Source organism: Photinus pyralis, unplaced genomic scaffold, assembly GCF_008802855.1.
Source record: "Photinus pyralis isolate 1611_PpyrPB1 unplaced genomic scaffold, Ppyr1.3 Ppyr1.4_LG5, whole genome shotgun sequence".
NCBI classification, from domain to species: domain Eukaryota; kingdom Metazoa; phylum Arthropoda; class Insecta; order Coleoptera; family Lampyridae; genus Photinus; species Photinus pyralis.
The window spans coordinates 36,532,157-36,665,198 of NW_022170596.1; the positions used below are offsets into that span (position 1 = coordinate 36,532,157).

At 35.0% G+C, this 133,042-nt stretch overlaps 11 protein-coding genes and 1 non-coding gene across 70 annotated transcripts; 8 read left to right on the forward strand and 4 right to left on the reverse strand.

Annotated features, from left to right (window-relative positions):
* The first annotated feature begins 5,456 nt into the window (after window positions 1-5,456).
* On the forward strand, window positions 5,457-10,879 carry LOC116170530. 50 transcript variants are annotated; one of them, XR_004145278.1, is made up of 16 exons: window positions 5,487-5,739; window positions 5,950-6,013; window positions 6,224-6,287; window positions 6,494-6,557; window positions 6,768-6,831; window positions 7,042-7,105; window positions 7,316-7,379; window positions 7,590-7,653; window positions 7,867-7,930; window positions 8,141-8,204; window positions 8,415-8,478; window positions 8,616-8,679; window positions 9,162-9,225; window positions 9,712-9,775; window positions 9,988-10,121; window positions 10,175-10,879. It is a non-coding gene; the product is annotated as an uncharacterized LOC116170530 (transcript). The 50 variants fall into 50 exon arrangements; XR_004145290.1 differs by lacking the exon at window positions 7,867-7,930 and having other exon boundaries at window positions 5,481-5,739; XR_004145276.1 differs by lacking the exon at window positions 8,141-8,204 and having other exon boundaries at window positions 5,488-5,739; window positions 7,316-7,421.
* Window positions 10,880-13,059: 2,180 nt separating this feature from the next.
* Window positions 13,060-14,705, reverse strand: LOC116171510 (60S acidic ribosomal protein P0). The gene is made up of 4 exons (XM_031488381.1): window positions 14,607-14,705; window positions 14,275-14,365; window positions 13,309-14,064; window positions 13,060-13,256 (listed from the first exon to the last, which is right to left on the reverse strand). Exons 2-4 carry the CDS (start codon window positions 14,326-14,328, stop codon window positions 13,107-13,109), a joined length of 960 nt encoding a protein of 319 aa, XP_031344241.1. The 5' UTR covers window positions 14,329-14,365; window positions 14,607-14,705; the 3' UTR covers window positions 13,060-13,106.
* A 3,332-nt stretch (window positions 14,706-18,037) lies between these two features.
* LOC116171223 (pantothenate kinase 4) lies at window positions 18,038-20,209 on the reverse strand. Its single transcript, XM_031487946.1, has 5 exons — window positions 20,112-20,209; window positions 19,414-20,053; window positions 19,018-19,366; window positions 18,681-18,969; window positions 18,038-18,630 (listed from the first exon to the last, which is right to left on the reverse strand). Exons 2-5 carry the CDS (start codon window positions 19,659-19,661, stop codon window positions 18,425-18,427), a joined length of 1,092 nt encoding a protein of 363 aa, XP_031343806.1. The 5' UTR covers window positions 19,662-20,053; window positions 20,112-20,209; the 3' UTR covers window positions 18,038-18,424.
* Window positions 20,210-20,288: 79 nt separating this feature from the next.
* Window positions 20,289-24,653, forward strand: LOC116171222 (myotubularin-related protein 9). Its single transcript, XM_031487945.1, has 5 exons — window positions 20,289-20,466; window positions 20,515-21,238; window positions 21,285-21,512; window positions 21,556-21,780; window positions 23,620-24,653. Exons 1-5 carry the CDS (start codon window positions 20,320-20,322, stop codon window positions 23,994-23,996), a joined length of 1,701 nt encoding a protein of 566 aa, XP_031343805.1. The 5' UTR covers window positions 20,289-20,319; the 3' UTR covers window positions 23,997-24,653.
* Window positions 24,654-35,325: 10,672 nt separating this feature from the next.
* On the forward strand, window positions 35,326-39,232 carry LOC116171630. The gene is made up of 5 exons (XM_031488579.1): window positions 35,326-35,416; window positions 35,691-35,803; window positions 35,855-36,431; window positions 38,248-38,386; window positions 38,434-39,232. The coding sequence occupies exons 2-5, from the start codon at window positions 35,767-35,769 to the stop codon at window positions 38,743-38,745; spliced, it is 1,065 nt and encodes a 354-aa protein (XP_031344439.1). The 5' UTR covers window positions 35,326-35,416; window positions 35,691-35,766; the 3' UTR covers window positions 38,746-39,232.
* A 618-nt stretch (window positions 39,233-39,850) lies between these two features.
* LOC116171028 (sodium-dependent phosphate transporter 1-A) lies at window positions 39,851-45,850 on the forward strand. 2 transcript variants are annotated; one of them, XM_031487666.1, is made up of 7 exons: window positions 39,851-39,995; window positions 40,743-41,021; window positions 43,994-44,236; window positions 44,282-45,092; window positions 45,144-45,329; window positions 45,380-45,532; window positions 45,579-45,850. In XM_031487666.1, the coding sequence occupies exons 2-7, from the start codon at window positions 40,829-40,831 to the stop codon at window positions 45,667-45,669; spliced, it is 1,677 nt and encodes a 558-aa protein (XP_031343526.1). In that variant the 5' UTR covers window positions 39,851-39,995; window positions 40,743-40,828; the 3' UTR covers window positions 45,670-45,850. The 2 variants fall into 2 exon arrangements, with proteins under 2 accessions (XP_031343526.1, XP_031343527.1); XM_031487667.1 differs by lacking the exon at window positions 39,851-39,995 and adding an exon at window positions 40,081-40,680.
* A 2,740-nt stretch (window positions 45,851-48,590) lies between these two features.
* On the reverse strand, window positions 48,591-49,538 carry LOC116171168 (dynactin subunit 3-like). Its single transcript, XM_031487858.1, has 2 exons — window positions 49,385-49,538; window positions 48,591-49,333 (listed from the first exon to the last, which is right to left on the reverse strand). Exon 2 carries the CDS (start codon window positions 49,331-49,333, stop codon window positions 48,773-48,775), a length of 561 nt encoding a protein of 186 aa, XP_031343718.1. The 5' UTR covers window positions 49,385-49,538; the 3' UTR covers window positions 48,591-48,772.
* Window positions 49,539-51,186: 1,648 nt separating this feature from the next.
* LOC116172789 (tektin-4-like) lies at window positions 51,187-53,316 on the forward strand. Its single transcript, XM_031490055.1, has 6 exons — window positions 51,187-51,926; window positions 51,973-52,199; window positions 52,243-52,537; window positions 52,582-52,804; window positions 52,879-53,033; window positions 53,082-53,316. Exons 1-6 carry the CDS (start codon window positions 51,595-51,597, stop codon window positions 53,305-53,307), a joined length of 1,458 nt encoding a protein of 485 aa, XP_031345915.1. The 5' UTR covers window positions 51,187-51,594; the 3' UTR covers window positions 53,308-53,316.
* A 198-nt stretch (window positions 53,317-53,514) lies between these two features.
* LOC116172788 (tektin-4-like) lies at window positions 53,515-55,712 on the forward strand. The gene is made up of 7 exons (XM_031490054.1): window positions 53,515-53,646; window positions 53,748-54,331; window positions 54,381-54,607; window positions 54,651-54,945; window positions 54,993-55,215; window positions 55,266-55,420; window positions 55,465-55,712. Exons 1-7 carry the CDS (start codon window positions 53,587-53,589, stop codon window positions 55,676-55,678), a joined length of 1,758 nt encoding a protein of 585 aa, XP_031345914.1. The 5' UTR covers window positions 53,515-53,586; the 3' UTR covers window positions 55,679-55,712.
* Window positions 55,713-59,398: 3,686 nt separating this feature from the next.
* Window positions 59,399-97,562, reverse strand: LOC116170937 (transmembrane protein 198). 7 transcript variants are annotated; one of them, XM_031487509.1, is made up of 8 exons: window positions 97,255-97,562; window positions 87,526-87,664; window positions 65,607-65,802; window positions 61,818-61,928; window positions 61,535-61,762; window positions 61,252-61,488; window positions 61,064-61,191; window positions 59,399-61,001 (listed from the first exon to the last, which is right to left on the reverse strand). In XM_031487509.1, exons 3-8 carry the CDS (start codon window positions 65,797-65,799, stop codon window positions 60,849-60,851), a joined length of 1,050 nt encoding a protein of 349 aa, XP_031343369.1. In that variant the 5' UTR covers window positions 65,800-65,802; window positions 87,526-87,664; window positions 97,255-97,562; the 3' UTR covers window positions 59,399-60,848. The 7 variants fall into 7 exon arrangements, with proteins under 7 accessions (XP_031343369.1, XP_031343368.1, XP_031343367.1 ...); XM_031487508.1 differs by having other exon boundaries at window positions 61,064-61,200; XM_031487507.1 differs by having other exon boundaries at window positions 59,399-61,013; window positions 97,255-97,561.
* Window positions 97,563-102,947: 5,385 nt separating this feature from the next.
* Window positions 102,948-103,829, forward strand: LOC116171256 (ubiquitin-conjugating enzyme E2 N-like). 2 transcript variants are annotated; one of them, XM_031487985.1, is made up of 2 exons: window positions 102,948-103,157; window positions 103,202-103,829. In XM_031487985.1, exon 2 carries the CDS (start codon window positions 103,205-103,207, stop codon window positions 103,667-103,669), a length of 465 nt encoding a protein of 154 aa, XP_031343845.1. In that variant the 5' UTR covers window positions 102,948-103,157; window positions 103,202-103,204; the 3' UTR covers window positions 103,670-103,829. The 2 variants fall into 2 exon arrangements, with proteins under 2 accessions (XP_031343845.1, XP_031343844.1); XM_031487984.1 differs by having other exon boundaries at window positions 102,948-103,152; window positions 103,203-103,829.
* An 815-nt stretch (window positions 103,830-104,644) lies between these two features.
* On the forward strand, window positions 104,645-106,409 carry LOC116172122 (CCR4-NOT transcription complex subunit 9). Of its 2 annotated transcripts, XM_031489264.1 has the most exons (6): window positions 104,645-104,792; window positions 104,841-105,028; window positions 105,076-105,213; window positions 105,259-105,631; window positions 105,680-105,771; window positions 105,825-106,409. In XM_031489264.1, exons 2-6 carry the CDS (start codon window positions 104,916-104,918, stop codon window positions 106,000-106,002), a joined length of 894 nt encoding a protein of 297 aa, XP_031345124.1. In that variant the 5' UTR covers window positions 104,645-104,792; window positions 104,841-104,915; the 3' UTR covers window positions 106,003-106,409. The 2 variants fall into 2 exon arrangements, with proteins under 2 accessions (XP_031345124.1, XP_031345123.1); XM_031489263.1 differs by having other exon boundaries at window positions 104,651-105,028.
* The last annotated feature ends 26,633 nt before the right edge of the window (window positions 106,410-133,042 follow it).

Here is a 133,042-nt window from a genome sequence, read left to right on the forward strand (position 1 = left end):
AGCCACTCAATTCAGGAGTTAAGCACATCGGAATTTAGGAACACTTAACTTCGCCTGTTCTCAAAAATGGGTCATAAATGGCTTGACTGGTGCTACAATTCGGACCGACCTTTGTCAGAAAGTTTAGTTAAACCACCATAACGCTCCTGAAATACGCTGAAATCATCCCTGACAAATATAAGTGTGTTAAAAACAAAACCCAATGGTATAACGTCGATGTTTTGTTTAATTGAGTTGTTTCAAAATGCGCAACATTCGTTTAACGTTACAAAACGTTTTTTAACATTGCTTGTCAATTAGGTCACCCTCACCGTCCCCAGTTGGCGCGGTGCTAGAACCACTAGCTCAGACTGGATATGGAGGTTTACCATCTGCTTTTTATTTTGCACACTGGCTCACCCATTGGCCCTTCGCAGAACAATATTTGCGCGTAGCATTGTTAAGTCCTACATAGCAGATCTATATACATTGCATATACCATGTACATGCCACGTGGGATATTGTATATCCATAGCATGTGGAAAAGTATGTCGCAAATGTCCGATGTATGTGCATGGGATATAAGTTTGGCAGACTTCACATAATACAACGTATATACGTTTTGGATGTCTTATGTATATGCATGTATATGCATCAGACATGCTATGTATATTGGTATACTGACAACTGGATATATCATGAATATTCCTGTAATATGCAAAAGATGTTCAATAGGATATTCTATGTATGTTGTATACATTCAGAATGGATGTTCTATAGAGATTCCTCTAACATTCGGGAAGTTTACTAGCGTCCATACCAGAGCTGGGCAGTATTCGATTTTGTAAATACTTTTTAGTATTCAAATCCTTTAAAGTATTCAAATACTTTGTAATTCACAAATATTTAGTCAATTTCGAAAGAAAATTCAAAGGGCTGTAACTTTTGAACTAGTAGCCCAATCTTGGAACTGTTTGAAATTAGTGATACAGGCCAGATTCTATAAGAAAATTTTTTTTCCGAGTCGTTCTGAGACAATTTTTTTTTCGGGCCTCAAAAAAGGCAGTGTACAACCTTCCTTTTTTACCAAAAATCGACCACACCAAAATTTCTCGGGAAAACACTTTGTCTTATTAATTTTAATGCGTAGAATCCAAATCAATTCGTACTTTTTCGATCAGACTTTTCAATCAAAAGTTATAGACTAGAAACCAATTTCAAAAGAAAATTCAAAGGGCTGTAACTTTTGAACTAGTAGCCCAATCTTGGAACTGTTTGAAATTATTACTTTTACTCCCCTTAAATTTGTATATAACAATAGAAATATAAAAAACTAACCCCATACAAAGTATAACTTGATTTTTTAAGTACTATTAAGACTTTTATCTAGTATAGGTACTATTTTACATTTTTAATGTATTTGAGTCACAAGTATTTGAATACTTTTTACTGTATTCGAATACTTTTCAAAGTATTCGAATACTTTTTATAGTATTCGAATACCTTTGATAGTATTAGAATACTTTTGAAAGTATTCGAATACATTCTAAAGTATTTGAATACTTATTTTTTTAAAGTATTTGAATACTTTTCAATGTATCTGTATCTAGTATTCGCTTGTGCTGGACGTAAAAGTATTTAGTATTCAAATACCTTTGATTTGTGTAAAGTATTTACTATTTAGTATTCAAATACTTTTTCCAAGTATTCTGCCCAGCTCTGGTCTATACCTTCATAAATAAATTCTTTTCACGGAGTGGAACTTTTTGTTTATTAAGTCTCTTAGTGTACAATGGAAAATGTGCTTAAGAAATTATTATTGTTTTATTTAACACTGTAGTCTTGAGTCATTTTGATCGTGTTCTTGTTCAACACTATAATAGCGCGAGTTCATGACAAATAGCTTGCTAACATACCTGCCATTCTTATCCTTATATTAATTCCCATCCAGTCTTTACATCTCACTAACACATATTTGCAACTTTAGATCATGCACACACGAAATAATAGTATATTATATACCGCGGGACTGAAGTAGTACTTTTAATCCCGAAGGTAAAGTTTATGGCCCGACCGAAGGGAGGGCCATAATTTACCTGAGGGATTAAGACCACTACTTCAGTCGCAAGGTATATACGATATTTTTCGTACTTCCGAAACTGAAACACTTAATATGTATGGAGTTAGAGAACGCGTTCTTTCAAAAAAATCGCTGCTTAACAAGTTACCATAGGAACGTTGCGTCAGTACACCAAACCCTATGCTATGGTAACAAAAATAATTTGGAAACTGTCATTGCTAGTGTCATAAATTTGGTGGTGAGTATTTGATATTGATAAAAAGCAGCCTAAGATAGGTAAAGAATTGATATACCACCGAAATCCAAAAAACTATATGAGTAGCAGTACGATGCGTTTAAGAAGTAGTGCCGCATACAAAATGTGGAACAACCTACTGAAATGGCCTTGATAGTAATTTCATCCTTCCGGGATTTTCGTCCAAATTTAATCCCGGCGGGACAAAAAGTGACACTTCACTACTTGTCATAGTGGAGTGAAGTTGTCACTTTAGTCTCGGAAGTACGAAAAAATCATTACTTTCACTGTCAAAATTAGACAAACAAACTCATTAATAACTCGCAGAATAACACTCCTGATTTTAGAAAAATGAGCTGTATTTGCAATAGCACCTTACTATCTTCATCGCCGTAATTCACAGAAAATGAGACGCTAACGTTTGTAACGTCGGTAATACAGAACACGCATGTATCAAATCCAAAACGCATATACATAACATATAATCCCATAGAATATCCATACTGAACATAAAATACATATGCCTATCCTATAATGAATATACATAGTATATACCTACATAAGATGGACAGGATATTCCCTGTACATTATGGATTTAAAATGTGTATACATAAGATATCGAATGCTATGTGGGGTTTCTCTTCTTTTGCTTACCTGCAACAGTCGCAACACTAAGAACATTGTTAGATTTTGAGGCATATAGGTATGTTATTAATTTATCATAACAATTTCTTATCGGTTGTCTTATTATTGCTTTTAGTGCCATTAATGCTTACAAGTTACAAAACAAAAAAATATTGGTACAGTCTGTGGCGACATTGTGTATACAATATTTCCAAAATCATGTTAATTAATCTTTTCAAAGGGATTGCATTTTCAGTTCTTTCTGCTCATCTTTGGATTTACTTAACTAAAGGTATACATTTTCAAGGGAAAATTACGTTCAAATGTACCTAAAAGCGAATGTAATTTAGATACCTAAATTAATACCAATGTTGCATCACATTCGTAGAATATTTAATTTCAAGGAAGATCATTAGTTCTCTTTCACTTTAAATAGGTACAACGCTTTAATTATTGCAACTCCCTGACGAAAGGACGTAATCAAAAATGATTCAAGGAATTAATATAATTTCGACTTGTTTATGTTGGTACCTTCCTACTTTGTATCTTATTACAGCTTTTCTTATATATGCGTAATGCGAAATATGATTAAATCTAACATTTCAAATATGAATTTACGCCATTTTTTAAGGGATAATCTTATGTTGGGTGTCAGATTAGGTCCTGGATTAGGTATTACCTATATGTCCTACTCTACTTTCGAACATTTCGATCCACAAACGGGATGCATTCTGCGACAAATTTCGCATTGAAAGTCATTCGCGATTTGCTGTCACTCAAAAATTAAGATTGTCCAGCCTATATTGTTCATAGACCGGACCTCGGACCGGACTAAACGCTGTGGAAACGCATAGTAAAAATTGTGAAAAAAAGTACCACTTTCCATCGCGATTTTTTGACAGAAAAAATCCGCTAATTTGATGACTTGCCAAAAATTCAGATTACGGTTTGACACGGTTTCGATATAAGCAGCATATGTCAAAAACAATGGTCATTGCGTGCTAATAATCGATAATATTTTTACCCCAAAATCGTCCTGAAACCTTCATTTTCATGCCTAACCTTCTCTCAGTGAACTTTAGTTTCCTTTTCCATGACAGAGGCAGAGCAGACTACGTTTCCTGCCGCTTGTCACTTTACTGGCCGCACCGTCACTTTACCGGCCGCATTTGTGACATTTCCAAATGTCTATAATGACTCCTGTCATCACTGACAGATTGACATTAATCAAAAGTTATATAGGTATATAAAAATTGAAATTTTATATTAAAACATGATTTCGGGTAAAATTAATACAAAACTCGCCATTAAAATGACATTGCCTGACTCGGAAATTAAAGTACTCGCACTTCAATATTTCCTCACCACTAATGTATGATCTTCCTGACGTTTATGTAAATAACTATGGGGATAGTCAACAGGAACAAAATATCATGCTGTTTTCTACCAAGGTTTCTGACTTTCGAAAATCCGTTTTCTTGAAATGGGCGATCAAAAATGAATTACTGTCGAGTCGCCTTTGGAAGTTCAAGTTAAAGTATGTTTTCCCATGTAAAAAAAATTCTAAAGGTGACTCGACAGCAACTCATTTTTGATCGCATAGTACCTAGGTATATCAACTATATGCATAGGTATCTATATTTTATGTTGTGCTATATAGAACATTTAAACAAATTAGAAAAAAAAATAGAACACTGTTATTCAAATATCCTAGAAAACATAGGCATTTCATTTGAAAAGTTTCAATATGCGATTATAAAAGGGATACTATTGAGGTGACCCTCTTAAACGCACTGTATGGCTATGTATTATGTAAATGAATATTCAATATAGATTTAAACTACTTTTTTTTTCTTTAAAGGTATGCATCAACCTCGTGGGTTATTAGCCTTGGAACTTTGAAGATAGGTACAATATGAAACAGTAAATGGAACTGAATTGTGGTATGTATCATGATAATGTCATTGAAGTATTATAACACTTTCTTTCCATTGCCTGGAGTGTTGCCCAGAACTTTAGCAAGCGATGATTTCAGCTCGTTGTTCTGGAGGAGAATATGATGTACCTAACTGTTACTATAGTGTCTGACAAGTGGCAGAATGGGAATCTGGACCTAGAATGTGATGGAGATGGCAGCTCGAGTGTAACATGTGACCCAGGAGGAGGAGATTCAAAGTGACTCTGATTGGAATAGTCCAAGTAGTGCCCATGCGGCGGACATCTAGGATTTTATATGGCGGAGCTTTGCAGTGGTAGCGGTCCATGAAAGTTACAGCCGATGATACAATTGCTGCCTGAACATGATGGCTATATGCACCCACATATTTTAAGCGAGGCTGAGCTTAAGCATAGCTTATAATTCATGGCAATAATTACTTATTGCGACAATGGTTGCCTTGGATTTTAAACAACGCTTAAACAAAGCTCCTCTTAAAATTCTTAAATTGGTCGATTAATACGGCCATTAGTGAATTAGTTATAACGATGGTAGGTATAAATTATAAACCCACCATTAAGTTTATTTATTTGGAAACTACAGACACAAGTTTAAGTTTCAGAGGTTGGTAGCACAAAAAGTACTCAATGTAAACACCTCTAACTTCATGATTCCAACCATTCAATACACACATATATATAAGAGAAGAAGTATATATATGAATACACACAGGGTTTTGTCATATTACCTTTTGACATTTTAAAACACGTGTAGGTACATGTTTTGTTTATGTAAGTTAAATGTTGATCAACTTGAATACCTAGCAACTTCACACAGAAACTAGGATAATCTGCACAGATTTGTCACATAGACTAATGGATAAAGGTTTGTACATCTTCACATCATTCCATCTCTGTTCCGTTAGGTGTAATGATGTTTTATTCTATCTTGGAAACCTTTTCAAACTAGAGCCAGCAATGGCAGAACCCACTAGAGCTTGATTTGGTTACTGTCGACAACTTTCACTGATTTTAAGTCATTAACGTAGCAGAAAATGGGTTCCCACTGGACATTAATACTTACTTTTGCTTTTAGGATGAAATCGTTCTCAACATTTGGAGAATCAGCACAGATTTGTCCCTTAGACCAATGGATAAAGGTGTGTACAACTTCACATCATGCCATCTCTGTTCTGTTAGGTGTAATGATGTTTTATTCTATCTTGGAAACCTTTTCAAACTAGAGCCAGCAATGGCAGAACCCACTAGAGCTTGATTTGGTTACTGTCGACAACTTTCACTGATTTTAAGTCATTAACGTAGCAGAAAATGGGTTCCCACTGGACATTAATACTTACTTTTCCTTTTAGGATGAAATCGTTCTCAACATTTGCAGAATCAGCACAGATTTGTCCCTTAGACCAATGGATAAAGGTGTGTACAACTTCACATCATGCCATCTCTGTTCTGTTAGGTGTAATGATGTTTTATTCTATCTTGGAAACCTTTTCAAACTAGAGCCAGCAATGGCAGAACCCACTAGAGCTTGATTTGGTTACTGTCGACAACTTTCACTGATTTTAAGTCATTAACGTAGCAGAAAATGGGTTCCCACTGGACATTAATACTTTTGCTTTTAGGACGAAATCGTATTCAACATTCGGAGAATCGGCACAGATTTGTCTCATGGACTAACGGATAAAGGTTTGTACAACTTCACATCATTCTATCTCTGTTCCGTTAGGTGTAATGATGTTTTATTCTATCTTGGAAACCTTTTCAAACTAGAGCCAGCAATGGCAGAACCCACTAGAGCTTGATTTGGTTACTGTCGACAACTTTCACTGATTTTAAGTCATTAACGTAGCAGAAAATGGGTTCCCACTGGACATTAATACTTACTTTTGCTTTTAGGACGAAATCGTATTCAACATTCGGAGAATCGGCACAGATTTGTCTCATGGACTAACGGATAAAGGTTTGTACAACTTCACATCATTCTATCTCTGTTCCGTTAGGTGTAATGATGTTTTATTCTATCTTGGAAACCTTTTCAAACTAGAGCCAGCAATGGCAGAACCCACTAGAGCTTGATTTGGTTACTGTCGACAACTTTCACTGATTTTAAGTCATTAACGTAGCAGAAAATGGGTTCCCACTGGACATTAATACTTACTTTTGCTTTTAGGACGAAATCGTATTCAACATTCGGAGAATCGGCACAGATTTGTCTCATGGACTAACGGATAAAGGTTTGTACAACTTCACATCATTCTATCTCTGTTCCGTTAGGTGTAATGATGTTTTATTCTATCTTGGAAACCTTTTCAAACTAGAGCCAGCAATGGCAGAATCCACTAGAGCTTGATTTGGTTACTGTCGACAACTTTCACTGATTTTAAGTCATTAACGTAGCAGAAAATGGGTTCCCACTGGACATTAATACTTACTTTTCCTTTTAGGATGAAATCGTTCTCAACATTTGCAGAATCAGCACAGATTTGTCCCTTAGACCAATGGATAAAGGTGTGTACAACTTCACATCATGCCATCTCTGTTCTGTTAGGTGTAATGATGTTTTATTCTATCTTGGAAACCTTTTCAAACTAGAGCCAGCAATGGCAGAACCCACTAGAGCTTGATTTGGTTACTGTCGACAACTTTCACTGATTTTAAGTCATTAACGTAGCAGAAAATGGGTTCCCACTGGACATTAATACTTACTTTTGCTTTTAGGACGAAATCGTATTCAACATTCGGAGAATCGGCACAGATTTGTCTCATGGACTAACGGATAAAGGTTTGTACAACTTCACATCATTCTATCTCTGTTCCGTTAGGTGTAGATGATGGTTTGTATTCTATCTTGGAAACCTTTTCAAACTAGAGCCAGCAATGGCAGAACCCACTAGAGCTTGATTTGGTTACTGTCGACAACTTTCACTGATTTTAAGTCATTAACGTAGCAGAAAATGGGTTCACACTGGACATTAATACTTACTTTTCCTTTTAGGATGAAATCGTTCTCAACATTTGGAGAATCAGCACAGATTTGTCCCTTAGACCAATGGATAAAGGTGTGTACAACTTCACATCATGCCATCTCTGTTCTGTTAGGTGTAATGATGTTTTATTCTATCTTGGAAACCTTTTCAAACTAGAGCCAGCAATGGCAGAACCCACTAGAGCTTGATTTGGTTACTGTCGACAACTTTCACTGATTTTAAGTCATTAACGTAGCAGAAAATGGGTTCCCACTGGACATTAATACTTACTTTTGCTTTTAGGACGAAATCGTATTCAACATTCGGAGAATCGGCACAGATTTGTCTCATGGACTAACGGATAAAGGTTTGTACAACTTCATATCATTCTATCTCTGTTCCGTTAGGTGTAATGATGTTTTATTCTATCTTGGAAACCTTTTCAAACTAGAGCCAGCAATGGCAGAACCCACTAGAGCTTGATTTGGTTACTGTCGACAACTTTCACTGATTTTAAGTCATTAACGTAGCAGAAAATGGGTTCCCACTGGACATTAATACTTACTTTTGCTTTTAGGATGAAATCGTTCCCAACATTTGGAGAATCAGCACAGATTTGTCCCTTAGACCAATGGATAAAGGTGTGTACAACTTCACATCATGCCATCTCTGTTCTGTTAGGTGTAATGATGTTTTATTCTATCTTGGAAACCTTTTCAAACTAGAGCCAGCAATGGCAGAACCCACTAGAGACATTAATACTTACTTTTCCTTTTAGGATGAAATCGTTCTCAACATTTGCAGAATCAGCACAGATTTGTCCCTTAGACCAATGGATAAAGGTGTGTGTACAACTTCACATCATGCCATCTCTGTTCTGTTAGGTGTAATGATGTTTTATTCTATCTTGGAAACCTTTTCAAACTAGAGCCAGCAATGTCAGAACCCACTAGAGCTTGATTTGGTTACTGTCGACAACTTTCACTGATTTTAAGTCATTAACGTAGCAGAAAATGGGTTCCCACTGGACATTAATACTTTTGCTTTTAGGACGAAATCGTATTCAACATTCGGAGAATCGGCACAGATTTGTCTCATGGACTAACGGATAAAGGTTTGTACAACTTCACATCATTCTATCTCTGTTCCGTTAGGTGTAATGATGTTTTATTCTATCTTGGAAACCTTTTCAAACTAGAGCCAGCAATGGCAGAACCCACTAGAGCTTGATTTGGTTACTGTCGACAACTTTCACTGATTTTAAGTCATTAACGTAGCAGAAAATGGGTTCCCACTGGACATTAATACTTACTTTTCCTTTTAGGATGAAATCGTTCTCAACATTTGCAGAATCAGCACAGATTTGTCCCTTAGACCAATGGATAAAGGTGTGTGTACAACTTCACATCATGCCATCTCTGTTCTGTTAGGTGTAATGATGTTTTATTCTATCTTGGAAACCTTTTCAAACTAGAGCCAGCAATGTCAGAACCCACTAGAGCTTGATTTGGTTACTGTCGACAACTTTCACTGATTTTAAGTCATTAACGTAGCAGAAAATGGGTTCCCACTGGACATTAATACTTACTTTTGCTTTTAGGACGAAATCGTATTCAACATTCGGAGAATCGGCACAGATTTGTCTCATGGACTAACGGATAAAGGTTTGTACAACTTCACATCATTCTATCTCTGTTCCGTTAGGTGTAATGATGTTTTATTCTATCTTGGAAACCTTTTCAAACTAGAGCCAGCAATGGCAGAACCCACTAGAGCTTGATTTGGTTACTGTCGACAACTTTCACTGATTTTAAGTCATTAACGTAGCAGAAAATGGGTTCCCACTGGACATTAATACTTACTTTTCCTTTTAGGATGAAATCGTTCTCAACATTTGGAGAATCAGCACAGATTTGTCCCTTAGACCAATGGATAAAGGTGTGTACAACTTCACATCATGCCATCTCTGTTCTGTTAGGTGTAATGATGTTTTATTCTATCTTGGAAACCATTTCAAACTAGAGCCAGCAATGGCAGAACCCATTAGAGCTTGATTTGGTTACTGTCGACAACTTTCACAGATTTTAAGTCATTAACGTATAGCAGAAAATGGGTTCCCACTGGACATTAATACTTTCTTTTGCTTTAAGGATGAAATCGTATTCAACATTCGGAGAATCGGCACAGACTTGTCACGTAGACCACTGGATGGAGGTTTGTGTCAATTATGAATGGACACACACTTCTATATCGTCATGTAGGGACATAAATATTGTCACTACAGGTTTGAAAGCCCCTTGACTGTATGCTGTCAATGATGCCTTTTTTTCTGTGCAGGAAGTGAAGATGGTTTTATTAACGGGTCGAACTAACTTTCATGGCAAAGAAGAATACATCAGAATATCACAACGAATTGGACGGAACTTTTTTCATAACTTGGTTTAAAACTAAACTTTTTCCTAATACTTATTCCCGAGAAAACTGTTGTGGTAATGGATAATGCGTCGTATCAGTCCAGGAAGTGTGGAAAGTGATACAAACAATTTTGTAAAGGAGGAAATATTAAATGGGCTGCGTTCAAAGGATATCTATTTCAAAGAAGGCTACTGAAAATCCGAGCTGTTTTGGATCTAGTATCCTAATGTGTGTTGGAGTGAAGTCATAGGATATGTGGCAAAACATTACCCAAATTTAAAAAAAAAGACGTAGAAAACCTAATACATGAAGTTTTTTCTCAAGTTATTCCACAAAAATCAAATAATTACCTACCATGCAAACATATAATTAAGAGTAGAGAAAAGTCATTGTGGAATATTGATTATTTAACCGATTTAACGGACAATATTATTAACCCAGTTATACTTAATTAACGTTAATGATGGCAGTGATAGGGATAGTAAAGCCAACAGTATGGAATAAACTGAAGTACGTTTACGTGTGTAGTTGAAATGTTTTATAATTATACCTATACTTATTTACTACGATCATTTTCTTATTTTTAAATGTATGCCTATATAAATCTATACATTTGTTTTCATTTTATTATATGTTATAATTCCATACATCTCGTTCATTATTAAAAAGTATTGTTAATGCCTGTGAACTTTGTGCCGCCAGCCGGTGAATTGTGTGTGCCCATTTTTTCCCGTTCCTGTGGGAATTTCGGGAAGTGCTTTCGGAGTGCCATTTTGCACCTTCAACGAAACCTACATGCTAAATGTCAATTCCCTTTTCCATAGATTCGACTGTAAAACGTAAAATCCCGTTTTTTTCCAGTTCCTGGGAATTTTGAAAAGGGTCTTCGTATACCAGAATCCATCACGGGCATAGGTCTAATCATTCCCAAAGTTTCATCATAAACGGTTAAGGGAGGCATAATAGACAAACATTCATATTTATTTATATAGGCGGTCCGAAAGTTTTTTTATTGCACCTCAGTTGCAAAAATCAAACATCTTATTAAATTTGCACTAATATATATTTAGGTATCAAGGAACAAAACGTGCCAGTTATGACGTGTCGTCTGTTGTTGAAGGGCCTATTAGGATATCGGTATAAAGCTGCCAAGGTGGCAGTGTTGTTTGACAATTGGAATAGACTCCACCATCCATACTAACTAATACACATGTTGATTGACAGTGTCAACCTTTGATTATGTACTACATAATCAAGTGTCGAATTTGTGAGGGATGTACAATCACGTCATAAGTGACAGACGACACGGTAAATAATCGTCATTGTTTCTGATTGATATATGGTTTTCGAGCAAAAAACTAATTAAACTTGACAAACCTCCTTTGCGTCCACAAATTAATGAAGAAATATTTTGGCAACTTAAACCACGAGTAGGTATACTCAGTGGTATTTATTAAGAGGTATGCAATTGTATTGTTTTCCCTATGTCTATTATTAAATGAATATTGTTGCTTTGATTTTGTACCGTGTATTCAACTGCAGAAAGGGTTGATTTTATTTATCTTTATTTTTATTATTAGCATTCGACGAATTTTATCGCGTGTAATGTTGGTTCCCGACAGCCACCATATATTTACACTGTTTTAAAGTATACTTATATAGTCAATAGGTATATAGGAAAACATAAGGTGACCAACTTTCCATGTTAAAAAATCGGGACACCACTGCGAACCCCCCCCCCCCCCCCACTTGCTTACTCATTTTCCAATTAAAAACTTACGCAAAGTTAAAAAATATTTATATTATTAAAAAAACAAACGTACAAGAGACATGCATACATAGTATTATGTAGTGCTATAGGTCTTAAAAAACAGAACGTTAATTTAATTATCTTTAATTTTAAATGAATACTTTTTTTCAGAATTGATGGCATTCAAGGCATTATCATTAGTGAGTAATAATGAATGAATTTCTTATTTCATTACAAGTAATCGCTTTGCTCGTTGGCGTTGTCTCGTTTACATGAATTTGGGTAACACTACTACAAAAGCGAAAAGCGGGACTCGCGGGACACATTAGTTTAATTCCGGGACATATTTGTTAATTTTTTGAATGCGGGATTGCCTTTGCCATCACGGGACTGTCCCGCTGAATACGGGACGGTTGGCCGCCTTAGCCGAAAACATTTACTGTATATAGTGGAAGTGATTGCTAATTTTTGGTAGCAGATGACAATGTGGTAATCTTTCTGGGACTGAATTTTCCTTATAGCAATCAAAATAGTCCCGGGCCATTTGGTTTCGTATGGAACTTACCTATATGCAAATTTTCCGTGAAGCAACAAATCTGACGTATTCTGACGGGGAAAACCTCAGGGGCGAATCTGGCAACAAGTTTTATGGGGGACAAATATTCTTTGGAATGAAGACCATTGGCGTCAAATTTTTTAGAAATAATATTGAACAGTTAAGGAGCCTACAGGGTAGTAGGAAAATGTTTTAGAAGTCCCATAGTGTGTGTAATCCGGTTTTGAAGTGGGCGTACATTACCTTAGAGCTAAACTTTAGGGTAATGTACCTCTTGACAAAAAATGTCTCTCGTTCTTGTGAACACTGAACAAATTCAGCCACAGGGCATAGATTTCCCATAAGTGATTCATTCCTTGTGCAACTTTTAATTTGAAATATACATCTCAATTTCAAAGATTTTTTGTTTAGCAATGATAGTTTTGCCCTAAATTGATACTGTAGGTAACAGTTCTAGCATGCAAGTAAACCAAACATGGAAATAAACCAAAAGCAACAAAACATGTTTCATCCAATTTATTGACGGCCAGCTCTATACAACAAAAAGTTTAGTCAAACAGACCGAAACCCATATCTTCATCTTCACTCTCAGATTCTTCTTTCTTCTCTTCTTTAGCAGGAGCAGCAGATTTGCTTACTGCCGCCGACGCAGCAGCAGGTGCAGCAACAGCAGCAGCCGCTGCAAACTTACTTGGATCCTAAAAATTAAAATTTGAGCACTTAATTGTTACAAACCTTTAACAATAATACCTTAATAAATTCCTTGACGGTTGTAGCTTCCTTGAACTCGATGTCTGTAACTGCAGCAATAGCCAACAAGTTTTTGAAACCATTAGCAATGCTGTGGGGTGCAGAGGCGACAGTTGGATAACCAATCGACAAACATACCGCAGCCAAATTGGCAACACCGGCTAAGAATTTTTCGCGTAAATCTTCGGGCTTGATATCCAAAATATCTGGATGGAAAATGGTGCCGGAATCGTACACTTGCTGAATGTTGAGCCCGTACGAGAATGGGGAAATGTTTAACATATTCAAGAGGGTAGCCTCGGAAGCACCGACTTTATCTCCAGGTTTTAAGATGAAGACATCGTTGATGATTTCAATGGTACCTTTCGAAATCTTGGTCGGAATTGCGAGAGCTTGAAAGAAAGAGGTTTTCTCCGGTCCCAAACCGGTGTTTTGTGCGGGAATGATAACGTTTAAGGGCGCGATGGCACCTGGCCTAGCGGGAGCGCGTACTTTATTCTCCAAGATTTTGTCACGAACTTCAACCAGGTCGCTACGTGTGAACACGAAGCCGACATTGCCGCGAATGTGAGGAAGCAGCTTTTCTAAAGCTGGGTTTCTCTCCAAATGACCCTTGATGACCTTACGCATCATGGTGTTCTTTCCCATAAGTACGACTGCATTGCCACGTACGGACATACGAATTTGTTGCATCTGCTTAGAGCCGACATTGTCAGCGCCTACGATGAAACACTTTGGGTAATCTTCAAGTAATTGCTATAACAAAACACAAGCTTAGAGAAGGTCAAGTGCTTCCTTGATTCTTTAATTCGCATACGCAATGTCAGATTAAGTTATCCACAAGAGGCCGCATTGTGCTAGTGGGTTCAGCCATTTCTGGCTCTAGCAAATGCGGTTTCAGAGACGAAAAATATGTCATCATGATCTACATTTTGGAATGGCAACGTGTTGTTTAGATATACTTACAATAAGTTTGGTGAAATAGTTGCTTTTCCAGGTAGCTTTATCCTCTCTACCCATCGTGTTGTGTGTAGAGACTCGTTGACGAATTTAAGGACTGAAAAATGAACATGCATTACTATTGAATTATGGTATCGTGCAACTTTTGCAGTTTTGAAACGTGAGAAATTTAACCTCAAAAAAATCTTAATTTATACTTCATGACAAAAATATATGCTTAAAACAAATGGGGGACAAGTTTAAATGGGGCATTTCGATTTTGCACTTTCATTGAGATGAAGATGAGGAAATATATTGAGGATTTAAATTATTTCGCTGCTCCATACAAACGTACTTACCAAAGCAAAAACAAACGGCGCAATGAACGCGCAGGAAACGAGAGGATTTTTAGGTACAAGTCGTTATGGTGGTAGCACTGTGTCACTATGTCAGATATATACAGGGGGTTCCATCTTATAGCGACAAAAAAATTATGCACCCAATCGAGAGCGGCCGTTAGTTTGCACTCTAATCTAATTCATTTTGCACTAGATTTAAAGACTTCCATTCCATCGGTTATCCCGTGTAGGGGCGGGAAAGAATAACCCTACTGCAGAGCCACACCTGCAAGTCGTAAGAGGCGACTAATCAAAGGTGGTCCCATCAAAAAGGTGATTGGGAAGTTGGGATTGGGAGTTTACATTTGTAGGCTGTTTTGGTTGTTGGTTAAGGATATGTATAGGAGCGAAATTTGATAATTTAATCCAATAAATTAATTTATACAGCATTTGTGGCGTGTGCCATGGCAACTCTTAGCACATTATTGTTTTTCTAAAGGTCTCGGCAATTTATTTGCATCTCTACTACCATTGAATAAGTAATCAACTTATTCAATGCTACTACCAATATTAATTAAGGTGTTTCGATAAAAGTCTGTTTTTCCAAATCAGTTCCGTTGAGATTTTCGTGGTTATTGATTTGTCCAGAAAGTGCTTTAAGCAACATATCTAACGTATCTCTTCCAAGTTTTAATGTGGAAGGTGAATATTACTATTTAAATAAAATAACCCGACACAGTCAAATCAGAGCTGGGCAGAATACTTTCAAAAAGTATTTGAATACTAAATAGTAAATACTTTACACAAATCAAAGGTATTTGAATACTAAATACTTTTACGTCCAGTACAAGCGAATACTAGATACAGATACATTGAAAAGTATTCAAATACTTAAAAAAATAAGTATTCAAATACTTTAGAATGTATTCGAATACTATAAAAAGTATTTCATTATCTACTTTGAAAAATATTCGAATGCAGTAAAAAGTATTCAAATACTTGTCACTCAAATACATTAAAAATTTAAAATAGTATACTAGATAAAAGGCTTAATACTACTTAAAAAATCAAGTTATACTTTGTATGGGGTTAGCTGTTTTTATATTTCTATTGTTATATACAAATTTAAGGGGAGTAAAAGCGTATTATTATTATGGTCTGTGTTTCTTGTGAGAACTCAGGTCTAGCCTGGTTAACTAATCGCACGGATTAAAATCAAGTAACGATTAGTGTCTGTGTCTGATGAAGTTATGTAGGGTCCTTAAAAAAAAAAAAAAATCACACACGTACATTGGACATCTAGGGATAGTATGTAATTCGTACTTACCAACATACCTATTGATGGGCACAATAGCCAACGCTATCAGGAAAGAGGAAAACAAAACAAAACAAAAAAATCATTATAATAATTCCTGTAATTTTATTAAATGGAGTTTATTGTGTAAGTGTTTCTTTGGCTTTGCGTTTGGGTTGAATACGAGTGGGTTGTGATAACCTGGTGTGTTGCTGTGAAGAAGGAGTTTTGTGTTTTTTATTTGTATTTATGGTGTTTCTTTGTTCCTGAGGTCGTATTTGTGAGGTTGCTTGGGTTTTTGGTGGAGATATTGCAGTATTTTGTGAGCCTGTGATGCTGTTAAGGTTTTTGAGCTTCGGTTGTATACGAGTGGGTTGTTTCAGAGAAGAAGGAGTATTGTGTTTTTTAAGTGTGCTAGGGCGTGTAACTTTATTGGATGGACCTGTCTTTGTAGTACATGTTGCGTTACTTGTATTTATGGTGTTTCTTTGTTCTTGAGGTTGTATTTGTGAGGTTGCTTGGGTTTTTGGTGGAGATATTACAGTATTTTGTGAGCTAGTAGTGCTGTATAGGTTTTTGCGTTTGGGTTGAATACGAGTGGGTTCTAAACAAGTTATCATGCACACGGACAAACGGATGGTCAAAAATGGATCTGTTCCAAAATCGCTAGGATTAATTTCAGAAAGGCGTACGTATCATGTGCACGACGTACGTACGATAGTGGTGTGCTTCGGTGAAGAAGGAGTTATGTGTTTTTTAACTGTGCTAGCGCGTGTAACTTTATTGGGTGGACCTGTCTTTGTAGTGCATGTTGCGTTACTTGTATTTATGGTTTATTATTATTATTATAGGTATTATTATATAGGAGGTACCTACCAGGACCTTTCTTATACCAGTTATATCCTTAAGAATACGTGTACCAGTTTTCAAAGCGATCGTACGTCGTGCACATGATACGTACGCCTTTCTGAAATTAATCGTAGCAATTTTGGAACAGATCCATTTTTGACCATCCGTTTGTCCGTGTGCATGATAACTTGTTTAGAAACGTGCGATCGCTTTGAAAATTGGTACACATGGTCTTAAAGATATAAGAAAGGTCCCTATTGTTTTTAAGTTACGTAGATTATTGAGTTCGGTATTCAAATGTATCGGATTTTTATATTTGATTTTGTGACAATGGAAACTTTCCCTAAACATTTCTAAATTGTTCTCAAATATATGAATATCTTAAAAGTACTGCCTTTTTTTGAGGCCGGAAAAAAAATTGTCTGAGATCGAGATCGATCGAGAGTCCATAATTTCAAACAGTTCCAACATTGGGCTACTATTTCAAAAGTTACATCCCTTTGAATTTTCTTTCGAAATTGGTTTCTAGTCTATAACTTTTGATTGAAAAATCTAATCGAAAAACTACGAATTGTTTTGGATTCTACGCACCAAAATTAATAAGAAAAAGTGTTTTCCCGAGAAATTTTGGTGTAGTCGATTTTTTGTAAAAAAGGAAGGTTATACACTGCCTTTTTTTGAGGCCCGAAAAAAAAATTGTCTCAGATCGACAGGAAAAAACATTTTCTTATAGAATGTGGCCTGTAGAATCCATAATTTCAAACAGTTCCAAGATTGGGCTACTAGTTCAAAAGTTACAGCCCTTTGTATTTTTTTTCGAAATTGGTTTCTAGTCTATAACTTTTGATTGAGAAGTCTGATCGAAAAAGTACGAATTGTTTTGGATTCTACGCACCAAAATTAATAAGAAAAAGTGTTTCCCCGAGAAATTTTGGTGCAGTCGATTTTTGGTAAAAAAGGAAGGTTATACACTGCCTTTTTTTGAGGCCCGCAAAAAAAATTGTCTCAGATCGACCCGGAAAAAAATTTTTCTTATAGAATGTGGCCTGTAGAATCCATAATTTCAAACAGTTCCAAGATTGGGCTACTAGTTCAAAAGTTACAGCCCCTCGAATTTTCTTTCGAAATTGGTTTCTAGTCTATAACTTTTGATTGAGAAGTATGATGTGTTGCCAACTAGAGCGGCGCCTTAACTTGCAAGAGCAGAGCACTGTAGACAAGAGTTGTAAATTACAGACGCCCATGCTAGAAACCACTATCACTATTAGAACTTGATAAATCTTTGTATTAGGGAAAATGTAAATATACATTCATGTGAAAATACTTTATTGATCGGTACTTTATGTACTTACATTTAATTAGGCATAAAATTAAAAATCACATCTTTTTTTCTTAAATGTATATACATATTATTGCATTTTGCAGATGATTTCAAAGAAACTCTTGCACCCGGTAAAATAGGAAACTATAGTAACAACCACAAAATGCTTTAAAACAATCATTTCTGGATGAATAAACTTACAGGTCAAAATGTTACATAAAATTGATGGATCATTTACAATTCAATTCTGTACTGAATTCATAAAATTTCAAAACGAAAAACAATAAATTTTTAAAGGAGAAGATAAGCGTTACATGTAAAAAATTATGAACATCCCCTACTTGTTAAGATACTTTTTAAAACTAATAATTTAGTTCATTGCACTTTTGGGAGAGGTGCGGGATCATATTGAAATATAACGGAAAATTGCTGAGCACCTAAATTTTTTGCCAGCCACTCATTTTTAAGCACCGCTAGTTTAAGACAGTCAACTTTAAACTTGGCCTTCAAATTTGTATGAACTGCTCGTCCCATTCCTTCCAAAATTAAAAGATCGGCGGTCTGCATTTCCGCGCACAATTCTGTAAAGCAATAGCATAAATGCTACCTCACACAGGATTTGTACAATTACCATTGTGTAAGGTGCGTAGATCGAGACAAGGCCCTTTCTGTCCATTTTCAATGGCCATCAGTCTATTGTTTGCAATTGCATCTCTTAGTACATCACATTTTTGTTCGGCACTTTTTAAATAGACTTCTAAGTCACTGTAAGTAACATCATTCAATGCTGGTCCCGAGTTCGCTGTTAAAACAACACTTGTGCCTTGTTTTAATAATTCGCGTGTTAAAGGAAGAACACCTAATACGAAATCCACTCCAGCATTATCTATGAATACAACAGCCTTAACATATGGCGTTCTCTTAAAAGAGAGTCATTAGTACTTATACAACTAAACACCGTCGAATACCTTCAATTTACTAATCCATTTATCTAAATCGTCGTGAAACCACGGTCTTTGCTGTATTTTTTGCATCGCGTGTGTTAATCCGAACCCATTGCACTCCTCCAAAATGTCAGCTATAGCCTTCGCGCCCCAATCGAACAAGTTGCCCGCAACCAGACCTTTCGACAGCTCCTCCCATTTTAAATAAAAATCTTCGATGGAGTCAACGAAATTCACTCTATCTTGATATTGTGTGAATGCGGCAACGGTCTCCTTTTGTTTTTGCAGCAACCACGGATCGTCAAAGTTGCTCTTTCGCAAGTTCTCCTCGTTAAACTCCAGTAAAGTACGTATACTCAACGGTTTAAACTGCCTAGAAAACATTTTAGAACGGCTTAAAGAAACTCTCAGGTCACCTACTGTGGGTTGTATTTAATTTGCTCGATAAAATCGTGAAATTTCTGCCAGGTGTACTTCGCTCGCTCCGTCGCGGTTTTGTCGTGAGGACACAAGTATGAAACTTTATTAACAAAATTCCGTGCCATTTCCTCAAGGCACGGTAACCAGTAGCTAATAGCTTCTTTGTCATTTAACAAATCGATTGTATCTGGCAAATATGTTTCCTTATCTAACAGTAGGGGACAAACAATTTTTTTGTCTTTCATCATATTTCTGCATAAAATAATGTAGACTCTGAAGACAAGATTTTTAAGTTACGGTGGGTCAGTACATGAGAATTTATCGTGGGAATCTTTTATTTATACCATGCTGTCACAAGGTCACCAACACCTTATTGTCAACATTTAATAAAAACATGTTTAAGTAATGGGGGAAAACTAATAATGTATCTTTGAGTAAACAGATACAATTTAAATGGACTACTTAAACAAATAAAACTGCTTCTTAGCATAATGAAATAAACTAAATTATTGCATTATTTAATTTTGGATTATTGATTTATAATTAGATTAAAATAAGGGAAATTTATTTAAATTATTTTTTAATTTTGTTAGGTTATATTTATGGTAAAGTTCAGTAGTTCTCAAACTTGTGACACTACCTAAAAATCATTTTATTCATTATTACAGCGTAAATACTGTTTAAAGTATGAATTTTACCTACTAGTTCATTTTTGCATTTTTTTTTAGATCAGGCTCTTTCAATTACCGGTCCCTGAGTGTTATACCATTGATAAACACACTGTATAATCAATGGTTATACAAAAGTAGTTCTTAGTTCACTCGTAGTAGTTCCAATGTACAGAGGCGTTTTGATTTTCCAACCTCACTTATTCAACCATCGAAATCCAACAATTATATTTTTGTAATGGAATTTTCAGAATTGATACGAATACCAAAATTAGATGACGTCGTTCTTCACAATGCGTTTCACGACCCTCTTGATGCTATGCTGTGCATAACTAGTCACCACCTCATACTATCTTCTAGAAAGGAGCACGAACAAGAAATTTGGGTAGAACTTAACATCAACCGGCACTCTTAGGCATCATTCTCATTTTAGTTACTTCATCAGAGCATTGACTTTGTCGAGAAGAGAATAAACAACAATAATTCCAATTTAAACGGCGGTTCCCTTATACTGAAGTGCAAAGATTTACAAGTAATTCAGTTAGATATAAATAACACGGATGATCTACATAATGTTTATTATTCTCTCGAGCGCCTTTCCAATTTAGATAATCCGACATTAATGTACCCATTTTTTTATAGACCAATGTATACAATTCTCGAAGACGGACATAATTTGTTTAAACCGGAATTGGAATTTTCTAAATTAATCGCAAGTGATGAGTGGAGACTAAGTACAGTGAATAAGGATTATTCGGTTTGTCCTACTTACGGTCCTAGTCTGGTTGTTCCCAAGTGCATTGACGACGACACACTGACAGCGGCTGCAAATTTCAGAGAGGGTGGAAGGTTTCCAATGCTTAGTTATCGGCATGACAACGGAGCAGTCTTGTTGAGAAGCTCGCAGCCACTTGTTGGTGCTAATAACAAGAGGTCAAGATCCGATGAGAAGATCGTAAATGCAGTTTTGGGAACAACAAATAAAGGTTACATAATTGATACGAGATCGGCGAGTACTGCAAGTCAGTGCAAAACTAAAGGCGGTGGTACTGAACCGGATGGGAATTATCCACAATGGAGGAGGATTCATAAGAATTTAGATAAAATTTCCAATTGCAATGGTGTCATTTTGGAGAGTTTTGCGAAATTGATGGAAGGTGAGTTGTTATACTGATGTTAGCTGTTTAGTTGCGTGTCTTTTAGCTGTAAATGATGTAAACTGCTCTTCGGATAAATGGATGTCTCGATTAGAAAATAGCAACTGGCTGACCTTTGTACAAAGCTCTTTAAATGCAGCTTGTTTAGTTGCCCAATGTTTGGATCAAGAAGGCGTTTCTGTTCTTGTTCATGGAACGTACGGTTTCGATACAACTCTTCTAGTCACATCCATTGTGCAAGTAATTCTTAATCCCGATTGCAGGACAGTTAGAGGTATATGGTCTTTGGAAGAGTTCAGTTAATATGTTTATTATAGGATTGCAAGCCTTAATTGAAAGGGAATGGTTACAAGCGGGACATCCATTTCAAAGTCGTCACGTGAAGGGTTGCTACAGCAATATCAAAAACAAGCAAATTCAACCAACTTTTGTATTGTTTTTGGATTGCGTACAGCAACTTCATCACCAATTTCCTTGCAGTTTTGAATTCACTACTCATATGTTGGTGCTCCTTTTTGAGCATTCGTATTTTAGTCAATTTGGTAAGTATCTGTGATTACTGTTACAAATGGTAAAATATGTCATATTACAGTTTTTTCTCGTATTTTTGTTAATATCTTTTTTTTATTTATCATCCCATTAATATATATAACAATCTGTTTACATTAATATTAAAGTAATATTTTTACAATTATTATAATAACATAGAAGGAGCTATGGCCAGTGGCGGACTGATCCGGGGGGGCGGGTGGCGATTGCCACCTGGCCTGTAGATCATAATGGCCCGTTGGAAATTTATAAGTATGTGCTGTATTTAGTTTCTTGCACTATTAAAAATTATTAACACGTTTCTCTAATTGGGGTTGATGTTAGGTTGTTAAAAAATTCTGTTTTAATTGAAGTGTTTTACAATGAATTTATCATTTTTTGTCGGGTCGATCTGAGACAATTTTTTCTCCGGGGCTCAAAAAAAGGCAGTGTAGGTATTACCTTCCTTTTTTACCAAAAATCGACTACACCAAAATTTCTCGGGAAAACACTTTTTCTTATTATTTTGGGTACGTAGAATCCAAATCAATTCGTACTTTTTCGATCAGACTTCTCAATCAAAAGTTATAGACTAGAAACCAATTTCGAAAGAAAATTCAAAGGGCTGTAACTTTTAAACTAGTAGCCCAATCTTGGAACTGTTTGAAATTATGGATTCTACAGGCCACATTCTATAAGAAAATTTTTTTTCCGGGTCGATCTGAGACAATTTTTTTTCGGGGCTGAAAATTATTAACACGTTTCTCTAATTGGGGTTGATGTTAGGTTGTTAAAAAATTCTTTTTTAATTGAAGTGTTTTACAATGAATTAATCATTTTTTGTCGTAGCATGAAAGTGCTGAAATACAATGATAGGCGACGCACTTTGTGTGGATTGTATATTTTGTTACTTTTAATTATCAGCTGCAATTAAAAAAAAAACTATGGTAATTGATGTTCGAGAAAGGAGTACTGTTTTTGCGGTGCACCTCAGAGCTAAACCCCCCCCCCCCTTCCCGCCACCTTCATTAACACAAATACTTTAATGGCCTGTAACCTATGCAATTTCACCTGGCCCTTAAGTACCCAGTCCGTCCCTGGCTATGGCGGGTCCATGACTTAATTAATAATAAGTAATATTCGATGTATGTAGGCAGAGACATCTGATACAGAGCTTCTAGTTTACTGTGTGTCCTATTTTGGTTGGACTACGGTGTTCTTTTAGATATTTTTATGTAGAATCTACTGGCTTCGTCAAAAAAATTTTTTGGACCAACGTTTCTGAGATTTGACCCACTGTTGGTATTTTTGAAATGCAACACCCTGTATATTTTACCGTGAATTATTTGCATTCGTTTTCCTGATTATATTGATGTATCACAACCTGTATTTTTGTATATAATTATATATTATATCATATTTTTCAAAATTTTGAAATTACATGTTTCTAACATCACCCATTTTTATCGATTGGTATCAGCTGGCAAAAATACAATAAAAAAAACAAAATCTATAAATCCATGGCCTACTACCTATTTAAAAACCGTAAAAAATAAAATGTTTCAAAATTGTTAACAAGTATAAACGTTGGTCCAATTTTTTACAGACTGAGCCAATATGAGTATCAGGGAAGAAGTAACTATCTAAAAACGTTCCCAGGAATTTTGCACAACCCGAAAAAAAATTTAGCTTATAGAATACAGAAAATATCTTCGATTTCACTAATTACAACTTCTAATGATTCATGTATGCAACAATTTCAATTGTTTTAGTTGAATCGTATCTCCTACCTACATGCTATAGTCTATAATAATCGAAGCTACAATTTTATTCATATTTTTAACATTTTGTAGGCACCTTCCTTGGCAACTGTGAAGCCGACCGTGAGAAACTGAACACATTAAGAACAACAAGTTTGTGGTCGTACTTAAATCGTCCCGACATTATGACGTCTCTATTAAATCCCATGTATGATCCAAACAGGGCAACAATATGGCCGAGTGTCGCGCCTGTAAGTTTAATTTTATGGAACGATCTGTACCTACGGTGGGTTATCAGCCAAACCCAAAGTAAGAACACGCTCCAAAAAATACAGGGTTTAATACAAAACGATAAAAACCTGAGGTCTCAGGTGACGAAATTACGCAAGCAACTAGTGGACTTGCAAAAAGAGTGGGATTCGATTAACGTCGATGATGGTACTATACAAAATGATATTGATACCGCTTAGAATGTAGATGAAGTAAATGATATCTTTTATTGGGGTATGTTCCGTCTCTTCTAGTCACTTTGACAGTTTTCACGTACCGTTCAGTATTTTACTTTTAAGTTCCAGCATTCCAGTACTGTCTACATTCTTTTTGCGTAGGTATTTGAAAATATTCACAAACTTACTTGGTTGATTTTTCTAGTGTAATTCGTATTATTTTCTAACAATAAATTCACCTTGATGTTAAACTAAATGAGCACACAGCTTGTAGAGCTTTTAACTGTTTGCTTCTTTATCCGAGAACCAGTGGAACATTCCACATTTTCATCCCAATAGCTACTTTGCGGAGTTTTATCAGAATTATTAATGTGTGTGATCAAATGAAGTTTTTGTAATTAATGCACCACAGGAAAGAACATGATTTTTATTGTTACTATTTTACTATAAAATCGATGTGAATATATTGGGAAATTTAGAGCTTGTGTAAACGAATGATTACATAATGAAACAAAGTGCAATATTTGAAGAGAATTGATTTCTTTTCACCTCCACACTTTCGTGCTATTCTTATTCTGAAATGTGTGTATATACAATGTGATTAGAAAATGTCAAATTACTTAATGTATAGTGTAATATATATGTTATATTATATTGAGAATATATGTACTTTGAAAAATAGTATTTTATTTTCTGTTTGTAAGTTTTATTATTGTATTTTTCTTTCTCGAACATTCAAAAACGTGAGACCATTCTGTACTTTAGGTTTATTGGAATTTTGTGTTCCTATCATCCAAACATGTCTAGCGTTAGTTTATCACAGTACCTATAGCAAAGAATGTCTCCAGTTAGTGTTGTTAGGCGCGTATATTTACAAAGCAAATTTTGCAATATTTTTGGAAATATTCGCACTGAAAAAGCGAATATTTTCAATCAATTCTTGAAAACATTATACCGAAATTTCCAGTTGATACTTGCATGTTTTTAAATGGCCACCTCGATTTCACGAAGTTACTTGAACGGTTACAAGTATACGTGCAGTCTTCATTACTTGAGTATTCGCTATGATTAATAAATTACGGGAATTTTACAACACTATGTCCAGTCAGTTTCAACTAGTTCTTTACTTACCTTGTCCTTTATATTTACTTATTCTTTAGAACTGTACAAAAATTATGCTGTGCTTTTGATTAGTTTGACCTGTTATAGACAAATCTGATATATTCAGATTTTCTAATTGACTTTAAAGGCCGATTCTCACTTGGCGACGCGCAGCGGCAAAATGTTTTCTGTAACACTAACCGTACAAGTGCTACAATTATTAAAATATATTTTACACTTGTAGCTCTTTCATATATTAGAAATTAATAAATTAAAATTTAATTTGTTTTAATTTTTATATTAAAAATAAAAATTTAATTTGAAATTTTTGTTATAATGATTAGATTAGTAATATATAATTTATTTTGTTAATACTCATTTGCATATACCGAATTCAGTAGGACTCGTTATAGTTACAGGCAGGTAACTTGTTACAAGTGTATAGTTTGTGTTACAGGCCCCTGATATATTGAGATTGTGTACGCCTGTACAGTATACTTCGCGTTGTAGTACATAGCACACATACTCGACGTTGCATTCGCTTAATAAAATAAAAAGCAGTGTAGTCATTTCTTGATTTTGGTTCATCCACACATTGAATGGGTATACTATAGCGCGTCCGCACCTCTAGATGCAGTATGGGGTCTTATGGACTAAATGACCCTAACTGATTTGCGTACATTCTTCGCTAACACTATCCTTATTCCTGCCCGCAATGATGCCAAACTGACATATGATTCAATTGAAGTATTAAAACACAACATAATCTCTTTGTGCTGCCATTGTCACGTTTGTTAATAAAAGTTTGCCAAGAATGTACTGTAGGTATGTCCATAAAGCACCATACTGCATCTGGAGATGCGAATACGCTATCGAGTATTAAAATTGTACTAATATTGTTCCTATCAGAATTTTGTAATTAGGTCCAGTGGGATTTTTTCTATTTCGCTTCCACTCGAGTTTCAAAAACGTCTAAATATATAGAATCATTACCAAGTATTTAACCTTTTTTGATACAATTGTTTTTACAATCTGATCATCTCGCTAAGGGTTCTTGTAAAAAATTGTGGTGTAGCTGTAGGTGGGAAGGGTGCCTACTAAACATTTTGGGGAAGAATGTAAAACCATGCGGTCTGAGGAGTATGGAATACCTCCTAGCATTGTATATGTATTACTATACAATGCTCCTAGGAATGAAAGGGCGTTATGGAATACCTCCCAGACCCACTAGTAATGCTTTCATTCTCAAAACGTTCACTCCTAAGGGCTAAGGCATCTCTACAATGATATGTTTTCCAACTGAACCAAAGTCGAAACTTGTTGAATACTAATGAAAGGTTGCGCTCTAGAATGTCTATAGATAACGCCACTTTGAGCTTTTTAGCGCCATCACTAATTCTTTACGATAATTTAACCCGGTTAATAACCAAACAATGTGTTGGATTTTGTGGTTAGAGGAAGTGGTGAGGGTGCGGCTAACTGGATGTTATTCCCTTGCAAAATTTACAAACACCAGTTGAATTTTCATAATGCTCCCATAAGTTTTATGTAAAAGCAATAAGTCGTCTCTAATTACAATTACTACACTCAGCGCTTTGCTATCAAGGTGCGAAAATTCTCAGTTTGGCGATTGGCGCTAAAGATATAGAAATTCTATAGCGAGATCTCATCTGTGTTGTGTAATGTTGTGTAATTGGGAGAATTAATTTGAGATTTTGTAAATACAATGGAATTAATTTGAGAGATATTGTGGCCATGGCGCCATGTATAGATACCTATCCATTAATTAAATTGCAATAAATATATCTTCTGAACGGTGGAACTGGAACAAAACAATTTGGGCACATTGTTTCCTTGTTCTTTACAATTGGTATACACGTATAGTATTTGCTTATAATTAATCTCAACGCCTTGCTACAAGTACCTAGGGACGAAAAAAAGAGAACAACCGCAAGCAAGTACCTACTACCAATATTTTGTTGGTCATCGTTTTCTGTAGGTTAGAAAGCAATTCGACCGTATCGTATCCGATGTGTTCATCCCCCTCCAGTATTACATTCTTCTGCAGATGCGGTCGCGTATACTAGAATTACACAAAGACCTTCAGCAAGAAAAGGGGGGCAAGCCGTCCGCGTCTCAATACATCACCTACATTAGGGTACGCGGTTTCTTTTAATAAAATAATTGTAGAATCTGAATGTACCTACTTACGGTCTCATAATGCTAGAGGTATATTTTTAAAATCGCATTAGCAATGAACTTCGAGCGTTGAAATCTTGGTAGGAAAAGACTAGTTCAACTATTTTACATTCATTTAACCGCTTTAATTGCAAGGATAATTATTTCCTTTAGAACCTGAATAATTAATAACAAATTTAAACATGTACACTTGATTTACAACAAACAATTTCTAAAGTACCTAATATAGGTAATTCAAACCGTACAGGTTGTTAATGTGATACCCTAACATCCCCCCCAATACTGAAAATATTAATTAACAAACTTGAAAAGCATCTACGTAAATGTAAAAATCTTGAAATCTCTACTAAAGACAATTGGAACATTGAAAAATACTTTGCATAAATCACATGAGAATCAATTAATTTGATTAGACAAAGTATGGATGTTGAATATGCCCATATCATTAACATTTACGAGTTAAATTCGCTAACAAAACGTTTGTACCCCGATCCGGAAATGATTCAGAACACGAGCACATTTTATTATGAAAGCAAACATGAGAATGGATGGATAGATACGGAAAAAAAGTCAGTAAATTGCATGGGGGACACGCGACTATTAATAAATGAGAATATAGTCGTGACATCAATTGTAACAATTAATATCACTTCAAAAACTGTTACCCTTCTGTTCCAATACCCGCATTTGATAAAAGCGGATGATTAAAGTTCAATAAGGATTCTGCTAATAGCTTTTGACTTATTCCTTCCGAATACCTACCTATGATTAAAATACGTACGTTCAACTTCGCACTTGAAGGACAACCATTCATAGTTTTTTTACAATTAAGTGCCTACCATACTCTTTTTTCTGTACCTGCTACTATACCACAGCCATTTACGGCAAACATTCTGAAAAAGATTCACCCATCTCCACTGAAATGAATGACAAACTTCCTTCTGCTTGTGTTACCTATATTAAACAAATATAAAAAACAATTTAAAATGTCACGCGGGGAATCTGCCATATAAAATGTTTTAGTAACTTGCAGAAAAACAAAGCATTTTTTACTTCGAACTATTCGCCAAGAGTTGGGTATTCGTTACTGAAGCACTAACTTTTACCTCATATTGGAACTTCAATTCCCTCACAGCTTGGTATAGGTACCTTAATCCAATGATTAACAGAAATTAATTATTAAACAAACCGTTTTTCACGGCACAAAAGGAATACGCAAAACCACGTAAGCAAGAAGAGACCCCTCTCCGATAGCATTGTTTATAAAGTATTTAAACAATGCCGATAGGTAGGTACCTATACCTACTTTTTTTGATCATATTAAAAAAAAGTTGGAGACTCCTCCACTCAGCCGGTGTAGGTAATAGCACTCCCTGCGAAACAACCCTGGTCGCGTGCTCTAGTGTTATACGTAATTCCGGATGATTTAAAAGGGTGATTGTTGGTTAAAAATTATAGAGTTTAATTTTATACAGTTCATTCGGTGTATCCCAAAAATGGGCACACAAATGAACGATAAAACAAATAATTGCTGGAGAGACTGAATTATTTTAAATCAATTTGAAACTGGATGATGATTCCTGTATCATTTCTTCAGACTAAGTTATTAAACGTATTTCAAATATCTTCCTAAAATTAAAACCTCGAAAGTTTTATTTAAGACAACAATTTTAATTAATCTTTGGCATGCGCTTGCTGGGGTGGAACTTTCTGATCGATCTGAGGAAGAATTACCTTTACCAACGCAAAATGTATTGCAAACCAAAAAGGATTAAAAGAAACTTTAACAATTGCCTTAAGTTACATAGAGTAGGTAAATAACGTTCTTGTTACTATAATACAATGAAACGCTAAGTTCTCAGCAGGGCTTGGAACCCATTTATGAATTATAAATAATTTTTGAAGTGCTTCGGTTTGTGACATAAATAATTTTTGGTTCTGGTTCTAGTTTTTTTCGGTTTTAAAGGGTTTCAAAATAAATAAATAAAAAATACACAATATATTGTAAATAAAACACATAATTACCTAATGAAGGATTGTGACTTGTGGATGTTTATAAGGCTGATGAGTGGTGGTGCAAGTGACATCTTTAGAAATAACTTTTTAATGAAGAAAGTTAGTTAAAAATGCATTTGCAGCAATAAACATGCACGTATGTTGCACGAACTGAAGGATTATCAGTTGTGAATTTTTATACAGGCTTAGGGGTGGGCATGATTCGTTTTAGGCAACTCTTTAATGAAGAAACTTTGGTTAAAAGCGTATTTGAAGTAAAGAACATGCATTTATGCTGCACGATCTGAAGGATCATTCTCACTTGTATAGATTTTTGTGCAAGCTTAGGAGTGGGTATGGCTCCCTTTTAGATAACTGCTTATGAAGAAGGTTGCTTAAAAATGTATTGGAAGTAATAAACATCGACTTATGGTGTATGAACTGAAGGTTTTGTGCAGGTTTAGGGGTTGGTGTGACTCCTTCTAGAAAACTTTGTAATGAAGAAAATTGGTTAAAAATGAATTTGAACTAATAAACATCCACTTATGATGCACGAACTGAAGGATTATCACTTGTGAATTTTTGTGTAGGCTTAGGGGAGTGTGTGACTCCTTTTTAATATCTTTTTAATGCAGAAAGTTGGTTAAAAATGCATTTCAAGCATAAACATCCACTTATGACTAGGTGAAGGATTATAACTTGTGAATTTTTGTGCAGGCTTAGGGGTGGGCGTGACTCCTTGTGGGCAACTCTTTAATTAAGAAAGTTGGTTAAAAATGTATTTGAAGCAATGAACATGCATTTATGCTGCACGATCTGAAGGGTCATTTTCACTTGTAGATTTTTGTGCAAGCTTAGGGGTGAGTGTAACTCCTATTAGATAACTCTTTTTGTATTTATTGCCCCTGTCTTGTTCTGGGCTCTAAACAGGCTTGCGCTCAATCAGAATTACAGAGTGACCCGCATAATGCTTTTTAAAGGCTCGTTTAAAGGTGATGCAGAAGGCCTTAAGTTGTATGAATTTTAATGAAGAAAATTGGTTAAACATGTGTTTGAAAGAATAAACATGCATTATGGTTCACGAACTGAAGGATTATTACTTGTGAATTTTTGTGCAGGGGCGACTCTTTTTAGAGAACTTAGCTAAACATGCATTTAAAGCATTAAACATGCACTTTTAGTGTGAATCTTTTTAGATAAACTTTTAATGGAAATTTTTTATTTAGACTTTTGGATTGTTTACATCCAGAGCTAGGTATTAGGTAATTAATTAAAAAGAAGAGCTGATCGGTTAATTTCATTCACTATCCTGAATTGAATCCATTTGCGTTATTTTATAAAAGTAATTAATTTTAAAGGTACAAATTGTAGGTATATACTTATATGCAGATGTGCGTACAAACTAAAAAGGGTTTAAAGAACCTTAAGTAAGTACTTAATACTTTTTATAGGTAAAAGCTCCACCAAAATATAGTGTGTATATAGATGTTTCTCAAAGGTGCCAAGCTATCTAATTCGGTTTTTTTTAAGTATATATTCCGCGTATATCAAGTTTCATGTAGCTCGGCATTAAAATCATTATTAATTTATTTCTAAGGTGCATGCCAATTGTGATCTTCTTTGCAAAACAACGCAGGTGCGCCTACATTTTATAATATACAAAACAGAAACAACGTAGGTACTTAAGCTATCATGCTACTTATATGAATTATAAAGCTTGTAGGAGCTTGTGTCTCACAATTGCTTTTTCATTGGCGAAGTAATTGCATATTCATTTCGTAGGTAAATTAAATAGCAATTTGTATGGCATCGGACCAAAGAAATTGCTAGGTCTTTTCAATAAAACAAGTTAAGCTAAATGTTGAAGGGTAGTCCAGCTAGCGTGTGTCTCTAGGTCGATATGCCTGTAACTTAAGAGTAAATGGGAAAATTCGCTTCGAATAATTGGAGATACATATAATGTAAATTGATATAAGATAATTAGTTATTAGGTACACATGACTTAAAGGGCGTTAGCGTTCCTTCTGGGTACCTGAGCTGAGATAGAACAGCATCTCGAGGTGGGGATGATCTGGGTTGCATTATTTTCTACTAAATTAGAACTAAAGTATAAGTATTTTATTTATTCAATTGTTGCAAAATTAGACTGAACCTATACGTTAATAAATTAGCACAGTCAGTTTGGACCCAACAAAAATATCCAGCCGGAATATTAGACGGTGCCGATGTTATATTAATTTTAGAGGTTGTTCATCCTGTTAATATTATAACCAGGGAAAGATCCAACGTGCCATTGGGGTTATGACAGGGACATTGAAATAATTTTGCCAGTCACGCAACAGCAAGCGTGCAGATTTCCCTTTAATTACATAAAATTATTTGATTTATAATATCACCTGCCAAATTCGTTGTCGAGAAAGGAATAGGTATTCTACGACACAGTCTACCTGTGGTTGATTTACCCTTACCGTAACGGAAATATTTTAAGCACGCTCGCTGGCGGAGTCTGGCGCCAAAGACCCTTCCAGATCTATATTCGTTTGAGGTAGGTAGGTAAAATTTTATATTTTTAAGACTACAAGCGTACCCACAACTACACGTTTACAATTACTCCGATATTTTTGTTAGAAACTGTGGGTAGATAAAGTCAAACTTTTACCGATAGCGTGACGTTGAAAATACCTGGTGTGTTGAAGTAAGACTAAGAACAGGTCGAGGAATACAAAAGAGTTCGTTCTTTGGTTTCAGGTAGATATTCTACCACCTGCTTTTTCGTTGATTATCGTACAGCGCACATTCAAGGATTCTTGACTGCTCGAAAACATCATTACCTCCGTTTTTTTTAATAGACGCTCACGACTACGACCTATAATAATCTTTATACTTATTTTGAAGCTTTCGTGAGTAAGTTAATTCAAAGAATAAAAACTAGCATCAACTCGTATACCTGTAATTTTATTTTTCAATTCGTCCCACTATTGTAATAGTTACATTCGAGGAATTTCATTATACCACCGGAATGCCAATGGCTTGAAAACCTAATCGAGTTTGAAAATCATTGTACCGATTAGATCCAAAACCGGATAACATTCAAATCTGAAAATAACTGGAAGGGTTGCGGTCGTAAAACACCTATAAATGAAAACAAGGCAGCCTGTCAATAAACCATCCGCGAAATTGTCGCAAGTTCTTAAATGCGTCGCTTGCGGGCTAACTTTAAAAGAAATAGAAAAACCCCTCAAGTATACGGAACAAAGAAGGCGACGTCGTTCAATAAATTTATGCGGTTCAAGGGCAGTAAACTCCCATGACTTACAATCACTTTAAGATCATTAACTTAAAATCGAAGTAAAAATCAAACAAGGTACCTACCTATACTTATAAACAATTGCATTTCTAAACCTAATTATCGCCATTCACGATCATACTTTTCACTACCTAATTAAAAGCTGGACGCCCCGGGGTGGTCAACTGTTACAGGGCGACTATTCACATGAATTCGTGCAGAAACACGATTTTTAAGCAAAAATAATCCCACGGTTCCTGTAAATTGCAAAATTCGTTATTTTGGCGGGACGAGTGTACAAACATCAGTAAAATCGCACAATTTAAAAATGCAAAAACTTTACTGACATCTCTCAAGCACCGCGCTCAATTTGCAAAAAACAAAAATAAAAAAGTCGTTGGTAATTATCAATAATTTTTGGATGAGTGTGGATCTAGTCATGATAAAAAAGAACATGCACTAAACCCCCACCCACCCAAAATTAAAGACAAAGAACGGGAAATTCTTTAAACTTACAATGGTTTTAAATAATCCACAAAGGCACATAGAACACAATTTCAAATAAATACAAACTTTCTAACGACTTCACTAGAAAGGCGGTTTGTAAATAAAAGAATTATTATTTTCAAAATTGCCCCAACGGTGTACCGTGTAGGTGGGAGTTCTACCAATGGAAAGTAAGAATTTATTAAGAGGGGGCCCAGAGTTTGCAAAAATGATCCTTATTTTCACTGTCGCAGACTCACATATTTTTACCTTTATGAATGTATATCGTATCGTAATATCGTTTACGGCGATAGTTGCTTCAGTGCAAATGCAGGAGCAAATTTTTATTTTGTGCTGGCGCTTGGTACATATGCAACACACATAACATGTTGTAATTTTAAAGAATGATCAAAGATTTTCATTTTTATAAATTTGATGATAGTAAACTGCTCGAAATAGAAGCAGTACGAACTAGAAAAGGGCAAATGCAACTTTTCGATATTAGCAAAAGCTCAGATAATCGACTTTTAATTACGACATGTAAAATTTTGTATTTCACAAATTAACAAATTCTCCAAAATATTTTTGTTCCTTTTATAGGTACTTTCCTCCAACACTTTCGAGATATTCACAAGTTTTCACATCGCCAGTAGATCTGTGTTGTTTAACTTTAGACGATTCTTTCCACTCTTTGATAGGGTACCCTCCATTGATACTCCGGATCAAGGATAAAGTAGTAGGTACAAATGTACAATATGCTTTTAGTTTTCTCTTTTACACAGGGATACTGTATGCGAGATACTGTATCCGACATATAGTTTGTCGTCAAAATTCTTATCAAATACACTTCGCAAACTTAATATTCTAAACTGCTCTTTCGCAGTGAGGTACTTTTTCGGCGAAGAGTGCAACTGCGCTTGAAAAATAACTATTTAAGATTATTGTTTAGTGATCCAATTGATCCACCACACTGTTTATAAATAAATTACATTTGGTATGTTACCAACAAATGTTTAGTTTTGCTGGAAATTCAAACTGTCCGCAGTAATTTTGGATCCTCCGGTATACAAGCAATTCCCGTATACTAATAAAAAAATGTGTTTACCACAAACGAGGGAGATCCGCTAGCACATCGGGTTTTATTTTTCCAATTTTCCGTCTTTATTATGCAAAAAATTGAAAACTAATACGGTTGATTGACGTAAAAATTTTTTTTCTACAAAAAACCTTAATACATTAATTGCTCTAAAATAATTTGGGGAGCCAATAATAGCATGTTCTGAATTTTTCATTGAAATCCCTATGATGCGTTACGCAAGTTACCACCCTGTATGTAAATACAGTGATATTCATGTAGAAGTAGACATGGGGATTTCCTATAGGAATTTCCTATGTCTACTTTTAAATGATAAAAAGTCTTCTGAAGGACGCCTAACTTTATGCAAGCAAAATGACTATACATACAACAAATGAAGATCGGCCTGTTATATTAATTAATGTGAAAATTATCGCTTTGACTTCCGTATTCTAATTTTCGTTCGCGTGCGATGTATTCAACTAAAGAAAAAGTTGATATTTCCAATTGGTATAGTGCCGGTAACAGGAGCTTAAGAGATTTATTTTCTATGAAGTCAAAGCAACAATATTCAAATTAGTAATTAATATGACAGCCAGATCTTTATTTGTTTCTAGAAGTTATTTTGGTTGCATAGAATTAGGCGTCCTACAGAAGAAATCATTATGTCTACTTCTACATGAATATCATTGTATGATTCGAAACCATTGTAAAAAAAACGCATCGTTCTAACTCTCGGCGTTTCCGAGCAAACGCTAAAATATGAAAAAGATTCTAGAATGACTTACAATATTACATTTAATAATAACCGCGTAATTAAAAAAACTGATGGACCAGAAATGATATAAAAATATCCGTTTTGGTTTCTACAGATGATATTTTAGCCTATGAACAATTACCTACCCATATTCAGCGGTCTTTCGCAAACAACCATGACCCAGTATAAGTATAAGTTGTTTAGATTTTCTATATGGTACTCCATAAGAGCCCTAAAGCTGTCCGCTGTAGAGTATAGGTAATTGCATTGATTATATGTAGCAAAGAGCAAATGTACTCTTTGATTATAGTGTGTATAATCGTTGAGTAAATGATCCTTCAATCAACGGTATAGTCATATTGTAATGGACACCGCGTAACTTAAACTTAATCCCCCCCTGTTCATCATAGGTCACTGAATTGAAATGCCAACAGATGACGCCACCGATGCCTGAATAATGAAATCTGATGATCCTAGTTCACTACGTGAGCAAATGGAATTTTTTTGTTTGCCATAATTTCCACTGAAAAGATTTCCAAAAAAAAGGTACGTTGATTAACGAAAAGCTTAAGAATTTGATTTCCTTCCTGTCAAATGCCAGAGGTCAATCTGTCATACCTTGCTGTCATTCAGTTCTGGTAATATTCGCAGCATTTTGGCAGTAGCCAATATTTTGACGTATTTACATTTTATACTGATTGGCTCAAGAAATTTCCCCAAATTTTTTAATGTTCTCCAGTTTAAACATTCAAATTTGAAAATTTCCAAACTTGTGCATGCTACTATCACTTATCGTGATGTATTATTTTTGTCATTCCCAGGGAAGCTGATGGATTTTGGCATAAACTTGCCAGAGTGATTTATTTGTGACTCATTTTTCGTAAACAAAACGACCATGGCCAGCACCGAAGAGTTCTTACTGCAGGACACTGGTAACGTTGGTCTTGCACACATCTCGCTCTTGCTCAAAGGCTGTGTTTTAGTTATAGATCAAAATTATCAATCTGCCAGTAGTGCCGACGATAATGATTCTGCCTCAGAAGAAATTGTACAGTTTGTAGATGGGCCGTATTTAAATATGAAAGCTAACACTGTACGACGAGGAAGAGGTCACCTACCCAAAGATTCTGTTAAGATTTTAAAAAATTGGCTTTACGAACATCGATTTAACGCCTATCCTAGCGAAATTGAGAAACTAACTCTCTCTCAAGTAACCAATCTAACTATCCTACAAGTAAGCAATTGGTTTATAAACGCGAGACGCCGCTATTTACCTGAAATGATGAGGAGAGAGGGATACGACTCGAATCTTTTCACAAATCCGCGGCGCGGAAAGAAGCAGAAGACACAGCTACAGGAACATCAACAATACATACGAGATAGCAAATATATTAGATTAGATCATTCGTATAATGAAGCAGAGTTGTGCCAGTCCGATGATGAACAGGAAATCGATCTTCAATCTGAGAGCTCAAGTCCAAAACAAGAGAAGTTCAATCCATGGCGGACGGATATACATTACGGCCTTATTATAGATACACCTACCTCAAAAAATAAACGGTTTGTATTTGTTTTTCGGGGGCTTTCCTACTTCTAGAGACGTAACGAAATTTCCTTCTGTTTTATGCTCTTCCCGTATTTTATATAGTAGTATCATTGATTTATATGTTTGAGTAGTGGTAAAGCGCTTTTAATACTATGAATTTACACACAATTAGCAGTACAGATGCCTACACTATGTAGCAAGAGAGAGAGACATATTCACATCCGAGTTGGTTCTCTACTACAATTACAAAAAATATGTATGAATCTTACTAGCAATTACATGACAATATCGTAATGATCAAATACCTTTTAGTATTTGATTTGTTTAACAAGATTATTTCTAAATTTTTAAGTACACAGAGCACGCTCTCATCACTACTGAGGGGGAGCACTGAAAGCCGATTAAATTGTCATGTTTTTTGTAAGTCCATTCCTGCAAGTCAAAAATTGTGCCACTTTTATAAAGGTAGTTGGTGTGACTTTGCCGCATAAACAATTGAAATTGTCACAATTTTCCGGTTCATTTTTATTTTTTTTCTCACAAGAAGGTTATTATGTTCACAACACAAGTCTTATAAGTTCTAGGTTATGTTTACAGTAATGTTGCCTATTGCCTATTGCTCCAGTCACATGATTGGTGTGTGCTCCACAACCCATGTACTCTTGTATGATCAAGGGGTGCATCTTTTTTAAGGGCAACTATTAAATACTGGAAGTTGGAGCCTGTACGTTTCTTTAAAAATATATAATAAAATTTAAAAATATAATAAAAAATAGTGGTTGTCATTAAAAAATGACTCCCCCCCGGCGCGTGTAGATTGGTTGCAAACTTTTTATAATGTTGGATACCAGAAATGTTGTTTTGAAGATATATTCAGTGTTCCAGACACGCTGGGTATTTGCCCCCTCAACCTTTCCATCTGATATCTGTCTGATATTGCGGTTGTCGAAAAGCACGGGGGCAATAGCACTTTTTTATTATTGGAAATGTGCTACAGATTTTGATTGTCGATCGAGTTGTCGATATTTTAAGTATCCGCATTACTATTTCCATCACAAGAATATTTGAGAACATTTTAGGTAGAGTTAGGAGAGTTGGGTTTTGGATCTGGGCCCGTTCACATAGCTCATCTACTGTGCCTCAATTGTGCATTTGTGCTCACGGTATGCCCTTCTAAAATTAGGCCTTTTCATACTGATACTGTTACATATTAATTGGATTGTACAGGGCGGAGGTTGTTTTTATGGGTAAAACAAAAACTGCATAATTTGTGTACACAATGCAAGGGTTGTAAAAAAGTAATATAAGTAAATTTCTTCATGATTTCTGCCTAAGCTGACTTTTTATGAAGTGCGCGTTGTAGAGGCAGTTATATTTATTTTTATTTAATATGTCTATCTAGTGTAGTATTATTTCTCTACAAAATTACATTAGTAAAATGTGCCATATCGAAGCAATTATATATTTTTTTACTTTAAGTTACTCAATCTGATAGTACCTACATGGTATATCTTTCGCGTGGATGCATAAATACGTCTTTTGTGCTGATGTCATCATTAAATTGTAAACCCCATGGTTTGGAACCAATATAACAATTATTTAAAGCGACACTACCCAATACTCCCCCGGTTGGGGGAATAACTATTAATTAATACATAAAGATACTACTAAATAGCTTTTAAGTCATTGAATAAACACTTTATTTATTCAATGTTTTAAGTATTACATTTTTTTTCATATGAGGTAGTAAAGCCCCTTAAAGAATCATAAAGTAAGCCTAGCATGTAAATTGTGACGTTTAGTATTAACAAAACACCACCCTTATTATAGTAAGTCGGACAAACCACAGACGGAAGTAGGTGAGCTATCCAAATTGATTAAATCAGAAAATACGTCCAACATAATTTATCTCCAAAACGGTATGGCGAAAAATGTAGTTTTAAAAGTAATGCCTACAACCATAGCCGAGGTAAATAATACAAATCGCGCTATCGAAAAGTAAACAAATGTGTTTAGGACAAATTTGGCAACGAACTGTATGACGCTTCGGATGACGAAGATGAATACTATGAAGAGGCGATCAACCCGGATGATTTGCGCCTTCAAAGGGAAATTAAAGTAGAGCAGTTGGGAGATTCAGATTCGGAGATACAGGATGATACTTTTCTGTCGGAAAGTATATTCGCGCCGCCTTTGGATCAAGATGATCGGGATGAGCACGACGTATTTGTGAACGAAATTACTATAGAAGACTGCAATAATGTGGAATTGACTTGTGATGATACCGATAAAGTAGTAGATGCAGAATCGGATTTAAAAACTTTGTAGATTGTAACTATAGGTATATATTTATATATTTATTATGCCCTGGTTAATTTTAGGTTCTTCTTTATTTACTATTGTTGGTTTTCAGGCAGTAACTGTTTATCATGTATATAATTTACCTAAAGAATGTTTCATTTATTTTGAGGTGTACCTTGTAATTAATACCCACTTTACATTTTAATGTAGGTTTCATAATCTTTTGGCTTTGTAAAGCAAAAATCTGCCGCTTTTCTTAGCACGGCATGACCTATTCCAGCAAACGAAATATATCTCATGTGATAATTTTCTAAGTATAACTTATTTTATTTAAGAAAAAATAACAAAAATATAAAAATTTCTAAATAGTTAGATTTTACAAGTTCTCGCTGTTTTCCTCATGTTAATGTTATGTGGAAGAATGAACTTAATTTGTTTTTTTTGTTGTGTACCGTTAAGTAAACAAATTCCGAAAAGAAAGTTTGTAATATAAAATTAAATTTTTTGATTCTTTGATTTTGGTCATTATTAGCCCTTGAATTTCAAAAAACAATTGACTAAAGTATTTTTTTAAAGCACCTCTCCTTTGGTTTTACATTTTTTATACCTTATCCTGAAATAACACATCAATTTCCAGTTTTATCCCGATTTTGCGTTGTTTCATCATGGGAGTTTGTTTAAATTAAAATATTTTATTCACAGCCAAGCCAATTATACATAATATAACAACAACTACATATTTTAATAAATAAAAAAATTTGATACAACTGAATACAGAACAATCTACGAATTCTTCACTCATCCATAATTTTTACACTAGATCTTAGGGGGTTGATTCTGTCCCACCTGATTAATATAGCTTCTAAATCAAATTTTTTAATCAGTATGATGGAATTGTGCCAAAAAAAGCAAGTAAGAATGTATGGCGTGATTTTAATATAAAAAAACGAAATATGGCGACGCGCCTGCGGTAAGTTGCTGACCTTAAATCGCAACAGGCGCGCGAAGATCGAAATCTTTCTACTGAATACGGTCCTGATCAAAGCCGAAATTCCAAACATTAAAAAACATCTAAAATCGTGTTATTTTATTTTCATTAGAACAAATTTAAATTAACATTTACAAAAATTGTGAACATTGATTGACAAAATGTGTAAATATAAAAATGGAATTTATTTAACGGGGAAATGTGCCACACATGCGCACTTTTAGTCGGTCGTTAACATGGCGGTGCTTAATATTTGACCAATTTCTGACGACAGTGCAAATTTTGCCAAGTAAATACTTAAATAATTAGTAATTTATAAAATTAGCATGTTAGTTCAATTATAAATAGATTAAGCGATGCTCCTCAATTTTGGTTTTTGCATGATATTGTGTAATATCATTAATTTCTCCCTTATTTGTACCACGTGTTTGGGAAAATCGATTTTTGTTTTTTGCAATTTTAAATGCATTACTGGCAGTTGCGAAAAATACGTGAAGTCACTTACGATTGTGACGTAATTAATGGTCGCGAAAAGAGTGTGGGAATTCCTCTAATGTTTTGATTCATAAATTAACCGATTTCCCGCCAAAAAAAAAAGGTAGTCGAAATTTATTCTGCATTTAGAATAAAGGTCAGCGGTTTTGGCGTAGGCATTTTTGCGGAAAATACTGTAACATTTTCTTTAAAATTGAAGTAGGGGGTGCCTTACGCGCAGGTTCATAGAAAAAAAAACGTAACTAAAAAAGCGGTCGACAGAAAGTCGAAATATCTAAAACAGCACAGTCTTGTTTCAATTCGGTTTTAATTACATTATTTAGTTCCGTTGGTGCTAAAAGGTTTTTGCAAATAAATTTTCAACAATCGCGATGCTTGTCCAAAATTTGATATGCATGTACTGTGCACTTTTTTTAAATGAGGCACATTTTTCCAAAATGTGTAGTAGGTGATAAATTAGTGATCAAAGATACATTTAGGTGGGTAGTATCGAAAGCCTATGTTTTTCGAAAATATTATCACACTGTCCTTTTCTTTTCAGAACCCTCATCATGATGAAACTCCAGACAGAATAACATTTTACCTCTCGTGACTGTGTAATCGTCATTACTCATTTAATTCGTCACTATGGAACCATACTCGGACCACATCTTATGGCTTATCGTCCTGGGTTTTATAATTGCTTTTGTGTTGGCCTTCGGAATTGGTGCGAATGATGTCGCCAATTCGTTCGGTACCAGCGTCGGATCGAAAGTCCTTACAATATATCAAGCTTGCGTTTTGGCCACTATTTTTGAAATTGCCGGTGCGGTGCTAATAGGTAAGATCTTATATAATTAGACTTAAGTGCCAGTTTTCGTCGTAAGTAGGTGGGTATAATTAAAATAGAACCATTGTCAGTACAACACCCTAAATATATGAGCGAGTTCAAGAATGTCTATATTTAATGTAGAAAAAATTCAAGTTCATTGCATTGGATTGGTAATTGTAGGTCATCTGTATGCAACGTGACAGAGTTCTAATGTAAAAGTAGCAACTAGTCCATGGTTAGGAACAATTGAACTGAAATAAATTTTTTTCCAGAGAGAAAAAATTGCAATATAATTAGTTCTGTTCGAATGAGATCATTACCCCAAATATTTTTTATGACTACAAATTTGTGGGTTTGTTCGTTACCGAGATACAATCAGGATTTTATTGTCTTACTCTGCAAACAATACGTTGCATGTCTATAATTTCATGGTATAGTTTTAATACAACTCCTAAGTATTGTGCAGTATAATATTTTTATTAGCCCTGAACTTGACCTTACTGCAACTATGAATATGTTAATTATCTTCTGGTATTAGGTACTGTCACACTTAGAAACAGTGTAAGTGAAATGTTTGTGTATCCTTTAGGGTGCCTCGTTTTAACAGTTTGCAATGAGCATACCTCCTGTATGGTCAGATTAATTAGAATTTGGCGAAATAATTAGAAACACATTTGTTAATGAGGTTGAAAGGTGATCATTCTTCTTTGTTAGAGAATTGTAAAGCACTTTGTGCTATTGATGTACCCATAGTTACACTCGGTCAGTCAGCTGTTGCGAATCATGCCATCACATCACATTTCATTCATTCCCCTTTTTAAAGCATAATAATTAATGACGTGATCTTCGTTAATTCATTGTTTTGTGGAAAAATTAACATAAATATCCTGTGATGTGTCATTTTTCATTGGTCAACCATTACAATTTGAAACCAAGACATTCAAAGGAACTTTTAATGTGAGGAAGGTATTGGAAAATGGAATGGGAGACATTTTGAGGTACTTTGTGGAAAATGAGGTACTCTAGTAATGTTTTAAATCCATTCTAAATTTGTACTCAGTTGTTTATAAATCGCCTTGCGCCACCAACACCAATTTTTCACTTATTTGAGTTTTTGCGCAATTTTTGGCAAATGTTCTTAACATAATAAATTGCTTTTTGTAATAAAGGAAAAGCCCATATTATTATCACGATCTGTGTAAACGTGAAGCAGTGTTCAATTAAATTATGCACATATTAAATTATTCATTTGGAATTACATTCGGCCTGGTCGTACCTGAACTTTGGGATATCAATTGAAAAATTCCGCCTTTTTAAGGAGCACATACAGATTTTCCTAACAGCAAGCTTTCATGTCTGTTCCTTGAGTGAATCCAAAAGTCAAGAATTTTTTCGGGGGGGAATATTATTTCGGGGACGAAATTCTCTTGTGGCCAAATTTGATGAGCTAATATCCCTAGAGTATATTCGGAATCGGAGATATTCAGCAGGAGCAACTATGGGCTAAGGCGCTAGCGGAAAATGAGAAACTTTAAATAATTCATTCATTCAATTTATACGTAGGTGACAAATTTAGCGTAGATTTGAAAAAAAATCAAGATTCTTGTCTTGGATAATGTGCAATCATATTTGTAATTTTCCAAATATGAAACATTATCTATTAGGATTTTGTCTGCCGTCTCGTATTGAAATTGAACCCCGGGCACCCCCATAAAGATCGTTTGACTTTGAATAAGATGGTCTGATTGGTGGTATTGGTAGTACCTTCGTTCCAAAAAACTGTCTTGCGGGTAATTAACGCTAATGAGTATCTATCTTTGCTTAAACATGTAGAGTGGGCGTTTATTATTTTATTTTTTCATTCAAACTGATAATTATCATATGTCAGCTAGTTACTTAACTTTGTACATGGGCTAATCCCGCTAATGCCAGTAACATTTGATGTCGCCAAAATCTTAAATTCTACTTTCTGAATATAAGTTCCATTTTTAAGAAAGAAAAACGTTAAACGAGCGTTCGGTCTGCATCAGGACAGTTTCTTAAGGGAGGTTCTTCAAAGAACTTATTTTTAGAATCACTATCATTGGCAAAGTACAACGTTAAAGACGGTTTCTTTCAATTAGGTACACGACTTTGAAGAGTGTTGGCAAAGTTACATTTCTTTATAACAACTTTGCCAAAACTGCGTAAGAAAGAACAAACTTAGTCATAAAGCTATCAATAACTGTTGATGGATTCAAAGGATGATACCTACACGGATTTAATCGAGGCCTACGATACTTACAGGCCGGAGCGCTCGAAAAAGTCACGTGACGTTAGGAGTCATATGAAATACATTACGGCTTATGGAAAATTCGTGCGCGGCTCCACTATTTTTTTTACTCCGGATCCGTTCAACATAGAGCCACGAAATTTCAATGAGAGCTTGTCAATAGTACACACAATCAAATTATGGTGTTCGTTAATTTTTAATAACACTAAAAATAATTAATTTTTAGGTTTAAAGTATTGAAGATAAAACGATGTTAGTAAATCCGCGTTTTTCTATCTTTACATCATCATATTTCTTTTTCTAGGAACTATATCATTATAATCTAGAATGATATTCGCCTCCAATTATGCGTATATGATGCCTAATCTGATATTAGTATAGTTTTAACAGGCCCTACAAAATCGCGCATTTATTATCCGCGCAGAGAAAAATTCAACATGCGAGAAACTTTTTTGTTATTGCTATAATTGTATCACATATATCGAATGAATTGTGACCAAAGGACACAAAAATGTTCTTCAGAAGGAATTTTTAAGAAATGGTCTCTTGTTTTCTTTTTTTCAGCAGCTGAAGTAAATAGCGCGATTTCAGAATAAGTGAACGCGCAAAGGAATTATTATGTTTCAAATAATTTGTTGCTACTGAAAAATTAATTGCTATAATTTCCTGTTGGTGGAGCACAATAATTAACACGCAACATATTTTGCAGGATACAAGGTGTCGGATACTATGCGAAAAGGTATCTTGGACATTTCAGTATACGAGGATGCCGAAGTGGAACTAATGCTGGGATGTCTGAGTACTCTCGCCGGTAGTGCTGTGTGGTTAATCGCTGCGACTTTCTTGAAAATGCCCATATCTGGTACCCATAGTATCGTCGGTGCCTCCATAGGTTTTAGTTTGGTAGCTCGTGGCACACAAGGTCTTCACTGGACTATTTTAGGAGCAATAGGTAAATGACATGTTGCCCAGCAAAGACTTACAGTTATCTTTACAGTCGGCTCATGGTTCATATCTCCAGTTTTAAGTGGAATTACATCCCTTATTATTTTACTAATCATAAAACGCTTCATTTTAAATACTTCGGACCCGTTGAAGTCAGCCTTTTATAGTTTACCGCTGTTTTATGGATTTACAATTTTAGTCAATATTTTTTCAATTGTACACGACGGTCCAAAATTACTCTACATGGATAACATTCCGTTATGGATGGCAGCTGCTATAAGTGTGTCAGTCGGTTTGTTAGCAGCAATTTTAATTCAATTAGTCGTCGTACCGTGGCAGCGTAAACGTATCAGTGAAGAAATGAAAGTGGAGCAGCCACCGGTTAATTTTAACATAGGCGAATCTTCCGAAACGTCGCCCGAAGGTAGTCCGAAGCCCTCTCAACGAAATTCTCAAAATTTAGATCGGCAATTAACAATAATAATGGAGAATACGGAAATGTTACCAGTGGGAGGTAAAATGTCAATGAAGTATATGTTTCCATCACCACATCATGATAAGAAAAATGGCTATACGGCCGGAAACCATCTAGAGGAACATCCCAAACATCTTCCAATAAACGAAAGCACCGTCACACTAAGTAGCGATATCAATCCTGCACTGTCGCCAAGTTCAAGCGGAGTTCCTTTAATTATGAATAAAAGTTTTGCTAAAATTGAGAACGACAAGGGTATTTGTGCCATAGAATTACAAGAGAATTCAGATCTATATGGTGAGAATAGGAGTGTATCGAAATTATTTAGTTTTCTACAAGTTTTAACTGCCACTTTTGGCAGCTTTGCACATGGTGGTAACGATGTGAGGTTTGTTCGAACTTTTAACTCTGAAACTCAAATGACGCATTTATTTTCTAGTAACGCCATCGGGCCTTTAATCGCGCTGTGGTTAATATATTGTGAAGGATCTGTTCAGCAGCAATCTGAAACACCTTTATATATCTTATTGTATGGAGGAGTCGGAATCTCGGTTGGTTTATGGCTGTGGGGACGGCGAGTGATACAAACAATTGGAGAGGATTTGACAAAAATCACTCCTGCAACGTACGCTTTTATTTCATTGTAGGACGTTAACGCTAATTTTTGCATTTCAGCGGATTCACTATAGAAATAGGTGCAGCTTTTACAGTATTACTAGCAAGCAAAATCGGTATACCCATCTCTACAACTCATTGTAAAGTCGGGTCAATCGTTTTCGTAGGTTATTTTAGCTCTTCACGCAAAGGGGTTGATTGGAAATTATTCAGGTAACGCTAGCGATTGTTTTACACTGTTTTATCTGTGGTTTTACAGGAACATCGTGTATGCGTGGGTTGTTACAGTACCGGTAACGGCCTTACTTTCGGCTGGTTGCATGTATGCACTTACATCAGCAGTGCTGTAATCTAGGTCCAATTTTCCCTTCAAAGGCTATAATGTTAGTTACTTAACTAAACAGAAGCAATGTAGTCAGTGTTTAAACTTTCAAGATGCATGCAGTACTTCCCTTGCAAGTATTTGTTAGTAGAACGCTGCACTTAACTTGCTCCAACTTTAATTTTGTAATCGGCGATTACTTAATATATGATCAAAACCTGTGATGGCATACTTAATTGCTGCCGTATATATTTAAATTTTTTATATGTTACATTTGCATTGGGAAGTGTAAATCTGTATCAATTTCTCGAAGAAGTTATACTATTTTAGATTGTATTTTCTATTGTTGTTAAATGCAAAAATGTATGGCACATGTCAATTTATTTGAAAAAATTAGAAAGATAAATTTTTTCATAAAATGATTACTCGCATTTTTACGTACATTTCCACCGGGTGACCCTAATCAAAAACTAAAAGATAAAACTTGACATAATGACATGATATTGGTAAATGTACAGTGGGTTGGGTGCGTTAAACCCTGTCCACTTAAAAATTAAGGCTTATATAAATAATATGTTGACGCAAAATGTTCAAACCCATTGTTGGGGACTCTCCCTGGCCCCCAACAGACGTGTTTCACTTATAGTTCATTACCGATGTAAGTGATTACTCATTGGGATGCATTTATATTGATAATTCTTTCGACAGCAAAAGATGGGATGTCCTACTTTAACTCCATATACAAAATTCTTCAAAAATGAGAATATGTTTCACTAGCGTTTGTGCAATGATATACAGTAGGCGCTCGGCAGTTCGGCATTTAGTGGTAATCCAGCTCATTTCATATGCACTTCCAGGTGGAATGCCCTTTTCATACTAGGATACTCTTATTCATAAAAAATAAACTTAAAAAGCACATTCAAGGCAAAATAATCTTGCAAATTTGGTAACCAACCTGTCCCAATAGCCGATTGTGTAAAAAATCTGGGCATTTCTATTGATAGTAAATTAAGGTTTACTAAACACATTGACAACCTTATTGCTTCGGCTTATTATCAGTTAAGATGCTTGGATTCTAGTCGTCACATTCTTGGCATCAAGCAGAAGGCTGTTCTTTGTGATGCACTGGTTCTATCACGGTTCAATTATTGTGACGTGGTATATGTACCGTTCTTATTACTCAAAGACTGTGATAGAATCCAGCGTGTCCAAAATTCATGCTTTCGCTTCATATTTGGAATTAGGAAGTTCGAGCGGATACCTTACCAATGATAGGCTGGCTCAATATGATGGAAAGGCTTGTTCACTCTTCTTTATTTTTTCATAAAATATTAAACAGTAAAATTCCTCCGTATCTCTACCGCAAAATTACCTTTCGTACAGACGTGCACCACTTAAATTTGAGGCACAGGGGACTTCTATCTGTTCCTATGTTTAAATTATCATTATTCAAAGGATCTTCTTATTCAACATCTGTAAATTTTGCAACAACCCCAAAAATACAAAATTACTGTATCTGCCTGCTGCAGTCTTCAAAAGAAACATCAAACATCGAATCATTAGAGTGAATGTTAATGCGAACGTAAAATAATACGAATCGTTTTGGATTCTACGCACCCAAATTAATAAGAAAAAGTTTTTTCCCGAGAAATTTTGGTGCAGTCGATTTTTGGTAAAAAAGGAAGGTTGTACACTGCCTTGTCTAATCGAAAAAGTACGAATCGTTTTGGATTCTACGCACCCAAATTAATAAGAAAAAGTTTATTCCCGAGAAATTTTGATGCAGTTGATTTTTGGAAAAAAAGGAAGGTTGTACACTGCCTTTTTTTTGCCCCGAAAAAAAATTGTCTCAGATCGACCGGAAAAAAATATTTTCTTATAGAATGTGGCCTGTAGAATCTATAATTTCAAACAGTTCCAAGATCGGGCTACTAGATCAAAAGTTACAGCCCTTTGAATTTTTTGTCGAAATTGGTTTTTTGCCCATAACTTTTGATTGAGACGTCTAATCGAAAAAGTACGAATCGTTTTGGATTCTACGCACCAAAATTAATAAGAAAAATGTTTTTCCCGAGAAATGTTGGTGCATTTGATTTTTGGTAAAAAAGGATGGTTATACACTGCCTTTTTTTTTGGCTCGAACAAAAAATTGTCTCAGATCGACCGGAAAAAAATATTTTCTTATAGAATGTGGCCTGTAGAATCCATAATTTCAAACAGTTCCAAGATCGGACTACTAGATCAAAAGTTACAGCCCTTTGAATTTTTTGTCAAAATTGGTTTTTTACCCATAACTTTTAATTGAGACGTCTAATCGAAAAAGTACGAATCGTTTTGGATTCTACGCACCCAAATTAATAAGAAAAAGTTTTTTCCCGAGAAATTTTGGTGCAGTCGATTTTTGGTAAAAAAGGAAGGAGGGCGAAATATACGAAGTCTCTTCTTTGGTGCCCATACTATATAAGCTGTTTTTTGCGAGAAAGTACTATCGTATTAAGTATATAGTAGCTGATCATCTCCTACCCTTTGCTCCTCTTTCCATGCAATGTCTCAATGCAGTTTCCCAGAGAACGACTCCAGGTTTTTACATTCAGCACTCTATAGTGGCTATAATTTATTAATTTTGAGCACAATATCGTCATTTAGATTTGTATTTTTTCATATCCGTGTAAGGGCGGGAAAGAATAACTCTACTGTGGAGACAGAGACTGCATATAGTAATAGGTAACTAAAAAACGAAGGTGCAACTAGTAACAAAATTAATTTATTGGTAGCCAATCTGCTTTCATGCCCAATTTGGCTAATGAGTATGTCACTTCATTTGTACTGCAAATACCAAGTTGCCTGTATATGGTCAACTTGTAAAAAACCAGGAATAACATATTTAGCATAGGTCTCATTAAAGTTAATTATTGACTGATAGACAGTAACCCAAATTAAACGAGAAGAGATTGGAGAACATTTTATTTAGTTAAATCATCGTAGATCATACCTGATAAGAGTAGGTTTGGTCTTCCAAATCAAAAGCTATAAGTACATCAACAATACAAAATTAAATAAATTAGACTATAAGGACACAAACGAAACATGTAAAGGGTATATATGTAATATGAAACGCATTAATAACGAATCTATTCATCAATTTTAGCTTTTGGTAAAAGCGATATTTCAATATTAGTAATTGACTCTTCAAGCTGTGCAAATAAGATTTTAATAGACTTTGTTATATCATTATATTGTTGTAAAGCTTGTAAAATTTTGTTAGTGACCTCCTTACATTCCTGGTACGTATTAACATTGGAAATTGTTAGTCTCTCCAGTTTATCAACTAATGAGGGAATGTTATTGATAGAGGGCGAATCGAGGAAGGTGCGTAATCTTTCAAAGTCGACCACCAGCTGCATGGTTTTCTTCATTTCCGGGTACAATTCCAGTATGTACTGCTTCTTGTCTTGAATGTCTAACTGGGTGTCGCAGTATGCCGGATTTAAGTAATCATTAATCACTTCCATCCGTCGTAATATCGACGTTATGACCTCTCTGCAACTCAAGGCCGTGGTGGTCATCGAATGTGTTTGGATGAGTAAATCGGTTATTAGTTGAGATTTATCCGGACCAACTTCTTTTGCGAATGGAAGGACCTCGAGTTCCAAGGCGGCAATTCGCTTTTCGAGCAGATCAATAGGGTCCATCTTAAATGTTTTTGATCAGAAATTGTGCAGTTCATAAATTAATATTGATACTTTCGTTGATGAGGCTTATTTTATTGGCAGTGATTTAACAATTTATTATTTAAGGTAGTACTAACTACATAAGTAACGACACATCTAAGATTCTTTTATAATTAAATAGAACATACACTCCCATATGATTCGACAAACAAACCACACATTTACAAACAGGATGGACACAAACTTCGACCATACATATACATGGTCGAAGCAAAGACATTAGCCATAGAATATTACTGCAAAAAAACTATACTCTTCTATAGTTTTATGTAGTTACGATTTGAGACGCAAGTGAACGCGCCATCATAGGAAAAGACATTGTTTCAATTCTTTGGCGAAGGTTTGACATCGAGAGGTCACTTTTCGTTCTCGAGTTAGACGAGGAACAGACGAACAGACAGACGGACAAAACAATCACATATATGAGGAATTTTTTTTCTTTCGAAAAATTACCCTAAAAAGAAGAGAACCTTTTAAACACGTAATGATTGCAAGTTAAAGTAATTTCTTCTCTTCCCTATTAAAAACTGTTTTGATGCAGTGTCAGGTTGTGCCAAACTGAAGAGTCGGGAGAAAGTAAAAAAGTGCTATTTGTACATAAGATTTTTGGGAGACAAGAAGAGCTGACCTCCTCGTGGTGTCTCCTGGGTAACGCTAACAGCTCTGTTGAACATGTTTTTTTTAAATCATTTTTTATCGTATTTATTTATCTATATTTATTTAAACAATAAACAACAACATTTATGATTTCTTTAGCTTTACAAGGTACAAAGAATCGCATACGATTTTCAGTAGGGAATTTTTTGTCACTCAGCTCACATTCTGAATAGCGACTTTTAATCCGGATCATATTCAATAGCACTGATCCTTGAACTCGTAAGAAATCTATTAGCGAAGGTGTGACGTATCACTGTCTCTTTTCGTTCACGAGTTTGACGCACTGACCTCTTTAGATCAGTGGTTAGACAAGGAGCAGACGCACAAAACCATCATATAAGATCATTTTTTTCTTTCAACAAATTCCCCTAAAAATGAGTGGAATTTTTAGCGCATTTTCCCTTGTGGGAATGATTGTTACATCCGTTCATCCTTTCCTCAAACTAGGTACTCTACTTGGGTGTGAGACTGTGAGCTGAAATATACTAAATGGGAAGTGCCATTGATGTACCTACGTGAAAGGTTTTTGAAATCTAATATATGGGCCTTTTATGGCAAATGGTGCCAGTTTAAGATTTCAACTCCTCTCCTCTCCTAAAAACTACGTATTTAATTAATCAAATGGGGCGAAACGTCCGAATAAAGCTACCGTAAAGAAACACACCTACCCTTTCCAGTCGTCGCGAAACTACTTCTATAATAAAATAAAAACAACTTCTTCTCGCATTTAGAAATAAAGCGCCAATCATAATTACATTGGCTAACGCCGTGTGTTGGTGCGTTGGTTAATCTCGCCTGATAACAAAAACCGACCAGATCTGCCTACATTTTAACACGAGATTTCATTTAAACAGATATTTAAATAAACTACGCAATTATAAACAATTCTAAAAGGAAAAACAGCACTACAGAAATACAAACTCAAATGAAATAAGCAATTCTCAATTTTCTTTTTCTTATTTTCCAAGTTTTTGCTCGTTTCCTTTTATCTAAAATGGAATTCAAGTTGCATATAAAAAGGATCGATAATTCATCCAATGTGATTTGAAGATATAAGTTTTTCGAACCCATCAGTTCTTGAAAAACACCTTACCCCTGAAACTGTACTTAAATTGACTTCAGTAAGGTTGAATTTATTCTATCATTTCTCTTCCAGAGGATTTAATTGCACGACTGAAGCTACACATGTCTTTGTAATTAAAAAGTAGCAAAGTTTTCAAAAAGTTCAAAATTGTACATTTCTTGAGTAATCTAAACACATTTGTGCCCATATTTTCTAATGCTTCAATAATATATTTTCCGTTTGCAAATACTTATTTTATTTGCTCTTTGCACTGTGCTAATATGGTTATGAGAAGATCGCATACCGCCAAAAAATCTATAGGCAACAAAAACTGAGGGAATATTTCGCTTTTAAAGTTAACGCTCCTTCATTTTATTGAGCAAACAATTTAGTTGCATGTAACATACCCCAGAAAGAGGAGTTGTTTTTACATTATCGATGAAACATTTTAAGAACAGAATCGCGGCTTTGTACTAAGGTGTTGTACACACAAAGTTCAACAATGGCTGAAACCGCTGGGCGAATACCCCCCGGTGCAGAAAATCCGAACGAGCAACCACCAGTGCGTAATGAAATGAGACCGGTGCCAAAAGGCAACCCCCCGCGCTACTTGACCCAACCGGGTGATCCCATGATGGAAGAGAAGCACGATGACATGGGACCCCTAGGACCTTGGGCTAGTGGTAGACTTGATTGGCGTCCAACTACTGGCACAACGGGAATCCGCCCGGTTGTCGACAAATATTCGATTACAAAGTACAGTGAAGTCGAATGGAGAAAGCGTAATAGCGAATTAATCGACATGGCTCTGGAGGGCGACAAGGATGCAAATTTGTACGTAACTTTCTACGATACCTCACGATTAAGGTGAAGATTTCAGATGCGATTGGAATAGTCGAAAGTGCATAGAGCAAACGCGAGCCGACGTAGATAAAAACCAGGAGGATAACACGAAGAGGCTAAACCAGAGAGAACAGGACATTCATCGATGGAAATGCGAATTGGAAATGGCAGTGGCTGCACTATATGAAGAAATATGTTTGCTCGAAGAGCAAAGGAAGCGTTTAAAGGCTGCGGGCGCAATTTTGAATATTCCAGAATCTATAGGTAAAAATACACTTTGTTTCAGGACAGTGTTAATTGTTTTTAGTGGGCGAGTGCTTAGAAAGAAGAACGGGGAGATTGGACTCCGATTTAATACGAGATGAAGTTGAGGAGGAGTTAATTAAGGAATCTGCACTAGTAGCTGAGATACGGCAAATATTTTCAGCTACTCTGAAAGATATCGAAACTCAACTATCTGAAAATAAAACTGCAAAGCAGAGACTAGAGTATGATTGGAGCGATAAAGTAGTTGCGCATAAAATTGAGGGTATCAACTGCGGTTTGAACAACAAGTCCAAGATTATCATGTTCAAGCACGCTTCGGTTGCATTTCCTTACGAGTAAGTAATAAAATCGGCCATTTTTTGTACCGATTAGGTTGTAGGCAGTCTACAGAAGAACACTGGGAAAATTTTACTCGAGAAACATTACGGGAAGCCGAGGCAACTCGACAACGATCTGTAACTTTAAGAGCAACTTTGGACACAATTTTGACAAACGCTTCGAGGGATTTGCGTTGTCAGGCCGATAAAGTCGAGACGAGCTTATCTCAAAGACTGGAATGCAACGACCAAATTAAGATCAAACTTGAAAACGAACTTAAAAAAGTGAGTTTCATCTCAATTTTTTATTCAATGGTTTCATGCAATTTCTTGATCTCCGAACCTATTCCCTTTTGTAGATACTACAAAGATTGGCAAATGTAGAAGACGTAATACGCGATTTACAAGCCGCAATACAGAGAATGGATATTCCAATGAAGAAAGCCCAAACTCGTTTGGATAACAGATTAGTGCGACCTAGAGTAGAAAACTGCCGGGACACTGTCCATTTCGGGTAATTTCCAGCAGTGTACATATTTTCGAGTCATTTAGTGTTATACAGATTAATAGAAGAGGTGAAAATCATTGGAGAAAACGTTAGTGCCTTGAAGGCGCAATTAAATACCACCGTGAAGAATCAAGATGAACTGATCGAAATAAGAAATAAACTGGAGAAAGAGATATTTATAAAAAAGAACTCTTTAGAAATTGATCGGGCCAGAATTCAACTGCTAAGGTCACACTATCCATCGGCGTCCGAACTTTCTGGGTATTCAACTTTACTGTAGAATATCAGTGTCGGTATCATAACAAAGAAAAGATGAAAATAATCACATTTTAAATGTTTGCTCTCTACTATGTTTTGTTACCTACTAATGCTCAAAGTGTCAAAGTAGCTTGCACCTATGTAGCACAAAGAACTTTTTCGGTTTAATCACTCTTATGCCAATAGTCATTAAGTTAGCGCTTTGGGAGGCTGTGTAATCTAGATTTCACTAATGTCATTTTGGTCACTTGTCTGGTGTCATTCCTTTTGCTAGCATTTTCTTGGTACCAGAATTTGTGTTATGTCTGAAAATCAGCCTAGAACGTGTGGTGCTTGCCCAAATCGAGGGACGTATTACAAGGTACGCCTGGTAAAAGTCGAAATAACAAATAATAATAAAACGCACCGTAACTGTGTAATTTTATTTTAACGATTAAAATTTGAGAAATCTCTCTTCTATAGGCAAACGAAAATACAGATCATTTAGAGAAAAGTACGGTTCCCAAGCCAGAATTGGTATACCAAAACCGCACAACTCTAGAGGAACATCATCACGGAGTCCCAAAGACAAACTTTCCACCGGATCTGACTGTTTCCCCTGAAAAATCTGCAGGAGATGGCTGTTGTTCAGGATGCAACAACAAGAAAGTAGATCAAGAAGAGCCTTGCCCCGATAATCCTTATGCTATGGAAAAATGTCGAGAAAAACAGCCTGTGCAAATTAACCGAAGTCCGCATGTATCCGTTCCAAATGATTACAAACAGAACGAGCAAATGCATCTTTCAAGTAACCCAAAAGCGGAAACAACGGGCCCTTGTTATTTGCCGCACCCGGAAGACGATATGCCGAAGGCTACTGAAGCTTCTATGGGACCGATAGGTCCTTGGGCAACGGGTCGAGTCGACTGGAGCCCGATTTCGGGAATGACTGGTACCCGACCCATCGTCGATAAGTACTCCATTACTAGATACAGCGAGGGGGAATGGAGACGGAAAAATAAAGAAGTCCTCGATTCTGCAAAAGATGCACAACACCGAGCCAATTTGCACGTTCACTGCAAAACTGACTAGATATTTAACTACTAACGCTTATAGGGTGGATTGGAATGGACGCCGGTGTTTAGAGCAAACCAGAGCAGATGTGGACAAAAACCAAGAGGATAGTACCAAAAGGCTGACCCAACGTTCTCAGGACCTTCACAGGTGGAAGTGCGAACTAGAGATGGCAATCGCGGCGGCCGCCGAGGAAATTGGTTTCTTGGAAGCGGACCGGAGGCGTTTAAAAACCGCAGCCGCCGTTCTAACAATGCCCGAATCCATAGGTAAGACGTGGCGTAATGCGATCAATTTGTAAATTGTACAAAGCTGGCGAGTGTCTGGAACGGCGAACTGGGCGAGTGGACACGGAACTGGTCCGGGATGAGGTGGAAGAGGAACTTATAAAAGAATTAGCACTGATTGCCGAGATTAGGGAAACGTTCGCTCGTACATTGAAAGATGTGGAAATGCAATTGTTAGAGGATAAGACAGCGAAACAGAGACTCGAGTACGATTGGAGCGATAAAACTGTTACACATCAAATCGAAGCCGTTAATTGCGCTTTAAATAATAGATCAAATATTATGTTATTCAAACCTGGTTCGACAATATTTCCCGACGAGTAAGGCTCATTCCAAAACGAATTAATTGCGAGTTTAGATTGTGTAGTCAGTCTTCGAAGGAACATTGGGAACATTTTACCAGAGAAACATTACAAGAGGGCGAAGCTACGCGCCAAAGATCGATTACTTTGCGCGGAACTTTGGATGCCATCTTAATCAATGCGTCCAAAGATTTACGTGCCCAAGCAGATCGTGTTGACTTAGCGTTGTCAAGACGTAACGCTTGTAACGAGCAAATACGAATCGCGCTTGAAAACGAGTTAAAGAATGTGTGGGAAAGTAGATGTCTAATTTGGCCGTAACCGTCTTCCATTTTCAGATATTACAGCGACTGGCTGATGTCGAAGACATGATTAAAAGTCTTCGCGATCAGATCAGAAGAATGGACATTCCAATGAAGAAAGCACAAACGCGTTTGGATAACAGGTTGCAGCGCCCACGCGTGGAAAATTGCAGAGACGACGCTCATTATGGGTACGTCCCTATTTGATTTCCATGCTACTAGTAAAGGTCCTCAGATTGATTGAAGAAGTGAAGACAATTGGAGAAAACGTTAGCGCGCTATCTGCCCAATTAAAAATAGCCGAAGCAAATCAAGCCGAACTTATTAAAACGAGAGGCGTTTTGGAGAAGGAAATAATAGCTAAGAGGAAAACTTTGGAAATTGACAAAATGAGAGCGCAATTGATACGTTCGCATTATCCGTCAGCTACTGCCCTTACTGGGCATTAATTATTTGCATTTAGGTACTAATAAAGAAATTAGCCGTGACTGTATTTATTGAATATTCTTTTTTTGATGTTTGTCTTTGAAATTCGAAAAGAGTGTATTAAACGGCATCCTAAAATTATAGTTTTTGTGTTTTTCTTCATTTCATCTAAAAATTTACGTCCCAGCTTTGAATATAAAGTTATTCAAAGGTCCCAGGTAGGTGTCGAGTTCAATAATGTACGAACATATTTCTCTGAGTTAATATATCGAGTCATAACTGAAAGTTGAATTATAACGTTAGGTTTTGAAACGTCAAACTTAACGTGCAAGATATTTTATTAAGATCACTACTGCAGTAGTGGTCTTATTATTTCAAAACGTTAAAGTTCAAGCATTTAATAAAACAAGTTGGAAAGTACTCGCGATGGCGAGGGATCGGGGTTTTATTAGCAAACTCATTTTATTCTACAGTTTCATTATGAAGGAAAAATTGTGACACAAATCTAATGCTTCACACCCGAGTATTCTACGATGATTCCTTCGAGAGTTAGGCGCGTTTAGACGGCGCCCATAAGAAAGTAGTAGCCTGTCGCTTCTACATCTTGCATGCTATAGAAATCTGCGAAGAGTTTCAGATTTTCTGAAAAAAACTGCCCCTAGAAACTGACAACGGAAACCGTCCACTTCCTACCGCTTAAACTTGGGAAAATGAAAAAGAAATTTGGAATTTTAAGTTTTTTTGGGTGATATCTGAATTCTTTTCAAAGATTTTTCAAAAATGTCAAAAACGTTTCTTTAGTCACAAAAATGAGCAACTTTGCCCGCATTAATAGTCCAGGCAACGAAGGAAAAATAGCGGACAAAAATCGTGTAGAAGGCAATTTTGGCACAGATGTAGGGGAAGGTATCTTGAACAACATACTAAAAGTACTGGGGGGTGGGGTGTGAGCTAAGGGTGGGGGGAGGGGTTAAAGGTCCCTTTTTTTAGTTTTTCGTGAATAATTTGAAAACGGTTGCTCCTAATTAAAAATTTTGCTCTAGAGAATTAAACTCCATAAAATTACCTACAAAATGATATAGCACAGTATATAAGTCATGATGATACTTAATGAAATACAGGGGAAAGAAAAATCAAAAATTTAAAAATAGTCGTATATATGTCGTAGTCTTTTAGTGAAATCCGTCATTTCACGAAAAGCCTAGTCCGAGGCTTAATAATTTAGTGAAATGCCGATAATTTGACGCATGGGGTAGTTTGCCTTCCCCTTCTAGATCGATAAGGAATGCCATTTAGCGATTTCGAAGAGGAAGGGAATCCAACCGCTTGGCCCTAGAAAGTACCAACACTATGCAGCAGTTTCATATAAATGACTAGGCGTTTCGTGAAATGACGGATTTCACTAAAAGACTACGACATATACACGGCAAGACTGATTGCTATGTTACGTAGACGAGATTGTGTTGGCAGGAGTCAAAATCGTCATCGTCGTCGTTGTCATCGTCGTCATCGATGGCATCGTTCGGGGCTCCATTCGTGCACATGCCAAGGCAATTGCCGCAAGCGACGGAGCAAGCAATGCCTGCTTTGCGGCAGCCACACCACCCTCTGTACCCAGTTGTACATCGGCAAAATGTTGTGTTAAGGATCGCCTAGGGTGCCACTGGATCATTTGTGGTTACTGGGAATTGTTAGAAATGAATATCAAAAGTTCAGGATTAGTATGTATGGGATGTAGCGACATCTGTGGTATTCTTTTTGTAATGTAGTTAGTAGAAAAAATGACATGTTAAGATCTAAAGTGTTTCTTTACTCGACACGATTAATTACCCTTCAATAATCTGCACATCATCCACTGTAAGTAAATTCGCACTATAGGTTATGGGCCCAGATATTGCTCATGCGGTGAGTATGCTAAGTCAATATAATAATTGTTATACCAAGTTGCATTGGCAATGTGCAAAACATTTACTCAGGTACTTAAAAGGAACCAAACACTTTTCCATGAAGTTTTGCAAAGAAAATTCTGAATTAACAGGGTTCGCTGATGCTGACTGGGGCTCAGACAAGCGAGATAGAAAATCTTTCACGGGTTATGTTTTTCAATTTGCTGGGGGATCAGTTTCATGGAGGAGTTGTAAACAGCGTACAGTTGCTTTATCCACAACTGAAGCTGAATACATGGCACTAAGCGAGGCAGCAAAAGAAGCCGTATACTTAAGGAACCTTTTAAATGAGATAACAGGCAAATTAAATTGTATCAGTATTTTTAATGATAACCAAAGTTCTCACAAGCTAGCAAACAACCCCGTTTACCATGATAGATCAAAACATATTGATATAAGGTACCATTTTTTAAGAGATGCTTTAACTGAACATAAAATTCAAATAAAATATTTATCAACTGATGAAATGGTAGCCGACATCTTAACCAAACCTTTACAGCGGGTTAAGAACTCAAAATTTGTGAAACTTTTAGGTTTAAGTTGTGTTTAAGTTTTTTGTTTTTATATTTGTGAACTTTTGTTAAGTGGGAGTGTTAGAAATGAATATCAAAAGTTCAGGATTAGTATGTATGGGATGTAGCGACATCTGTGGTATTCTTTTTGTAATGTAGTTAGTAGAAAAAATGACTCCGTCATGTTAAGATCTAAAGTGTTTCTTTACTCGACACGATTAATTACCCTTCAATAATCTGCACATCATCCACTGTAATTCTCACTACAGGAATAGTATCCCGGGTTCTCCTTTGGCCCAACCCCATTGAGTGGGCGGTAAAGGGTTATTGAGCCACTGTTGTTTCTGTAAAAAAACACAGGCCGCTCTCTTTCCTCCGAAAACTGTCTACTTGCTCATCTTTTCTCAGAATACTAGATCTTACTAATCCATTTATTCCTTTTTTCCCCACTTGACATAAATCACTGTCAACATCATCCTCGCAAATTAATCACTTATCAGCCATAGTTAATCATTTGGCATCAAGTAAAGTAAAACACAAGTCAATTAAACACACTAGCTAAAAGATGCGCAACTTAGGTATCTTAAAGACTCACTAAAGACAATGGAACTGAATGAGTTCGTTCGCGTCGTTGTCATGGAACAACACGTTGCATTTGAATAGATGAAACGATTGAACAACAGGATCCTCATAGCGTGAACTAATGACGTCCTTACTGTCCACCAGAATGCACTCACCTCCCCGTGGACCTCCACCCTCCCGCCTACGTAACATCGCATTCGGGATCCCCGTGTGTGTACCGGTTAAAATTTTAAAAATTTTGATTTTTCTTCCCTCTGGATCTCATTAAATATTATTATTATTATATACTGTGCTATATCATTTTGTAGATAATTTTATGCTGTTTAATTCTCTAGAGCAAAATTTTTAACTAGGAGCAACAGTTTTCAAATTATTCACGAAAAACTAAAAAAAGGGACCTTAAACCCCTCCCCCCTCCTTTAGCTCACACCCCACCCCTCAGTACTTTTAGTATGTTGTTCAGGATACCTTTCCCTACATTTGTGCCAAAATTGGCTTCTACATGATTTTTTTTCCTCTATTCAGCCTTTTTTGGGCTTCGTTGCCTGGACTATAACTACACCTACACTGTATCTCTCACCGTTACGGAGATCTCAATGGGGAGCCACGAATTTGAACCACACTGTACATACACCATCCTCAGTCATTTAAAAAAAATTAAACAACTATTTAAATATGTTTATTTACACATCTATACGCTACATACAAATGAATAAATTTATTATCAACCTCATTTTTTTTTCAAATTACAAAGACATTACAAAGAATTTTTACACATTCACTGACAAAACCCGCCCTCCATGAAATTTACATAACGGTTGATAATATCGACTAAGATTTGTATTTACATTCAGCTTATATTCTATATGTATATCACATTCTTCTCATGTGGCTGGGATTAAAGAACAATCAACTTTTAATTTATGTAAAACAACAATGCATGGAAGAAAAGATTTGCAAATCCCATTTAGAAACGGTTTAACAGAAAAAAGGAGATTCAGATTCAAACAATTTTTTTAGCTGCACAAGGCACTTTGTCCTATAACCCTCTAAAATATAAAATAAATGATTAAATTAAGTGTTTTAGTATAATGGCAGTGATGAAAAGTATATATAAGTAGGGATATCACTAAATTCTAATTTCATAATAGGATTAAAGATATTTAAAATATGGACTATTCGAAATTACGGCAGTTTTTTAAAAGGGATCTGGAAGTTTCCTTTCGCCACTTGTCTTTAGCAGCATAATTAGTTATAATAAATAAATACTTATCTTACAATTAAAAAAAAAATAAATTTTGTTAAGAATAACAAACCCTATAAAAATAATCTTTGATGATATGAAGAGGAACCTAACAAAGAGGAATGTATTGATAGTAAGACTTTGATATTAGCACATTTATGTTTCACATAAATATTTTTATCACACTTTCATCTCTGTAATTATGAGTAGAGATTTAATTACCTACATCACATAAATTTAACCGAGTCATCTACTTTCACACTAAGGATGATGCCCTTACCAAGTTCAAGCTCGGCTAAACATATGGGCTGTCTAAATTACAATATCACATTATTGTGTAACATCAATAATATAATATTGTAATCCTCTCACTTAAAGTAAGTCACGTTTAAGCTCTATACAAAATTTATATATTTGTACATGTTTATTTTGTCAAAAGCTGATACTGAATTGCACAGCTTCACAACGCTTTCAATAGTTAAATCTGCAAAAACTAACATTAGGAAACATTGTGAAACTGGACATAAGTGTCCTAAATGTAGTTTTGATATCAATTAAGTCATTTGAAATGATTCAGGCATGCTTCGTTTCATTCCCACAAGTGGTTAGTTTTTGAGTTACATTTTCTAAGTCGAATTTTTGGTTTCATCCATGTCAATATTCACAGCCATCAATATGTTACTTTGAAAAAACATGGAAGTCATACATGTTTCAAAAACTAATCACTTCACACATTCTTGGGATCTATGCATATGAGAGAACATCGTAAACGTAAAGCAACATCTATTAAGCTACTTCGTAGCGCACGTTATTTCTTAAAGAAAAAATCACAAGCACCCCAACTTTTCCTGTTGTCACACAGTTAATTTTAACGCCATTTCCTGGTCTGTTGATAAAAGTCACTCACGATTTATCGTTGGGTTGGGATTTCTGTTTGGCTATCATCCTCGCTTTCGGTAAGCGCCGCTAATTGTGCATCTGGCAGTATTGTAAGGTGAGTTGCGTCTGACTGAAGTGTGCTGCATTCGCCTGGAGCTCCACCCGGATCCTTTTTTTGCAAGGCCTGTACAAAATTCTGGAACAGTTCTTTGACTGGCGATATTATACAATTAGGCAAAGTGTTACCTGGCTAATTACATCACCGTGAGCTGTACGAACTTGGTAAAGATACCTGTACTTTTTCTGTCGCAATTCTGCCTTGTCGACTCTAGTCTGTCCTCTGTGCGCGCTCGAACTTCTCGGCTTTTTACGGCCTGCAAATACTGTTAGTAATTATCAGTAATTATATTAGCGCAAATGTTGCCAAGTCTTACAATCAGCGTGGTATGTGCCACGTCCAGTGAGGCTAAATTGTATAATTAAACCGGCACAGACCAGTGCCGGCCATATACCCAGTACAATCCATGAAAACCAACAAGGCGCTGGAGCTACGGGACGAAGAGATACTCTCTGCCACACCCAGAACACCATAGCGACCCTTTCCAGAAAGTAGTCGGCAGCCACAGATATGATTGCGCCCCCATAAACACTGGTACCTAATATCGTAAGACCTGTCAACGAAATATTAGCGCCATTACAATGAAGATCCGCACGTACCTTTTCTAAAATATAAATTAAGGACGGCAAAAATTAGTGCAGATACTAGTAGAACACCTACACAGAGCCAAACGGATCCCTTAGGAGACGTTTCGAGTATATGATCCGCAGCTAAGAGCGCTGCTAAGCCCAACAGTAATCCCGTGTGTAAGCCACTCATAAACAACCCAACGTATTGCACCAACATTGTAATCAATCCAAATAAAAAACCAGCCAGTAGAGCTACGCCTAAACGTGCAACAAATAAAGATTAATGCTGAAATGAAAAATGGAAATTTCTTACCGGCGTTTCCATAGGGCGGCATTAATTCGCCTTGAAGACATATTAAGTAGACTAGACTTGATGCAAATATGAATCCCGTGAGAAACATAACGGTCTTGAAGCAGCGATAACCTGAAAGCAAATTTTCAATGTAGTCGCGGATTCAATTATTAAACAATTATCAAATATGTCCGTCGTATCGAATGTTACTAACATTTTTAAAACAAACAGAACGATGGACAGGTTTTGTCTCTGACTGTTTATAGTAAAATTGACTTAACCAAAAGAACGAGTGGATGCTTAATTTTTCTGAATGTACTAAAAGGACGCTTTATTAAGTGCTTTCAAAGCGATACTCAAAAATGCTTTAGATTTTCTAGTAAAGCTTTTTAATTTGTTAATGTATGTATACCTACTTCCATTTAAAGAATTGAGGTAATGTTTCTACCAATTAGATATACGCGATATGTGCTGTGGAGTGGCAAATGTGTAAGTACCCTTACTGAATTTGTTGAAAAAAGGCATTTTCAAGCGCTATCCAATTACTACCATTACGAATTAATTACTGCTGGTTGCAGACTAAAGGCCAAATGAAGCAAGTTAAAAACTTGAAAGGTATATGAAGTTACCGGAGCGTGCATGTGCAAAAAATTGCGTTCTAGCGGTCAAAGAAAAAAACAGATCCCTTACAAAATAGGGCGAATCCTTCCACGTCCTTAATAGATATACCTACGTCGCATTTTCCGGTTCTACTAAATTTCACAGGAGCGGCGGATGAAAAAGATTAATTGAGCACGGCAGTAAGGGAAAGATGGCAAGTGACATTTTCTCCCAGTGCGTCTCTAAGTACATGATGAAGGAAGAGGAGGCAAATATTTAATTGACATACATTTTGAAAATAAACAAAAGGGAGTCTATGGACAATGAAAATCAAGATGACCCACTTTTCGCACGAGAAACAATCAATGAACCAAGTACAAACGTTGCCATATGAAAGGTAGATAATAAAAAGTGCGTCATATCATATGTTGAATGGCGGCTGCCGTCGCGATGCGTGGCGCACGGCTGCTGTAATCGATCAGGCTTCTGCAACCCGTGATTCTGCAAGGCCACGCCCGGGATTTATCATTCTAATTTCAACCCCAACATTTGTCAAGTTGCGCCTGAAAGGGTTTCAATTAGAAAAAACGGCATAACAATCGATAACCACTCAAAACGCAGAGACATTGGCCGAAGCTGAACAATTAAAAAAACGTTGCGGTAGGTCTAGATGTTCATTGAAATCGGGAAAAAAGAACTGAAGCCTAGGTATATCAACACTAATTAAGAACTTAGGCCAGTTTCTACATAAGTGGCACTATTTAGTTTGCTAATGCTATATAGTGGGCGCATGATAAGTACTCTCAATGTTGAATGTTAGTTACGGCCCGCTTTGCAAACTGATCAAAAGTTCCATAACTAATTGAAGTTTCATTTAATTAATGTCAATGCGAAAGTCTCAGCAAAGCTTGAAAGAGTTTAAACTTTGTTGTTAGACGTATGACTTTTAGAAGTGTATATTTTGGATATTCCGTCTTTAACTTCCTTTGTTGTCCGTGTCCGTTTTCTCGAAAATCAATTACCATACAGTTTTTTTTAATTGCAGCTGATAATTAAAAGTAACAAAATATACAATCCACACGACGTGCGTCGCCTATCATTGTATTTCAGCACTTTCATGTTACGACAAAAAATGATAAATTCATTGTAAAACACTTCAATTAAAACAGAATTTTTTAACAACCTAACATCAACCCCAATTAGAGAAACGTGTTAATAATATTAATAGTGCAAGAAACTAAATACAGCACATATTTATAAATTTCCAACGGGCCATTATGATCTACGGGCCAGTCCGCCCCTGTTCGCTACTTTCACCTTCCCCTCCGAAGAAAATCTTCCCACTGGAACTTGCTCCGATGAAATTTAAGAAAGTTCGAATGTCACTGAAATAATTGCTATATGCATTCAGTTCCAGGCATCGCTACTGTCTCACCCAAAATTACTCTCCGTAACATTCCCTGTAGAGGAAACTCGTCCTGTAGTATTAATCCCCCAAAGAAAATTCTTGACTTCAACAAATTGTCCGTATGAAAACTCTCTTTAAAGAATTAAAGTTTCTTACGGGTTTTCTAAACTCCTTAAATTTGCTAGAGATTTTTAAGTCTTCACTCATCATTGCTTGAAATCAGGTTCTTAAGAGTTATTTTTGAGAATATTTCTTGAAAGAGCAGTGTAATATTAATTTGTTTAAATGCAATAGTTCTTGATTCCTCTCATTTCCACAACGCTGTCTGGGGAGTTAAAAATGTTGTAGTGGCTGCACAAACGCTCTTCATTCCACTTTGTTGCAGACCCTTTAGGAATCTAAAAATAGTTTAATCGGCACCGGTTTGTTAGTTTTGGTATATTTATCTTAACGTTTTCCCGTGTAGGGGCGGGAAAGAATACCCCTACTGCAGCGACACTGCATGTCGTAAAAGGCGACTGATCAACGGAGGAGATTTAGGGCGCCATACAATTTAGATTTGGGGCGATGCGTAGGAGGAATGATTAGGACTTTTTAATCTCGATTATGACTTTTATTACTAACTTTGGCTAACTATAGTTATTTCTTTTTGTCGACATATTCGGGGCCATATTATTGGCCAATGGCCAGGTGAAACACTCTCCTGGTATGGAACGGGGTTGGGGGGAGAGGGTCACTTGGATGAGCGAGTTAAAAAATCATCTTTTTTGTTTGCAATAGTCTTAAACAGTGTTTCAATTTTACGCTTTGGATCTTGAACTCCCTCGGTGAACCGTTTAATTGGCGTCGTTTTTCGGGAGTCCGCGTGAGATTGTTTCTAGTCCGCAGTTTCAAATTAGTTACTTTACTTGCCTATTGAATTTTTGGAACCTTTAGAATCTTTCGAACTTCCAGAACTTTGAGAACCATTAGATCTTAGAGTTTTAATCTTCTTCAATATTAAAACACAAGTAACAATTTCGATATTACCGTTAGTAAAGTGTCCACATTTTCTGTAGAATTGGTTGATTGGTCCCTTTTTTTTTTGAAAACACGTCTATGACACAAGTGAAATTCACTCATCGTCTGTTGATAAACTTATTAATATTAAATTTAAACTTTTACATTATTACATTTTTATAATGGATTGATGAACACGCCTAGAAGCTCCCGGTTCAATTTTTTCAATTATTTACAAAAATGTGTTAATAGAATTTAAACGAAATCACTTTTTAGCTCTCAATTTCAGTTACAGTTAATTCTAATTTAAAAATTATTTCCAGAGTTTTACGTGATGTACTCTGAATTACAGTAATTCGCCATTCCATTCCATCGAAATCATTAAATCGGTTAAATGTAATCAAATTTTAAAGTGGAACCTGTCAATATATCGCCCGTATATTACAGTTTAATGAATTAATCGCGGGTAACCTTAATTACATTTGCTCTACACTGCATTAAACGTAACGTAGTTAGCGACACCCCAAGCAGGTCCGCACCCAACATTTTAAAATTTTAGATGAGGAGTCACCGTTCGAGTTTGAAATTGGATTACGGCCGTTATCTATAAAATGTTCCGGAGGTTCGACACGGATGCCGTTAAAAAGTTGGAAGAAATCGCGGTAGCGGTACATAAATTCTGCGAAACTTTGTTAGTTTTAAGCCTTCTGGTTCTGTTGACCTATATACAATTTGTTGATCAACGTGCTTAAAAAGATTCGGGCCGCTTCCACTAAACGTAAACTTTTGGGCGCTTAACTTACCGAAAAATGTGTACAGAATTCCGAAGACCACGTAAACCGAACATATTGCCGCCGTTGTTAGATTGTAATCCGTGTCGATCCGATTGCAGTGTTCCACTTTGGGTCCATCGGGAATTCTTAATCCTGGTAGAACCCCTAACGTCGAATTATTACGTGGAGGAACTAGAGAGCCGGGGCGAGCTCCACCTTCCATTTTCTGAAATTCAATAAATGATTACTTAGTTTTTGAATTCCAGCACAAGTTTCTATATTAGTGCTATTTTTCAAGTTTGTCATTATTCCAGTACATAGGCATCGTGCCAAAATTTACTTATTACTTTATTATGGCATGGCATGGCATTACCTGCAAACAAATGTAGAGGTATACGCTGTTAACTTATGGATGCGGGCAGGTACCTATTTCTTTGTATGTACCAAGTTCTATTCTTAATTTTAAATGAAAATCAATGCATGCTGAATAGTCAAAATTGGTATAGTCATTCTTTTTATTAGCAGAGATTTTCTCAAACACCTCCCATACGCAATCGCTTTAGAACTCAATTTCGTCTTTAGTATGTAGGTACTTGCCGTCTAAACTTGTGCACTATAGATTACCATACAATGATTACTAGTAAAGTATTTATTTGTCAAGACAGGACACTGGAAACTACTTTGATTTCGATTTCGCAAGCATTCATGTGTAACCTTTCCACTCAGAAAATGGAAATTAAGTAGCGGGGTCAATTTTCAATTCATTTCGATTATAGGTAGTTCAATTTTCATACAAGTTTTTTTTTCATTTTCCACATATAAGGGCTTGTCTGTGTACAAATTGAAAATCAATACGCTATTCATTTGGCACTCTTCAAATCGATACTAGTTTGCTCGTAATTAGATCCTTTCAAAATTTAGTCAAAAACCAACATTAAATTATGTAAAGGTGGCGACATAATGAGTTATACGGAAGAATATAATTAAAAGTGAAGCGTTGGAAATGCTTGCATATATAATAAGCAAACCATTACCCTTTTATGAAGCTTACAAAAGAGGAAACTTCAAGCCATGCAGTCATTAACGCACCTCAGCCAGGTGATCAATTGTAATATAAGTGCACAAAATGACGAAATTACTACGCTTCTAGCCATTTAGATGTTTTTTACATAACAAGTACATTAGAAAAGCATCAAAAATATGTGACTCGTCTGTATTGTACTTTTATAATATCAAAACCGTTAGTTGCTATGAGAAAGCAGTCAACTTTTTGTGGAATTGAACATGCCTTTTTTACAGAATGTTTTATTGTGTCTCCTTTATTATCGGCGTGGGGTAAATAAACGAGTTGGAGCTTTGTATTCAGAATTAATATTCTATCTACAATACGGTCTAAATCAAAATGACAATTCAACCTTCGTCATTAACTGTGATTGACGATATGTTTCCTGGTTACAATTATTTAATTTGTACGATCCATTATTATGACTTCCCGATGGAAAAGCTTTTAGGAAATTAACTTTTATTATTGCACAACAGCAACGCAAACGTTCAGGTTACAAAAGCTTACATATGCTACATTAATATATGGAAACAGATTTAGTTGATTTTTATTAATTAACATAAATTGAAATTGCGAGTGATTGTACAGACAACACAGCAACCAAATTAAATTAAATTGCTGGTTATAGTAAGTGTTAGATTAACTCTTGATTAGAATAGGGTACTTATTAACGATCGATCCTCGAGATCGTTTATAATTTTGTATTGCTGTCTGTTTTTTAAAGGAGTACCATTCTTTACTACTAACTTATGTAATCATATGTTTTGGGTAAAGTCCACCGTGACATGTATAATTTGAGGAAACTGAATGTATAAATAATACATTAATTAATTGATACTCATAAGGACTTTCATGCATACAACACCAGGAACAGTGAGGACTTGTGTAGTGCTTTTTTGAGGCGTTTCAAAATATGCACCTAATTGTTGGGCTGCAAGGTTTTAGAATATGATACCAAAGAGACCAAAGAATCTGAAGACAATTTATTTAAACAAGGTAAAAAGTAATCGTAAACGATTTACATAAAGCGCATTTCCACTTGCATTCATTTCCCATTTGTAAGATGCAACTTCTGTTAAAATCGTAAAAATCCGGCCACAAATAAGATAGATAGCGTTGCATATGTGCAATACATTTTTGACGTGCTACTTCAATTTCAGTTTATGAGAAGAATTTCATTTCAATGCTTTTCTAAATAAGAAAGTTGGAACTGCGCATGCGCAAACCTAAATTTTGAAACTAATGTTAGATTTTTCTTTGTTCCAAGCGCCTAAGTATCAAATTTCACTTAAATGCTTCCATAGATAAAAAAGTTGGCACTGCGCATGCGCAAAATAAAATTTTGAAACTGGCGCTAGATTTTCCTTTATTCCAAGTACCTATGTATCACATTTCATTTAAATTCTTCCATAAATAAAAAAGTTGGCACTGCGCATGCGCAAAACCAAATTTTGAAATTGGCGTTTGATTTTCCTTTATCCCCAGTGCCTATGTATCAAATTTCGTTTAAATTCTTCCATAAATAAAAAAGTTGGCACTGCGCATGCGCAAAACCAAATTTTGAAATTGGCGTTTGATTTTCCTTTATTCCATGTGCCTATGTATCAAATTTCATTTAAATTCTTCCATAAATAAAAAAGTTTGCACTGCGCATGCGCAAAACCAAATTTTGAAATTGGCGTTTGATTTTCCTTTATTCCAAGTGCCTATGTATCAAATTTCATTCAAATACTTTTATAAGTAAAAAAGTTTGCAATTCGGTTTATAAAATGGTCGAGATGCGAAAAGGGCACTGTGAATTTTGAATCGATTCGATCCAACTTTTGGCATTGCGTATTATATGGCTAAATCTATGCCCATATTGAATTTCATGCAATTCAGTTCATAACTAACGGAAATGTAAAAGCGATCGAACATTTCTAAACAAAGTTATCGTTCACACGGACAGATAGATGGACAGACAGACAAAGGAACAGACGGACAGACCAACAGGCAGACGACAGATAGCAATGCAACATTATAAACGATCTCTAGGATCGTTAATAAACGGCAAAAGTGTAAAATTATGGAACATGTAAAAAACGGTTTTTTGTTTTTTTTACAATAACTTTTTTTGTAAGCGGTACAGAAAAAATTCCTTCCTTGGTACAAGACTCGACACCATAACGAACCAAATAGCGAAAAAAGTAGAACAATAGCTCTTAAGATAAAGAAGTAGCGTCGCAAAACGAGCGGACGGACGGACAAAGTGACCACAATAGCGCATTTTTTTTATTTTTGGGGAAATGCGCTAAAAACGTATAAAAGAAACTCTGATAAGTAATCCTCTGTATTACATTGGCAAAGATTTTGAAATTAAATGTTTATAATTGTTTATTAAGTCTCTGTTGTTATTTAACTTGTGTAAATATCTTGCGATAAACTACACTAAAAACGAAAAAAATCTGTTCTACAATTTCATTTGCCAAAAGGGAGATATATCTATACCAAGAAAATATTGACCTTTCCACACACTGCATGCCAAAATTCACCTAGGTATAGGTACTCCATGCGAATTCAGAAGAGAGAGAATATACAAATAAACCAACACAAACTCGTGACTTTGTGACTTTTCACATTGATAGTGGGCCGTTATCGAATACTCGCGTTTCTCCAAATTTGAATGAGTCACTTTGCAATGTAATTTTTATGAGAATTGATAAGAAAATTGCCCGCTAACCAAAACGATGTGATTAGTATACCTCATACCAAATGTAGACCACAACAGTCACTATAAAGTTCACTTTTTTTTTTAGGTTGATTGCATCACCTTTTCACTTAAGACACACTAACGATCCACTTAATTAACACAGATGGATAACAAGGAAAAATTAAAGGCGTAAAACGACGTAGGTATCCACGCGAGAATTAGTAGTCGATTAATTAACACCCAAACTTCAAAGCGTGAACTAAACAATCTAATCGTTAATTGTATTTCTCTACACTTCCCTCGCAACCACTTTGATAAAAAAAATTGTTATTGTTTATTCCCCTACTTCAAACTAAAAAAAAAATTAAAATTGACACACATATCCGGTTTGTTCGTTTCCTTAAGGACATGCTACTTCCATGTTTCGTGCATTTGTTAAATTCGACGGAACACGCAAAACATCTGCTACCTATAAATTAATTTGTTACTATGGACACGTGAGATAGGTATAGATAATGAAGCGTGCATATAAAATTGGACGATAGTAATGATGCAACTGTATGTGGTAGTTTTCTTATTATCCCAGCAACAGTCCATCGGTTAATTCTGATCTCAAACAAGGCGCTTTTTGCAGTAGAATACCACTTCCTATGTTGTTCGATCTGATTATCAGCAACACTAATGCCCAGTTGCACCAACAAAATTAAACCTTGCTTAAAGTTAAGTGGAACTTAAAATCTATGGCAATGACAATCGTTGCTATGGTATTTAAGTTATGCTTAATCTTAAGGGATACTTAATTTTGACGGTGCAATTGACCATAAGTCTCCCAGCAAAAGCAATTTTGTCATGGTTTTGTTTTTCCCTTCTTCCTATACGGGAAAACATAGACCAAGTTCAACTTTCAAAAACCCCAACTCACTATTGCATTAGGGAAGATGACGAGAAGATTGGCATGAATAAAAGTGGATAACCTACGGTGGTCATGTAGGTATTGCTTACAGTATTGTGCAAAAAGGTACTGAATTACAATGCCAATCTAGGTACATTCAGAAGGAAAATGGATAAAAATTAATTTGAATAGAAATCAATTAACTATAAGAACGAAGAACAGAGGAAAAGTTAGCCTTTTATAGTGCAATGCAACGCAAAGTCAAAGGAAAGATACATCAAATTTAATGCAACCTTCCCCACGAAAAATTAGTGAACTTGGAATCATTACCTAAATGTTAGACACGGAAATTCTTATTGAAACAAGGTGAAGAGCGATAACCAGTTTGGATTGATAACAGTACATACAATTTTGATTCAATGTCTTTTAAACAGTTACTTCATAACTAAGATTGTGTTTAAATTGTTTGTGCGTGTAGAAGCGGCGAATGGTGTACCTACTTACCCTGCACCATGGAAGAAAAAAGGTATGGATTGTTAATTTTTATAAGTTTCAACTGAGGAAACCTTTGAAAATACACATACGGATTATGGCTTTTCATCATAGTATTTTACTTTACTTAAATGCATCAAAGCCCTAATTTTTTACGCATTTCTCCAAATTACATACTGCGACCTTTTCCTTTCCTTTGTTCGTGTATAGTAGGCTATGACCGAGGTGCGGTATATCGAAACTTCAACGATATTATTATTGTCCAACCAAAGATCAATTTCAAAATGTTATAATTTTTGACATCCTGCAGAAAGTGGTTCTTCTTTATTACATTATTATCGGTCAATAAGAAAGTGGCCCTAGTTGTGTGTACAAAAAAGACTGTCGCCTTGATATTACTAAATTATAGGTTCAAGGGAAGATGACGTCCAGTTCGGATACCTGTACGTCACGATCGATTCAGGTCTTATCAAATGTACACCAGCGATCATAAACATTTATTTCTCCTGTGTTGCAAAGTGCTAACAAAAACACTTTTACTCACTATCGGTTAGTATTATCTGAATTCCTAACCTTCATAGCGGTTGCGAAGCGACTCATTACTCACCTTAGCCGGGAAAGTAACTTTCCCGGCTAGCATCTGTCACTTTCCTTACCTGCAAATGCTATTCATATTATCCTTATATGAAACTTATACTAATAATGACACCGCCAATGTAACCATTAATGTTTACAACAATAGCAAATTACGAAGAAGAACGAAACTATTTGCTATTGTTGTAAACATTAATGGTTACATTGGCGGTGTCACTATTATTGACAGTTAAAGTTAAAGTTAAAAACACCTTGTTGAATTATATACTTTACCTTAAATGATCGATTGTGAGTAAAATAGTATACAAACCTCGCTGGTCAGTGGTTCATAACCAACGCCTCGCGCTTATACCTCACCTCCGCGCTTCGCGCGTCGGTGAGGTACCTTAAGCCCTCGGGGTAGGTAATGAACCACCTCCCAGCTCGGTATGTAATCTACTATTCCTATGCACGATTTATCTTTAAACGATAATATTTAGAATTTTTTTTACTTCCTTAGCAAAGCAATAGATACTTGTTCCATTCTGGTAGGTAAATATTCCAACCCAGGGTGATTTGACGAGGACCGGCGCGTAGCTGTACCTGGGAACCACCCTTTAAATTTTACATGCTTACGCCTACGTATTACCGAACTGCGAAATCTCTAGTAAGATCTAAAAGACGGGCGGACGCAACGTAATCAATACAACTAATCACCTATCGTCCTATGAGATATTTATTGTATCCTCATTACAGAAAGTGCATTATTATGTGAACCTGTATAGTCCAAAGACCAATTTTTTAAGCGAAACTAATGGTTTAGAAATTTAATTTGCTATGGCAGATACATGCTGTTCCTAACCCTAAAGTCATTTTCGCACCTTCATATGTTTTTATGTCTTTCAAAAAATTAGTTCATTTTTATTTCAAAATGTTGTGTTGTAATCAAAGCTACACTTCTTCGTCAACTTTAAAACTATTAAATGTTGCATCGTACTTTGCTTCTAGTACAAAAGAACAATCTTGTTCTTTTGATCGCCCCATACGAAATATGATGGTGTCAAATCAGAGATTCGACCTGGTCAAGGCATTTATTGATCAATCTACGCCCAAACAATTCTCACAGTCCATGGGAGATTATTCTAATTTTTGAGAAAGCTTTGGGTCTTATTAGTAGAATAATTTTCCAGGAACTATCTTTTTTTTGCAATGGCCGAGGTTATACTTTCGCAGCAAAGTTCATTTTTAAAAGAAAATAGATAGAACGGTTATAAATTATTATTATTTTGATAATTTCTTTCTATATGATATAGGAAAGTGGCAATAAGACTTTATTTCTTTGACCTTAATAGTAAGAATTAGGCTGTTTTTGAATTTCTAAAAAATCTTACTACAGGGGTGTTTTAGCTGTGGCGTTACTTTTCCATCACATTTTTGAAGCAACCATCAGGATTCAGTGCATGTATACAGGATGATCGTGATATTTGATTTGCGGTAATTTTCATTCTGTTTTCTTTGGTCATAGCTGAGGCCAATTGAATTTTAATATTTTTTTACGCTAAATTCGTAAAACATGCATAGGTATGTCGTAGTCTTTTAGTAAAATCCGTCACGAAACGCCTAGTTATTTAGTGAGTGAAACTGTGGCACAGTGTACTTTCTAGTTTCTAGTGGTAAGCGATTGGGTTCCCTTCCCCTTCCAGATTCCATGGTATCCCTTATCGATTGAAGTGGAAGGAAAACTAACCTACACATCAAACTGTCAGATTTTCACTAAATGACTGGGCTTTCCCTGAAATGACGGATTTCACTAAAAGACTACGACACATAAATATAAATTCTAATACCAATTTAATTTATAAAGTACTAACTAACGATACAATAAAAAGATCAAGGTTTCATTTAAAAAATTGACTTTCAATTGTTTCTGCAACTATTTAAAATTCACTGCACTCTCTGGTAATTATCTTAAACAACAAGCACAGGCGTGCCCTCTTGATCAATTCTTTTCTGATTTATTGGGAATTACAATGCGAATAAAGAGTGCTCGATGTCCGATAAATTCGAAAATGTACAGACAATCTGAGCAGAGAGAAACAATTACATACCATTAAATTTGTATATTGTCTGCATCGGGTATAGTTGGGTATGACTCATCGATGTATAGCGTAATAATAAGCTTACTGGTTTACTGTGTCTCTTAGAGTCTGACACACACTACAACTTGTTAGAAAAGGATGGCAATTCTCAACTTGAGTATGCTATTTATTTCATAGTACCGGTCCAAAACCAAATAGAGGCACTCGTATGTACTTAAAATTAATCAATGAACAAAATAGGATTTACTCTCCTTATCGTCCAGATACGTTGAAATGGAAGAACACTTTTATACATATTTATTTAGATGGGTTAAGTTATATTCTTATTTTTACTATAGATGCCAAAGATTAAGACAAGACCAAATACGACACCACAAAATTATCACGTTCGCAGATTATGTGAATTTCCCACAATTGACGAAATGCTATTTCCTTTTAAACACGTCCAACTAGATTACTTTAATTTCTTTCGGATCGAACTATTTCCGTCGAGATTAAGAGAGAAACCGAAGTGCATGTCATCACTTTAGTGAAAGTGCCTAGATAAATTCCAAATTAACTAAGTAGGAAACACAGATTTTTACTTCAAGAAGTTATCAATCATACGTTTTAGCTGAATTTTCATGTTAGTCATAGTCATAAAATCAATGGGCGAATGATTCATAAATGTCGGAAATACAACGGTAAATTATTAGCTAGAACCGAGGCTAGAACCCTTCCTTGAAATTGGGTAACATACGATTTTATATTGAATATTTTATAGTATTACAGTATAAATACAAGCTATTTTAAACAATAGAGGAAGTTTTGTTAATATAAAATACACGATGTAATAAAATGTCAATGTATAAATATTGATTATTTCCGAAATGAAATCTTATTTTCCAAATGGTTTACTCGTATATTAGGGTGTGTTTCCAAAATTTGATGGAAAAGCTTCATAATCAAGTGCCGTAATTTTTGCTTTCAGTTTTGGCAAAAAATTCCTACTTTATTTTATATTGCATTTGGGCAGGCAACTAGGTAATTATTTGTTCTAATAGGAAAAGACGCAAACATTTTTTGTCAAATTAATTATGGGCATTTTAAATGTCAATGGAGGAAATGAAAACAGGCATTATCAACGGATGTACTAAATTCGCCTTTCCCAGTATTCAATACAGATACATCTGATTTCATTTCCTGATGTCATCGAGAAAAAAACGTGATTTTTTGCATTTTTTCGCATCGTTTCCAATCGTTTCAAATCACAAGTCTGCCTCGACTACTGAATATTTTCCTCACATCCTTCAAACTAGATCTCAATTAATTCTCGCGTCAACGTCAATAATTTACACTCACCTGTATCCATGCAATTATAATTGAGCTATTAAAAGAAAATTGCTCCCGATTTATGAAAGTTTAATCACTAATTCGTGTGAAACCGCAATGGAATCAATTTAGGTTACCGTAATCTAAATAAGTGAAGGTCATCTGTCTCATTGTTACACTAACAAAGACTCAGCTTATTTATCTTATCATTCTATATTGTGACCATCAAACACGTTCGGAAGCCGATGTTTAGACCTTCGATACCAATAAGTACTGTATATGGAGATCATATCGAACCGAATCCGTATAATATATAGATATACTTTTATTCTACAGGGTGTAAATCGAAAAAATTAAGTATAAAGATTCTGTTTGCACGAGTTTTTAGTCTAAGTAGCCATGGACTATGATAAAAGAATAACATAGTCCATGGCTACTTAAGACTAAAAACTCGTGAAAACAGAATCTTTATAATTAATTTTTTTGCGTACAAGAAGAGGTAGAATAATCGTTTCACATGATTTAGATGCAGAATTTATATCTCTATAACTTTTATTTGAAGTATTTTTGCGTAAAATAATTAGGAAACGTTTGCCCAAAGAAAAAGTAATTTCCCATGTTAAACGCCTATGTTCCACTTTTCGATTTACACCTGTACATGTACTCTCCTTGCCTATCGAGCCCTTACTTTGGCCCATCAGCCATACACGCACCTACACTCAGCAAACCTTTAAAATCTGTCACCTGAATGGATGAATTTTTTAAACCATAAATCTTTGATTCATTGTTCTGTAATCATATAATTAGGTAAGTCAAAAACTGGCATCACTTGACATTAGTGAATGCCTAAGTCGTTTCAGCTAAATAAGTGTACTACATCAAATCTAGTCTGATGGCTTGCGAGTGCCCTAAGATCATTGTACTAATGTGAGCAAATGTACTAAAAAATTAAAACGAAATAAAGCCTAATTTCTAAAAAAAAGTGTCTTTTTATTTTAAAAAAGCTCAACAGCATAAACCGTAAATTATCGTATAAAACTTCTTTGACATAATCCCCTGCGGCAAGGCTTTTTTCGACTTTAATTAAAAATACATTGTAAATAAATTTTGCACCCATTTCATCTTTCCCTGCACGCTCATTAGGCTAATGCAGGATAAAAACTGTTCCTCACCTTCTAATTTACTAATGTGTGTACCGTAATTTATTTACCTAATATTGCTTTTGCGTTCCCATTGTACGTTTTTATTTCTCCAACAGGTATAATTAAACAATTATAATAAACCTTGAGGTATATTAGTTAACTAAATATGTAAAGAAAAACCGTCTTTTAACGTTTACACGACCTCCAGCTGTATACGCGAGAGTCATGTTAGAAATTTGCCCCAGTCGAGTATATTGGGCGATCGGGTTGTTTGCCGTTATATTAATTAATCAATTACGAAGTTCGTTTCGAGCGGAGAAATACTCAAATTAATTGAACGTTTATTTTGTTACACCTTAGTGAAAGTGCCTATCAATTATTATCAGGTTTTGCCTGTCATTGGCTGGATGTCGTTTTTTGTTTGCGTTTCCTACATTCCGGAATTGTTTCATTATGAGAATGTTTTTTAGTACTTGTACGCTCCACCAATTGTGTTATACATATATGATATATTCTACAATTGCAACAATTTGTGGTCATAAAAATATAGGTAATGACCAAAAGAAGAAATTTCAATTTATTGTACATATAACCAGCGTAGGAAATACTAAGCAGTGCACTTATATAAAATACATCGATAAAGTGAAATTGTTATAAAAAAATACTGCACAAAGATAAATGGATCAAAATCAATGCACACACTTCTGAATTTCCTTTAAGAACAAAGAAGATGGACGTTTTATTAACTTGCCCAAGAACAGAAAAGTCCTTAACACAAAGATAGGTACACAATTTTTAATACGACATTACGTAATGATCATGTACAGTGGCGTATTTACGGGGGGGGGGGGGATGAAGGGGATATATCCCCCCTTTCCCCCAGAAGAATTGAGTTATCGAGTTATCATCATAGCTATTAGGTATTTAGTTAATACTCCGCTCCGCCCACTTTAAAATAAAGGCAATAATATATAGGTATACTCGTATATAAAGAGCAATTTTGGTTTTGGTTAAAGTCTAAAGTCACTAAAATCTAAATATTCTGTAGTATTCAGTATTCACTATTCAGTGAGTGATCAGTGTTGGCAGTCAACGATTTGGCTATTCGGCATCGATCGGCAATTCGCTACATTGATGCCCAAAATAACAAATAGGTATCAGGTACTTAGTACTGCTACTGAGGTGAGGTACCTGCGTCCTGCTTTTCACGAAATGACCAAAATAAGAATTTTAAATTTTAAAAACAGGAATTTTTTTTGCCCATAACTTTTGATTGAGACGTCTAATCGAAAAAGTACGAATCGTTTTGGATTCTACGCACCCAAATTAATCAGAAAAAGTTTTTTCCCGAGAAATTTTGGTGCAGTCGATTTTTGGTAAAAAAGGAAGGTAATAACTGCCTTTTTTTGCCCAGAAAAAAAAATTGTCTCGATCGACCGGAAAAAAATATTTTCTTATAGAATGTGGCCTGTAGAATCCATAATTTCAAACAGTTCCAAGATCGGACTACTAGATCAAAAGTTAGAGCCCTTTGAATTTTTTGTCGAAATTGGTTTTTTGCCCATAAATATACCTATTATTCAAAGTTTTCGTTGACTAATTAAAGCAAAAGCAATAAAGGGGCCTGTCAGCAGTAAGAAAATACCGTTCTAATCTAATCTTTTTCGCCTGTACAATAATAAATAGATAAATGACTACCAGCATTAGCAATCTGCAACCCAATTTCTATTTCTTACCCCCCCCCTTCTAGTACGCACTGGGTGACTGTATGTGCCACGAACTTGTTTAATCCCCCCCCCCCCCCCAGAATAAATTTCTACGTACGCCACTGACCATGTATGAACACTTCCTATGCTATTGCATTTGATGGCATAAGTATTTTAACAACCAAACTATGCGCATCCCTTTTTTACTGCCCTACATCACTCACTCGCTCACCAGATCTGTATTTCCTGATGTGTAGAAAAAAGCGTTTATCACCGCTATTCCCATAGTGGGAATGAATAACGTGCAACCAATCAGCATATTGTCCACATTTTATGTTTTATGTTTATTGGAGGGGATTAAGGAAGAACAACTTTCATAATTATCTTTCAGGCGGTTACATATGAACAGAGTTTCCTCTTTCACAGGATTGGTGTCTCTCAGGGGTCCATATTGGACCTTTTTTATTTATTATTTATACATGTAATTTCAAATTTGCTCTATTATCCTGCAAATTCCACAATTATGCAGATCATACGCAAGTGTACCGATCGTTTGCGCCCAATGAGGCTTTGCGGGAGATTGCTGGCAATAATAGAAAGACGCTGCCTTCAACTCAATCCAGGAAAGCCATCTGCAATTCTCTTAGCTTATTGCACGTTGAAATTATTGTATCGGCATCGATTATACTTCAATCAAATGGTAATGACAACCTGTGTTCTTCTTTAATATTACCAATCATCGATTTCTGTGATGCGGTCAGGTCAGCAAATCAGGCAGAGTGACTTTCGCTTTCTTTGCACTATTCATTAGACATGGTCCGGCTCAATTGTACTTAAATACTCCCCCCACCCCAGCTTTTTAGACAGTCCACCTGATATCCTGATATTCCATCAGTTGTTGTTGTTGTTGTTGAGTTTTCTGCTATATGCAGGTTCTATTTTGCCACATCCACTCCTCTATATCACTATCCATAGCCTTTATTTTCATATTCGCGTATGATCTACCCTCTTTCAGATCATCTTCCTCCTTTCATTGTTTTCATCCATGACTCCTTCGATCACGCCCTTCAGTAAACTATTCCCTTTCAGCACATGATCATACCACATGCTTTTTCTTGTCAAAATTGTTTTATACAAAGATCTTCCTTCTCGTCTCCTATTTTTTTCTAGTACCTGCTCGTTCCTAATCCTGTCATTTTACTATGTATCTCAAATTCTGACACGTTTGTCGATTATGTAGGTTTTTGTGTCACTAATACAGAAACTACTCGCCCACTTAGGCAAAAATTCGCAATAAAGGAATGTACCTTCTCGTTAAATAAATTTTACACGTTTACTTAAAATTCGGTTGCTGGCTGTAAAGGGCCCAAACAAAACTTGAAACTTTGGTACAGTTATTGGGCCGAAAATTTTACCTATATCTCTAACGAATGGAAAATTTCAGGGGTGGGCAACCCCGAATTATTATTAAAATTTCTGATCGTTTACATATAACTGTTGGGTAAATTTTATTGCCCACAAACAAATTCCCGACTAAGCTCGCTTTATTCACTGATTCTGACACTCTTTACTCTGTAATAGTTGAAATTTGTTCAGATTAATTTATTCAGATGATGAGCTAAAAAAAATTCGCATTAAAAAATGATGTAGGTATAGAATTAATAAGCTGTCATATGATGCCATAATATGCAACTTGTTCCATATAAAAAAGTTACGTTTGTTATTATCTGAAATATTGTTTTGCGTTTTTAATTACAAAACTGGATTTAGTAGACAAAAATATGTAATTTTGGTAATTTAACCGTCTTTCTAACTCTACAACTAGGAAAGTTAACAACATTACCTATACCTACCGACTTAATTTGAAACAGACTGAATTTCCCATCTTCATGTATAATCCAAAAACCGACTTGCGGTTATTTTTAATGTAGGTAGTTATTTATTAGTTGCAACAGATCCTTTTCTTTGTATTGCAAAAGTCCATTAAAAGTTGAAGTATTGCAACTATTCAGATTTCGAGGGCGTATCCCGCGTATCTGCTAGTGTTCAAGTTATATCTTATGCCTTAGCAATACCATTTGGGATGTTCCAAACCCTAAGTGACAGGTTATAAAAGGGAATATAAAAACATCGACTACGAAGATAATACATTCGATTTTATATACCCACATACTTTATCTTTATTGGAAAAACTGGAGTAAGTTGTCTCAATATCGTTTTTCGCAAAATGTATAAACATTTCCGATGAACTGGAACTAAATCCCACTTCCTTATCTTAGGGATTGGCAAATCCTTTTGAGGTTACGTTTTGCGAAGGCCACTTAAATAAAAAAGCGGAAATAAACGCAAAGGTTTCAGCAATATCTTATATCGATATACGTTTATGAAATGCCATAAAATGTTACAATGGGAAGCTGCTAGAAAATTGCAGTAAACTAAAGGACGAGGGAAAATGTATTAGCAATTCTTTATTTAGAAACGTTCGCTTACTGGTAATTGGGATGTAAACATGGTAACAATTGATAATTAATAATATTAAGTACACAATTTTATATCTAATAATTTTCAACAGCTCCTATTCTTCTCAGGCTTACGATCCAAAAGTGAATGCAGATTGCAGAGCTTCTGTTTTACCTCAATTCGTTCTACATTACTTCCCCACTTATTGAAGAATGCATAAACATTTGGTAGATCTGTAGGAAAGCGAAGAAGTATTTTCCAAAAACTGGAGTGCTATATTTATCATATAACCTACTTTACATTTAGTGCGTACATAAAGTTTAATTTGTAGGTGTACTTTCGTTTGATCGGAACGATCCGTGTATAAAATTAGGAAATTGGTATTTTCGGCACACTCCCCTACCAGCTGCGATCTACTCTCGCCCATTTTTATTCACATATCGAATTAATTCTTAGTGCTTCGGCAGCAATTAAAAAGATGTTGAAGATATAATTTAAAATTAAAATTACAATAATTGAAATTGAGTAATAATGCTTCGCAAACATTTTTCCGTGTTTAAATTGTTTACATTTTATGCTTGGACAGCTGCCATTTAATACCGGAAACATTGCTATAACAAATTAACGTAGATAACCTACATTCGTTTTAATATGCATTCATATGCAAACCAACAGCCAGACATTCGTATGTAATACGAAATATAAATTGCTTCCCCTTGCGCCCTTGATCACTTTTGGTATTTTGAACGGTTACGGAAAGTAACATCAATATTTACCATAATAGATGTGGAACCGCTCAATTACTGCAAAGTGCTTGGGTACTCGGTCAGTGAAGTTCGTTCCAGAAATTTGAATTATTAAGGTCGTATCGACGTAATAGTTTAGGAACAATAATTCAGCTATAGAGTGAATTATCTTTCACGATGTGTTAATTTGTTTATACCCTGATCTATACCTATCTTCCAATAGAATCAGTCATGAAAAATTCAGTTTCTGATTTATGGTGTGCTCTTTGTTACACTAGTATGTCTATAACAATCAGTTCAATTTGTTTATTTCCAAAATAATAGAATTATAGAAATTAAAGTGAAGGAAACTTTTATTGGCATCCGGAATACAATATTAAAAATACGATTTCATTGAGTAACGATGTCTGCAAAAATGAGACACATAGTTAAATTATGAGAAACAATTACCATGATTGTGTGAATCTTTTGTAGGGAAACAATGCTCGATCATTACCAGGCATCTGCCCAAAAACAATCGTCGGAAGTTTCGGTACCGAAAAGATGAGCTAATGGCATTAGAGTCGTTATTTTTCGGCGAAGTTTCTTCGGTTATATTTTAATTTGGCCCCTTGCTTGTTTAATTAATTACTGTTACCTGGCAAAGGTAAATGATTTATACGGGAATTAAGTTTGGTTTCTTTATAAAGGTGAATTAATTAACTAATATGTTTACTTTGCGAACCATTAGCGTTATAACATCAGAGTGCCGGTACGGTACGGGTATGAATCACAATGAAATTGCCGTCAACACAAGCGGCCTTTATGGAAATTAGATCGATTTCCACAACCCTTTTGTGTCTCGCTGTGAAACAATAGACTCCATATATTTTACCTATATGCGGAGTATGAATGTCCAGATGAGTTACATCTGAAATGTACTAAAAAGTATGGCCATTTTATGCAGGATCCTATACATAGAGATAGTAAAAAGTTGTCGCTCTTTTACAATAACAAAAATGCATGATTTAGGTATTAGTTACTTATTCATCTGTATCAGACATTTTTAGTGGATATTTCTAAAAGAAAGCTCTATTAGTCTACATTTTTCCGTTTTCGTCCTTCTTTTTCAAACTACTCATTCAATGTTGCAAATAATCGAGATGAATTTTTTGCATTCGATTCCGTATAATTTTGTGAAAGGCTCGCAACAATCCTAGACTTTCGGAATTTGGCGAGAAGGGAAGTTCGTGGGAGGCGAATAATTTTAATACTTGTTTTCTATGTGTGGCAATCTGCATTCGACAACCACAACCTTCCCCTTACACTTACTGGTTAATTTTCCTGCTCGATTTCGATAACTATTTTTTGGACTTAAAATGTCACCAAAAGTCCACATTTTAGATAATTTTAAACAATTTTTAAAGAATAAAATTTCTTTCCGTCTGTATGTATGTAATTTAATGCAATTTTCCTAGGCAACGACCGATTTTGTTCAAATTTTGGAGCGCCACAACGGCATTGAACTTTTTTTTAAATAACAACGCACATTTTTTTTATTAAATTATTCGAAAGACTTTCTTTTTATGTGTATAACTTACAAAAATTATGCTAGTTTTTACTTACAAAAAACGGAAAAAATATTTTTTCCGGCAAAACTAAATTAGATCTAATTAGGAATTACGATTATTAATTTTATGGTGCCTTGTGACATTAAAATTAAATCTAAAATCATGAGCAAAAATTAAAAGAAGTGAGAAATTTCAAAATATAATCGAATTGAATTAACACCACGGTTTGTTAATTAACCTTTTTGTCTGCACTTGCACTAGTTTAGTAGGTTGCTATTTGTAAGAATGGCGGCGCCTACGGCCTACCACCAGAACTTTAATTCGTTTGGGTGAAGGAACACATTGAATACCTTACAGTGATTGCTTGAAAAATATCTTATATCCGTCCCTTCTATTTGTTTATGTCTTTGGACACTTATTATTGAAAAGTGAAAAATGCTTAAATTTTGATAAAAGGATCCCCTGATTGTTTGGTCGTCTCTGTAAAACACAAATCCAATTGAATTTTGAGTTGCCGAGGGTCAGCCCTGTTTGGTTGGAAACTAGTTTGTGACATAAAAATCAAGGGTGCCTTTGAAATTAAAAATAAAGGTTTTTTTGTATACCAGTCTTTGGTATACCAGTCTTTGGGGACGAGATAAACACAAATGTTATTAAGAAAAGTTGTTCAGAACTGAAAAACTGAGTGAACGAGCAAATTAATTTCTAGGCTTACATTGATTTTTTTTCACGATTTTATTTTTTAACTGATTTTTTTTAGGAAATGAAAATAGAAACACCAAAATGGGTGATAATGATCTAAAATGGTACCTAGTGAACTAATGATAATGATTGTATAAACCCACTATTAAACCCAAAACAATTGCTTCTGGGTAATTGTTGTGAAGGTATACAAAGCTTTCAAACAATTTCGTTTCCGTGTTCGAATGGTATGATCATTAGGACGCTGTCTGTCCGGATATTGAGCCAATGAATGCAATAGTCAGAAAATAATAAGAAATTGATCCCCCATTTAAAAAAAACTGAGCTTGTAGTCTTTGAAATTTCTTAAATTTGGATTTCCATAGGGTGAGGTTGTACGTAGGTACTTAAAAGTACACTGAAAGAAAGCTATATTCTTTCTCTATGCACTGGTAAAAGTGGATTGCTATACTACAACCCATGATACTACAAGTTGTAGTACCATGACTACAACCGTTTTCAAGCAACCAAGTTTCAAGGTATCATCTGCATCCGCCATTTTTTTAAAACCATAAATTGTAAAAATCTGCATTGGTTATCAAAAGAACTGAAATTTCATGTAGAACCCAAAAATAGGGGTTGCCATTTAAAACAACGAAGTTACTAGCTGCTTCCGGTATTTTCGGAAGAGCGACCATTTTGAAAATATTTTACATGGATTCGGCCTTCAGAGTAACCCCTAAGTACACATTTTCAAAAATCTACCTATTTCACTTAGAAACGTTTAACAATTTTACAATTACGATATTTTTCGACCACAAAACCAAAATTAGGAGAAGAATTCATGATTCCTCTCATATTAACCCTTTAGGTATTAAACTCGGCATTTGCATCATATAAATTACTGCGCAACCTATAAAGTCCTTCTTTTTTTAAACCATGGGCTCGGCGCGAATGCTCTTTTAATTTTGAAAACAGAAATGTGTTTGAATTTCAAATTAAAAATCCTGAATGTGCGGTGGTAGTCTGTACAATTCAGAATCTGCATGATTCCCAACAGATTTTTTAAAATCAGGTACTGTTGTGTGTTGTTTTCTATCTACTGTCCTTTATTGTCTTCTCCTGACTCTCCTGCTTTGTTCAGGCCGCATCTGCGCTTTCCTGCTCTATTGCCATCTTTTGTGCTCACACGTAATCTTCTGGTTTCTCCTGCTTACCATGTCCTTCCCTCTCCTCACATATACTCTCCTATCCACTCCTGTTTACTCATTTTCCCTCCCTCCTAATTCAATATTTTCGGACAGCGAACCTCAAAATGTGACTTTTTAACTTATAAAATTGTGAACTCTTTTGTTTTAAAATCCCGATCTCAGAATTGCGCAGTTCTCAAACTAAAACGTTCTCTTACTGTCAAAAACAAACATGCAGAAGTTATGTAGATACTTCAATTTTCAATTCAAATCCCAAATGTTCTGCAAACTGTACAACTGAAAAGCTTCATACTGTCTCGTGCCTTAAAATTACATATTCCAGATATTTTTGCATCTTTATGTCACAATTTTATAATTTGTTGTTGTTAAAGATCAAAATTTTGAAGTTCGCTGTCCAAAAATTGCGAACTAGGTGATATTGAGAAAACAGGTTAAATTTCAGCTCAAAAGCTTCATGATTCCACTTGTTTCAAAATATCAACTCCAGATTTTAAGAAGAAGGACTCACTATTCTGGTTCCTGGATTGTGGAGTTGTCAAAGTTGAACGCTCCCTTATTCCAAGCTCAATTTTTTCTAATTCATCAGCTGGAATGTCCTGAAATCTGTAGAATTCAGAATCTTCATAATTTTGATGAGAAAATCTCAAAATATGTAGGTACCTTCCGGGACTATTACGCAACTTATATCGTCTGGGTCAGAACTGTGGAATTCTCTTATATCCATAAACAAGCCTCTTGAGCTTTTAGAGGCTTGAATTTTATATTTAAATCCTGACTGTCTCAAAATCTATACCATTTTCATGATTCATATACTTGTTTGCTTTTGAACCCTGGAATTATACAATTCTCAAACTTATTTCCAAAAACAGAGGTTGTAAATTTTTGAAAATCAAATTCAAAGCCTGAATGTCTCGAAATGAAGTCGTTGTGCCTACTTATTGCTCGACTGATGCTATTTTTCTTGACAATGACACCAGAAACGAACGTCGGGTTGTAAAGCTTTAGACTTTTGAAAAGAATCACTAAATAATATGCCTCTAAAGTCCCCTATACAACCGGTGTTGAATGCAATTTAATTTGACTTAATTTCAAACGGTTTTCTATCGCAATAAAAGCACAACATTCATCTTAAAGTGTGATTGTAAAATTCTAGGTCTTAAAGCTCCACTCAAAGGAAATTAAGCACGTGTTGACCTCATTTGAAAATATTCCCCATAAATCCACAAGCACATCTTACTCAACAAGAGCTTCATTTAATTTACCAATTTTAAAGTGCCAACATGGGAACTTTCATATGAATGCGGCTTTATTCCCTTGAGTAATGATCGATTTTCCGCATCAGCATTTCAGTCTAAATATACGAAAATGTAAATTACGAGCTATAGTACTGTTATTTCACTTACGTGTGTAAAAACCTCGCCTGAGGTTAATAACATTAAAAGGAAGAAACTCACATTATTTTTCTGTTTTTATAATGTATTAGAACCTGTATAACTAGTTCACGTCGAGGTTCGCGCCGTAAATCGGAAACTACGAATTTTTAGGGAAATTGGATTCTCCATTCTCATTTTCGATTTGCAGTCGCATGCTATTGAAAAACTTTGTAGACGATAAAAAAAGAGCTCAAATCTCTTAAACGCCGAAGGTGAAAAGGAACGAACATGACGTCTCGATACTTAAAAAAAATGTCTAGTTTCTTTTTAGAAAATAAGGCTGATAAATTGCGTTACGAGTCGTTGGAAAGGAAACCTTCTCAATTTATTGAATTTTACAGCTTACTATATAGAAAAAGTATATGAGGACATCGTGATCGTAAATAATTCTTGTTGTTTGTTTGCTCTTGTTATAAAATATTCAACATTTCGGTTTTTTATCATGTTGGTCTAAACGAATGATTTTTAATACAATTATTTATACATTTAGAACCACGATAGTTTATTCAAGTTTGTATACAGGGTGAGCCATTAGTGTATGGGTGGAAGGGTTTATTAACGCACATATTTAAAAATTCATTGTCGGGGAATGTTAAAATTGTTCATTTTGTGTAGAATCATATTAGTTTACTACACTAAAAATTTCAACAAATTCGGTTCACTGGTTCGTCTGAAAATTAGGCACGCAGTTTTTCCATAATGTTTTAATGGAGACTCCAGCCCTTCAAAATATTTTCAACGAAATTGCATACAGGGTGGTTTATATCAAAGTTGCATTTTTTAATGAAACCCCCTGTACAATGTACATATTTCGATTCCTTGGTTAATTTTAGTGTGATTATGTAATATGTATTACACATGATATCTAAAATGAGCTGCCATTCGTCGTTTTTTCAAAAAGTAGATGTCCAGTAAAAATCGTAGTTATCATAAAACTAAAAGGTCGTGAATGCAGTGGTAGGTAGGTACTAATCATGAAGTGTCCTAACGGCTAAAGTTAAGCTTCTTATGTGTTAAAATCAACGCGTCAATTTTCAAAATTTCAATCAAAGGTAACTTCATTTTTTAAATAGAACTACCATAAGATCAAAGTGTAGTAAAGTGTAGTTTTTTTTATTGAATCAAGTGTAGGATTTTATTACGTTTGCCGTTCAGCGTATGTTAGTACACTTTATGATTAGTATTTGTGGGTGAACGCTATCCAAGCCACCTGCACATCCAGGAGGAAACGAGTTCCTAGCTGCGATTAATTCTCAAAATGTAGGATCATCAGGGTAATTATATATCAATCACCATCATCATTTGTGTTTAACCCAATTTGACGATCGCCTTTAGCCTCGCCTTCAACTACGACTTTAGCTGATTCTTGAACAAAATCGGGTGAATCCTTCAACCTATAGGTATACATTCTATGATACTTTACTTTAACAACGCAATAAATAAGGGATCAAAACTGTGTAATTTACCTGCTAAAATTTTGGGGGTTGAAAGAGCGTTTCTAGATAAAATGCATGTGTATGGCTATGGATTACAATTAATAACGATGCCATTTTGTATGTCTATTTACGTTCGGTTTGAAATATGGCATGTTACTTTTGCTTTCTTTTAATTCTAATTTAGAGGTTGTCTATTAGAACCAGGTCACAATGTTTCACATATTAAAGATTCGTTCCTAACACTTTCGACTACGTGACACGCGTCAAAAGCATTCCAACAATTTCATTTTCAAACTCATTTTCTTTTTTGCGAAACCGATCTGCTTTTAATTCTACCTAGACGCCCAAAACTTTCAAAAAATGAAAGGCAAAACGTTTTGATGGCCTCCCAAAAGCACCACTGCCTAATTACGAAAAGGTCATCAGCGGTAGATTTTTAGATAAAAAACATTGCGTATATCTTACCTTATTACGTTACATCCAGCTCCTACAATAATTAAAGTTGTCTTGTACGGACATGGCGGCGGTGTCGGATTGTATTAACTATAACTTCGATAGCATGTTAAGATGACGTGGAATTCTCAGATCCAACACTCACGGTTTTCTGAAAAGATATCAGATTTATGTTAATGTCACATTTTTAATTCGTGTAATTTTTTCAGTGCAAACAAATTGAAAGCATATACCTACTTATAGTTACGTAAAAACTAGAAATCTTTTCTGTTCTTAATAGTCGCGTAAACCTTTAACTAAGACCAGTTACCATCATCGCCAAGGCGAATGAAAATTTACTCAAAGTAACACAAATCAGGTTCACATTATTGTGAAACTTATCCTACTAATAGTTCTAAAAAGGCAGAGAATTGTTGGCTTTCGATACTTTGTCACAATCCAATGGCTCAAGGTGGCATGGTGTAAAGAATGTAACACAATCCCAGATTAGCTATTATAAGAGCACGTATTCTTGGTAGACGTATGCCACTACTCCAAATTAAACAAGAACCTAACTTCAACCATTAAACACACAAGACGGAGTAAAAGAATCTGAAATTACCTTGACCTACCATACATGTAAGAAGGACGATGACTTCTAAGCAACACAATACCACATTAAAGTTACCTCATAGTAGAAAATATAAATTTTGAACGTACGTATCCCATTTGCACTGCAAAAGTGACGATTTCAATTTTTTGAATGCGTGAGAAAATTGTTCAGTTTTGGGCACTCGCTTTTCATGTTAGTTAATTTTATTTCGCAACTAATTTAAAGGATTTATAACTTTAAAAAAACCTAATGAAGGATGAACAATTTTAATTACAATAGACTTTTAAATTCACACACTTAATGCTTTTATTATCAATAAGCTTCTCCTGCATTAAAATTAAAATATGCTAATTAAATCTGCCAAAACACGCTTTTTAATTTGTTTTTTCGTTTGCATGCATCCTACTTTACCATAAAACTTATTTATTGTAAATTATAGTTATTTATTATGCTAGACGATTAAGACTATTCCCTAAATTATCTTTCACGCGATGTTAATTTATCTTTCTCGCCGCGTGTATGTGGCTTATTTTATTTTTCCCATGGCAGGTCTGTACGTACAACCAAAGCTGCGTAAGTTGTGTAAAAACTTATAAAGTAAATATATTATAGATATATTTAATGTAGCAGGTAAGTAGAGAGAGACAAATAATTGAATGTTTTTATTTTCTTTAGGTTATCGATTTCGAAGCTCACTTCATCATCAGACCTTGCTAAAATATAAAATATAAACATTCAATTATTTACCTCTCTCTACTTACCTGCTACATTACATATATCCAAATAATTCACATGGAGCAATACATCAATAAAATACATATTATAAATAGTTTATGGTAAAGGATTCCCATAGACATAGACAGCTATAGTCTATTTGTAAATTGCCTACATTTTTTGTGATTTAGGTTTTCTGAACAGAACTTGGGTCTTTTTGAATTGCAAAATTAAAATTACTTTCGGAAGCATTTTGCATCATTTTCTAAAGTCCACAGATTAATTACCAAACATTAAATTTACCCTGTAGTCCACTTTTCTTTACTTTCATAGCAATTCTGTTAATAAAATGTGAACTGTCCCTCTGTTATTAACGGAACTTTGCATATTTAATTAGATTCTGGACGACGCTCGTTCTCACACTTCGAGTCAGTTGGCATTTTGTTCTAAACTGGTATGATAATTGTTTATAGATTGTCACATGCATTAAAAATGGACCAATAACATACCCTGAAAAAATTAGAATAAGAATGAATAATAAACGAATTCGGAACGAAAAAATAGGTATGTCATCTCCATCAGCGAATTCTAAAACAGAGCTCCATTTTTTGCGACTTCTTCTAAGGGACATACTGCTTGCTCTCACAATAGCAAATCCAATTTTTATTCGCAGCCAATTCATGATTGTACTATTCCATTTCTCAAATAAACGTTCACGTAATCGTCTCAAGAGAGTTCTAAAGTCATATCCAAGGAATCCATCAACAAAAGTTACCAATGGAGTGAAAGAAGCATGGCATCGCTGGCGAGCTTCTAGGTATTTCTTTTTCTTTTCATTTTCTGAACGATTTATCACCGATTCAAAGGAGAGGGACCCATATAATGGGGCACCTGTGTCAACAACACGAACATCAAATAATGCCTCAATTTGTGACTTCCAAATCCCACGGCATCTTAGATTAGCACGTAAAGCAGGCTCGGTAGTATATTATCTCGAATTAATGCCATAAGGTTTCCTATAGAACCTCTAATTTCATTGTATCTTAAACCTCTAATGCGACAACTTTAAAAGGCATGTTCTATTGAGAGATTTTCACCATATCCATCACATACTGCAGGAATATTAACAGGAGTTCTACCCCATTGCGAATGGTATGACCATCTCTGAAATCTAGTGGTGATAATTCAAGATTAAGACGCTTGAGGGGCATCCAAGATAACCATGTATTCATAATTTTATCAGTAGCTCTTGAGATAACACGTTGATGTCTATATATAAAATTTTCAAGAGTTCAGAAGAATGTTTAATTTTCTTTCACGGCTAATTCTTCGACAATAGTGTAAGATAGCTTCATGTGTGTTTAAATTAAAACCAGAACGTGTAGTTAATCATTCCGAAAGTATGCTGCAATCCGGACAGGGAAGTTTCATAAGCAAGACTATATATAGCATCCATTACAGGATTAGTCTCGGGATTAGTTATACTAAGTCCTCCATTTTGATTGGTAGATGAAAAAGATTGGATTCATCTTCACTCACTTCACCTCGAAGAAGGGATGGAATTATCCGGAATGACGACTAGATGGGTTGTTTGTGCCCGAGGAAAATATCCATATTTTGGCTACGACGTCTTTAAGGCATTCCACAATAGCAAAGCATCAAGAGCAGGAGCAGAAGGAATCATCAGCATACCAAATCTAAGCTGATTTTCTTATTGAATTAAAGGCATAGTAGCAATGCCATAAATAAGTATTGCTCGTTCGCTCGTCCGTCCGTCCGCTCGCTCGCTTCATGTCCATCGATTTAAAAGAGAACGGATGGACCGGTTACTAATACATTTTGCAGACGGATTTTATTTATAAAATTTGTAGATCGGAGTTCGTTATTGGCAATGTAGGCCAAAAATAAGGAAAGCCCTTTTGACATCTCCGTCAGTATGAACCGAACTGCATGAAATTGAAACTGGGTATATCCGCTACCACTTCTGGTTGACGAGTATTGCCCAAAATTTAGTCAGATAGTCCCTTGACCATTGTTTACCTATTTTTGCAAACAAAATTGGAAAATTCGAAACCGTTCGCGAGTTATCATATATACAGGCGGACGGACGGAAAATCATGAACGAGCTTTGTCGCTCGTTAATAAACAATCGTTTTTCACAGTATTGCACACGAGCGATTTGTATTTTTGAACGTCCGTCTCTCCTGATTTTGGGCATGTGCTATGAGTTCTGGACAAGTTTTTAAGAGTTATTTTAGTAGCGCTTCAGGCGAAGGGTGAAGAAATGCAATAAACTATATGAGATTTTTACCTCTTGTCGTAGATAAAACTATAGTTTTTCTGAAGTGTGTGTCCTGTCACTGATACTTTCTATTCAAGAACTCGTAATATAAAAATAACGGTAATGCTTTCTGTTTTTAATTTATAATAGGTGGAGTTTTAGCTGAATGCAATTAGAGCTATTAATAACGAGGAGTTAGCACTGACTTTAGGGGACACGTAAAATGAATAACGTTACTTCCCTATAGAAACCTTTTATTTCCCTAAAATTCCCTCTAGATTTCCTCAGAATTTCCTCTTATTTCTTCAAAATTTCATAATATTTCTCTAGAATTTCCTTTAATTTCGTCCATTTACTACATATTTCCCAGCTATTTCCTTGAAATTGCTTATACATGTACGTAACAAGAATTTCCTTTATTATGAACCCCTCGGGGTTGATCACGAATTATTTTAGGGGACGAAGATTTCCTTCAATACCTAAAAATTGCTACCATTTCCCCTAATTTCCCAATATTTCTAGCATTCCTTTAAATTGACACAAAATTTCTCCGAACTAACGTGAAACGAATAACGGTACCTATTTCCCTATAGAAACCTTTTATGTCCTTACAATTTTCTATACATTTCATTAGAATTTCCTCAGAATTTCGCCTAGGTTTGCTCAAAATTTCCTAATATTTCCCTAAAATTTCCTCATTCCTTTGAAATTTCCTTCTACTTATCCTGATATTGACCCAGAATTTACTTTAATTTCGTCCATTTCCTATATATTTCCCAGCAATTTTCTCGAAATTTCCTATATGAGGGACAAGAATTTCCTTCGTAATCAACCACTCGATTAATAAGCCTACGGAACGGTTTACTCGCGCTCGCGCAGAACAGAATTTAAGGGAATTTTCTTAAAATTAATTCGAAATTGCTTAACAATTGTCGAAACTATTGCAAAATCGTCATCAACTAGAACTTGGGGAGGAATGAATTGCGAAATGTTCACATTCTTCGTTCGGTCAAGAAATTCAAAGAGGAGAAGGTGGTGGCTCGCTTCTGTGCATAGACTGTTTTTCACTTACCAATATACTGAAATCAACGTTGATGCTAGATCTTTAGATTTCCAGCTCTTGGCCCATGATATTTAATAAATGTTACAACACACTTGCTTACTCATACAGTTTGCATGTAAGTATTTTTTACCATAAAAATAATTATGTTGATGAAATGAACGTAACAATTCAGAAAAAAAGCGATTAGCCTTGAGACTCAATGAATATGGCAATTGGAAAAGTGTTACGTACGAAGATTTCGAACAATTATTCTCCCATGATGACCAATAGAGGAAATCTAAGTTCTTGGTCATTGATTTTTCGCAAAAAATTGGTGTTATAAGCGATACTGAACCCAAAATAGTTCCAACACAGTACTTTACCTATAAATTCAACAGTTCGGGACAAAATGTCTACTCTGATTGTAATACCTAAGCCTTTGCTTATGACACCCTTAATTTCGCCCTCACCCCCACATTAGCGCCCCAGTAGTGAGTATGCTAGTACCAAAATTCCTTCAATCATACACGAGTGCCATCACGATGGGTGATGGCACTAGACGAATTTCAAAAATGTGTACGCTTATTTTTTAGAATGAATTAAGGTGTACAAAAACGTAAGCCCATAAATTTTACCTTGAATTAAAACAAAAGTATCCTTTTTATATATAGGTACTTCTGCTGGGAAGGTTAAAAAAACAAAACCGCGAGACTGTCCCCCAAAATATAAAAAGTAATGTTGCAATTGCCATTACTTCATTCGGAAAGTAGATTAGTATTTTAAAGGCAATTAATTTATTTGACTGTATTCCGCTTTCTATAAGAAATCTTCGACACTTGGCAATCGGTACAAGTAGCAACACTTTTACACTCTTATGACGCTTACCTGATTACAACTTTGATTTGCCATAGAATTGGGTTATGTATAGAAAATGTTAATTCTATTGATTTATGCTCCATTTATAGTGTAGTAAATGTTTTTAATTAATTGATGGTTGTGGAAATTTTCCCACAACACAAATTGACTTGACATTCATTTATCAATCTAATTAACAAGAATTCTTTTTACGGACTCATCACTCTCACTTAAAAAAAGTGTTTTAGAAAACTATAATAGGCATGTAAAGCAACGCCCGCCTTGTAACACACATATTAAATTTGAACTAATCAGTGCGGAAATTTTTCATTAAACTTTTGCAAATTGATTTGAAAATGAAATGAAAACACCAACGCGGAGAAAAATCGATCAATCGCATTTTAATTGCCTATAATTGTTTTGGGCCTCCTCCACACGTTGGCGAAATCGCATATAACAACCATCATTTTAATTCCATACCGACTCGCGAAATGTGCAATCGACGTACATCCGGTGATTCGTAATTAAAATTACGTCCTTGTCCTTTTTTGCTTGTAATAATAATAATTGTTACCGATCGCTATTAACTAATTCACTTCCTGATAGGCGGCACGAAGTTCCTGCATTCGTTGACCTAAAGCTAGTTCTACTGCAATGGCATTTCAATTTGGTCCCAAATTAATATTCTAAAGAGTTACGATATAAGACATTTTTCGTAGATGTAAACTTTTCACATGAATTTCTTCATCTGGATATTGCAGAAGGGAATAGATAAAAGATTAGAAACTCGTTAAAGTAAGAATACAAGCTCCAATATCATATTTATTGTAAACTTTTCACCATGGCGTAATGTTTCATTTTCTTTCAAATAAGTATTACCATTAATGTGGTTTTTATTCATTGGTATTACCTACTTTTAGGTCCAAGGCACAATAGCATAATACAGTATTTCAGATTTGTCAAAAATTGACATAAAAATTGAATAAAAGTAGAATGCATATTGCTGGATAAGGGTGATTGATTGTCAATAGCGTGAAATGATATAGTTTCCTATTAGTCCAGCAACCCCAGAAATTCGGCCAGGGTGGTGCATTCTTGCCTTCAGAGTAATCGTGTTCGTTATGTTTAGTAAAACGATCACTCAACTGGAACTTTTCACCATTTAAGTGATGGTGTCTATCTGGGAACACGATAACTGGCAAACACTAGGACCGATTCGGTTCAAACTTTGAACAGTTGACCTATATGCCATATGTATTAAGCCTATTGAAAATGAGTCAAATCCAATGATCCCGTTTGGTGACACCGCTCTGCCGCTTTTCTATAACGGTTTACACGATTTTTATTCCGGGGTTGATTTTGCCACGTCTTCAAATTTCGACTTTCTCCACCACAACTGTGTTTATTATGGAAACTAGCATGGTACGAGGGTTAAAGATGGTGTTGCTCAAATGATATTTGAACTCGAATAATGTTGCAAGCGCATTTTAGGTGGCGCCTGAAATGTCGTTTGAACTTCGCCTCCTGAATCAGTATGTAAGTTTTGATAAATTAGTAAAAGTATTATTAAATCACAATCTAATCAACAGTCATTAATTGTTACCAAATCCTGCAATTTAAAGCCCCTCAAGAATCAAGATGAACGGAAACATTTCCTGGGACCTCTCCTTCACGCAGTAATTTACCAACTTGATGTTATCGTCTCTGCCGAATTATTAGCGACAAAGCCTTGACTTCACTTGCATTTAAATAAATTGACTACCAGCAAAAGGATACGTACTCAAATATCAATTTCCTGGGTCATTATCGCACTCGTTGAACCTTACCGTCTAAATATAGATCTTCAAATAGGACAAATTAATTTACTTGCACATTGCTTACGAAACGATCTTTAGTTTACAGTACAGCTAAAAATGGACTGAAGTATTTGCTACAAATTTTAAATGGAAATTAGGTAACGGAAACCCAAAAATTGGTTTTTAACGTTGAAATTAGGCACAGAATTAAGAATTTTTATTACTATTATTGTTATACAAGTGGGTATATATAGCTTAATGTTTCAATAAAATTTATAGAAGCGTTAAATAAAACTTTAAAGCTTATGCTAATATTTACAATATTTTCCAAATTTATCACTGCGCATTTTGATTGATCCATATTGAGGATTAATTTAGGGGAGAAGGTTGCCTAATTGAACAACGGCGGCAGAGCAAAGCGATGCACGCCTTTTAGGGGGGTTGATGGTATCTGTCGCTTTTTTAGATCCTTTTTACGAGGTTTATTGGGTTTGAATCGTTACCGTTTCGAGCCGAGTTTAAAGAATTTTAAAAGCCTTGGTGCCCACTATTGGTTTTCTGATTTTTGCTCTCCAAAAATTAATTGTTGCTGCGATGCTGCCTTAAGTGCTCAAAATTAATCTTTCTAATTAGAATTACATTAAAATGATGAAACTTTGGATCATATTCAAATATTGTGACTGATATGAATCTGTACATGCCACCTTCATCGCACTGCTGAAATGCGTAGATTCAATACCAACCATAATATTTGAAACAATTAGTGCACAAGTTCCACTTTTATCCAAATTTTAATACACGAATTGTCGAACTTCAAGCTATACTGTTAGCTAACTTCACAGAAAATAAGTACATCGAATATAATCCTGTGTTTTGGTACAAGATGAGTACAAACTTACAGCTGAATTTAAACTAAATGATTATTTTGATAAGGATTTCGTCGGTTTTAACGCCCAATTTGCTAGACTAAACATTTCCCAATAAGCTGTAACATAAAGTGGAGAAACGTTAAATACACCAGACAAGAACATCAGTTGAAATATGTCGGTATATCCAATACAATGTCTGATTAAGTGATTAGGATGAGGAAATATATTAATATCAATATCATACTTTATGTAGGTAGGTATATTCGTTATTTTTAATGAATAAAATGGAAAGCACGTTATGTGCCGGAAGTTTATATTTATCGATCGTAAGTTCATAGTATACTTTTTACTTTATGTACAAATTGCTTGCTTATGAAAATTCATTTGCATACCAAACTTCGTAAATCGACCTATAGCAGAGCCCGATCTTGACGGTTTGTTGTGTTCTAGGGCGAAATTTTAAGTATAAAGCTTCCTCACTAATCTCTTCATCGCTCTTGTCGCAAGGGCCACAAGCCCAAAATTCCTAGTACGTAGTCCGATCTAAAGCTATTTTTGCTACTTTCGTTATAACGTTATCAATTTAAGATCTTCAAAAAGTCATCTATTTTTTCGCATAAGCACTTTTCTGGATCGATGTGTGGTATCTACCTATATGTTACGATATCGAAGATTAATCATTGTTTAACTTACTCTCGTGTTTAAATACTCTTTGATGTTACAAGATAAAACAATTTCAGTGGAAATAATAGGTATCCATACGTGCCACTAACAACTATGCCATATTGAAAAATATTATTTTACTTATACTGATTATTTCACGCTCAAGGATTGTTTCCAGCGAGTGTAAAACCTAAATGAACCCTCGATTTGGAGAGAATACTCCACTTCCTCGCACTTTTCATTTCTTCTTTCGTATAAAACATACACTGATTGATTGATTGATGTGTCTATTTTAATACAGCCAACAATACAAGCGTATGGTACCTGGTATCTAAATTTTTGGTCAAAGGACCCACCTCCAGTCAATAATTTTGAATGTACCCTTTTTGCTTATGTTTCAGCCATATTAAAAAAAGAACTTAAATACACATCCAAGCAGTTGACATACGTCAAAATATTGTCGTGAGATGTTTACTCTAAAACACGATTCTGAATAAGTACAACTCTTGAATGTGAACAAGTTTCATATGTACAATGCCTATAAATTTATGGCGGTATTTCACAATTCACATTACCCAGATTCTAGGTAGGTACTTAATGTATTAAAGAAAACAAAAAAAAAACTTAATTTCATTTTAATTCGTTCCAAAGTGTCGTGGCAAACCACTGGAAGTGATTTCTCCAAAATCTTATCTTGGCAACCTCAAGCATCGCAATTAAACGAAAATGATGAGTAATTCTGAATATGATTAAGATAAATATAAACATTACAACGCTGATCGCTCGTCAATACTTAAAAAAATTGAAAACAAAAGCACTTTGTTGTTTCAACAAAAGCAATTGAAAGAAAATCAATATTAACTGCATGTTGGCATACAGATACATAAACGCCCGATTTCTGCAAGTCAAAAATCTGAATGAGAACATACCTGAAATTCCGAAATGCCCTTTCCGGTTTTATTTTAAAGCGAAAGACCGTGAATTCAAAAACACCAACATAATCCAAATAGGAAATTCACAAACAATGAGCGCGCCGAATTTTTTAATGCATTGACGAGCCGCTTCCGAATTAAGTGGGAAGCTGCGAGTAGCTGCAGCGGCAGCAAGTAACTGATTAACTACCAAACTAATCGATTTTTTAGCTGCAATATATTTTTCATACCGTACGCAACTATGAATCGACTATTGGGAGAAGACTGCGGTGCGCGATAAGTATGTGGGTGCGCGACAGACAACTCGTGTTTCCCTGGTGTTTGTTATTTTAGCGATTGCGACTGCGCTTAAAATTGCAACTTGATAATTAAATTCCACTGCTGCTGTTATCTGTTGTTGATATTTGTCGATAACAGTGTGTTATGACACGGGCCCATAACCAGTTGCTACAGACTACATCTATTAGCGTGCTATTTATTAGGGTGCGCGTACCTGCATTTCGGTTTGCTAGGTATATTCGCAATTTCTTCTGAGGCATTTAGAATCTTTTCACTTCATTTGACATCACTAGTGACTACTTAATTACTTTTGGTTTTAAAAGTAACTTCTCATTTTTCCCTGCGTCATATCCTCTCAATAGTTTTAAAATATTTGGCGGTATGTAAAACATGACTACGTTTGCGCCATCTGTCACAAATCTATGACAATTATAGATATAATTCCTATATCTCGTTGCGCTCTCTTACTGGTAGAGGGTAGAGTTGGTCATTGATTAACAATTTTGTTTGAAAATAATTCACTGGTTTCGATTTTTAATTTTCGTATCCGACTAAGTTCATATTTTAAATTTATCGTTGATTGCTAAAGTGCTAAAAGTAATCCCAATAAACTAATATTTTCTTCTTATCGATTATATCAATGATTCAACAGTTTTTATGGAAAACATATAAGTATGTAGCGTTGAATTTATAACTAACTAGTACAACTGCAATATAATGTCTTCTTGTAACTTTCCCCACGTTTATTCTTTATTATACCTACCTAAAACACACTACAATGTCGAAATTGAAGTCTTCGCCGATTTCACGGCCATAGGTATATACAAAAAACGCTCCTTATAAAATCTTTTTTATGATTTAAATACTTTTTTCGATTTAAATCATTTGATCTTAAATCTTAAATCATCAGACCAATCAGTTTTATTGAATTTAAATCCTTTACAAACCTTTTGTCACAAAACGATTAAATCATCGGAAAAGATTTAAATCATTACATCATTACATGATTTAAATCTTTATACGTGATTTAAATTAACAAAATTAACCTGTTTGAATGAATTAAATACATTGAAAGTATCTTAAATACTTTCTAAAAAGATTTAAATCACAAAAAATATTTAAATCTCAAAATGATTTATTATCTAAATACTTTCTTATTGACAAAAGGTTTTTTTTATATTTTTGAGGCCATCGATTCAGAATCTGAAATGAAATTTATTGCAGAACAAAATGGCGTAAAGTTAATAACGTATTTATAGTAGAAAACTTTAGAGAAAAAATTTCGATGANTTTTTATATTTTTGAGGCCATCGATTCAGAATCTGAAATGAAATTTATTGCAGAACAAAATGGCGTAAAGTTAATAACGTATTTATAGTAGAAAACTTTAGAGAAAAAATTTCGATGAATTCTAAAAATTTTCCAAAAAAATCATTGCTTTCTTGATATTATCAAGTTTACAGAAATATAATTATATTGTTTGGAAAACGAAATGGCTCAAAACTAATATTGGATTCTGACTAATAACACCACGTTTCCTACAAAACAAAAATGTCCAAAACGTTAGAAATCATAAAAAAAGCATTGCTTGCCTATAATTCAGTTTTGGCACATGATCTTACAAGAATAAGTTTTCTATAGAAAGCTGAAAATATAATATCCTTAATTCAGTCTTGTGCGAAAAATACTATCATACTTTGAGAAACATTCGTCAAAAGATGAAACTTGTATTGTTTGATTTAGCGAATGTATGCAGTATTCGGATATAAAAAGAATTATCCCTTCGTCGATTATTTTTTTAAATAAATTTACAAGTAATATTTAATTATCAGCGTCATCTTCGCTATTTCTCTCATTACCTATATTTGTTAACCTGAAGAAACCCCTATTTGACAATGGCGTTTAATTTCTTTAAAAGGCTATGTAAATTTGCGGAAATATGGGGCAATATGGGCTCCTGATGGTAGCAATAACAATATTCCACTGCAGTGCGTGTTAAAAACTATTAAATGAAACCTCATCACAAAAACCTTTCAGATCTTTCAGTCTAAAACAGTTCAGAATATTCCTTCACCTTCACCACAAACATTCATTAGATGAAGTTTTGGTAACTGTTGAGGGCGCATCCAAAATTTTAGTAAAAACTCCAACGCGCGCTGCTAAATAAAATCTCTTTTGTAATTTCTTGGCGACAAAAGAAAAAATCATCCATAGTTTTTTTGTTATAAGTCGTCTGCGTAAACTTTGCAAAACTATTTAACGCGTAGGAATACCTGCAATTCTAATAACAGCCAGGGCCGCCGCCAGAAAAAAATATAGGGAGGGTCGGCGGACACTCCCTGACCACTCTTGCCGGCCGGCCTGATCACATCTCAAAAATTTTACTCCGAAACTATGACCGGAATTTAAATTTTTTTACAAAAAAGGAGCTGCAAGTACCTATTTCTTTGGCACGAAAAAGCCTCGATATTGTTATTATCAATTATCATATCAGGTTTAAGTACTCTACTGGCTACTATACTTAGTACTTGCACCATACCAAATTACTGAAACTTTTAAAAAGAGTTACCATGATCCCGAGTTAATACTTGATATTTCATCAAAATCCTTTCGCGTATTTTAGAAAATATGTAACGGGACTATTATAGGCACCTTGTTACAAGGGCCCACATTTTTGCGAAAGCGAAAAAGTATTGGTGCTTGTTTAAGCTCCCTTTATTGAGAAAAAAATTTTAAAAAAATTTTCACCGTAAACGTTTCAGATGAGGTCTCAGCATCACGAAAATGAGATTTTTTAAAAATGTCTGTACCATTGTGTGTCCGCAATGTTGATGCTATCAAGTTGAAATGTTGTGAGTAATTACGCCTCGTAGAGATCTGGAATTGTTTTTGGTGAAAATCGAAAAATACGTGCCCGAGTTTTCGCAATTTTTCCGAACCATTCCAAGCAAATGTCGTCACCTTATTACATAGCGCAATTTTGCAGTTATCGAGTTGAAAATTTAAGAGTAATTCCGTATTGTAAATCTCTGAAACCGTACTGTGTTTGGTAAGAATTAAAAAAAAACGCGTTTTCACGATTTTCCTGGGCTGTCCGAGCAAAGTTACAAGACGCAATTTCGAAGTTGTCAAGTACAATATTGTAACGTGATTTATAAATTCGGGTTCGATTTATATCAATATTTATTAAACAAAACTAAAACACTATAAAATCCGTACAATTTATATCACTCACACTTCGCAATTTATTTCAGATTTTAGCGCTCGATGTTTCATACGTACTCGTTCGGTAGTAGACTGCCGCGATGTTCGGTCCGCAACCATTTATACACGCAAGCAATGTAAGTCCCGAACATTCTCGAATACGCGTAGAAAATTCCAGAGCGCCAAAGGCGACGTCATGTCTGGAGCATTTCCGTTACAATATTTCAGGGTACATAGGTATCGTTGGTGGTCGGTGCCCTATTTATTGGTCAGTGTGATCGAAAATTTATTTCTTCATATACATGGTGTTCACTGGAAAATTAAATGTATTGATATGAGAAAAAATGTCACTTTAATGGTGTATATTAACTCTTTTAGGGTAGGCCCTTATTGTCATTTCTTAAGGTACCTTTACACTATCATACTTCTCATGTGATTTGTCATATGATAAGTAACAAGCATTTAGATTTGTGTTTACACTATACTATTTTTGGTATTATGGCTGTCATAAGGAAATAATATGGAAATAATACGTAAATCGTGGAATAGGGATATTTCTATTTCTGCATGACAAATGACATGACTTATTTTAAATATCCAAGTGATCCCGCCCTTTTATGGTTACTTTTCGCATTTTGCTGTTGTAGATACTTATCTGAATACTTGAGTAAACCAGTAAACTTTTGATTATATCATTGATTACAGGTGTGTATAATCAATGATTATAGGTATATTAGTTACTAATGAATGAATAAATTACATAAACAATAAATCGAGCAATAAATATTTACGAGTATATTGGTATTTGGTTGTCTGGTTGTAGTGGTGTTTTCAGACACACATTGTCAAATAGTCTTGATTGGTAATTAACCCTTCAAATATATTTGGGGTAATCTTTCAAATAAGGGAACACTCATCCTTAATGTCGACCAAGGGGACGACTCTGTTTGATTTGTTAATGAAACGCATAACGGAGAAATTATTTTTAAAATAATTGTTAAACTTTTTTTGTTAAAAATGTACTATGATTTTTGAGGCACTTTAGAAGTTCACCTGTGCTTTACAGGTGATTTTTTTGAGTTCTAAGTTAGCCTGAAGGTACTTTTTTGTTGAATACTTATCGTGATAATTATCGATTTATTTTAATACAGAAGTTAACCGCACAAAATTGCTTATTTGCCAATTTATTTAAAATTTTACGGGATCCCGCAAATACCGGGTTCCCGCGGGATTAACATCTAACGATCCCGCAAATACCGGGACGGGATTCAGATTTTGCTGCGGGATTGCATTCCCTAGCTGCTTTTGAACTAGTAGCCCAATCTTGGAACTGTTTGAAATTATGGATTCTACAGGCCACATTCTATAAGAAAATTTTTTTTCCGGGTCGATCTGCGACAATTTTTTCTTCGGGGCCCAAAAAAAAGCAGTGTATAACCTTCCTTTTTTTCCAAAAATCGACTGCACCAACATTTCTCGGGAAAACACTTTTTCTTATTAATTTTGGTGCGTAGAATCCAAAACAATTCGTACTTTTTCGATCAGACTTCTCAATCACAAGTTATAGACTAGAAACCAATTTCGAAAGAAAATTCAAAGGGCTGTAACTTTTGAACTAGTAGCCCAATCTTGGAACTGTTTGAAATTATGGATTCTACAGGCCACATTCTATAAGAAAATTTTTTTTCCGGGTCGATCTGAGATAATTTTTTTTTCGGGGCTCAAAAAAAGGCAGTGTATAACCTTCCTTTTTTACCAAAAATCGACTACACCAAAATTTCTTGGGAAAACACTTTTTCTTATTAATTTTGGTGCGTAGAATCCAAAACAATTCGTACTTTTTCGATCAGACTTCTCAATCAAAAGTTATAGATTAGAAACCAATTTCGAAAGAAAATTCAAAGGGCTGTAACTTTTGAACTAGTAGCCCAATCTTGGAATTTGGAACATTTTAATTTAGAGAAGTTATATAGGTTTCGTAACTTCTTGTATTAAAGTCATATGAAAAACTGTCAAGTGTAAAGTAAAGCATTAAAACTCTTACGAAAAATATGTTGGTAGTAAATATCATATAACATATCATATAAAAATCATGTGAGATATATTATAGTGTAAAGGTACCTTTATTACGGTTTTAGCATGGATAATTTATGTAATTACTTAACACCTATTAGTTCTATGGCTTTTATTTACCATAGAATAAACAACTTACTATTTCTTTTTATAGGTTAAGTGACCAGTTATTAAAAAATTAGTCGTTTTCAAAAATTTGTATTCAATCGAAGGCATCATGAACAGTTGAACGACGTCTTCTAATTTACTTTTAAAGTCAAAGTTTTATGTTGACCAAACTCCCAAAGTTTAATTGTCAAATTCGCCCAGGAAGTGAATTACCTAACCTTAATTAGGCCGGTAAGGTTTTTTTAAAAATTGCTTCTTTTGGTTAACTGACAAATTCAAGGAAATGGCGATGTTTGGAACAACTCGCCGAATTTTAGTCGAGACCAAGAATTTAACCAAAGACCCACCTCCCGGAATTAGCGCGATACCCGATGAAAGTAACTGTAGATATTTCCACGTCGTAATGGCCGGCCCTAAGGGATCGCCCTACGAGGGTGGGCTCTTTAAACTCGAAATGTTTCTGCCCGAAAATTACCCGCTTAGCCCACCGTCCGTTAGATTTTTGACTAAAATCTATCACCCAAATATTGACAAGCTGGGACGTATTTGTTTGGATATTTTAAAGGATCAGTGGAGTCCCGCGTTGCAAATGCGTACAGTGCTGCTCTCCATACAGGCACTTTTGAGTTCACCAAATCCGGACGATCCTTTAGCTAACGATGTGGCGATTATGTGGAAAGAGAATCAGTCTTTAGCCACATCCGTAGCTGGGGAATGGACTCGGCAATATGCTGTAATTGATGATTAGTAATCACAGTTAGTAGTAATGTGCTGATTGTCGTAACAGGGTAAATTACGAATGTTATTGAGCTTTGTGCTGTTCTTATAAAGTTGATTGAAAAACAAGATTTTGTATAGCAATATTAGTGTAGCAACTTTTTACATTTTAATACAAATTGAGTCAAGTACTGTTAGTTTTGTTTGAAAGACCAATCCATTGGAGTGTTGTGCACAAACCCATGTGGTCTTGGGTAGTCTCACGGGTGGTTCGTGGTATTCTTTACGTATCCACGGTCGTCTTTGATGGTCTCTCTACAGTCGTTTTCATTGCCCAATCTATATATATACAGTGTGTTTTTTTTCCAAATGCTAAGTTTTTTAAGATATTTGAAAAGATCAATCAATTTGCTGTACAACATATTTATATGCCTATCGTTCATGGGTAATAGTAGGTTTTGTTTGGTGTAGTACAGAGCAGTCACATTTAAAATGTGGATATAAAATACGATGTATGTTTATTGTACTCCAGTACATTTAATATGCAAAAATATTTTAATCTTCATGTAAAATTTTGGCACAGTTTCTATTATCCTAATGCTAAAATTAAATTGTTATCTTCATGATAATTATAAATACATAATTTTTTTATCTTGTTCATAATTTTAATTCTGCCGCCATTTATTATCTTAAATCATTCCTTTGCTGGTAATAGTGAGATGAAAATACGTTACTTCATATAGGAACAAAAAAATTTAAATTTAACATCAATATAATAAATAAAATAAATTAATTATTTAATTTTATCATTAAGATAAATAAACATATTGACAAAATTTTACTTTATTATTATAATATTTTTAAATGCCATAATCATTGTTTATTTGAACTACTTTTCATAAGGCGTGTTTTTCTTGCAAAATCTTTTTGCAACGGTGAAACTTGGTCAAATAAGAGTTTGATTCAATGGGAAACTCATGTCGTCGATTCCTGTACTCTATGGTTTTATATCAATTTTGTGACCTTTTCATTTACATACAACAGCAACAAATTGTGCTTTTTAAACTTTCTTTAATTTTAGTTGCCTTAAAATGTTGATAATTTATTATCACTATAACATTTTATTTGTATAAATTTACTCAAAGTGATATTAGGTAGTCACAAACCAACTAGGAAACATTCATAATTATACAATCTTGCAGATTTTTTAGATTTTACAAATTTTTGTTCTGTTTTTGAATATCATTTTTTTGCCTAAGTGAACTATTAAAAGTAAAATGAGTGCTGAACCCAGTCCAGCAAATCAAACTGTCGATAGGGAGAAAATCTATCAATGGATTCTTGAGCTCACAAATCCGGAGACGAGAGAAAATGCACTTCTTGAACTTAGGTGAGATTGTTTTTGTGCACATCCAAACAACTCGCTGTTTTTTGCAGCAAAAAGAGGGAGGTTGTACCAGATTTGGCTCCTATGTTGTGGAACAGTTTCGGAACAATTGCAGCCCTATTATTAGAGATTATCACGATTTATCCTGCTATTAATCCAGCCACGCTAACTGCACATCAGTCCAATAGGTAATTCCTCTCGGGTGTACTCGGTTTTTTAATGTTAACTTTTAGGGTTTGCAATGCTCTAGCTCTATTGCAGTGTGTTGCTTCACATCCCGATACCAGATCACAGTTTTTACTGGCGCATGTACCTTTATTCTTATATCCGTTTCTGCACACAATATCAAAAACACGACCTTTCGAGTATCTCAGATTAACAAGTTTGGGAGTTATCGGTGCCTTGGTTAAGACAGACGAACAGGAAGTAATCACCTTTTTACTAACAACGGAAATTATACCTCTCTGCTTGCGAATAATGGAGTCCGGCTCAGAACTAAGCAAGACGGTTGCGACTTTTATTCTTCAAAAAATCTTATTAGACGATAGTGGCTTAAATTACATATGCCAAACCTATGATCGTTTCAGTCACGTCGCTATGATTTTGGTAGTCGGTCGATTAGTCCAATTCAATTATGATCATTGAAGTTTTTAGGGTAAAATGGTTTTGTCATTAGCCAAGGATCCATCCGCCCGATTGCTCAAGCACGTTGTTCGCTGTTATCTGCGACTATCGGATAATTCGAGGTTTGCTCAATATGCTTATTTTAAACGCCGTATGAAATGTTTTTTAATTTTAGAGCACGTGAAGCTCTGAGACAGTGTTTACCTGATCAGCTAAGAGATACAACGTTTAATACCTGCCTTCAAGAAGATAAATCGACAAAGCATTGGCTATCGCAATTGTTAACAAATTTAGAAACTCCCGTCGCTCCGGATCCTAGACAAGTCGATATTCCTGTATTAACTTCCCAATAACTAAAAATTAGATTGTGATGGATTTTTATATATATGTAGTGTACTAAGCATATTTCAACGACTTTTATTTGCTTACCAATCTTAAACAAGTTTGGCAGTGATGCAAAGTACAAAACCAAATTAATGGCAATGTAATTCCAAATAGGACACTCTGTAATAAATAATGGCTGATTTGAAAAATTGATATTAAAAGGCACTTCCTCAGTGGCGTCTACTTCTGCCTGCTATAATTTTGCATTTAACCAAAAGGATGAAATTGGATTGTTATAAAACAAATGTGACCACTTGAAGTAGATATTGATAACGAATACCTTTAAGTCAATCATTATTGATCTCTTTGTATTGTGTTTTTTTTTGATTTTGTATTTACCAGATTCAAATTAGTATTATATATTATTTAAAAACAATTGTCTTCTGATTTCTTAACACTGTGTCGCAACTGCCAGCTTTCATAAAAATAACATTAAGGACTGCCAGGGAGTATCTTTTCCATATCAAAGTTTTGATAGCATAATTGTTGGTGGATTTTCTCTTGGAAAATGAAATGTATACACTTGGGATATACAGGGTGGTGACTTGCGTAACGCATCATAGGGATTTCAATGAAAAATTCATAACATGCCATTATTGGCTCCCCAAATTATTTTAGAGCAAAAATGTATTGTTTCTTGTAGAAAAAAATTTTTTACGTCAATCAACCGTTTTAGTTTTCAATTGTTTGCATAATAAAGACGGAAAATTGGAAAAATAAAACCCTCATCTTTTTCAATAATCTGTGATGCCATGGAATTTTATAATATTTAAATATCTTGACGAGCAAAATTTATAAATGGTAAAGAAGCTTTTTGAATATATAATTATTTTACTGCAGATGCAAATCTATGATTCTACCTTTTACCAAAGAATAATTATTAGTGTTACTCTTTGCTTTTACTGTATGGAACCTACATGACATTCCAAAAAACAAAACCGTTGCCACTAATTGGTAATTTCTATAAACAGAGTCTTTAAAATATTCAGACATTAACAATCTCTTTGAATTATTAAGCGGCAGAGCAAAGCGATGCAAGCTTTATAGGGGAGTCGATGCGGTGTGGCGGTCAACCTTTCCTTTTAAGTTCGACTTAACTTTAAGCAAGGCTTAATTTTGGTTGTGTAACTGGGCATGAGTCTTTCCGTTGTATTTGCTTTATTTCTATGTGACGATAGATGCCCTTGTTTCCTATTTTCGCATTAAAATCTCCACGTAGTACTTACCTACCTATTCGTATTGATCGTATTTATAAGTGATTTGATTTCCATTTCAAAGATATAAGACGATCATGATTGCTTGTACCTAGATGTATTGTTATAAAAGTAGTACACGTACTATAATCTCACTCAGAGCTGGGCAGAATACTTTCAAAAAGTATTTGAATACTAAATACTTTTACGTCTAGCACAAACGAATACTAGATACAGATACATTGAAAAGTATTCAAATACTTTAAAATAAGTATTCAAATACTTTAGAATGTATTCGAATACTTTCAAAAGTATTCGAATACTTTCAAAGGTATTCGAATACTATAAAAAGTATTCGAATACTTTGAAAAGTATTTCATTATCTTACTTTGAAAAGTATTCGAATACTTGTCACTCAAATACATTAAAAATTTAAAATAGTATACTAGATAAAAGGCTTAATACTACTTAAAAAATCAAGTTATACTTTGTATGGGGTTAGCTTTTTTTATATTTCTATTGTTATATACAAATTCAAGCGGAGTAAAAGCGTATTATTATTATTATATTATTATATAGGAGGTACCTACCAGGACCTTTTTTATACCAGTTATATCCTTAAGAATACGCGTACCAGTCTTCAAAGCGATCGTACGTCATGCACATGATACGTACACCTTTCTGAAATTAATCCTAGCGATTTTGGAACAGATCCATTTTTGATCATCCGTTTTTCCGTGTGCATGATAACTTGTTTAGAAAGGTGCGATCGCTTTGAAAATTGGTACACATGGTTTTAAGGATATAAGAAAGGTCCCTATTTTTTTTAAGTTACGTAGACTATCTTGTTCGGTATTCAGACTGTATCGGATTTTTATATTTGATTTTGTGACAATGGAAACTTTCCCTAAACATTTCTAAATTATTCTCAAATATTTGAATAACTTGCCTTTTTTTGAGGCCGGAAAAAAAATTGTCTGAGATCGAGATCGATCGAGAGTCCATAATTTCAAACAGTTTGAAGATTGGGCTACTAGATCAAAAGTTACAGCCTTTTGAATTTTTTTCGAAATTTGTTTTTTGTCCATAACTTTTTATTGAGAGGTCTAATCGAAAACGTACGAATTGTTTTGGATTCTACGCACCAAAATTAATAAGAAAAAGTGTTTTCCCGAGAAATTTTGGTGTAGTCGATTTTTGGTACAAAAGGAAGGTATACACTGCTTTTTTTTGAGGCCCGCGAAAAAAATTGTCTCAGATCGACCCGGAAAAAAATTTTTCTTATAGATTGTGGCCTGTAGAATCCATAATTTCAAACAGTTCTAAGATTGGGCTACTAGTTCCAAAATTACAGCCCTTTGATTTTCTTTCGAAATTGGTTTCTAGTCTATAACCAAAATACAATACTATAACTTTTGATTGAAAAATCTAATCGAAAAAGTAGGAGTAATCGAATTTTGGTAAAAAAAAAGGAAGGTTAAGTATTCAAATACAATGCGAAGTATTCGAATACTAAATATTTGTGAAAGTATTTGAGTTACAATAACAAATACTGCTTCCATAAAAGTATTTAATTAGAAAGTATTTGAATACTTTAAAGGATTTGAATACTAAAAAGTGCCCAGCTCTGATCTCACTGTAATGAAATGGTTGCAAATTTGGCGGTTAAAAACTGCCCCAAAATTAACTGCAAATACTAAAATCTTTTCTAGGTTTGACCCAAATACAATAGATGTCACTGCACTCTAAAAAACTATAATAGTAGTTAAATCGCAGATATACGTATTGAATAAAAGTGATATAGGTACGAGTGAGTATTGTACCTATTACTTGATTGATATCCCATATGTGATAGACTTCCCCCCGAGTGGTGTTTCATTTTTTCGTCACCCAAAAAAGCACAGCTCAATGGGTTCTTTGTGATGTACTTAGGAAATTTTTGTGAAAGAAACCTTTCCAGTGTTTTTCTGTAGCCCAACTTTGAAAACGTGTGTAAAAAATCACACAAGGTTGACATGACTCACATTTTAGTAATAAAAATACGAATCACAATGCAGTTTCGAATCAGTTATTTAAAGATGCTCGTTCTCAACTTCAATGTTGAATATGTTGAAAACAAGATCAAATTAAAAGAGGTAGATACGGTCTATAGTAAGGTAAAGTCCTTGTACTTAGTTTTCTTTAAAGTACAATGTTAAATTCTGTACCTACACACAAGGTTGACATGACTCACATTTTAGTAATAAAAATACGAATCACAATGCAGTTTCGAATCAGTTATTTAAAGATGCTCGTTCTCAACTTCAATGTTGAATATGTTGAAAACAAGATCAAATTAAAAGAGGTAGATACGGTCTATAGTAAGGTAAAGTCCTTGTACTTAGTTTTCTTTAAAGTACAATGTTAAATTCTGTACCTACACACAAGGTTGACATGACTCACATTTTAGTAATAAAAATACGAATCACAATGCAGTTTCGAATCAGTTATTTAAAGATGCTCGTTCTCAACTTCAATGTTGAATATACCCCCAGTGGGTTCGGGGTTAGAATTGGCCCACTCCCGTCCTGGAGATCGTAAAAGGCGATCAATGGGCAGAAAAGGCGGCGAATCAAACCGCCTTTCTTTTTACACTTAGGTACTTAGGGTATTACCATGGTTTAAAAAAGTATTTAAACAATGGTATTACCACTTTCCTTTGTGAGTGGTTATACGCACTTATATAAATATGCATAGGTAGGTACTAGATTTCATCTATTTGATGCATTAATTCGGATTGTCCCCGATGTCTGTCGATGGTAAGTACCTATGAGGTGAATATAGTTCGACTATAGGTACCTACTAAGCAGCTGGGCGATATAGGATATTAGAGTATGTAAAGAGAGTGCAAATTTGCCTCGTTTCCAGCGACCGATATAAAAAAAAATAACTCGACCGAAGTAATAAGTCCTCCACCCTTTCCTATTATGCACTAATCCTTTCATTTCTACATAAACGTCGTTGCTAACTATTTGGTCTATCTTACCCAAGCCGCTGGGTTCCTGCGCCCCTCTTTTACTCTCTGATCAATCTTCTATAGTTAGTTGTACTAATCCTCCGTGTCTGAGTATACGTGCGCCCTATCATTTTATCTCGTCTTCTCTATGTACGGTTTTTCACATTTCCTTATATATTCCCGTACTAGCTCCAAGACTGCTTCGTAAGCTTCGTTTGTTACCCAATCCATCCAGCTAATCCTCATTATCCTTCTAAAGCACCACGTCATTTCGAATGATTCTATCCTACTTTTGTCTTCTATATTATTATAATATTTCAACGTCAACTGCAATTATACCACAAATTAACATTTTATTGTAAATAGCCCCGAAGCAGATCAAATGCAAGTGAATAGAAGAGACCAAAAACCTAAAAAGGAAAGAAAAACCTTGGCCACTTGAATAAGTTTTGAAGCTCAAGAAGAAATAAGAATTTAGTATATTAAGAAGATTTTTGGAATGCGCTACATCAGTACTTGAAACGACAACTACAGATTCATGGCGTTACACGGCTGGCAATTCCGAAGGGCGAAGATGGGATGTGGTTTCGATGAGTTGGATTGGTGCATCGCACGCCATATACTGCAGATGCAATCGTCGTCCATGTTGCGGGACGCAACAGTTTTAAGAGGGAGCGGTGTAGCGAATATTTCAAATATCTCGATAGACATCGAGGCACCATGAAAGATTAGTCATCGGCGATAAAGAACGAAGGCGGATGTGACGTAATCTTTCCTAGAAATATGACGTGTTTGTTCGAGAACATTCTGAAGCGTCTTTAACACCTCAAGAACATTCTAAGAACATTACAGAAATATTGTTGTTTGCTATTTAAGCAAATCGAATTGTGTTTCGAGTTCAGTTCCAACATCGACGCGCTGGAGTTACGTTGAGTGAGTGCTAAGAATGTTATACCTAAATTTATTGTTAATTATTTGTACTACATAAATAAACGATAATTCAATTTAAGTTACATTCTATAGTAGCTTGGTAAGAGAAATATACCTATGCTTAAAGCTCCGATTTCCCTTGTTCAAGCTAAAAGTTCCACGTTCCAGTCTTAGGTAACGAAAACATACCTACCTATGTAAGTTGTTCTCTCAAGTTCAGATGCGTCATTTTGGGATTTACAATCAATTACGTATAGGCAGCTAATGTATAGGTAGGTACCTACCTACGTGATTAATTTTCATTAGACACAGCACTCTTTCAACCCTAGAACAATGACATTTATAAGACTAATTTTTGATTAGTTTATCCCAAGGTGTATCCTGATAAGGTCAACATATTTATCATATTGCATTGGAGTTAGAAAAATGTAGCGGAACGTTGCGATTTTGAACACTGCATATTTGTCAAAATGTAGAATTTATGTTGGGGCTGTTGCCACAGTCGTAAATAATGCTTGTTGCAACAGCCAGCATCAAAACCCTCACCCTAATAATTCTAAAAATAAAACGGGCGGTTACCCACCCCCATAAAGCCCTAAGGTTTAATGCCTTCTTTCCCTTTAAATTCTTCAACAGTTCTTTTAAAGCGTCATAACAAATTGGTTCAAATCTTTCGTGAGGTTGCTCGATGCCATAAAATCGGAGCACTCCAAAAATAGAAGGTACATCTTAGGTATTTAAGAAGACAATTATTCTAGAGTATCGAAAATTAGAATTAATTTATTTAAATTTTCCATGGAAGAATCCATAACTCCTTGACCTAACCTTGAACAGGCATTTCAGATTTCCCCTGAAATATCCCCACTATTATCTACCCATACTCCCACCTTCTTAGCGGCACCTCCTTAGTCGACATTTCCGACTACGATTCAATGAAGTATGAAACAAACAGATGCGTTTAAGTATGGCGCTCTTTTATATGGTTATAGTAAGAGCTGCACTCCAGTAGCTTAAAAAGTCCATCATTTTTTCATAGCCCATTTATGCCTACCCTACCTAATGTGGCCCGTAAGCTCCACTCAAAGAAAAAAAAATGCTTCCACGTCGTAACGCGCCAAATTAATCGTTTCCCTCCGCATCCAATTCTAGAAATTTCTTAGAAACGATCGGCGTCCGGAAATGCACAGGGCGTGTCGCGCTCCTTCCTCAACTGCATAACTTATCTCTCGAGCGCATCAGTTCAAAACAGACCCTAAATTGGAATTTCTAAACTTAGAAACGCCAAGCATTCTACTCACCTGTTAGCCGTAAAAGAAGTAAAAAAACTTTTTTCTTTTAACTTTATATTACAAGCGCATCGCATTCCAAAAAGCCAATAGCTTAAAACCTCGATTCATTGAGAAGAACTAAAACAATTTCCAGTTTCGAAGTAATTAAAGGTGATGATTAATCATTAAAGGGTATAGATTAGATATGGCATCTTGTAATGTGAACAAATTTGATTGAAGGTTAAGTAGTAGGTACCTAGCTGAATTGATTTGCATAATATGCATAAAGACGCTGTAGGTACGTGGAAACATATGTTACTTACTGCTATAGATATCGACGCAAATTTAAATTTATCCATAACTAGTACCTAGATATCTACATATCTGCAATCTTAAAGTATTAAAAAGGCGCCCCTTTAATCACAAATACATCTGTTATACCAACATTAGGTAATTTTATAACAGAATTTTCCAATCAAAAGTAGCCGAGGACATGGAAGGGGTGGTTTGTCCAACAGAATAAGCTAAAATAGAACAGTCTTCTGACGGTCTTATGGACGTAAGAATGTTGCCAGATTAACTTTACAAAGAAACGTTTGGACAATCCATGAACAGGGACAAGAATTTGAAGATCTGCATTTCTATATACCTATAGGTATAACAGTTTTAGTTCGATTGATTGCCCATTTACCTCTACCTTACACGAGGAAAAGTGTATACAGTATTAAGGACCATGTTTAATCCATTACAAATGAAAAACACATCGGATTATGTAAATCTATAGGGTTATTTTTTATTTTTTCTGGGTTAAAATACGTAGATACCAAACGCTTATATATTGTCACTTTGATGCGTGATGTTTTCATCCTCAATTCAGTAGTGACAATTTTCAAGAAACTTAAACTATACATACCTATAGATAATAATACTATAACATATTATTATTTTGACCTATAGGTAAACCCGTAGTTAATCTGCAAAGGGAGTGGACGTGGTACGTACAGAAAAAAGGAAAAGGAAATTATTAAAAACCGGTAAAAAAAGCAAATTTATTCCACAAAAATTTCTTTTCCAAACAGTTAATGATCCTTTTTAGCGCATTGATCGCTTTATTCGTCCACTCCGCAGACTGTGTCATTAGGTATATATTGGATTTTTAATCAGCGGCATACCTACCTTTTGATTAACTTTTGTTCAGAATGGTCCCAGTAAGGTTTGCAAGTAAATTTGTACATAGGTACATACATTCTCAAAGTTTTGCAGATATTCTGGTACCGCAGCCGGCGAAGATACCAATTCCACTTATGTATAGGAACCTTAGGTACCTACCTATGCTTGGAAAAAACGCAGTTATAAACTGTTGCTGTTCTTCAACCTATAAAATATAAAAACAAATTTACCTATCCCCAAATTCGGTGCAAGTGGTGGGGTGGTAAAAACTGTAATGGTGTTAGCAATTAAGTGCCTGTGAATGATACCTACCTAATGATTGCGAGCTTTATAATGTGCAAATGCGTGCTTTTTGCAAATCGTCTGTAGATGATTAGTTGATTAGGTACCTTTTTACTTTGATTACTTCCCAGATCTACAAGTACGTCTCATTATTTGTCGTAATTAAAATTGCAGCCTAGGTACCATTGTCACGGAATTGGGGATGTCCTAAGAACTAAAATCAGTAGACTTGACATCAATTTTGTGTTACGCACAAATATCGAAAACGCTCAATGAGCGAAAACGGACGAAGCAAAATGACGAAACACCGAAATTAAATGTTTTTCCGTGTTATGGTCATGAACTTATGCTCATAACGCGCTGTTGTCCTTTTAGAAGAAACGACAAAGCGAATTCGATGGTTTCAATCCACCGAACACCTGAATTTTTTCAGTTTTAACTTGTTTCCTTAATGTGATGCATCGTTAGTAATTCAGTTATTAGTTTGATTTCAAATGCCATCTCAATCGCTATTGTAATACTATGAAATGGCATTGTCGCTATATACTATGCAGCTCCTGAAGAGCTCTTGTAAAAACAGATAATTTGTACAATTTGGTTCAATTATTGTTTTAATAATTAATTAAGTTTTAGTTATATTTAAAAGTATTATTTACTTGTTTTCATGTTAACCACCTGCCCAGCTAGCTCAAGCAAATCAAAATTGAAACTTTTTTATTTTTATTTTCTCTCCTCGTACACTTCTGGCATCTGCTGTAGATTATAAACTATATCAATAAACATACAATTAATTGATTGACAATGGCAAAAATACCTATATTCTAAAACACATGAAATGAAAAATTAAAACAAGATTACTGAAAGAACGAAAGCGAAACGCTTACAAAGCTTGTTTGGACGTATTACCCCACACTCATGCGGTCGATAGTTAAAAATAATAAAAATCTTAAATTACTCACAGTTTTTTCTCTTTTAATAATGTTACTAACCTGGTCGTACAAAGATTTGCGATAACAAAGTGCACATAACTTCACACGCAAACTCTGACAGGTTCTGAACTTCACTTTTATTTAACACACAAAACTTGACGACAAACAACATGAACTTAATGAATAAAATGACGAGATGCCGGTGGCTCCTCAGACGGGACAAACTTTTAACTTTTAATAAGAAGAGAACCTTAATAGACGGTCTCACGGTTTGCACTAACTACTTGATTTTTCAACTTGACAGACTTTTTTTACAAAACGTTCAAACTCACTTCTCACATCACTTTTCACTCAACTTACCTACTTCTGCAGTTCTGAGTTTGTATTTTTCCTAATTGGAACATTTAGGGTCGGAATTTCATGTGGCAGTTAAATTGATTTGATAGACCCGTGTGAACACATTTGTTTCGATGAAAACTAATAGCCGGTAGATCAATCTAACTCACATGAAAAACGAACCCTTGGTGCAGTGGAGTATACTAGACTCAAGACTGATACCTGATGGGTGATGCTTACTTTTACTTTCATACGCGTATAGGAGTTCCACACGTGAATATAGGTAGATGTCTTACGTAGTTTTTACAACAGTTTTAAAATTCATACACATTCCTTTCAAGATACTTCTTTGTCGTCACTGAAATGGTTCTTCACTTTTCCTAATTTCCAAAGAGACCTACCGAAAAACATTCCCGGACTATTCAAAGCGTTGTTATGGATATGAAATCGAATTTCGCGCTGAACAATGGATCATACATAGCGGAATCCTCAAATAAAACCACACGAATTTCTTCTTTTTCTGTCACATTAGGTATATGAAAGATTCCTTTCCAGTTCAAAATTACTAGGTATATTGACATTAGCATTCTAGGCGTAGAAAACCCATCACTCGATGGGTTATCATTCTCTATTTGTTATTGTTAGCCACTTCTTCTTTTCATCTAGGGTCTTATCCTTAGTTTCAACAACTTGCTTCCATCTACTTCTTGGCATTCCTCTTCCTTTCTTGTTTTTTCATTGTATTCTTAAGTATTCTTTTTGTAGTTTTTCTGTTCGGCGATAAACTTGTTGAAACATACTGAACGTTCCATTCTTGACTTTAGGTCAAATGAAGGTTGCTTCTACTGGAAAAGTATTCTGACATGAGTTGATCCTCCGAATCATACATCAGAAACTGTTGGACACTTGACCATCAATCACAATTTCACTAAACACTTCAATTTTTCGGTATTTCTTGAAAGTGCATCGGATACTTTTTTCGAAGAATCTTTTTTCTTCATTTTTTGTTTTTTTTGACAAAACGTAAATGTGGTTTTCATAAACAAGTTTTCGCTTTTGTTTCGTTTGGAACAAAAGTAGTCGGCCATTAGTAGAAATATCGTCTTCTTATGAGCTATCAAAGAACAATAAAATAAAAAAATTTAAATAAATACAAAACACAAGTAGAATGGCTAAAGCTTGAGGTAAAACTTCGGAGAGGATACGGCTAGGGACCAAACGTCGGCGGAAAAACGGTGGCGACGAAACATTCGTGAATCCTTTATAACGTGTATTATGGTTAGCTGCTTGTATAGCTTAGTTCTTTGATCTCTTCATTTGTTCTTGTTTCTCTGACTGTTTTCCATAAGATTCTCTCCATTTTTGCGATTTTGGGAGAGCAATGGGTGCCCAAGTTTTTAAATTAAAGTTAAGTTTTTGATATTTAATTAAGGTTAATTTCGGTTGCGTGGAAGAACAGGCGGAACTTATCCTTGCCTGAAATACGTCGTTTAGACCATTAACTTACATACAAAAGCCAATAATTTTTTTTCTTGTAACTATACAGCTTGTATCAATCTCACCCTTCCACCTTGAATTTGATTTCGACCACTTTTGAGTGTCATATTGAAATAAATGTCATTCGCATGTGTTAACATTTACATCACCGTTTTTTATAATGAAAGAAGTGTATTTTCTTCGATTTTTCTAATCGGCTGCGATTCTTCAATAAGTCTCTAAACGGAATTTTAATCAGTGCCCATTTAAGCTTTAAACATAGTTGCTCATGCAAGCTCACTCGATCTGGAACACACTCGTACCCAAATGGGCCCGACCCCCGGTATAAATAACATTTCTGTAATGAGATGAAACTAAAAAACTTGCTTGAATATTTAAAATTCAAAAATAAAATTTACTCTGTGTTTAGAATTTTTTTAAATAATAGGTATAATAATAACAACGTATATTCACAGGTTACCCAAAAATTACATGCAAAAATAGGAATTGAATTATGGTTTTTTCTAACAAATATAACTTAAAATGGTGAATATAACAGAAAATATAACATTACAACGTTCAATACCTACAGTACGTTTGTAATAGGATTTTTTGTTACAATATTTGAATATATTTTGATCAGTAGCATTGTTGTACTCAGAATAAAAAATCTCGATTTAGCTATCACAAATAATTTAAATCTTTAAACTTAGGATTTGAATATTAAAGATTTTCAAGAAGTATTTTTGTCAACGAAAAATAGGAATTCGTTCCTTACTTTTAAAAAACAGTATTTTTAATTTAACGTGCAGCATTTACCTAGGTTTTTAAAAGCAATAAGTAATATAATAATCATTATATCTATAGATAGCATGCGAGAAAGACCGAAACGGAACGTTTATTAATAACATTGAATAATAAATCTTATTCAATATTAATAATTAAATTTATAACTTAACTCTGTAAAAAGCTGAGAATTATATATCCGTGTAATTCTAATATGTAGATACTATACTTGAATTTAATTTTCTATTTAGAAACAAATTATACTATACTGTAGTAATATTTTTGGTAGGTAATATGCCGTATTTGTAAGTAATGGACTTTTAAAAGTCGTTCAATCAACCTAATGCGATATTGATTGAATATTTCTTTACGTTCTCTCCTCACCCCGTCTCATACCTCTACAACGGGTACACAGGGTTGCTATTTTCTGGATAGCTATTCTTATGTAATGTATGGTATTAAGGAAATGTACAAGAAAATGATAGGTAATATATACTTAGTAAGATCTCAAAATATCTTCAACAAAATTATACCTTTTATCAAATTCCCAATACATGAATACTATGAAACATGACATAGATTTCTACCACAAGCGAACTACCTATATCCGTAGGTACTTACAGCAATGAATGATTATAATGAAACTTTCAGAAAGCTCAATGGAATGCCAATCAATAAACATGACACAATCCGATTAATTGCTTCAAAGTGAGTTTCTTGGATATATTTATTTCCCTTTTCTTTGGCATTCCGTATTTCACTTTCATTTCAGGGTGCGTACGCTACGCGAGGGTCAATTCACTATAATCTTCCCCTGCAACCCCTAAAATTTCTCCCGCGCTTCGACGTGGTTGGCCCAAACCATCGGCCATTACGAAAGGGGATGGGAAAATTGAGGGGTGATATGATGACGTCAAACTACCCCATTTGTTCTGTACCCCCTTTATTTATAATTTTATGTATTATATGTATCCCGGCTACAATCAAGTTTTAAAATAGTATCCTTAATTTTTGTTTAATTTATTACGGAACAAGCTCCAGGTTTTAATTACGGCTCGTGTGGATACCGCGCGCGGATGCAGATCACTTTCAAAGTTACCACCTGCGGATGAAAGGTTTTATCTGAAAGAAAACGAAAACGTTTAGTATGTTAGGTAGGTTGAAAACCCAACCGCATGGCAGATGTATCCGAATATCTAATAGAGCGAAGTGCCTATGTTGATTATTCATGACTTTAATTGCCATTATCTTCAATTTTAATTAATTTTGAGGTTTAGAGCACTAAAATCGCCGGTAATGGTCTTTACTGTATATGAAATCTCAGCAAGGTGCCCATACAAATATTGTAGGGATTTTCGATTCAAAAGGACGATTTAGTGAATTTATTTTGCCTTCTATAAACTCTATAGAATTTATATTGATGGGGGCATTACTTGTTATAGGTAGAATTTGGTGACCAGTAGCTGCGTTAACTGATTACCTACGCAGGTATCAATTTCAAAGATAAATTCCGGAATTTATTTTATTGCAAGCAACTGATACCAACATCAGATAAATGGAAATTAATAAAGAAATCGTCAAAGAAAGCGAGCTGATAAGTAGGTACTTTAATTCAAAGTAACATAAAAATACCTCATCGCTCAAAGCCCTTTTATCACAACTTACGTGATATTGAGACCGAAAATTCTTGGTTTCTAATTTGTAAACGTTATATTGAAACAAGCTAATCTAGAAAATACATCAGATACAATATTTAGACAACTAATTGAAGTTGCCAAGGTGTATGTCGTACATATAGATACTTTTATACTATACGTGGCATCTAAACTATCATGATTCATGACACCTTTGGGGATATTCTTGTCAAACTTTCACTGATATTTGTTTACCAATCACTATCATAGTGCAACTTCACAATACGTGATGAGAATAAAAGGCGAACATCACAAATAAAACATGAACGGTATATGGGAACAAACGCCAAATGCCACAAAGATTTATTACCTATTTTAAACAGTCTTTACGAAGGTAGATAATCGTTTAGATAATTGGAGGGATTGTATATCGCAAAATTATCATTTGAAAATCTCGCTTTTTTCCTAGAAGGACATCGAACAATCGGATTAATAATTTTGTAGAACCATTTAAATATTCAGCTATTTATAGGCAGTTTTGAAAATATTTCAATGACCACCATTTTGGAAAAAAATGTTCAGTCAAAATAGGTTTTATTATTCGCTAAACCGCATGCCATGTACATTGACCTTTTCCATTACCTTCATACTGTAGGTAGTTTTTGATTTTTATACATCATATAACATCAAAATACCGAAGGTACAATTATTGATCCGAAATTATACGTTTTTTTAAAGTAGGTAATACTACGTGTAAAAGTACCATTACCAATTGTTTATGTTTTTTATAGTATATTATGTAATTTATGTAACTTAAATTTTTTTTAAAACCGTAATTTTACAGTAAAATAATTATCTGTAAATTGTTTTTTACGTAATTTACAAATATTTTTGTAAAATTGTCATTTATGTCTTTAATTTTTTTTTTTAATATTCCACAAACCTTATTTGGATTTTGCGGGTGTTTGAAAACAAAGACACTTGGTAAATTATTATATATTTTGGTGTATTAAATAAAATACCCAAGCATCACGCTATCACGCGTATATTTATATTGTTTGTTAACTCAATGGGCATTTTTGCTGTTTTGTTGTTAGAAGAAAGTCGTTTGGAAGAGGGGGAGTTCCAGATCGCGAATTAGATGCCTATCTTCATGAAACCAAACTAGATTTAACTAGTTCATTCCCACTTGCTTAAAATTAACACCGGCATCGATATCGTACACCACATTATCATTAGAACATGGTTTCCAGTAATATGGGATCGCCAGAATTGCTATCATTATAGTTTCTTATATACATAAGTATAAATTTCAATTTTAATTACAATTTAATTTAATTAATATCTTATCTTATTTAGTATAATCGCGGCTTCACTTTCGATATCGACGTTACTAAATTAGTTTTTAGAATCTTATTCTTCCTTTCACTGATATTTTGTGTATTATTTTTATGAAATTCAATATCTCTTTTGATTGACGTATTATGCCATACGATAAAGCAATGCAACAGCACGCCACAACTTGTGACTTATGGTGGGTGCGTACAATCATTATCATTAGTTCACTATCAAAAGTCATTAAGAAATAGCCAATAGAAACAAAGGTTTATCGCGCGTTGGTAACCACCGAAACCATCCGGAGCTTAGTGAACTAACGATAATGATTGTATAAACCAATTCCTAAAGGTTTGCGTTTGACAATTTACCACAACAGAATAGATCAAAATTATACAAGATAAGAATGAACAGCATGAGGAAATGTGAGAGACCATAAGGGCTACACAGTCGCGGTTAAATTCGAATTCGTATTTTAGGGCTCAGTAAAATAAAGTTAAAAAAATTCGCAAATTCCGATCAGTTCCGCAGATAGGTATTTGAAAATAATCGAAATTCACCATATTCGTTTTTATTTTGATATGTTTTCGAAGGGCAGAAAAAATAAAAACCAATATGGTTCGTATTTCTATTTTTTTCGAATATATTCTTGTCAAGTATGTATCGCTTTTGGTTTCCGATTTCCCCATGCTGTTCATTCGTGTCATGGGCACTGTTTAATGGAAAGCGTTTCAGTTAGTATTCATTCACCTTTTTGTCTGTTTAGAAACACTCCAAAAGCCAGGTGGTTTTATCATAATCAGAGTAAAATTGGTAATTGGTATAGCACGTCCGGGTAATTATAGGTAAAGAACCCCTTTGATTTTCATTTCAATTTTAACTGATCAAACCTTGAAGCAAGGTTAGGCTTTAGATATAATATGTAAATACTTCATATACTTACATCTTCTCAACTGAAAGGATGAATATGGCACCTTTTACGTAATAGTGGAATCGTATAGCTTTTATACGTTCTAGAATTATGATTTTTTTTCATTTCAATTCGTGTAGATATTAATTGATATGTAGTCAAGAACTAAGTCCTTAAAATCAGTGTTTGAAATACGTACTCGATTTTGAAATCAAGTCCAATAGTGTCAAAAATCATCAAGCTATTTGACTTGATGAATCACTGAGAGCATTTTTAAGCGTGTAGGTAATTGCAAGAAGTAAACCATTTGTTGTGTAGGAAGGGAACCACTTGCCTAGTTTATTTATTACAAACAGTCATTAAAGTTTTTAATTACAAAAATCATAGTATCCCAAGACGTTTTACATTTTTTACATAATCCCCAGTATGGGCTATATTTCTACATTTGTCTACCATTTACAAGTTAACTTTAATATTGGCGTGGAAAATTATATATTGAAAAGCATTTGTGTCGACATTGTAAAACATTTTATAATTTGTGAAATTGTGCGCTTCCTGATGTACAAGATAAAACCGGTTTGTTCCCCCCAATGTATTTATATCAATGTAAATAATGTGACTCTTGTACTTTATAATCTACATGACATGCAATTTCTTTTACCTTGTTATATACGATTTGGGGTAGGGTGGGTATTTACAAAATGGCGACATTTGCGTACTTAATTTACGAATTGTAGTTGCATTATGATGGCACTAGGAGTAATCTTACGGTTTGAATATTCTTCTGATAAGCTATGCATATACCTAAAGAACCCGCTTATAGGACAGAACAAGAGTAGGTATACAACGTTTTAATATGGTTAAGTATATTGTTCTAAACACTAATTATTAGAAAGCTCATCAGATCGATATAGTAGCAACGTCGTGAGGTAAAGCATAAGCACGCCGGAGCAAGAATAGACCTACCTATATGGAAGCTCAAACTAACAAATTAGTCCATGATGGAATTAGTTATGTTAGTTATAATGGAAGCTATTTCGCGCAATAGGTACATTCGTTAGTTTAAACCCTTTTTGGCTATTAATAATTTTTAAACTTGCGTCAATAATCCATTCATTACTTAAAAAAATAAAACACACACAATCCTTTCCAAATTTTGGGTCATTTGAGCACTCGTCCCATTTAAACAATTCTGGAGTGTTGCAATCCCTAATAGAACTTCGTCGGCACGACTTGTATATATGCCTAATTCAATTGAAGAGAAAACTTTATTGTTAAACCAAGGGATAAGTATACAAGGTGTTGCATTGTGCACCTTAAAAACCAAAACAGAATTATTTTCGGATAATTAAACCTACCTCAGTTTTCGAAGCTCAGCGTCTGCAATTTTCGGTTCGGGAGTAACATCTTTTCCATAAGACTCTCGCACTAATGTTTTTAATCTACTCTTCGAGCTGTAACTGCCACCCTTAAAATCAGGCAGAAAAAGGCAGTTTGCGGTATATCCTTTCTTTTCCTGAGTTTGGCATGTTTGTTTTCCAAAATATCCCACGTTAAACATCCAGATTCGCTCTTGCTTTACTGAACTGATGCATATAGGTACCATTAGAAATATGTACCTACATTATAATTTTTTCGTGTCGTGGTATCTAACACGTTGAGGTATTATAGAAGTCCTTTCCAACTATGGGTTACATGTTCTATAATGCAATTTAAAATTTTAGGGTTTATATAGTACCTACTACCGCTAAGGGATGGAAATATTAGTGAGGGAACGATCCGGAATACGACATACTCGAGTATTTTTCAAAAACGTATTTATAACTATCTGAAAATAAAGGGTGTCTCAAATTGTGCGGTTTTTTAAAAATAAATAAAATATAAATATAGTACCCTAATTTTCGTCTGGATATTTTGACATTTAAAAAGTGTATGAAAATGGCTTCGTTCACAGATAACAACGCCTTCAAATTGTTGAATTATTTTACGGAAATCTGCTTTTGTGTTCATGGATACCTATACCTACGGGATTGACTATACCTATCTCAATTAAAAACATTGTAATGTTAACGTGACAATGGCGATGTTTATGGTAGTACCATTTACAATAATAATAATACATTCGATTTTGGCATATGTTAACTAAGGTGTTAAAATTGAGATTCCAACATGAACATGGATTGTGACCAGCAAGCCGAAATAGTCGAAATTTTATGGTTTATATGGCATTATACGATTACGTTAAAAAGAATACATTGCTAAATGTTCAAATTATTAACAAAATCTAAGGAAAGTCTAGGTACGAATAAATGAACTTGACTTGAGCCATACGCACTTTGAGATAAATAAAATAACCCAGTCTTAATATAGTGGGTTCCAAACGGTTTGTCTGTGTCGTATAATATGTTTGTAGTCGTCTGGGTGAGTCAGCGCGATCATGAAATTAGTAGTGGTCCGGTAGGGCTCCGCTGGTGATCACCTTTTGTTTATACACCCTACGAAGCTGGCGGTAGCTTTAAAACGCGCCTGTTTTTTGTTTATGGAAGTTCAAAAAAACATAAACCCTAAGGGCGGCAGGGGGCTTGGATCGGACCCCCATCGGAACCGTCCGGATGATCGATCCGGCGAGAGAATGGATGGTGGCTCCATTTCTCGTTTTTGTGCCACCAGACCCGATGCAACCACTGGCGTGGAGACGGCGGAATCAATTCCCCGGTTCCTGTTAGTAAAGAGTACCGAAGACGGTATGGACAACTTTGACAAAATGAACCCATTTTTAATTACGAGGTCAATGTACGGTTTAATTGGAGAAACTAGGTTAATTAGAAAAGTTAAAGATGGATTATTAGTACAGACGAAAACAGAAAAACAGACAAAGAAACTTCTTGAAACAACTACGTTTGCAGGAAAAGGGGTTACAGTTGAACCGCATGGTCAACTAAATACATCGAAGGGTGTTATATATTGCAAGGACTTCTTAAACTGTACAATAGAGGAAATACTGGAAGAAGTGAGGCATATTGGAGTAACACAGGTTAGACGGCTGAAAACTAAAAAAGATGGCGTATTAGTTGACACACCCAGTCATGTACTTACATTCAACACTCCAAATTTACCAACAAAGATTAGAGCAGCCTTTTATAGTTTCAATGTCAGGCCATTTATACCTCCACCAATCAGATGTTTTAATTGTCAACTATTTGGACATGTTGCTGAAAAATGTAAAGTTGAGAAAAGATGCGCGTGTGGAAAACCTCCACATGATCCACCTTGTGAAGAACCCAAAAAGTGTGTGAACTGTGAAGGTCCACACTCTGCTGGTTATAAAAACTGTCCGTCGTATAAACGTGAATGCGCAATACAAAAAATTAAAACCCTTGAAAAAGTGTCATATGTAGAAGCAAAGAAAAAAGTATTAATTAACACGCCTAAACCGAATATGTCCTACACTGCAGCGGTGACTACTCCGACTAAAGTAGAAGATCTCATTAAACAGATGTTACCGCGTATGGAAAATATAATTAAGAATACAATCTTTGCAGCTGTAAATCAATCAAAATCAATAAGCGATTTTACTGTCCCATCCAGATCGAGATCAGACTCGGTCTCAACAAATGCCTCTAAAAGAGGAAATGATCATTTAGACACAACGTCTGAGGATGAAAACAGAGCGCCTGCAAAGAGAAAACCAGGGTGGCAGAAGGGTAGACCAAGAAAACCACCCTCAGAGAAATAATTTTATATTTATTTTTGTATCTTTCTCCAATTAAACTACACTACTATGGATGAAGCTATCAACCATTGGAATTGTAATGGTATCATACACCACCTTTGTGAGTTTAAATTATTATTACAAGAAAAAGACCCTTTCTGTGTATGTTTACAAGAAACTCATTTACGTCCAGGTCAGCCATACTCCCTACGAAATTACTCTATAGTAAGGAAAGATTTAAACACGGGCCAAAGGGCTCATGGGGGAGTTGCTATAATTATTAAAGAACATTTTCCATTTAACCAAATTCAAGTTAATACACCATTGCAAGTGGTTGCTATTCAAATTCTGATCCCTATCAAAATAACTATTTGCAGTATATATTTAGCCCCCGATGAACAGGTACACACTGCAAACATATGGAATGTTGTCCGTCAACTTCCAACCCCATTTATTATAGTAGGTGACTTTAACGCACATAACCCTCTATGGGGCTCTACAAGACTGGATAACCGTGGTGAAGCGGTGGAAAATTTACTGGAGAGTCGAGACATAACACTGTTGAATAATGGATCTGCGACACATATTGCAGCTCGGTCGGGTGCTTTCTCTGCGATTGATCTGGCTATTAGCTCATCCGCTATTAGTGATATGTTGAGGTGGACAGTACTAGAAGATCTATACAATAGCGACCACTATCCCTGTGAAGTAAAAATAAATACTGCGAAAACCAATCAGCAAATTTCACGATACTGGATATTGTCTAGGGCAAATTGGGAACAGTTTGAAAACAAAGTGCTAATGGCGGTTGAAGGGCAGTTTGAAGTCAGCATTGAATTAATTACCAACATCATACAGCAAGCTGCAAATGAAAGCATACCGATAGGGGGAGGTGAAACAATGCGGAGACGCGTACCGTGGTGGAATGCTGAAATAGCTACTGCGATAAAAGAAAAAAAACGTGCTTTAGACGCATACAAGAGAGTTCCTGTTGTAGAAAACCTTATTGCGTACAAACGTGCCAGAGCAAGGTCCCGAAGGCTCATGTTGGACGCGAGAAGAAAATCTTGGACGGAGTATGTATCATCACTAATGACTGATTCTCCACCATCAGAAGTGTGGAATAAGGTGAGGGCAATCAAAGGCAGATCTTCACACCGACAAATAACTCACCTGAGAACTAATGGCGCTGATATTACAACAAATTCAATGGAAATAGCGAATACAATGGTCCAATATTTCGCAAATATCAGTAGCACAGAGAACTATAGTGCAGACTTTAAATTAATCAAGTTAGAAAGAGAAGTAGCACTTAATTTTGAAGGTGATAACGACCTCGCATATAATGCCCCATTTCAGTTTTTTGAATTAGAGGAAGCCTTAAAATACGCTAAGAAATCTGCCCCTGGTCCTGACATGATAAATTACCAAATGATACAGCATTTACCTGGGAGAGTTAAACAAGCTTTGCTTGCAATCTATAACAAACTCTGGCAAGAAGGTGCCTACCCCAACTGTTGGAAATCAGCGGTAATCGTCCCTATTCTTAAGGAAGGGAAGGATCCATTAACGCCATCGTCGTATAGACCTATAAGTCTCACGTGCTGTCTTGGAAAGGTCCTAGAAAGAATGGTAAATTCACGTCTCTCCTGGTGGTTAGAAAAATATAACCTATTAGTGCCATACCAGATGGGTTTCCGTAAAAATCGATCGACAGTTGACCAACTTACATTTGTGGAAAACTACATACAAAATTCATTTAAATCTAGACAGCATGCGGTGGCAATATTTTTCGATATTGAGAAGGCATACGATATGGCCTGGAGATACAATATCTTGCATCAATTGTACAGTTGGGGTTTTAGAGGGAATTTACCACGTTTCATAGAATCCTTCTTATCTGATCGGTGGTGTCAGGTTCGTGTAGGAAATACTCTTTCCGAGCGACAATTTCTTGAAAATGGAATCCCTCAGGGATCAACATTAAGTTGTACTCTATTTGGCATCGCTATTAACAGTATATCGGAAAATGTTAATTCGGCCGTTGGTCGATGCTTATATGTTGATGACCTTTGCATTATCAGTTCTGGTGACACGATCGGTGCCATAACACGTAAATTTCAACCATCCATAGAATCCATATATAACACCGCTAAAAACATAGGCTTTGTTCTATCACGTTCTAAAACTAAATGTATGCATTTTTGCAGATTACGAAGACCTCATTACGATCCTCTTTTGTTTATTGCTGGTGAACCCATTCCATGTGTAGTATCGCACAAATTTCTCGGTATGATTTTGGACTCAAAACTCAATTGGAAACAGCACATTGATTGTCTCGTGCGGAAGTGCAAATCTAGGCTGAACGTGATAAAATTCCTATCATCGACGCGTTGGGGAGCGGATACGCGTATCTTAATACGCATTTATAAAAGTCTAGTAATGTCACAACTAGATTATGCTTGTGTTGCCTATTCCTCGGCCAGACCATCCTTGTTAAGAAAGCTTGATACTGTACACAATCTTGGATTGAGATATTGTCTCGGTGCATTCCCCACTACACCTGTAATGAGTCTCTACTGTGAGTCTAGTGTTGAACCGTTGTACATAAGAAGAACGAAAATGATATTGACCTACACCCTTGCAATCAGAGCAAATCACCAGCACAGAAACTGTGTTATGCTTACCGAGATCGATAATAGCTATCAGCAAAAACCAACAATTACAAGACCTCTTTCTATCAGAGCAAATGAAATTGAACAAGAAACTAATATGTCAGCATGCTCGGTATATCCTGATACTATCAGAGAAACACCTCCCTGGTTATATCCAAGTATAAACATCCGTCTCGACCTCACTGTGTGGGCTAAGCAAAACCACTTACCTGCAGAAATGAAAAGAAGGCTATTCGAAATTTTGGCAGAGCTTTCCCCGGATGTAACAATCTATACAGATGGATCACGAACTGAATATGGTGTTGGGTGTTCCTATTGCAATAGGAAAAATAGCATACGCGTGGTCATTATCTCCAAAAGCATCGATTTTTACTGCAGAACAATATGCCATTTGGCAAGCTTTGCGATACTGTGAAATAAATCCAAATCTCCAATCAGTTGTAATAGCTAGTGACTCATTAAGCTCTTTGACAAGCCTGCAGAATCTTGCATCGGCGGATATTTTAACTAAAATGTGTCAAGAAAAGGTTATTGCAATTGCGTCCAATGGCACTGTGGTGACGTTTGTATGGATACCGGCACATGTGGGAATTTTAGGAAATGAAGTTGCAACTTGCAGATCGGGCCGCAAAAAGAGCAGCCTCGGAAATAGAAATAGATGTTCCTGAAATTAAAAAAAGTGAGCAAAATATTGCATATTGCAACGCATGAAAGAATTGTGGCAACAATCGTGGCAAGAAAACAATACCTTTTTAACTCAAATTAAGCCCAGTGTTGTAACAACATCACCAGCGTTAAACTTACCACGTCAAGAAAGTGTGCGTCTCCACCGGCTTAGAATGGGACATACTGCAATTACACATACTTACCTTTTAAAAGGCGAGAACCCTCCACTGTGTGATTTATGTATAATAATGCCATGTCTGTAGAACACATATTATGTAACTGTCCAGCCCAAACCGTGCAACGTAACTTATGTGACGTACCACAAAATCTGGAGAATTGTCTCGCAGACGTCCAAGGGATCAAGAGTACTTTACTATATTTAAAGCAGTCCAGTTATTTTACTAAAATATAGTATTTCGCAAAGGTGGTCGATACCCGACAAGAACGATTATGAAAAGGATACAGAGTGAGAGTGTAGTAACATGGTAGGGAAGGAATGTCTTTGTAGAAACAGGGCTAATGACCAATGTAGTTGATGCCCACAAAAAAAAATGAAAAAAAAAAAAAAAAAAAAATAATGCTTCATTAAAAGCATGTATGTAATACCACCCTGTCCAAGATAAACGATGAACTATCAACATAGGAAACTCCTGCCAAAAACCATAGAAGATACAATATACGATGATGTTCAAATTAAGGAAAAGTTGCGCGATTTAAATGATCTTAATCATATATTTTTTGGATGTCAACTTAACCAAATGCAGACAGACATACTGATTGCAAAACTGGTGAGAATGGGACTCCAACTACCCACCGACATCGTTAGTCTTTTGGCTGCCAATGACAAAAATGTGTTCGATGGCATAATACACTTCTTGAGGTCAATATTTAATTTACTACTCCTAATTTTTTCGCTCCTCTTGTCTTGTCCTTTGTTATAGTACCTAATTACCGGACCGTGGTGTAGTGCATTGTGTTGTCTGTGTAAGTCGCATTGACAGGCCCCTTTGCGTGAAGTCTATGTGGCCAGTGTTATCTCCTTATTGTTAAACAGGTAGGGCTATCATGGGCTTGATCCCGTTAGGGCCTTTAAGAATAATTTTAAAAAAATAGTTACCTATCTATTATTATATGCTGAGAAAATTCCGATTACTTTCGAAGATGCAAGAAAAACCGAAATTGGCGATAAATAATTAAAAAAAACACTTTTTATTGCCAGTATTTGATGTCTACCAGGCAGCGTTGAGATTTTTCAATACAACGCTTCATTTCGGATCAATTATCAACAGCATTATTTATTTATACGTTGTACCTACATACTGTATTTAGTCGCATTTTTTATTACGAATACAACGAGGTACGCCCCACAAAAAAACAAAAGTTGGAAACTGTAACTTTCAGCAGGATGGTGCACCCGCGTACAACACCATAACCCTGCGAGAATACGTAACGGACAAAGTTGGAAATTTGAAATGATCTTACTGTCAATAATTACATCTCCATAGGTAATATCTATAGCTACAATATACAGAGCGAAAATGTTGTGTGGAACACTGAATATATCTTTAAAATCATATTTTTGTAGCTTTTTATATCCCAAAATTATAAAAATTTTGTTACCAAACTACGTACTTTAAATGTGCGGTTAGTGGCGTACTTCCACGTGGGTAAAAGGCGCATAATTATTTTTGTAAATAGCAACCGCTAGTTTCATTACATATTCTTAAATAGTATAATAATAATAATAATAATAATAAATGCCTTTATTGTCCAATAACTCAATGACTATCGAAACAAACATCAGGTTACTGCATAATTGTGGGCAACAGGGCAAGTTCAGGGACTGGCCCTTAAGTGCCGCTCCTGGTCTTCCACTTGAACCCAGAATACTGTATTCAGAAATTTATAAAGGTTTAAGGTTGGTTACTCTAAAGATAAAAAGAAACTTGAATTATGTAATACTTTTTTGTATTAAAAAATAAGTCCATTCTTTAACCATACCTCATGAAAAATACATAGAAATTATTAAATTAATAAACACAACCGTTTTCCTTAATTTGAGTTTTTTTCTAAAATTTAGTTATTAATTTAATAAGTTTAATAATGTGTACATACTCTTTAAGAATTTGTATTGAAAGCTAGTGGTCGTTATTAAATGAAAATAAACCCCCCTTGACCATACAGTACGCGATGGTCGACAAACTTCCAGTATACGTATATTGTAGGAAATTTTGTAAAATTTTGGATACAATAGACACAATACGCGTTGTTTTCTCCAAATGAAACAGGCAGAGAGCTTTTTTCAAAAGCGTCGGTACTTATATAATTTTAAGGTAATTGAAATTCGCAAGCTATAGAGATTGTAGTCATTCTAATATTAAATCAAAAAACCTTATTTTCAGAAATAAGAATAAACGTCTTCTAGCAATAGGTATACGCTATGACAATTGGGCGTAGTACGGGTACAGCAATTAAAAGGCGATAGCGACAAAGATAATGAAGAACAAGTAATAGAGTATTTTAGCGAGGAGAACAGTTTTCCCGAAAGATGGATGTAAAAGGTGTAGGAATATTAAAGGCCGAGGAATCTCATAACAGAGAAAATAAATTAAAACTTTTTATAAACAAACTTGCTCCCCTCCGTCTGAAATGTGCATTTAATAAAATTGAACAACATTCCTTCACCGCTAAAAAGCAAAATAAACATACGATTCAGAACTTCAATATATTGGAAAATAGTAAGTCGTTCATTTTTTGTAGTAATTTTGGAAATATCAAGAGTTTCGGTGAAAGAAGTTGAAATTTGAGTTATTTATGTCGAGAATTCATTCACCTTTATTAGAAAGAAGTTTCTCCAAATCATTTTGAGTGCGATTTCGTGTCCAATTTATGCAATATTTGAAAGTGTTGACAGTTTGAGTGCAGACGAGTGCCAAATGCACATGCACATTTAGATCTCGACTTATCATCTTTATTATGTTTATTATTTGAACTGTAAATTTTGGTTCATTATGTCGAGTTTATAATAAATGTCAAGTTTTGCCCTTTGTTAAATTAATGTGTATAAAATTAAATTGAATGCACCACTGGAAAGGTTTCTTCTGTCGCCTTCTCTTACCTTTAATTTACCTAAGGTTTTTTCATTTTCCCACATCTTAAAGTCGTGAAATGTATGAAATAAATGGTGCATATTTAGACTGACATGCTCGTGCTTCAGCGTATTTAAACGCACTCTTCACAAGGCGCGTGTGGGGCTGGCCGACTAATTTGATTTGAAAACACTTAACGAATATTCAAAGACGAACTAAGTATAGTATTAGTACAGGTTATGGGAATGGTTTTCATGAAATTAACACTTTATAGCAAATTTCGTGTTACCAGAAGTATACAGAAAATGCAGCCTGGAAGATTATTGCAGTTTAGGCTCACACCTTCCCATTGTAGGTAATATACCGAAAGTATTGGAAAAGAGTCAATTAAATAAAAATTTAGAGTCGATGGTTCACAAAGTGCAAGAAATTACGAAAAATTAGGCGAAAGTGACGTGTTATCTGTTACACATTATAAACACGTGGTGGAAAGCAGAACCTTTTTTAAATATTTTTCACAAAAATTCAGCTAATGCCTGCGTCTTAAGGAATATTAATACCGTGCAGGACTCGAAGAAGTGTTTTGCTTACATTTGCTTAATGTTGGCTTTTTAGAGTATACTGTAATAAAATATCCATCAGATTTTCATAATTAAATGTGTTGCGCACCTCACAAATACAATAGATCTAAGAAATAAATGAAAACATCTGACAGTAAATTAATATTGGTAGGTTATTTGGAGGCAGAAAAACATCAAAAGTCATTACTAAGGGTGTGATGCTTTTTGTTTGTAACTCGAACAGTTACAAAGTGCTCATTCGCAATTTTGGCGTCCTCATTTGCACAAAGAAGCCCTAATATACACATTTTAGTACTACCTATAACTTGTTAACAAGTGGACGCGTCCCCTTCTTACGGCATCAATGGCGAATTTTTTACCTTTTCAAACTAGCACAGGTTTTGCATTTGTTTGGCCAACTTTATACACGTGCTGTATTTTTTATGGGTAAACTGATTTCGCAAGAGGATCCCTTTATTTGCGTTAATCGACCTTTTATATAAATAACCTTACTGCGAACCTTATACGTTTTCTTTTTAAATTAACCCTGTAATAATACGTCAATTGGTACGGACGTAAAGGCAAACGATTGAAACGAATTTGTTCATCTGTATCCGTAGCAACGTCAACGTGCAGGATAATTGAAATACTTCAATGTTCAAAAAGCTCTCGTATAGGTAATGTTTGATTCGAATATTAGGTAATCCGCATTACTTTAGTAAAAAAGTTATCATCAGGATTTGAGTTTTCTACGCAAGTTACTAATTACCTTATGCAATTTCTAAATTTGGAATGGCACCCATTAGACTTACCTAAGTGCTGCTTCAGGCATTCTACTGATGAAAATGTAAATTTGAATTGGTAAAATAAATTTCTTCAAGAATGGATCAAGACCGCGCGGGATCAAACAAATTATGATAAATGCCCATGTGCCCATCTGCCAGTTACAAAACAGCACATTGTTTTAAAATCGAAAACAAAAAGCAAGTATATGTCTTCATACACTGTAAAAAGTTTCGTGTAAAAATCAACACGGAAAGTGGTCGATATACGACCACACGAG

Excerpts from the sequence above, each read along its gene's own strand:
- LOC116171510 (XM_031488381.1), bottom strand. The coding sequence starts at position 14,328 with ATGGGTAGAGAGGATAAAGCTACCTGGAAAAGCAACTATTTCACCAAA. Across the intron at positions 14,065-14,274 it reads ACTATTTCACCAAACTTATT|CAATTACTTGAAGATTACCC; the intron begins GTAAGTATATCT and ends GTTTTGTTATAG. Across the intron at positions 13,257-13,308 it reads CCGTCAAGGAATTTATTAAG|GATCCAAGTAAGTTTGCAGC; the intron begins GTATTATTGTTA and ends TTTAATTTTTAG.
- LOC116171223 (XM_031487946.1), bottom strand. The coding sequence starts at position 19,661 with ATGATGAAAGACAAAAAAATTGTTTGTCCCCTACTGTTAGATAAGGAA. Across the intron at positions 19,367-19,413 it reads CAAATTAAATACAACCCACA|GCAGTTTAAACCGTTGAGTA; the intron begins GTAGGTGACCTG and ends AATGTTTTCTAG. Across the intron at positions 18,631-18,680 it reads TCTACGCACCTTACACAATG|AATTGTGCGCGGAAATGCAG; the intron begins GTAATTGTACAA and ends ATTGCTTTACAG.
- LOC116171222 (XM_031487945.1), top strand. The coding sequence starts at position 20,320 with ATGGAATTTTCAGAATTGATACGAATACCAAAATTAGATGACGTCGTT. Across the intron at positions 20,467-20,514 it reads AGCACGAACAAGAAATTTGG|TTACTTCATCAGAGCATTGA; the intron begins GTAGAACTTAAC and ends TTCTCATTTTAG. Across the intron at positions 21,513-21,555 it reads CGATTGCAGGACAGTTAGAG|GATTGCAAGCCTTAATTGAA; the intron begins GTATATGGTCTT and ends TGTTTATTATAG.
- LOC116171630 (XM_031488579.1), top strand. The coding sequence starts at position 35,767 with ATGGCCAGCACCGAAGAGTTCTTACTGCAGGACACTG. Across the intron at positions 35,804-35,854 it reads GTTCTTACTGCAGGACACTG|TTATAGATCAAAATTATCAA; the intron begins GTAACGTTGGTC and ends GCTGTGTTTTAG. Across the intron at positions 38,387-38,433 it reads TGCCTACAACCATAGCCGAG|GACAAATTTGGCAACGAACT; the intron begins GTAAATAATACA and ends AAATGTGTTTAG.
- LOC116171028 (XM_031487666.1), top strand. The coding sequence starts at position 40,829 with ATGGAACCATACTCGGACCACATCTTATGGCTTATCGTCCTGGGTTTT. Across the intron at positions 41,022-43,993 it reads TGCCGGTGCGGTGCTAATAG|GATACAAGGTGTCGGATACT; the intron begins GTAAGATCTTAT and ends CATATTTTGCAG. Across the intron at positions 44,237-44,281 it reads GACTATTTTAGGAGCAATAG|TCGGCTCATGGTTCATATCT; the intron begins GTAAATGACATG and ends TTATCTTTACAG.
- LOC116171168 (XM_031487858.1), bottom strand. The coding sequence starts at position 49,333 with ATGGACCCTATTGATCTGCTCGAAAAGCGAATTGCCGCCTTGGAACTC.
- LOC116172789 (XM_031490055.1), top strand. The coding sequence starts at position 51,595 with ATGGCTGAAACCGCTGGGCGAATACCCCCCGGTGCAGAAAATCCGAAC. Across the intron at positions 51,927-51,972 it reads GGCGACAAGGATGCAAATTT|ATGCGATTGGAATAGTCGAA; the intron begins GTACGTAACTTT and ends TGAAGATTTCAG. Across the intron at positions 52,200-52,242 it reads GAATATTCCAGAATCTATAG|TGGGCGAGTGCTTAGAAAGA; the intron begins GTAAAAATACAC and ends AATTGTTTTTAG.
- LOC116172788 (XM_031490054.1), top strand. The coding sequence starts at position 53,587 with ATGTCTGAAAATCAGCCTAGAACGTGTGGTGCTTGCCCAAATCGAGGG. Across the intron at positions 53,647-53,747 it reads ATCGAGGGACGTATTACAAG|GCAAACGAAAATACAGATCA; the intron begins GTACGCCTGGTA and ends TCTCTTCTATAG. Across the intron at positions 54,332-54,380 it reads GCACAACACCGAGCCAATTT|GGTGGATTGGAATGGACGCC; the intron begins GCACGTTCACTG and ends TAACGCTTATAG.
- LOC116170937 (XM_031487502.1), bottom strand. The coding sequence starts at position 65,799 with ATGGAAGGTGGAGCTCGCCCCGGCTCTCTAGTTCCTCCACGTAATAAT. Across the intron at positions 61,201-61,251 it reads TGGCACATACCACGCTGATT|TATTTGCAGGCCGTAAAAAG; the intron begins GTAAGACTTGGC and ends AATTACTAACAG. Across the intron at positions 61,014-61,063 it reads ACGGTGATGTAATTAGCCAG|AATTTTGTACAGGCCTTGCA; the intron begins GTAACACTTTGC and ends GAACTGTTCCAG.
- LOC116171256 (XM_031487985.1), top strand. The coding sequence starts at position 103,205 with ATGGCGATGTTTGGAACAACTCGCCGAATTTTAGTCGAGACCAAGAAT.
- LOC116172122 (XM_031489264.1), top strand. The coding sequence starts at position 104,916 with ATGAGTGCTGAACCCAGTCCAGCAAATCAAACTGTCGATAGGGAGAAA. Across the intron at positions 105,029-105,075 it reads AATGCACTTCTTGAACTTAG|CAAAAAGAGGGAGGTTGTAC; the intron begins GTGAGATTGTTT and ends TGTTTTTTGCAG. Across the intron at positions 105,772-105,824 it reads CGACTATCGGATAATTCGAG|AGCACGTGAAGCTCTGAGAC; the intron begins GTTTGCTCAATA and ends TTTTAATTTTAG.